The sequence below is a fragment of the Marmota monax genome, unplaced genomic scaffold, assembly GCF_021218885.2.
Source record: "Marmota monax isolate L192 unplaced genomic scaffold, Marmota_monax_Labrador192_F-V1.1 WCK01_AAM20220418_F8-fsc00031, whole genome shotgun sequence".
Lineage (NCBI taxonomy): Eukaryota > Metazoa > Chordata > Mammalia > Rodentia > Sciuridae > Marmota > Marmota monax.
In genome coordinates this window covers 12,445,337-12,589,515 of record NW_026695197.1, presented here as the reverse complement: position 1 = coordinate 12,589,515, position 144,179 = coordinate 12,445,337, and positions in this window count along the sequence as shown.

The following is a 144,179-nucleotide window of genomic DNA, read 5'->3' as shown; positions in this document are numbered from 1 at the left end:
CAGCTTATGCCCTGTGGCAGCTTGCCTTGGACAAGTCTATCCAACATGACTGAGGTCTGCATATCAGCAGTTTCCTCCCGATTCCCACTTCCCACTTGTTGAAAATACTTACAAGGCATCTTGTTTTAATTCACATTTTCTGAGTTACTTGGGAGAAATATTCCCCAGCATGTATTTGTGAATGGGACTTAAAATTTTATTGTCTGACAGCTGGTGCCAGAATTATACTTAAAGAAAAGTCATTATTTAAGAAAATATCTGAGTAAGGTTCAGAGACAAAAGTGAGACCTTTACTGGTTCTGCAGAAACCCGAGCTGCAAATGAGATGACTTCCTTGTTCTGAGTTGGAATTAATCAGAAATTGAATTAAGAGAGAGGAGAAAGAGGAGGGAGGAGTCAGGGAGAAGACACAGGGATGAGGCACCACAGAAAAAGTGGCCTGTGGGAAACATTTGCTGTGCAATGAAGTAAAAGTTATTTAAGAACAAGCCTACTGGAAAGGCCAACATTCATTTCAAGGTTGTTTGCAGTTGTGTAGTATAAACTTTCTTTTCTCTTTTCCCCAAACCTGATGTGATTTTTAGGGTTAGTTAACAAGGCTTCATACTTGGGTTAGTGGGGTACAGAATGAAGAGTGTACACTTGAGAAGTAAGAATAAAACTTCCAAGCTATGGGTCACCAAGAGGACATTTCCCTGTCCTATCCACTCCCATCGACCCAAGAATTTAGGGGAAATATGGTGAGGGTTTTGGATTCCCATAGTATAACTGAATGGAATTTGGGCCACTTACATTCATAAAAGACTTAGATTCTAAAGGGCAGGGATCCCTGAGCTGACATCTGGGCTATGATATAGGTCTGGATCTCCTATTCTCTTCCTGTTAAAATTGTACATGATTTTTCTCCTTTAAGAAATAAATTTAATGCAACAGCTGAGCACTGTGATAAATTGTCTGAAACTAGTGTGGACCATCTGGCTGTCATGAATAGTCTTAAATAAATCGAACCAAAAGTAAGAAATATAAGAAGACAGTACTTTCCATCTTACTTGAGTTTAAGAGAATGTGCAAAGTTTATAAAACATGCTTTGGTTTTCAGGGGCTTGTTCATCGCGATGTGGAATATAGACTTGTCATAGATAATTATGACACTGTGACAGCTGTAGAGAATCAAAGCAAAAATAGGGTTGCAACTCAGATGCAGTGACTCACTCCTGTAATCCTAGCAACTTGGGAGGCTGAGGCAGGAGGATTGCAAGTTCAAGGACAGCCTCAGTAACTTATCAATGCTCTAAACAACTTAGCAAGACCTTGTCTCAAATTTAAAAAAAAGCGGGGGGGGGGGGGTGGGAATGTGGCTCAGTAGTTAAGCATCCCTGGGTTCAATCACCAGTACCAAAATAGAAAAAAAATGTTTGTAAAAAATTCACAAATTTCAGAATGCTAGAAACAACCTCCAGATAATCATTCATTACTCTGTTCTCATAAGTTAGAGTTACAGGTTTAGGTTTTATTTGGTACTAATGGAAACTTAGTGATGTTAGGACCACTACCTCTTAATGATTTATTTTTCTTTCTTTCTTTCTTTTTTTAATTTTTGGTACAGGGATTGAACTCAGGGACATATGACCACTGAGCCACATCCCCAGAACTATTTTAGATTTTATTTAGAGAAGGGTCTCAGTGAGTTGCTTAGTGCCTCACATTTGCTAAGGCTGGTTTTGAACTCGTGATCCTCCTGCCTTAGCCTCCTGAGCCACTGTGATTACAGGCATGTGCCACTGTGCCCTGCTGATTTCTTTTTCTTATAGGTCCAAATATAAAAGTATTCATGTGCTTATTTGTATATTCATTCTCAATCACTTATTAATATTTACTATGTGTCACATACTATTACACAGTACTAAGAATATGCAGAAAAGCAAGCCAAGGTCTCTATGTTCAGGACCACATAGTCTAATGAAAACATAACATCTAAACAATATTAATGGAATTACCAGCCATGAAGTTGGGCAAAATTTTAGTGCATGTTAGAGAGCCAACTCTGCCTAGGGATGATGGAGGGAACTTCAAGGCAGGAGCTACTTGTGGTAAAAGCACAAAAGGGCCAGAATCAGGCACTTAAAGTACCTTCTAGGAAAAAAAAAATAGGTTTCTTCAACTAAGATGAAGCCTAGACATATGGAAGGCCTAGTTTTATTAGTAGATACTGTGTTTCCCACCATTATTCTAAACATAGAAAAAGTATCAGTGAGAATGAAGACTCATCCACACATGGCTGAAGGCATATCCTAATTCATCTCTTTCGTTAATATGTGGAATATTATGTTAGTTAATGTAAGTTAAGCTATTGTAATAAGTAGACTTAGCTTCATTGGCTTAACAAACATTTTATTTCTTGCTCCTGTAATTCCAGGGTAGGTATTCTAGGGAAGAAGGTAGCTCTTCTCTGCACAGATTCAAGGGACCAACTCCTGCCTATGGCTCTGTCATATTCAATAATTTTTTGTCAACAGTATCATTAATGCTGTCATCATGTCCAGGTTCAAGACTTAGGAGGGAAAGAAATGGTCAACAGTAGGCTGCTGCTGCCCTAAAGCTCCCTGCTGTGGTCTAAATGTTTCCCTTAAAATTAATGTGTTGAAACTTAATTGCCAATGTGATGGTAGTAAGAGGTGGCCCCTTTAGCAGATGACTATGTCTTGAGGGTGGAGCCCCCATGGACAGGATTAGTGCCCTTTCATCTCTTCTACAAATTGAGAACCTAGCATTTGTTCCTTTGGTCCTTCCACCTTCTACTATGTGAAGAAGCAGAGTTTGTGCCTTTTTGCCCTCTTGCTTTATGCCATGTGAGGACCCAACATCCAACCCCTCTGCGGGATGCAGCAACCAGGTAGCATCTTGGAATCAGGGAATAGTTATTACTAACCACTGACTCTGCCAACACCTTGAACTTGGGCATCCAGCCTCCAGAACTATTAGAGAATAAATTTATGTTGTTTATATATTACTTAGTTTTTAGTTTAAGCCGTACAAATGGAACTAAAACACTCTCTAAATTAATATACACATTTTCACTCATATTCAGTGAGCTAGAAACAATTTTCATAGTAGTATTTAATACAGGGAGGCTGGGAAAGGCAATCTGGTCATGGAGCCAGAAGAAGAAAATAGATTTCTGGTTGTCAGCAAACATCCTCTGCTACAGATGCAACACTGACATCGATAAAAATTTATGTAATCTAGGTAATTCTAAACAAGTCTAAACTTATAAGATTTATCATTATAGTATATAAATTATTTCATTGAGGCTACAAAAATGTACTGAATAAGCCAAATTAATGTTCATGGGGAAAAAGACCTGGAGATTTTGTTTGAAAACTAATTCAACATATGCTCACAGTCTGATGTGGTTCTTAAAAACAAACACAGAAACAAGTGAAATAGTGAATACAATTATAGGCTGCATAATACAAGTATATAAGGAGGAAATGGATTCTGCTCCAGAAATGTTTAATTCAACATGTTTTAATAGCATTCTGGTGTTAATATTAAGAGGCACATGAGGAAGCAGAAGAAGTCTAGGATGAGAGGGATCTAGAAACCATGTTGTTTGAAGAAGGACAGTGAAGAAGCCAGATTCTGTCTCAAGGAAGAGCTACCATGATAGTAGAAGGGTGTGTGTGTGTGTGTGTGTGTGTGTGTGTGAGAGAGAGAGAGAGAGAGAGAGAGAGAGAGAGAGAGAGAGAGAGAGAGAAATGTGGAAGGGTACAGATTAAAGCAGTCTTTAAAATTCAAAGAAATTTAAAGTTTAAGTGCTTGAAGGTTAGCCATATGGAAGAGAGAATAGATTCATTCTCTTCTGCATCATGGAACCAAGGATCATTTTGGCGTAATATGAAGATCTGCATAATAATTGAAGCTATCCAAGAATGGTGGAATGGGCTGCTTAGATAATTATTGAGACTCACATCACTGGAAGTGCTTGATCAGAAGCTGAATGACCTCATGTCAAGGATGCTGCAGAATTTCCTTTTAGAGCGGACCAGATGATGCTTAAAATGTTTTCTAATTCTAGGTGAACCATTTCTACTCCCAACACTTCTGATGAAATATATGGGATTTTTTTCCACACCAGCAACCAATTCTCCAACTCCTCGGATACCAAGTGGGTGTCCAACAATTATTATAATTATATACAATTGTAATTATTCACTTATGACATTTATCAGAATTAGCAGCAGATCTGACAAGCTAAGAACTCTGTCCTACAAGTCTGCCTCCACTTCAAAAGTCAGTTGCAATCCCAGGCCTCTTGTTCTTCTGACTAACTAGCTGTTCATTTGAGGCTCATATGACCCTGTCCTTGGGCTAGAATGACTCACAGTATTCAGGAAAATATTTCACTTACTATTTATTACTTATTTATTATAAAGGATACAACTCAGGAAGAGCCACATGAAAGAGAGACCTGGAGCAAATTAATAAGGATCATGGAGTTTCCATACCCTCTCCAGGCTTGCCATCCTCCTATTATCTCAATGTGTTCACCCACTTGTAAACTTGCGAAGCCCAGGAGTTTGAGAGTTTTAGTGGAGGCTTTATTGCATAGGCATAATTGTTTAAATCATTGACCATTCGTAATGGCTTCCATGGATATTTAGAGGTAAAGATGGATAATTTCAACCTTCTACTCACACCTTGGTCTTTCTGGCAGCCAGACCCCATCCTGCAGCTATCTAGACACTTGCAGCCACCAGTTATCTTATTAGTATATAAGAGACACTAGTCACTTCAGAGACTCCAAGAGTCTTAGAAACTCTACTGTTAGAAATCAAGAACTATGACCAGATGTAGTAATAAAAGGAGTTCCTGTGAGTCTTGTCATTCAGAAAATTATGATCCTTTTAAGATCTTTGGGCCAGAGACAGAAACCAAATATGTATTTCTTATTATATCACAGTATCATGTTAGGGTTTGTCAGTTTGCATGACTACTATGGCTCTTCTGGATGATTCAGGCCAAAATGAAATTTCTATTGAGGTATATGACTGCAGGTGGATACTGTCAACTTGGCCCAGACATAGAGAGTATGGTCAATCACAACGACCCCTTTTCCAACTGAAATCACACCTTCACAATCATTTAATTAGTAGATTTAAAAAAAAATAAGACACCATTTTGTATGAAATCAAACTGACAGAAAAATTTTGACTATTCAGACTTGAGAATTTGACAAATGTGAGCAATGTGAGTCTGTCACCTCAAGGAAGCTATGAATATAGCTGTTGCTAATGAAAACATTTGTGATTTTAAGCAAAAATCAGCTATATGCCTGTGATCCCAGAGATTCAGGGGCTGAGGCAGGAGGATCTCAAGTTTGTGGCCAGCTGAAGCCACTTAGCTAGGCCCTAAGTAACTTAGGAAGACCCTGTCTCAAAATAGAAAATGCAAAGGGCTGGGGATGTGGCTCAGTGGTTAAGTGTTCCTGGGTTTGATCCCTAGTACTGAATAAATAAATAGATCCATCAATAAATAGATAAATAAATAAATAATTGCAGGGAGCATTTATAACAGCCACATGACCACGATAGCATCCCAGTACAAGAATTTTTTGATGAGACCAGGGATATTAACAAATGTAACTTGTTTGATACTATGAAACCAAATTTACCACATTTGAATGACCTGTATAACTCAATGAGTAAAGATTTTTCAAATGACTAACATGTAAAAAGATATAAAATGATGCATGCATGAAAGATCCACTTGAATTGTACAGTAAACCAATGAAATTTTTATGTAACAGATAACAAAAATGTTGATATGATCTTAGATTACACACCTGTTGAGTTTTGATGGAATATTAAGATACCCCAAATTTTATAAAATCACTCCTTCCTGATTCAACTTCATATTTGTTTGAGCTCAAATTTGCTTTAGGTTCTATAAGCAAAATCATGTATTGCGATAGATTGAATACTGAAATGGTTAATCTGAATTATCGACTTGATTGGATTAAGATACGCCTAAGATTAAGAGGCTTCTGGGTGTATCAATGAGGCTGTTTCTAGAAATGATTGGCATGTGGGATAGCAAACTGAGGTAGAGACCTAAACTAAGTGTGGACAGCACCATCTGGTAGGTGGGGGACCTGGGTGAAAAAAACATTGGAAGAACAAGAAGGCAGCTGTAGATGGAAGCTTGATTGTTCTCAAGCTAGTTCTTGATTGCTGCTGTGACTACCTGAGGGTATCAGACTCTAGCTCCTTCACTCTTCCAAAACAGATTTCTTCCCAGGCCTTCAGTCTGAGACTTCATTGATCCCTCTAGTTCTGAGGCTCCAGCTTCTTGAATTGAGCAGATCTTGGTTCTCCAATTCCCCAGCCTGCAAACTGCCATTGTGGGATTTTTGTAACCCAATCTAATAATAAATCTCCTTTAATAATTATATACATATATATATATATATATACGTGCATATATACATATATATGTATATGTGTATGTATGTATACATATTTATATAAATATATATTCTGTTGGTTGTTCCTCTAGAGAACCCTAACGTATACAAATAATATAAAAAACCATTGCAAAAGCAAGGGAAAAAAAACCAAACAATATCACTTGCCTCCTTAAATTATTTTATTTTGGAAAATGCAGTATTTTTCACACAAATATATTATTATGTAACTATGCAATACATTTATTATAATAATAATTATTATAAATGAATTAAAACATTTTAAATAATTTTAATTTTTTGTGTGTGGATGTGCTGGGGATTGACCCCATGGGCACTCTACCACTGAGCTACACCTTCAGCCCTTTGTATTTTTTATTTTGAGACAAAGGCTCACCAAGTTGCTGAGGTTTGTCTTGAACTTGGAATCCTCCTGCCTCAGACTCCTGAGTCACTGGGATTAAAGGCATGTGCCAGTGTACCTGGCTAAAGCATTTTAATTTCTAATATAATAAATATTTTTAAAAATCCCTTTGATTTGTGTTAATTCTTTAATATTTTTGATAACTATGGGCTTAGGTATTATTCTCATATTTTACTTTTTTTTTTTTGTAAAAGTAAGAAAGAGTTTCAGAGAGGTTATGGGACATTCTTGAGGTCACACAGTGAGTCAAAAAATTTAATTCAGTTTATTGTCTTTAACTCCAGATAGACTTTATGCCTTCTGATAAGCAAAGGCCAAATCAATTTAGAGAAAAAAAGAGAGGACAATGGTTGAATGGGTATCTGGATCTGCTGCATTAAGGGGGAAATAGAAGGGAATCATTTGGAACTTCCAACGCTCACAAGACATAATTATTAGACAACTTGACTTGTTTTTCAACCCTTATGCAAACATACACTGCAGAACCCATAGTTATCTTTATGTTTAAATTAAAACTGAGGCCTGGTCCATGTTGATTCTTGGCAAATCTGCAGCTGCAAAAGTGGTTCCAGTTCAGTTATTGGTATTTCGAGGAGGAAAAAAAAAAGGCAAAACTTCTCTTGAAATTACAGAGTCTCCACCACCCTACTTCCAGATAAGTTGGGTCTTGCCAAGGGTGAGGGAGCTGGGATCTTTTTCCTCCCGCTAGTGTGCTGCTCTCAAGTCACAAATTAAAATGGAGGGAGCTGCAGGTGGTGGTAGTGAAGGACTCAGTGGCAATAAGAACATTTTTACTTGATTGATGGTATTTCTGTGATCTAAGCTTTTGCACCAAAGGCTTTCTCTTTTAAGGGTGCTCTGTGGTTATCTAGAACCCCATCCATCCCTCCTTCTGATCTTGGAACATCAAGTTTTTCAAAATGAGCAATTGTTTTTCCTTTACAACTGGTCACTTGGCTTTTAGGCATCCTGTGGTACACATTTTGCTTCTTTTTGCCTATGTTCTTCTCATTGTTAGATTTTTCATTGCCCTTTTGATAAGGATCCAAGACAAATTCAGGTGACCTCTCTGCAATTCTTGGTTCACATCTATTTCACGGAAGGAATTTGAGAGACACATCAAGTTCTTTAAAAGGTGTTCCCAGCTGGCCCTGGTGAAACATATCTGTCATCCCAGCAACTTGGGAGGCTGGGGCAGGAGGCTGGGGCAGAAGAGTCACAAATTGCAGGTCAATCTCAGCAACTTAGTGAGGCCCCATGTAATTTAGCAAGACCCTTTCTCAAAATAAAAACAAAGTAAAAAGGGCTGGGGATGTAGCTTAGTGGTAAAGTGCCTCTGGGTTCAATCTGCAATACAAAAACTAATAAATAAATAAAATAGAGGTGGGGTCTCAACAAATTATCTTTCTAGACTTTAGTTTAAGGACAGGCATTCCTCGCCCTTCCTCTTTGTGTATGTATTGCAGGAGTGTGAGTTATATTCTAAGTACAGCACCTCACCTGATCTCCAACTCCTGATGAGAGGGATGAATTAATAACAGGTTCTGCAGATGGGCTTTCACCTCATTGTGAAGTGAAGCACCCTTTGTGCCCTTGAGGTAAATTGATTGCAGAAATAACAATTTTTTCTTTACTTATCCAAACCCTATGCCATGTATCTTTACACTTTACCCTATCAGAACATGGATTCTAATTCTTCATAATTTGCACCGATCTAATTTTCTTTGGTCAACTGCATAAGATGTCAGCAACAAGGTGCTGGTTCTAAGTCTGGAGTGTTCTTGTACAGTTCACTACCCAGCTACCGTACAGACTTGTGAATTGTAATAGAAACTTGTAGTTTAAAGCCACTAAGTTTGGGGAGGATTTGTTATGTAGCAAAACTAATCACCACAGGTCTCAATAAAACCCAGGTCATCTTGCTACAATAAAATGTAGCTTGCAGTGTGAGCAGGGTTGAATCAGCAGGAAGGGGAGGGGAATACTATCAGATAGGAGAGAGAGAGAGCAAGAGTTAAAAAAAGGAAGACAGGCTAAAATTTGTGTTTATTCAGGAGTCAAGAGATCAGTTAATGTGGAGATAAAACTTTTTGGCAGGGTACAGGAGAAAAAGCTAGAAAGGTGAGTTTGGGTCAGATGGTAGGGACTTCAGTTTGGAACAACCACATGGAGTGATGGGTGTGGCTGCTTCAACCTCCATTCTCACACCTCCCTCTCCTTCCAGCCACCACTGAGCCCTGGGGTGTTTGCTAGAGTACAGAGGCAGTAGAACTGACTCAATTTCATTTCACAAAGTAGTGACTGGCAATAAAGGACACATTCTCACTGTGCTTCCTTGTAATAAACCCCAGCCTACATTTTATGGTTCGAAGTGTACTTTTAACAGAAATTGAGCCAAGACACTCTATCCTGACCAAACAGAAACAGATGGAAGAAATAGTTTCCTCTAAAAAAGAATGCAAATATGGAAAAATCGCCCTGTTTAAATAAGAAAGATAAAAACACGTTTGCTTATTCATGAAAAGCTTTTAAGTCTTTCCTTGTTTTCTTAGAGACCCATGTTAGTTTATTGGTGGCCACTAGATGGCACTTGTATACAGCATTTGAAATTGATTTCAGTGAAAACCCGGGTACCTGCGGTGAGACTAGAATTTGAGGTTTTGCTCTTATGCAGCCCACTTCCTCTCCCACCCTGCATCAAGAAGGGTGTAGGAGAGAAAGCTTAAGTCTTTTCTGTGCCTTTTCACTTATAAAGAAAAATGAACATGGCAGAAGTGTTCCTGATTAGATCCGGAGAAAAAGGATGAAGTATTCTTGCTAGATGAATCAGGAGAGATGATGTTCTGTCATTCTTTAGATATAGACCTGAAATACGAACTTTAAATTTATGGTTGCTGGTATGAGCCATGGTTCTCTATTTACCCAGTTAGCGCATTTGGGTGAAGCATGAAGAGTGGGTCTTCCAATTGGTTACTTTATCACACTGACGATTTCAGATGCTGTAATCACTCTTACCCCTTAGGATGGGGAAAAAAAATGGATCTCACAAGTCTTCTTATCAGATCACCATAGTTTGATTCATCTTCATGAGAGTTGGCTGCCTGGTTGTTCATTGCTGCTGTCTACTCATCTGGACATTTTCAGATGATGCAAACAGTGATGGCGACTGTGAATGTCATCCACAATTGTCATACTGAGAGACTAGTCTAGGATACATCTTCAAAAGAAGAACGACGACAATAAGCAAGAGGCAAGTAAACAAAGAAACAAAATCACAAATGATTTAAGACACTTCAGTGGGGGTCCAGAGCTTTTGACACTTTGCCTGACCTGTGCCTCTCATTTCTCTGGCCCTGGAGCTGTTATCAACATTTAGAACCATCCAGGAAACCAGGACTCCTTGTCTGGGAGGTAAGATGCTGGCAATCTGCCAGTCACAGCTTTGCCAACCCCATTAGCTTGTCACCACTGAGCTGATGCTGATCTCTCTCAGGGCTCCTCTAATCTGGCCTTTCAGTAGCCTCAGCTTTCTCCTGTTTAGCCTAAGCTGCTATAAGCACATGCTTTGAAGCATCACCAGATCTGATATAAAAGGGACATCTGTCCTAAAGAAGATTAGGGTAAGGTCAGGGAATCCAAAAAGGGCAAAAAGAAAAGAGCAGATTGGGTCATAAGTGTAAAAGAAATCAGAAACAAAAATGTAGGTACTGGGGATGTGCAAGACCAGACACATGACCTCTGTTTGATGTCTCTGGTCCCGTGTCTTTGACCTTCAGGATGGCATCTCTGGTCCTCTTCTTGCTTACCTGGAGCTTGCCTGCTCTTTTCCTGACAGAGTTTTAAAATTCTACCTTAGAAAGAGGATTGATAAACCAATTCTAACTAAAGATTTTCAGCTTAACAGGGGACAAAGCATGGATTTGATAAAACAATGGAATCAAATCCTAATGGTAGGAATGCAAATGTTGGCAAGCAATGTCAAAGATAATGCTCTGTCATTTGTGAAGCCACCATTTAAGCTATATACTTTTGTGTTTTACTAAAAACTAGCCCTAGGCACATAAGTTAATATATGAACAGGAGCTTAGTTGACTCCCTGGTTTCTTTTTTCTTTTCTTTTTTGTGATACACAGGATTGAACCCAGGCCTTTGCACATGCTTGACCAGCACTCTACCACTAAGCTGCATCCCTAACTCCTTTTATTTTGAGACAGAGTCTTACTAAGTTTCTGAGGCTGGCTTCAAATTTGCCATCCTCCTGCTTTAATCTCCTGAGTAGCTGGGATTATAGGTGTGCATTATAGTTTCCATCAAACCAAATATACTCAACTTATAGAGGAAATAAATAGAGCCAAATTATTGGAAAAGTGATGGAATTTGGAGAGGGCCACACACGAGAACTTGGAATAAAAAGAATATACTTTGATGATGATGCATGGAATGCTAGAGGATCATTAGGACCTGGAGACTACAAAGGGGCATGGAGTCCAGCTGAATTGAGGCAATATGGAATGTTCCTTAACATTATAGAAGAAAAACAAAATCACAATTAAGGAAGGTTAAAAGCAGGGGTCACAGGTTCAATAGGCCATCAGTTTCTAGAGCTAGCAAGGTCAGTGTAAAACAGCCCCGCTGACCCCAAACTCTGTCAGATACAGTGAGCTGGCTGAAGGGTGGAGCCTCATTTGCCTCCTGTTTTGTTAGTCATCCTAACTTAGCATGGTGGTCCTACACACTTAGGGATTAAGCACTGCTCAAAGAAAGTCTGAAGATTTTGATATCTTAGTCTGTTTGGGTGGCTATAACAGAATATTGTAGACTGGATAAATTATAAACAACAGAAACTTACTTCTCACACTTTTGGAGGCTGGGGAGTTCAAGACACCAGATTTAGTGTCTGGTGTTGGTCTACCTCCTGGATCATAGATGACCTATTATTATTATATTTCCCCAATCCATGATGGATTTTTCTGTGGCTTTTAAATTTTTTATGGGTGCATTGTGATTATATGTAATAGTGAATACTATAATACTATAATACTATACTTTCTTATTTTTTTATATATTCATACATGTAAATAATATAACAATATAATTTAGTCAATTTCATTGTTTGGGTCCTTCTGTAAGGACACTTATTTTATTTATGAGGGATCAGTCTTTAAAATCTAATCATCTATCAAATGCCCCACCTCTGATTGCCCTATAGTGGGAATTAGATTTTAATATACAAATTGTGGAGAACACAAACATTCCAATTATAGCATTTTATCCTTGGATTCCCCAAATTCATGCCTTTCTTGCATGCAAAATATATTTACTCCATTCCAATATCCCCAAATCTTAACTCAGTCCAGCGTCAACTCAAAAGTCTTAAGAACAAATACAAACAACAAATATTGTCTAAATCAGGTATGCACGATAGTCAAAGTGGGATTCATTCCAAGGCAAATTGTTCCTCATCTGTATATCCGTGAACTTAAGTGAATGCTTCTAAGATACAATGGTGTGACAGATATAGAACAGGCATTGTCATTTCCAAAGGAAGAAATAGGAAAGAAGTCAGAGCAACAGATCTAGAGCAATTTCATTACCCAGTGGGGCAAATAACATTGAACTCTAAAGCTCAAGAATAATCCTTTTGCTCTGCTCTCCTGGACCACTGAGGTGGGAGTCACATCGCTGTGGCTCTGGGAGGCCTTGTTTCTTGTGGTAGCTTTGTGCCTGAACCCTGCCCCTGCAGCAGCTCTCTGTGTGTCTCCAGTTCCACAGTGGTCCTGCGCCCACGTCACATGCCCAAGGTTTCCCAGAGCTAGAATCACAGATAAGTGGCACTATATTTCCTCTGGGCATTGTCCTAAGGAGGTTCCTCTGTGGTGATCCTGGGCTTGCTTGAGTTTTTTACACCCTAGTTTAATGATGGGAAGGTCAGTCTTCATTGTGCCTTAGTTGCCTTAGTTGCCTTTGGGGTCATCCTTTCATTGTCTGGGACATCAGTTCCCAGTTTCTGTTTAGATGGCGCTGTGGGAGCGATCTTATTAAATGCTCTCTCATCAGAACTTTCATTTTCTCTCCTGACCAGCCTTTCTTATTTTTTTCAGTATGGATATGTAGACAATTTTCCAAATGTTCTGCCTCCTTTCTGGTGAACAATCACATGTTTAAATCATTTCTCTCTTCTGCCTTCTTTCTATAAATAGTCAAGAGGAACCAGGGCACTCCTTCAACACTTCACTTAGCTATTTCCTCAGCCAATTTCCTCAGCTATTTCATAGCTTGGGAGTTCTACCTTCCACAAAATTTTGGGGCTCAAAGCAATTCGGTCAAATTCGTTGTCCTCATAATAACAAGGATGGTCTTTTATATGTTGTCCAATCACATCAAAATGAACTTTGCCATCCATATTGCTACCAATATTTCTGTGCAGTATTATTTACTTAGATATTCTCTAAATTGATTGAGTCTTCTCTACTGCTCTCTTCTTTCCTTTCAAAGCCAGGAATCTGTTCTCAGCAGCCTCTTGACAGCAACATCTTTTTCTAGTATGCATCTCAAAACTCTTCTAGCCTCCATCCACTATCTGGTTCCAAAATTGCTTCTGCATTCTAGGGTTTTTGTTATAGCAGCTGCTCCACTTGTCAGTGCCAATTGTCTACCATAGTCTATTAGGGTTATAAGAGAACATCCTAGACTAGGTAGTTTAAAAACAACAGAATGCATTTTTTCCCACTTTGGAGGCTGGGAAGTCAAAGTCAAGTTGCTGGCAGATTTGCTGTCTGGTTATGGCTTATCTCCTGATTCATAACTTCTTTCTGTTGTGTCTTCATAGGGCAGAAGGATGAGGAATTTCTCTTGGGCCTCTTTTACAAGGCCACTAACCCCTTGAAGGGTTAGTGAAGGCTTGTCCATCATGACCTGAATGTATTCCAAAGGCTCTACCTCTGAAGACACCCTGGGTATTAGGTATAATGTATAAATTTTAGAAGAAACAAATATTTGTATGGGAAATCCTTGCTATTTTATCAGTGAAAACCAAAGAAACAACCAGAAGATTCCTATGTAAAATGAAGTGGATTCAGGTCATCTATGAGAAATGGTCATTTGCAGACTCAAGGGCTTTTTGTACTGGACTTTTATTCCTTCTTTGCCCAGCTATTTTTCCTTTTTCTTCAACTATGGATATTTCTTCCTTTGACTTTATTCTACCCTGTGTGGTTCTTTTGGGTCTGCCAAAGATAGTGTGTCAATATTCTGGTTACAAGTTAAGCATGTTGTCAGAACTTATCAATCATAGTATCTGGTACATAACTGGATTAAGGTCCAAAACCAACCACAGCTCTTCCCTGGGATTTTATTTGGGTCAAAATACTATCTTTTTATCTTGAGCTGCAAATCTGGAATGAAGGAATCCTGGGACTTTTGGTAGTATTTCTATCTCCTTCCCTTGCTTGATGGAGAAAGACTGTATGAATTTGTATAGAAAAAAGCAGAGATGTGAATTGGGCTGAGGGAGACGTGATAAAATGGGTCCATTTCTGACCCTCCTAGTCAAATGATCCAATATATTCCCTTTAGTTCAAACTATATTGAGTGGGGTTTCCATCACTGACAACCTGGAGGATTTTGATTAGTATGTTTCTCAGCCAGTCCAACTGAGTCTCCTAATATGGCACATGCAGTGCTGCTATGAATTCCATTTAGAGCAGTATGTCTTCTGATTCTAATAGAGATAACAGTGAGTATCTCTGCAAGAAAATAAAACTATAATTCTATTTTGTTCATCTTGACTCATTATCACTTCATGACCTGAAGCACAAGTATTAGCTTTTCCTGTAAGAGGTAGTATTTAGAACAGAATCAAATAATATTTGCAGCAGTTTACTACATTTTATAAGGAAACAATGAATTATTTTTTTCACCAGCCTCTGGGATTTTTTTCTTTTCTTTTCTTTTTTTTAATTTTTTATTGTGGGTTGTTCAAAACATTACAAATTTCTTGACATATCCTATTCCACACTTTGATTCAAGTGGGTTATGAACTCCCACCTTCACCCCATACACAGATTGCAGAATCACATCAGTTACACATCCATTGATTTACAAATTGCCATACTAGTGTCTGTTGTGCTCCGCTGCCTTTCCCATCCTCCACCCTCCCCCCTCCCCACCTCTCCCCTCCCCTCCCCTCCTCTCTCTCTACCCCCTCCACTGTATAACCCTGAGGGTCTCCTTCCATTACCATGTAATTTCCCTTCTCTCTCCCTTTCCCTCCCACCTCTCATCCCTGTTAAATGTTAATCTTCTTCTCATGCTCTTCGTCCCTACTCTGATCTTAGTTACTCTCCTTATATCAAAGAAGACATCTGGCATTTGTTTTTTAGGGATTGGCTAGCTTCACTTAGCATAATCTGCTCTAATGCCATCCATTTCCCTGTAAATTCTATGATTTTGTCATTTTTTAATGCAGAGTAATACTCCATTGTGTATAAATGCCACATTTTTTTATCCATTCGTCTATTGAAGGGCATCTAGGTTGGTTCCACAGTCTTGCTATTGTGAACTGTGCTGCTATGGACATCCATGTAGCAGTGTCCCTGTAGCATGCTCTTTTTAGGTCTTTAGGGAATAGACCAAGAAGGGGAATAGCTGGGTCAAATGGTGGCTCCATTCCCAGCTTTCCAAGAAATCTCCATATTGCTTTCCAAATTGGCTGCACCAATCTGCAGTCCCACCAGCAATGTACAAGTGTACCCTTTTCCCCACATCCTCGCCAGCACTTGTTGTTGTTTGACTTCCTAATGGCTGCCAATCTTACTGGAGTGAGATGGTATCTTAGAGTGGTTTTGATTTGCATTTCTCTGACAGCTAGAGATGTCGAGCATTTTTTCATGTACTTGTTGATTGACTGTATGTCCTCCTCTGAGAAGTGTCTGTTCAGGTCCTTGGCCCATTTGTTGATTGGGTTGTTTGTTCTCTTATTGTCTAATTTTTTGAGTTCTTTGTATACTCTGGATATTAGGGCTCTATCTGAAGTGTGAGGAGTAAAGATTTGTTCCCAGGGTGTAGGCTCCCTATTTACCTCTCTTATTGTTTCTTTTGCTGAGAAAAAACTTTTTAGTTTGAGTAAGTCCCATTTGTTGATTCTAGTTATTAACTTTTGTGCTATGGGTGTCCTATTGAGGAATTTGGAGCCCGACCCCACCGACTGTAGATCGTAGCCAACTTTTTCTTCTATCAGACAGCGCGTCTCTGATTTGATATCAAGCTCCTTGATCCATTTTGAATTCACTTTTGTGCATGGCGAGAGAAAGGGATTCAGTTTCATTTTGTTGCATATGTATTTCCAGTTTTCCCAGCACCATTTGTTGAAGATGCTATCCTTCCTCCATTGCATGCTTTTAGCCCCTTTATCAAATATAAGATAGTTGTAGTTTTGTGGATTGGTTTCTGTGTCCTCTATTGTGTACCATTGGTCCACCCGCCTGTTTTGGTACCAGTACCATGCTGTTTTTGTTACTATTGCTCTGTAGTATAGTTTGAAGTCTGGTATCGCTATACCGCCTGATTCACACTTCCTGCTTAGCATTGTTTTTGCTATTCTGGGTCTTTTATTTTTCCATATGAATTTCATGATTGCTTTCTCTATTTCTACAAGAAATGCCGTTGGGATTTTGATTGGCATTGCATTAAACCTATAGAGAACTTTTGGTAATATCGCCATTTTGATGATGTTAGTTCTGCCTATCCATGAACAGGGTATATTTTTCCATCTTTTAAGATCTTCTTCTATTTCTCTCTTTAGGGTTCTGTAGTTTTCATTGTATAAGTCTTTCACCTCTTTTGTTAGGTTGATTCCCAAGTATTTTATTTTTTTTGAAGATATTTTGAATGGAGTGGTTGTCCTCATTTCCATTTCAGAGGATTTGTCGCTGATATACAGGAATGCCTTTGATTTATGCGTGTTGATTTTATATCCTGCCACTTTGCTGAATTCATTTATTAGCTCTAATAGTTTCTTTGTAGAGCCTTTTGGGTCTGCTAGGTATAGAATCATATCATCTGCAAATAGTGATAATTTAAGTTCTTCTTTTCCTATTTTTATGCCTTTAATTTCTTTCGTCTGTCTAATTGCTCTGGCCAGTGTTTCGAGAACTATGTTGAAGAGAAGTGGAGAGAGAGGGCATCCCTGTCTTGTTCCAGATTTTAGAGGGAATGCCTTCAGTTTTTCTCCATTCAGAATGATGCTAGCCTGAGGCTTAGCATAGATTGCTTTTACAATATTGAGGTATGTTCCTGTTATCCCTAGTTTTTCTAGAGTTTTGTACATAAAGGGATGCTGTACTTTGTCGAATGCTTTTTCCGCATCTATCGAGATGATCATATGGTTCTTATTTTTAAGTCTATTGATGTGGTGAATAACATTTATTGATTTCCGTATATTGAACCAGCCTTGCATCCCAGGGATGAATCCTACTTGATCATGGTGTACAATTTTTTTGATATGTTTTTGTATCCGATTCGCCAGAATTTTATTGAGGATTTTTGCATCTAGGTTCATTAGAGATATTGGTCTGTAGTTTTCTTTCTTTGAAGTGTCTTTGTCTGGTTTAGGTATCAGGGTGATGTTGGTCTCATAGAATGAATTTGGAAGTTCTCCCTCCTTTTCTATTTCCTGAAGTAGCTTGAAAAGTATTGGTGTTAGTTCTTCTTTAAAGGTTTTGTAAAATTCTGCTGTATACCCATCCGGACCTGGGCTTTTCTTAGTTGGTAGTCTTTTTATGGTTTCTTCTATTTCCTCAATTGATATTGATCTGTTTAGGTTTTCTATATCCTCCTGACTCAATCTGGGCAGATCATATGACTTAAGAAATTTATCTATGCCTTCACTATCTTCTAATTTATTGGAGTATAAGGATTCAAAATAGTTTTTGATTATCTTCTGTATTTCTGAAGTGTCTGTTGTGATATTGCCTTTTTCATCCCGTATGCTAGTAATTTGAGTTCTCTCTCTTCTTCTCTTTGCTAGCATCGCTAAGGGTCTGTCGATTTTGTTTATTTTTTCAAAGAACCAACTTTCAGTTTTGTCAATTTTTTCAATTGTTTCTTTTGTTTCGATTTCATTAATTTCAGCTCTGATTTTAATTATTTCTTGCCTTCTACTTCTTTTGCTGTTGTTTTGCTCTTCTTTTTCAAGGATTTTGAGATGAAGTATGAGATCGTTTATTTGTTGTTTTTTTCTCTTTTTAAGGAATGAACTCCAAGCAATGAATTTTCCTCTTAGAACTGCTTTCAATGTGTCCCATAGATTCCGATATGTTGTGTCTGTGTTTTCATTTATCTCTAAGAATTTTTTAATTTCCTTCTTGATGTCTTCTATAACCCATTGATCATTCAGTAACCTATTGTTCATTCTCCAAGTGATGTATGCTTTTTCCTTCCTTCTTCTATCATTGATTTTCAGTTTCATTCCATTATGATCAGATAAGATGCATGGTATTATCTCTACTCCTTTATATTGTCTAAGAGTTGCCCTGTGACATAATATATGATCTATTTTTGAGAAGGATCCATGTGCTGCTGAGAAAAAAGTGTAACTGTTTGATGTTGGGTGGTATACTCTATATATGTCAATTAGGTCTAGGTTATTAATAGTGTTATTGAGTTCTATAGTTTCCTTATTCAACTTTTGTTTGGAAGATCTGTCCAGTGGCGAGAGAGGTGTGTTGAAGTCTCCCATGATTATGGTGTGGTGGTCTATTAGACTCTTGAACTTGAGAAGAGTTTGTTTGACGAACATAGCTGCACCATTGTTTGGGGCATAAATATTTATGATTGTTATGTCTTGTTGGTGTATGGTTCCCTTAAGCAGTATGTAGTGTCCCTCTTTATCTCTTTTGATTAACTTTGGCTTGAAATCTATTTTATTTGATATGAGTATGGACACGCCTGCTTGTTTCCGAAGTCCATATGAGTGATATGATTTTTCCCAACCTTTCACCTTCAGCCTATGTATGTCTTTTCCTATCAAATGCGTCTCCTGTAGCCAGCATATTGTTGGGTCTTGTTTTGTGATCCATTCTACTAGCCTGTGTCTCTTAATTGGTGAGTTTAAGCCATTAACATTTAGGGTTATTATTGAGATATGGGTTGTTCTTCCAGCCATATTTGTTTATTTCTGTTACTAAACATGGTTTGTTTTCCTCTTTGATTATCCCCCCCCCCTTTACTGTCCTACCTCCCACTGTTGGTTTTCATTGTTATTTTCCATTTCCTCTTCCTGTAATGCTTTGGCGAGGATGTTTTGAAGAGATGGTTTTCTAGCTGCGAATTCTTTAAACTTTTGTTTATCGTGGAAGGTTTTAATTTCATTCTCCATCCTGAAGCTTAATTTCGCTGGATACACAATTCTTGGTTGGAACCCATTTCCTTTCAGTGTTTGAAATATGTTATTCCAGGATCTTCTAGCTTTCAGAGTCTGTGTTGAAAGATCAGCTGTTATCCTGATTGGCTTACCCCTAAATGTAATCTGCTTCCTTTCTCTTGTAGCTTTTAAAATTCTCTCCTTATTCTGTATGTTGGGCATCTTCATTATAATGTGTCTAGGTGTGGATCTCTTATGATTTTGCACATTCGGCGTCCTGTAGGCTTCTAGGATTTGGGATTCTGTCTCATTCTTCAAGTCTGGGAAGTTTTCTTGTATTATTTCATTGAATAGACTGCTCATTCCTTTGGTTTGGAGCTCTGTACCTTCCTGTATCCCAATGACTCTTAAGTTTGGTCTCTTAATGTTATCCCATATTTCTTGGATGTTCTGCTCATGGTTTCTTAACAGTCTTGCTGAGCTGTCTATGTTCTTTTCCAGTTGAAATACTTTGTCTTCATTGTCTGATGTTCTATCTTCTAAGTGTTCTACTCTGCTGGTAGTATTCTCCATTGAGTTTTTAAGTTGGTTTATTGCTTCCTACATTTCTAGGATTTCTGATTGTTTGTTTTTCATAACCTCTATCTCCCTGTATAGTTGATCCTTTGCTTCCTGGATTTGTTTGCGTAATTCGTTGTCGAAGTGATCTTTCATTGTCTGATTTTGCTGTTTAATGTCTTCCTTGATACTCCAGATCATCTGAAGCATGTATATCCTGAATTCTTTATCTGACATTCCATCTGCTGCAGCTGTTACCTCTTCTAAAGTTGCGTTGACCTGCATTGCTTGTGGTCCTTTCTTTCCTTGTCTTTTCATATTGCTTGCGTATCTTTCCTGCAGGTGCGGGCGGCAGCTCTGCTCTCTCCTTATTCCAATTGGGGTGTCGTGGCTACCACGCCGGCAGGTCACTGGGCCTGTTCTGGGAGCTGGCGGCGGCTCTGTTCTGCCCCTACTCCAATTGGGGTGATGAGTGTACCAAGCCGGCAGGCCACCTGGCCTGATCCGCCGGTCGGTTGCAGGTTTGCCTTCCCTGCAGGCGCGGGCGGCGGCTCTACTCTGCCCCTACTCCAAATGGGGTGACGTGTCTGTCGTACCGGGAGGCCACTGGGCCTGTCCCGCTGGTCGGTTGCAGATCTGCCCACCTTTCGGGCACGGGTGGAGGCTCTGCTCTGCCCCTACTCCAATTGGGGTGTCGTGACTACCCCGCCTGCAGGACGCTGGGCCTGTTCCTGGCACGGGCGGCGACCCTGCTCTGTCACTACTCCAATTAGGGTGGTGTTTGTACCACGCCGGCAGGCTCCTGGGCCTGATCCGCCGGTCTGTTGTAGGTCTGCCTACCTTGGAGGCGCGGGCGGCGGATCTGCCCTGCCCCTCCTACCATGCCTGTGGACCCCTGGGCCTGATCTGCAGGTTTCTCACTGGTCTGCTCACCCTGCGGGCATGGGTGGGGGTTCCGCTCCACCCCCACTCCAATTGGGGTCACGTGACCACCACACCGGCAGGGCCTGATCCGGCCGTGGGAGAAGGATCTGCTCTGCCCCTACTCCAGTTGGGGTGACGTGTGTACCACACTGGCAGGCCACTGGGCCTGACCCGCCAGGCTGTCACAGGTCTGTTTACCTTGCAAGCGCGAAGGGCGGCTCTGCCCTGCCCCTCCTACCACGCCCATGTACCACTGGGTCGCGGGTCTGCCCACCTTGTGGGTGTGGGTGGCGGCTCCGCTCCGCCCCCTCTCCAATTGGGGTCACGCGGTCACCACGCTGGCGAGCCGCTGGGCCTGCTCCGGGCGCTGGCGGCGGCCCGGCTCCTCCCCTCTGGCTCGAGGACAAATTGAGGAGACTCGGGTGACTGTGCCTCACCCCCCCTACCAGGAGACCAACTGCTTATGTCACCGCTGGTATTGATGAAGTTCTCTCCTCCGCCGCTTTCTGCTGACATCAGATCTCTGCCATGTTGGTATCCTATGCGAATGGCAGCATTTCGTTCCCCTTGCCGGGCAACCAAAACAACGGGTGAGTCCTGACCGGCCCTCAGCAGGACCCGGACCGAGACGCAGTTTCCGCGGGCTCCTAGCCCCGGTCCAGGGAAGTTCCGGGAGCCGGAACTCGGCCGCTCCATGCTCGGTGTAAGCTCCTATAAGTGTAAGCTCCAAGAAGCAGTCCCCGCGGGCTCAGTTCCGGGAGCCGGAATTCGGCTGCTTAGTGCTTAGTGTATGCTCTGATAGTAGCAGGGTCCAAGAAGCAGCCTCCGCAGGCTCCGTAGCCCTGGGCCAGGGCGGTTCCGGGACGGTTCCGGGAGCCGGAACTCGGCCGCCCCGCGCTCGGTGTTCGCTCCGATAAGATCAGATTCTAAGAAGCACCCAGGCGCTGAACCCTAGCAATCTGTCTGCAAGCCGCAGGCGAATTGCAGCCTGAAATTACCTGTTCTATGGCTGAATGAGCTGCGGTCAGTCGAAAACAGGGAAGGTGACGTCAGTTTACCAACATGGTGGCTGCTGGCCTCCTCTGTGGTCTGACCGGTGTGGAGAACCGAGATGGACCGCTTCCTTCCCCCGTCTCGAACCCAGAATTCAGCCCTGAGTGCGGTGCTTGCACGGCTGGCAGAAACTGCAGCGCTGTAACCCTGCGTCTCTATCCCAGCGCGCGCTGCAGACTCTAGCCGCGGGGCGATTTGCTGAATAAGCAGTGTTACCCTCCGTGCGACAAACCTCTCGCGTTTGAGTCCCCGTAGCCGATCCTCGTGCGATGGAAATCCTTCCTCCAGGTTCCGGAGCACCCCACTATTGCTGGAAATTCCTAACAAGATATCCTTTAGCCGTCCTGACTTGTCATACTCCCACACAGTGAAGCAGCACACGGGGGCAATGCACTCCCCTCGCCGCCATCTTCCTCTCCCTCGGAAAAGATTCTTTCCACGCGTAAGAAGATATGGCCAAAGACTCATTCCCAAGATGAGGACTAAGGATGAGAGCCACCTGGGATTTTTTTCTTAAATACTGTGATAACTGGTGAGGTCCTGGGCCTGCCAACATTCTTCTTTCATGTTTCTTCCTAACAAAAATAGAATGGCAGAAAGATTTCTTGGAGTTTAAACCTAATAGCAATGAGACTAAAAGAAGGAAAAACAGGCATCAGCATGAACTTGAATGAAACATATTGCTTTGGGGTTCTATAGACTTTTCCCCTTTTACACACGTCCTTCCCACCACCCTAGTAGAAATGACAGGGAACTTAGTCTAATTTCCTTATTTTGTAGAAGAGGAGAGCCAAGAGGCTAATTAAATGACCTAAGCAATGTCACAAAGAAAGTTTATGAAGAACCAAGAATCCCAGTCTTCTTTTGATATATCAAACTGCATGTAAATACTTGTTATGAGATAAATTATGTTATTTAAAATGGTTATTTTCTCCAATTAATAAAGCTCAGCTAGCAGATGAAAAAAAGTGTTAGGCATCCTCTATACAAACATAAAAGTTAAAAAATGCTTTTGTAGTTTATCTCTATTTCAAAGCAATATTTCCCCCCCATCCTCTGGGTTTGCCTTAGTTTCCCAACTTGGAGTCACTACTTTTGTTGTTTGCATCTGTAGGAATAGCCTCGCTGCCCCGAAGTCTGGTTCAACATGCATCTCTTGCTAGGATGAACACAATTAGTAAATGATAAGCTGGGGTTACAAAGTAGGTCTGTCTAAACTCCAGTGATATATTATTTCTCTTTCTTGTGTCTTCCCATGTGCTTTCAGGCAATAATGCAGCTGCAAGATAAATGACCACTAATCTGGAGGAAAGTCGCTTGAAGCAAATCTCAGGGCTCTATGCAGGACCTTGTCCAGCTACTTATTGAAGACCTGTGTGAGGACAGTGAGAATGCTGATCAAATTTGTAAGTGGCACAAGGCTAGGCTGAATATTTAATATGTCAGGGGTCAAAATCAAGGCTCAAAGAGGTCTTTAGATGCTGAAGTAATGGCCTAAATCCAATAAGACAAAACTTACAGAGAATAATGTGAGGTCTTGCACTTCAGCCAGAAAACTCAATTGGGGGAGACATAGTTTAACAGCAGATTTGTGAAAAAAAATCTCAAGGGGGGTCTTAGCTGACTATAAACTTGATATGAATCCATAGTAACAGGATTGTTCAAAAAAGAGAAGTCAGTCTTGGGTTGCATCCATGATGTTTAGCATCCAGGATGAGAGTAGTAATCAATTTCGCTCTTTGTGCTTGCTGGACAATACCTGGAGTTTTCATTCTGTTTTGGGTCCAATACTTTAGCAGGGACAGAGACATATGAGGGCATGGCCATCATAGGACAAGAACACTTGGAACCATTCATTCATTCTTTACGATTTAGCAGATCGTTACTTATTCATTTGGTATACCTTTTCTCAGTGCACATCACATTCCCTTGGCACTAGGAATTAGTGAATAAGGAAGACAATCTTTGAAGGAGTTCAGGGAATAAACTTGGTAAGTATCTAGTATTTCCCCAAATTTGAAGGTTCTAGCTTCTTTTTAGATTCTCTCTCTCTCTCTCACACACACACACACACACACACACACACACACACACACACACACACTTATGTTAAAATAGTGTATTGTCTGGGATAAAAATTTATGTTGATTAAAAGTATTCGTTGATGGATTGTTTGCTTTCCAACTGGAGCACAGAGCATATGTTGATTGATCTCTCATAGGCCATAGAAGGAAATCAAATACAGCAAAATCTTGTGATAATGAGCCCCTGGTGATTTTCATGTAATGTATTTGACAATTGGCTCCTCTGTCCATTTTTTTTTTCCTAAAAAGGGTAAATTTTATTTTATTATTTTTATTTATTTACTTTTTGTGGTGCTGGGGATTGAACCTAGGGCCTTATTCTTATGAGGCAAGCACTCTACCAACTGAGCTATATTCCCAGTTACAAATTTTATCTTTTAAGGGTGGAGGAACGGAGGAGCCCACTGGGATAGAACCGGGGGAGTGAAGTTAAACAGGGAAATAATAGACAACCCCATCAGGGAAAGTAGGTTTGTATTTCCCAGGTCCACTATCTCCTACCAGGTTTGTGGAAATGGTGTTACCTAATTAAATTATTCTTCGAATTGCTTTAGTTATCTAAGAAGTTCCAGCCAGCCCCATCAGTTTTAATCTGGAATATATAACCACAATCATGGCACTAAACCATAAATAGAATCTGGATAGATCCAGATTGTACTACCAAATGATATGCCACACTTATTTCATTAATTTCACAATCAAGCACCTAGTAACATTATGCGATAGAAAATTTTGAAATATTTTCAAATTATGATGGGATTTTACTGTACATAAAGGGTTGCTGGACTACATTACCACTAAAATTCTATCTAGTCCTATGTTTATCTATCTATGATTATCCTAATTCTGGAGTGATCTACTCATCTATCATGGGTTACTTTAAGTGTTATGCTGTAATGTCTGGTCTGTCTCTTCCAGTCAGAAATAATTTTTCTTTCTCTGTATTTCGATGGATTTTTTCATATTTATTCTCAAACAGTTATTAAATTACATTACAATTCCCCAGCCCAAATACATTCATCAGTAAATATTTGTCAAGCACCTGCTCTTGCACAAGGAGAAGTAATTGAAGTTGATCTTAAGGGACTTTCAGGACAACTGGCAGATAGATCAGACCAACATGGACCTTCATACAACTCTGCTGGGAGGACTCCTAAGGGTTGTTGAATGATGAGCACTGAGAGGCACATTCTTCAAAGATAGGAGAGGTTTGTGGGGACCAAGGAGAGAAGAAGATTCTAGGGGAAACTTGGCCATCTCACTGCTCAGATTATTCTGCTGGGGGGCTCCTGGGTTCTTCACAGCAAGACTTGATCCCAGGACCTACTTTCCCCCAGATGAATAGTGGGCCAAACTGATGATAGATAAGAACACACACAGACACAAACCTACGTGCACACACACTTCAGGCTATGGGCTCAGGTTTTCAAGATTTATGCCAGTAAGTCAGCAAATATTCAAATATTATATTTTAGCAACTATAGCTCCATCAAAAAACGAACTCGCTGATGATGCAAAAGTATTATTTTCTTGATAGAGAAGTGTCAGAAAATCATTGTCAATATAACTGCTTTTGGACACAGAAATTTGAAACAGGACCATTTCTCCAAACACTGTTTGATTTTTTTTTTGCTTTTTTATCCAAGGCTTTGGCTTTACCTTTTTATATTAACTTATTAACTGTGTGCCTCTAAGCCAGCTTTTTTATCTTTCTGAATCTCAGAGTTGTTATATGTAGAAATCTCTCACTTTCACGAGTATAGAGATGATCAAATACAGTGCTTAATATCAGATTAATGCTCACTGTGAAATTATAGTGCAAATGTTCTTTTAGAGGTATTTTCTTTATCAAGTAATTGCTGCCTCAGTTTCCAATTTTCTCAGTGCTTATTTTCTTGGTTTCTGTCTGTCATTGACTTTGCTTGGTGGTTTAATTGCTGTTTTCCAAGATCAATTGCTGTGGGCAAATCTCTCCAAATACCTCATGTTTTTTCCATCAATAAATAAGGGATTAAAAATATTTTATTGAGTGTGAAGCGGTGTATTGGTCTTTGGGAGGATTGCAGATGATCTGAAGAAGACAGGGTCCATGCCCTCCAGAAATCAATAGTCTCATGGGTGCATTAACCAAGACACAAATTTTGTATACATAGTACATATGTATTTCATCCTCTAGAATTTATCCTAGCAAGTCACAAAATGATTGTGGAAGCCCCTAGCTCTTCTTTTTAGAATCACAGAGTTAGAATCATTTCCAAAATACCCTGATTCTTCTCAAGAAAAAGCTCTAGTTCTGCTATCTATGAATTCATAGCAAGCATATTAAATGCTATTTTAAAAATTTCTAACTGATATTACAGCTTGTGAGATTTTGTTATGTATTATGCTTTACTCTACTGCTTACTTCACATGCATTACAATTATTACATCTAATAATTGTACTCATCCCCTTTTTCTACATCCTTATAATAATTTTCAGAGGGATGAGACTCTGATAGCCCCCAATTTCCAGCTGATCACATAGAGGATGTTTGTATGTGTCTTTTTGTACATGTGCATACACATACCAAGGATTGAACTCAGGAGTGTTTAACCATTGAGCTATATCCCCAGCCCTATTTATTTTTTTTATTTTGAGACAGGTCCTCACTACATTGCCGAGGCTAGCTTTGAACTTGTGATCCTCCTGTCTCAGCCTCCTCAGTCACAGGTTTAAAGGTATGTGTCACCACACTGGCTACACTGCAGCTTTTTGGGAGGTATTTTTGTCTTTGGGCACACTTAGAATAAGTAAAAATGTTGGGATTCTGATGCAGGTATTCTGATTGTAGGATTTATCTGCATGACATCTATGCTAAACTGCTTCAATAGCAGCTTTTATTTTAAGGTTGCTTCTTATAAATTTCAGATGTCTTTCCAGTACCTTTCCCAATTCCAAAATTCTGTAATGTCATAAATTCTCTCCCCTACCATTGCAAACCTTTTGTGAAAAAAAAGAATTGCAGTGAAATGGAAGCACCTTGGTTTAAGAATTGGAAGCCTCCAAATTTGGCTTCACCAATAAATGGGTAAATGTGGGCATCTCACTTCCCTGATTTTGTCTGTCTGAAAACCAGACAGAAATGCTGTCACATGTGTAACTTACGCAAGGCTAAAGCTAACATATGAAACTTAATAGTAAAAGGGGTGAGTACAATTATTAGATATAATAATAAAAAAATTTAATTGATTTCAACCATGCCAGTCTTGCACATCCATTGAATCTTTATAGTTTGAGACAGAGGAATTACCCCCAGTTTTGAAAATCTTAGATATCTATTCTGGATCTTCCAGAACAGCACAAAGAATTTTGGAAGTAGATATACTAAGGGAAAGATGCTCTCTTTTTATTTTCTCATTTTTGGTCATAAAAATTGCTTTTCTTTTTGATCCCTCCAAAAGGTTCAGAGAGAGGTGAATAAGTTCTAAGACACTGAAGGGTCAAATTTGTGCAGCAGGGAAGGATGAGATCATCTCAGTTAACTTATAAGTGGTAGTTGAGGGCTGCACTAGCACTCAGCTAACTTGATGTACCTATTAGCATGCAATCCTACATTTTTCCACCTACAGAATCATCTGAGGTGGTACATTGTGCCTGAGAATAAATTTCTGTGAGTGAAAATTACAAAGTGGGAAGTTATTTGTATTAGTCCAAGTGTAATATCAATTATTATATTGTAATTATATTATATCATTATACCATAATGATATCCAATCATTATACCAATATATTATAATATTTAAGTTTCCCTGTCAACTGCTGAAGACTAGGATGGAGTAGAATGTTAGCAAAAATTTTAAGAGTAAGTTGAAGCTTGAGTTAATGCCCAGACCACACAGGCAACCATCTATCAAGAGGCAGAAGAGATCTGATGAATTTGAATGGGAAAACTGCAGGACTGACAAAGGGGAACAGCTCCACTCTATGTTACTTTTAGATGGGGGACACAGATTAACTCAATACTCCATTTTTCTTGTAATTACTTGTAGTAGTTCACTCAATTGAGAGGATGGTAATGTAGAAAAAACCTCTTGAAGATGGAGTAGATTTCATCTCAAAATTCAAGAGGGGCACCCTGCTGTTTGATCAATTGCACAAGAGCTCAGTGACCTTTCCTGGTACCCACAGCAGAAAGGACATGCTTACCCTTCAGCTATTAATAGAGGGGAGCTAAGAGATGGTGAAGAGGCTGTGTACCATCACTCTATCTTCTCCTTCTTGAAGTCTCCTTGTTTATCTCTTTAATATTTAACTCTCTCTCTCTCTCTCTCTCTCTCTCTCTCTGTGTGTGTGTGTAGGTAGAGCAAGCCTTCATAAAGTGAAGGTACATTGTTTAGAGCCTTGAAGTTTATACCCAAGATAAAGGACATCCTATCAGTCCTATGTTGTAGACAGATTGAAGAGGTGGCTTGGAAAGCTGAGATGGTGGTCCGGGATCAGAAAATCTTTCTTAGAGTACAAAATGCTTGAGTAGGGTCTAGAAACATGAGCTCCATATGCAGTGACACCACAATGGTATCTTAAAGGTAGCTACAGTGAGCATGTTTTCATCATGGAAATCAGCAAAAACTACAAATCAGGTCTTGATTTATTATTTTGTCAATCGTCTAGATTCCAAAAATATTAGTGAAGATGATGATAATGCAAATGAAGCCTAAAAGTGTGTTGTCTCTATAGCCATTACATCATGAATGCAACAAATTTGAGAAAATATTCTCCTAGTATTCAACAACTACCATCTGATTGAGCCAAAAAATCTCACACCAACTATTCTATGGTTTTTTTTTTCCATCTTACTCATTAACATTTAATTTTTCTCTTGAGAACCAGTTCTTAAACATGTTCCAGCATGTCACGGCTCTTAGGTTGTCATTCACTAAGAAAGACACTCACTATAGAAGGGCACAAAGCTCAGGAGTGGGAGTGGGGACTATTGCTGCACCGGTCATGTATACAATGGCAGTAGACAGCAGCAATATGATACTTGAACATGAGAGGACAAGTTTCATGAGGGAGGTAAAAAATTTCTATGGAAATCAGTGATAAAGACAATCACAATTAACAAGTGGGGAAAAGTTTATGGATTAGGAAGCATTTTCCTTGAATGACACAGAAAAGAGGGTCCTTTCCATAGGAGGAGATGATATGAAAAAAAAAAAACCATTTCAGGTCAAGAGGACAGTGGCAACAAAGATATTTGGAAGGGAGGCTATGGGGTGACTTCAGGACATGGGAGTCAAATGGGTCTAAAAATTATGGCATAAGAGGTAAGCTGTAAAAGATTTTCTTGGATAAATTAGGGTTATATCAGGGAGGCCATTGATAGTTAGTGGAGGACCTATTGAAGAAATATGCAATGAGATAAATGATATATATTTTTTAATGCTATGAAAAATGAATAGTTTCAGGGAATCTTGAATAGATTTCTAAATTTACAATTTTAGAGCTGGAAGGAGCATTACTCATTTAGTCCTGCTCCCTAATTTTTATATGAAAAACAAAAATGTAGACAGATTTTTTTTAAAGGCACATTCAAATTTAGAACCTCAGTCTTCTAGATGATCATACCAGTTTTCTTTTTCAACTGTGGCTACTGAGTTTCTCAACTCAGTATTTTTTTTGAATTTATGTTATTTGTTTTCATGGGATGTTGGCAATCAAACTGGCATCCAGCACAGTGCCTGGCACATAGTAGGAGCTCAATAAATACGATAGTTTTAAAAATGCATGAACATTCATGAGTGGTGACATACTATATATATACTGGAAGGGCTGGGGAGCCAAAAAAACACATGCTCAGAGAAGTGACAAAAAATCCAGAGCTCATCTTTTGAGCCTAATAATCCATTATAAGTAAAAGAAACATCAGAAAAAAAATCAACCTGGGCACAAATGATCTTGCTAGCATCAAGAATGAATATTTGGAAACTAGGAAAAAGTCATATAGTTAAGATGATTTTTTTTCTTTAAAGAGAGAGAGAGAATTTTTTTTAATATTTATTTTTTAGTTTTCAGTGGACACATCTTTGTTTGTATGTGGTGCTGAGGATTGAACCCCGGGCCGCACGCATGTCAGACAAGTTCGCTACTGCTTGAGCCACATCCCCAGCCCAAGTCATATAGTTAAAAAAAAATTATCTGGCCTGGTAAAAATTTACTCTTTGCTGGATAACACTGCTACATTGGATAGACTTATGAGACCAAGGAACGTTTAAATAAGCTTTGATGGGTAGGAATTTGTGCTCAGACCTGTCGTATAGCATGTCTTGATTCTTTGCAAATTAGCCCAGTGCACATAAGACTCAAACGCCCAGAGCCTGGCTCAAGGGCCAGGTACAGACCCTTTCGTGAATTGAGTTGGGGGTAAATGTAGAAATGGGAATTAGTGAAATGCCCTACAAATGGTTTTCCAAGTGGAGATTTGAATTCACCTACTAGGAAAGATTTGGTACATTTATTTGATTTGGAATAGAAATTAGAAATAGGACCCCCACAGTGGTGATTATTTTTTAGGTATCAATGGAATTTTCTAGGTTGTTGAGACTGGAGTATTGATAAAGGAGCACAGCTCTTTTTGAGGAATTTTTCCAACTTATAATTCTGGATATAGGTTAGTAAGTTTTCAATATGTCTTCATTACATTTCACTGAATATACTAATTCTTCACCTTATTAAAGCTAGCATTCCATGTTGGTCCTTTCATTATTCTTTTACATCTTAGAGTATTTAATTACAGTATGCTAGAAGTTGTGTTTGCTGCTAGAAAATCAAATGGCAATACTATTTTTGTTAAGGGACTGGTCTAAACTTAATTTCTTTTTCCAAGTTGAGAGTTGGGTAGTACAAGTCAGGGCTTTGAAATCAGATGTGGGAGTCAAATTTCATCTCAGCCATATAGCCTTGGGAGTGTCATTTTACCTATTCCTAGTGGCCTTTTACTTTTCTGCCAATACCACATCTGCCACCTGTGCCTGCTGCCTGCTGTGCTCTTCCCCACCCACAGTCACCTGGATGACATTTGAGTTACCAAAGACAGGGCACCTCCATGCTTTCCACACAATCTTCTCTGTCCCCGCCACCTCCACATATATACATGGTCTCAGTCTTCCAAAATAATCCATTTCCACTTGCTTTCATGGCTTCTCTGTATCCAGTTATTTCTTTATCTTCCCTGAACTTTCAGGGAGCGGTATTTGAAATTCTGTTACGACACTTAAATGTTCCTGAATATAATTGCCTCTGTTTGTGTGTTAATGGATCTACAGATTCAAGAGAGAGCTCAAATTTGATCCACCTTCCCTTGCTCTCTTCATGGGGCTTGATTTATGTTAATGAATTAATATTTCTCAGGATAATATGAATATTCTTTGATTTTCAATATAGTTTCTTCCTGATGAACCCTTAGTTAAGTGGAAAATATTATGTGAAAAAGCATTTCATGTATCTAACTGACGAACATCGGAGCTCGGTAACATCACACACTGGAGAGAGCGTTGGTTGTTTACTCTCAAGATTGCTCCGCTGATTTGAGGCTGTAGCTCACTGCCATTGCCCAGCATTGCAAGAGAGTACACAGCGTATCGCTAGCCAGGGAAAAGATCAAAATTCCAAATTTGAAGCATGATTTCTGCTGGATGCATTCTGCTTTGGCACCACCATGGAGTCAAAAAATCCCAAGTAGAACAATAGTCAGGGCCTGTTTGTGTTGTATTCCCCTGTTTATCTTTTATCCCTGTTCCACTTGCTTACATTTTGAACTTAGCTAGCCTTACATCTCAAAATACAGGACAAATACTAACAGAGCAGTCATCTGTACTGAGCACTTAGCATGTACCATCAGACACGAAGTTTTCCTTCTATTCTCTCATTTAATCCTTATGACAACCTTGTGGCGTAGGTGCTGTTATTATCTTCATTTTATGCTTGAAATTACTGATCTGAGTAATAAGAATCCAAGTCTCTTTTTGTTTCTGCCACCTTTAGCATTTTTTGATAATAAAACCAGCATTTTTTCCACTTTCTCCCACTCCTATTTCTGTTCTTTATAATTACATAGCATATATGATCTATTTCTCCAGTTGATTCTCTAGTCAATAGTTCTCATTCAAATGCTTGATGAAATGTCTTGCTCTTTTGTTTTTGTTTTCATTTATATTCCTAAGTCTAGCAATTAGTATCATGCATTCTCTGATTATCAGTCAATCAGTAGGTGAGTATTTATTGGATTGGTACACACCATTTGCCTTTGGTATCAGTTGGAGATATCTTGGGTTTTGTTTTAGTCTCTATTCTTTGTTTGGGGTAAGAAGTTATTTTTAATCTCTAAGTGGTCATCATAGGGAGTTGAAATGGGAGTACCCAGAGAAACAGAACTTATGGGATGTGTATGAATGTGTGTGTAAACTCATTTACATAAAAGGAGATCTCATATAATCTTATAAAAATAAATATGTATACCATATTTGTATATGTATATAAGCACACATACATATGGGGTGGTGAGAATGAGGGTAAAAGCAAGAAAGAGGAAAAGAGAGAGACAGAGAGAGAGGAGAGATTTAATATAAGGAATAGTTCTCACAATTTTGCAGTTACTGCTTCCAAAATTAGTAGGGCAAGGAGACCCAGGAGTGCTGATATTCCAGTTGGAGTCCAAAGACTGTGTGGTTTTAAGCCATAAAAAGCCTGTGTTACAGATGAAGTCTGAAGGCAATCTGGAGAATTCTCTTTCTTGAGACAGAGGCTTGAGGAGACTGTTTTTGTTTGTTCTATTCAGCTATTTAACTGTTTAGAGGGGGCCCATTCACATTATGGAGGTTAAACTACTTTACTCAAAGTCTACATATTTAAATGTAAACTATATCCCAAAACATCCTCAGAGAAACACCAAGAATATGTTTGACCAAATATATTGGTACTCAAGAACACAGCTAAATTGACATATGAAATTAAGCATCACAGAAGTGTTCATAGCAGTTTGAGTTGGAATTTGTGGGATGCTGGGAGCTCCTGGAAGAAAGAGATGAGGGAGATTGTTTCAGTAGACATGGGGTAGGGGGACAGGAAGCTGACTGTGGTATTTGTTGTGGCCCTCATCTCTCTGGGAGGAACTGGAGTGGAAAGTACAAAGTACCAAAGGCAGACTTAACTCAAGTTCAATCCCAGCTGATTGTCAATACAACAATGAGATCATTTAATAGCAGCTAAAAATGACATCATTTCTTTGTGTACTTGTTTATTGTCTGTCTCTCCCACTGTGCATATTCAATTTTGTTTGCATGAATATCACAATTTTCTAGTGACTGGCGTGCAGTGCTATTCAATAACTTTCTGTTATTGTTGAAGGACAGGAGCTGCGATAGGAAGCAAGGGCTTCTTAATGCTGGCAGTTTGCAGTGTCTGGCTTAGAACTGTGGTTTAGAGAGGACTATCCAGGTGGGAACTGCGAGACTAGACAAGGGAGCCAGTCCTGGGAGAAAGGGTGAGGCTGAGAGGGGAGAAGAGGTGCTCAGACTCCAGTGGACCAACAAGGCTTCCTGGCAAGAGTAGAAGCAAAACAAACAAACAAACAAAAAAACAGGCCAGAAGGAATTGGCTGCATGCAGTGAAGGTTAACTGGGAAAAACTGTAACAAGATAATCAGACTGAGTACAGCTGATTCCTCAACAGGACCCTGGACCTAAAGAGCAGTCTATGACCTCACTCCCATCTTTAGTTTCCAATATGCTTTTAGGTAGTTTGGCTCCTCCACCCAGGTTGCCCTGTTAACGACTACCGGTGCTGGAACAGGCAGACAACATGCAACTTAGACAAGGCGCGTGGTGAAAGAGACTTTGGGGATGAGTGTCTTGAGTTTCACCACTTTATCTTATCCATCATTTCTATATGAGTACATGCTTTTCTAGACTCAGAATACATACGTAATTTTACTCCATGGCCTGCTATGAGCCTGGTGCATGGGGAGCATGCTACATAAATAATTTTGAATAGATTGTGCGAATGACTGGAAATGTTGTTTGAATCCCTTTGGGTGGTTCTGTGAGAAACATCTTTAGAGAGATATTTTTAAGGCTCAATCCCCTTTTCCCCTTTTGGATAGTGCTTGAAGGTGATCTTTGGAGGCATTTGCTTCCTAGGGGCCATCCAAGTTGATCTTTGGAAATTGATCAGTTAGCTATAACAAATAACTGAGAGCCACTGTTGATGGTGTTATAAAGGGTTGAGGGTCAACAGAAGTCTCAGTGCTGAGGATAAGGTTAAGGAGACCTTATCCTTAAGTTCTAAGTCAGTGCTCACTCTTCCAGGGCTGCTTTCCCCTTGCCTTCCTACTTTCTTTGATCCCTGAGGGTAGCAAAAAAGAACAAGGGCCATGAGCTGAAGATTTATAATGGCCCTTGCCTCCCACATCCCTGTGACAGTCCCTCTAGTCCTTCACTTTCTGCTTTCACTCCACGTCCTAGGAAATCATATTATCTCCATGATCACTAAAAAGCTCTTCTGTCACTGCCACCGCAGAAGCTGTCTTTATACCAGTGTTGCTCTTATTGAGTGACCATCAGTATTTATCTGTATTTATTTGTATTAGTAACATGCCATGGGTATTTTAAAATTGTCCATGAAACTTTTCTTTTTTGAAATATTTTTTGACTAACAGAGAATTGCAAATATAGTACAGTACAAATTACTGTCATATACCCTTCACATGGCTTTTCCAAATGTTAAATTTTGCAGAACCATAGTACAATTAGCAAAACTCAGAGTTAACATCCTATTAATTTATAATGCTATTGTTTTTAAATTAGGCTTCCCACAGGGTGGCTGAATTTTCAGATCTCTCAGCATATTCTGTCCATAAATTGAAGATGTCCCCTCAGGGTCCCTTCCAATATGTGGTCTTGTGCCCCTCCCATGAGCTGTGGCTCCAGAGAAAAGACCACACGCTCTAGCATGGTTGTGATACTTTGACTGAAAAAAAAAAAAACAACTGTAGCTCAGGCATTACAATTGTTTATTTGTTCCTCACCCAATTTTTGTAAGACATTAGATGTAGAAGAAAATAATAGCTCAGGGTTAAAAATAAACCTCGGTAGTTACTCCTGAATCATTTCAGGCACTTGAGAAATGACTCACTATGATAATGTAGGAAAAAAAAAAAGCTAGAATAATAAATTGGTACTTTTGTTTCACAGTCTCCAGGATTCTGTTGTTGTACATCAGGTACTGTCAGCTGAGTGGAGCCAGAGAGTCAAGACCAAGGGCAAAGACCATGTTTCTTTCCTATATTTATAAATGTGTATTGTGTGTTTTATGTGCCAGATGCTATGCAATGCTAATGGTGCAATAGTGAGCAAAAGAGGCGTGGTTTGGGGTCCTTATGGAGCTCACTAGAGTAAGCAGCAAGAAAAAGCATTTGCCATGTGTACCTATCAAGCAGGTACTATTAGTCTATTAATCATCCTTTTTAAAAATTTCAGTACTGGGGATTGAACTCTGGGGCTTATACTTGCTATGCAAGTGCTCTACCACTGAGTTATCTATCCAGTGCTTTGGTCATCTCCTTTTATGAAAGGATACAGAGTACGTGAGTAAGGAATGAGAGCAGCAGGAGAATTGAGATTTTTACTTTTTATTCTTGGTACCAGGTATTGAACCCAGGGGCATTTAGCCATTGAGCCACATCCCTAGCCCTTTTAATTTTTTTTTAAATTTTTTTATTTTGAGACAGGGTTTTGCTAAGGGCCTCACCAAGTTGCTGAGGCTGGCTTTGAATCTGAGAGCCTCCTGCTTCAGCCTCCAAAGTCGCTGGGTTTATAGTCCTCAGAATTAGGAGTTTTGAATTTGCAAGTTTGGCTCCAGGATTTGTGCTATTAACCCTTTTTTTGAACTGCCTCTGGTGCAAATTTGTTTTGAAAAAAAATGCAGTATGAAACAAGAACATACAACTAACCTACTTAGGGTTTTTTTTTTTGATGTTGATATGTTGATTTCATTTATTAAGGCAGTGTGTTAATTATTTGGTTGATTCAAAGAGGACATGTACTTGCAGGGAACAAGGAGTTGGAATCAAGGATTTCATGTTGAATTTGTTCTGTGTCTGTTCTGTGTTACTCATTAGCACATCAGAGTCTGATTGATAAAGTATTGCAAATTTACGTATCTCACCTGGTCTTTTATTCACTCACCAAACTAATTGAACAACTGTTAGGTTACATCCGAGATTTGTATGTTGAAGATACAATGTTTAAAAAACAGGTTTGATTGCTGTCATCAGGCAGCATACATCTAATAGCCTCCAATTTACAGCTGGTTTGCTTGGAGTTCAGAATTGACCCTTCACAAGGCTGACATGGGGATACTTTTTTGGACCTCCAGTTTAGGACTCTCCAGTTAAGCTCTGACTATGCACTATACCACAGTCTAGTCCTCACAAAATTTTTTTACCCATGTTCATCAGGTGAATTACTTATCTCTAAAGCTCATATCCACAATATGTAGTTTTGAGAATCACCTGAATGCTTTAAGAAAATGCATAAGTCCCATAGAGGTTGTGATTCTCTACTAACCTACTTCATTTTAAATTGATTATTATTGTTGTTGTTACTATTTTGGTGCTGAGGATTGAACTCAGAGATCCACACATGCTAAGCACTCATTGTATCTCTGGGTTAAGCTACCTTAGATGAAAAAGTTAGGTTTCAGATAAAATGACCTCTTCATACCCTAGGGCTGAGATGGTGTAAAATAGGAAAGTGTATATTTGGGGGTGAGTGCTGGGGAATAAGAGAGAAAGGAAAGATCCTTGTGAGCAAAGAAGAGTATGCACAAAGGTCTTGAATAAAGAACAAATGAGATATGTTTGGAGAACCAAAGTTCCTATGTGCTGAATCAGAGGAGAGTATGCTGGAGAATGCTGCCATGCAGAGTCTTATAAGTCATGATCAAGATTCGTAGACTTTATTATCCTGAGGACAATCAGCAGCTATCTAAGGCAAAGATTATTAAACTTTCTTGGATCATAGCACCTTTAGGTCAAGAGATATACCTAAAAGCTCCTTTTACTTACTATTAGTCAGATTCAAATAGCTTATGTGATCTAATAGCTTAGGGTTTTTTAAAAAATAATAATCTAGAGGAGGGAAGATGGCGGCGAGGGGAGTGCATTACCCCCGTGTGCTGCTTCACTGTGTGGGAGTATGACAAGTCAGGACGGCTAAAGGATATCTTGTTAGGAATTTCCAGCAATAGTGGGGTGCGCCGGAACCTGGAGGAAGGATTTCCATCGCATGAGGATCGGCTACGGGGACTCAAACGCGAGAGGTTTGTCGCACGGAGGGTAACACTGCTTATTCAGCAAATCGCCCCGCGGCTAGAGTCTGCAAGGCGCGCTGGGATAGAGACGCAGGGTTACAGCGCTGCAGTTTCTGCCAGACGCGCAAGCACCGCACTCAGGGCTGAATTCTGGGTTAGAGACGGGGAAGGAAGCGGTCCATCTCGGTTCTCCACACCGGTCAGACCACAGAGGAGGCCAGCAGCCACCATGTTGGTAAACTGACGTCACCACACCTGTTTTTGACTGACCGCAGCTCATTCAGCCATAGAACAGGTAATTTCAGGCTGCAATTCGCCTGCGGCTTGCAGACAGATTGCTAGGGTTCAGCGCCTGGGGGCTTCTTAAAATCTGATCTTATCGGAGTGAACACGGAGCGCGGGGCGGCCGAGTCCCGGCTCCCGGAACCGTCCCGGAACCGCCCTGGCTCCGGGCTGCGGAGCCTGCGGAGGCTGCTTCTTGGACCCTGCTACTATCAGAGCAAACACGAAACACCAAGAAGCCGAATTCCGGCTCCCGGAACTGAGCCCGCGGGGACTGCTTCTTGGAGCTTACACTTATAGGAGCTTACACCGAGCACAGAGCGGCCGAGTTCCGGCTCCCGGAACCGTCCCGGAACCGCCCTGGCTCAGGGCTGTGGAGCCCGCGGAGGCTGCTTCTTGGACCCTGCTACTATCAGAGCATACACCAAACACTAAGCGGCCGAATTCCGGCTCCCGGAACTGAGCCCGCGGGGGCTGCTTCTTGGAGCTTACACTTATAGGAGCTTACACCGAGCACGGAGCGGCCGAGTTCCGGCTCCCGGAACTTCCCTGGACCGGGGCTAGGAGCCCGCGGAAACTGTGTCTCGGTCCGGGTCCTGCTGAGGGCAGGTCAGGACTCACCCATTGCTTGGGTTGCCTGGCAAGGGGAACGAAATGCTGCCATTCGCATAGGATACCAACATGGCAGAGATCTGATGTCAGCAGAAAGCGGTGGAGGAGAGATCTTCATCAATACCAGCGGTGACATAAGCAGTTGGTCTCCTGGTAAGGGGGGTGAGGCTCAGTCACCCGAGTCTCCTCAATTTGTCCTCGAGCCAGAGGGAAGGAGCCGGGCCGCCGCCAGCCCCCGGAGCAGGCCCAGCGGCTCGCCAGCGTGGTGACCGCGTGACCCCAATTGGAGAGGGGGCGGAGCGGAGCCGCCACCCACACCCGCCAGGTGGGCAGACCCACGACCCAGTAGTACATGGGCGTGGTAGGAGGGGCAGGGCAGAGCCGCCCTTCGCGCTTGCAAGGTAAACAGACCTGTGACAGCCTGGCGGGTCAGGCCCAGTGGCCTGCCAGTGTGGTACACACGTCACCCCAACTCGAGTAGGGGCAGAGCAGATCCTTATCCCACGCCCGGATCAGGCCCTGCCAGTGTGGTGGTCACGTGACCCCAATTGGAGTGGGGGTGGAGCGGAACCGCCACCCGTGCCCGCAGGGTGAGCAGACCAGTGATCAACCTGCAGATCAGGCCCAGGGGTCCGCAGGCGTGGTAGGAGGGGCAGGGCAGATCCGCCGCCCGCGCCTTCAAGGTAGGCAGACCTACAACAGACCGGCGGATCAGGCCCAGGAGCCTGCCGGCGGGGTACAAACACCACCCTAATTGGAGTAGTGACAGAGCAGAGTCGCCTCCCTTGCCAGGAACAGACCCAGCATCCTGCAGGCGGGGTAGTCACGACACCCCAATTGGAGTAGGGGCAAAGCAGAGCCTCCACTCGTGCCCGAAAGGTGGGCAGATCTGCGACCGACCAGCAGGACAGGCCCAGTGGCCTGCTGGTACGACAGACACGTCACCCCAATTGGAGTAGGGGCAGAACAGAGCCGCCACCAGCTCCCAGAACAGGCCCAGTGACCTGCCGGCGTGGTAGCCACGACACCCCAATTGGAATAAGGAGAGAGCAGAGCCGCCGCCCGCACCTGCAGGAAAGATACGCAAGCAGTATGAAAAGACAAGGAAAGAAAGGACCACAAGCAATGCAGGTCAACGCAACTTTAGAAGAGGTAACAGCTGCAGCAGATGGAATGTCAGATAAAGAATTCAGGATATACATGCTTCAGATGATCTGGAGTATCAAGGAAGACATTAAACAGCAAAATCAGACAATGAAAGATCACTTCGACAACGAATTACGCAAACAAATCCAGGAAGCAAAGGATCAACTATACAGGGAGATAGAGGTTATAAAAAACAAGCAATCAGAAATCCTAGAAATGCAGGAAGCAATAAACCAACTTAAAAACTCAATGGAGAATACTACCAGCAGAGTAGAACACTTAGAAGATAGAACATCAGACAATGAAGACAAAGTATTTCAACTGGAAAAGAACATAGACAGCTCAGCAAGACTGTTAAGAAACCATGAGCAGAACATCCAAGAAATATGGGATAACATCAAGAGACCAAACTTAAGAGTCATTGGGATACAGGAAGGTACAGAGCTCCAAACCAAAGGAATGAGCAGTCTATTCAATGAAATAATACAAGAAAACTTCCCAGACTTGAAGAATGAGACAGAATCCCAAATCCTAGAAGCCTACAGGACGCCGAATGTGCAAAATCATAAGAGATCCACACCTAGACACATTATAATGAAGATGCCCAACATACAGAATAAGGAGAGAATTTTAAAAGCTACAAGAGAAAGGAAGCAGATTACATTTAGGGGCAAGCCAATCAGGATAACAGCTGATCTTTCAACACAGACTCTGAAAGCTAGAAGATCCTGGAATAACATATTTCAAACACTGAAAGATAATGGGTTCCAACCAAGAATTGTGTATCCAGCGAAATTAAGCTTCAGGATGGAGAATGAAATTAAAACCTTCCACGATAAACAAAAGTTTAAAGAATTCGCAGCTAGAAAACCATCTCTTCAAAACATCCTAGCCAAAGTATTACAGGAAGAGGAAATGGAAAATAACAATGAAAACCAACAGTGGGAGGTAGGACAGTAAAGGGGGGGGGGAAACAATCAAAGAGGAAAACAAACAATGTTTAGTAACAGAAATAAACAAATATGGCTGGAAGAACAACCCATATCTCAATAATAACCCTAAATGTTAATGGCTTAAACTCACCAATTAAGAGACACAGGCTAGTAGAATGGATCACAAAACAAGACCCAACAATATGCTGCCTACAGGAGACGCATTTGATAGGAAAAGACATACATAGGCTGAAGGTGAAAGGTTGGGAAAAATCATATCACTCATATGGACTTCGGAAACAAGCAGGCGTGTCCATACTCATATCAAATAAAATAGATTTCAAGCCAAAGTTAATCAAAAGAGATAAAGAGGGACACTACATACTGCTTAAGGGAACCATACACCAACAAGACATAACAATCATAAATATTTATGCCCCAAACAATGGTGCAGCTATGTTCGTCAAACAAACTCTTCTCAAGTTCAAGAGTCTAATAGACCACCACACCATAATCATGGGAGACTTCAACACACCTCTCTCGCCACTGGACAGATCTTCCAAACAAAAGTTGAATAAGGAAACTATAGAACTCAATAACACTATTAATAACCTAGACCTAATTGACATATATAGAGTATACCACCCAACATCAAGCAGTTACACTTTTTTCTCAGCAGCACATGGATCCTTCTCAAAAATAGATCATATATTATGTCACAGGGCAACTCTTAGACAATATAAAGGAGTAGAGATATTACCATGCATCTTATCTGATCATAATGGAATGAAACTGAAAATCAACGATAAAAGAAGGAAGGAAAAAGCATACATCAATTGGAGAATGAACAATAGGTTACTGAATGATCAATGGGTTATAGAAGACATCAAGGAGGAAATTAAAAAATTCTTAGAGATAAATGAAAACACAGACACAACATATCGGAATCTATGGGACACATTGAAAGCAGTTCTAAGAGGAAAATTCATTGCTTGGAGTTCATTCCTTAAAAAGAGAAAAAACCAACAAATAAATGATCTCATACTTCATCTCAAAATCCTTGAAAAAGAAGAGCAAAACAACAGCAAAAGAAGTAGAAGGCAAGAAATAATTAAAATCAGAGCTGAAATTAACGAAATCAAAACAAAAGAAACAATTGAAAAAATTGACAAAACTAAAAGTTGGTTCTTTGAAAAAATAAACAAAGTCGACAGACCCTTAGCGATGCTAGTGAAGAGAAGAAGAGAGAGAACTCAAATTACTAGCATACGGGATGAAAAAGGCAATATCACAACAGACACTTCAGAAATACAGAAGATAATCAAAAACTATTTTGAATCCTTATACTCCAATAAATTAGAAGATAGTGAAGGCATAGATAAATTTCTTAAGTCATATGATCTGCCCAGATTGAGTCAGGAGGATATAGAAAACCTAAACAGACCAATATCAATTGAGGAGATAGAAGAAACCATCAAAAGACTACCAACTAAGAAAAGCCCAGGTCCCGATGGGTATACAGCAGAATTTTACAAAACCTTTAAAGAAGAACTAATACCAATACTTTTCAAGCTACTTCAGGAAATAGAAAAGGAGGGAGAACTTCCAAATTCATTCTATGAGGCTAACATCACCCTGATACCTAAACCAGACAAAGACACTTCAAAGAAAGAAAACTACAGACCAATATCTCTAATGAACCTAGATGCAAAAATCCTCAATAAAATTCTGGCGAATCGGATACAAAAACATATAAAAAAAATAGTACACCATGATCAAGTAGGATTCATCCCTGGGATGCAAGGCTGGTTCAATATACGGAAATCAATAAATGTTATTCACCACATCAATAGACTTAAAAATAAGAACCATATGATCATCTCGATAGATGCGGAAAAAGCATTTGACAAAGTACAGCATCCCTTTATGTTCAAAACTCTAGAAAAACTAGGGATAACAGGAACATACCTCAATATTGTAAAAGCAATCTATGCTAAGCCTCAGGCTAGCATTATTCTGAATGGAGAAAAACTGAAGGCATTCCCTCTAAAATCTGGAACAAGACAGGGATGCCCTCTCTCTCCACTTCTCTTCAACATAGTTCTCGAAACACTGGCCAGAGCAATTAGACAGACGAAAGAAATTAAAGGCATAAAAATAGGAAAAGAAGAAATTAAATTATCACTATTTGCAGATGATATGATTCTATATCTAGCAGACCCAAAAGGCTCTACAAAGAAACTATTAGAGCTAATAAATGAATTCAGCAAAGTGGCAGGATTTAAAATCAACACGCATAAATCAAAGGCATTCCTGTATATCAGCGACAAATCCTCTGAAATGGAAATGAGGACAACCACTCCATTCAAAATATCTTCAAAAAAAATAAAATACTTGGGAATCAACCTAACAAAAGAGGTGAAAGACTTATACAATGAAAACTACAGAACCCTAAAGAGAGAAATAGAAGAAGATCTTAGAAGATGGAAAAATATACCCTGTTCATGGATAGGCAGAACTAACATCATCAAAATGGCGATATTACCAAAAGTTCTCTATAGGTTTAATGCAATGCCAATCAAAATCCCAATGGCATTTCTTGTAGAAATAGAGAAAGCAATCATGAAATTCATATGGAAAAATAAAAGACCCAGAATAGCAAAAACAATGCTAAGCAAGAAGTGTGAATCAGGCGGTATAGCGATACCAGACTTCAAACTATACTACAGAGCAATAGTAACAAAAACAGCATGGTACTGGTACCAAAACAGGCGTGTGGACCAATGGTACAGAATAGAGGACACAGAAACCAATCCACAAAACTACAACTATCTTATATTTGATAAAGGGGCTAAAAGCATGCAATGGAGGAAGGATAGCATCTTCAACAAATGGTGCTGGGAAAACTGGAAATCCATATGCAACAAAATGAAACTGAATCCCTTTCTCTCGCCATGCACAAAAGTGAATTCAAAATGGATCAAGGAACTTGATATCAAATCAGAGACGCGCCGTCTGATAGAAGAAAAAGTTGGCTACGATCTACAGTCGGTGGGGTCGGGCTCCAAATTCCTCAATAGGACACCCATAGCACAAAAGTTAATAACTAGAATCAACAAATGGGACTTACTCAAACTAAGAAGTTTTTTCTCAGCAAAAGAAACAATAAGAGAGGTAAATAGGGAGCCTACATCCTGGGAACAAATCTTTACTCCTCACACTTCAGATAGAGCCCTAATATCCAGAGTATACAAAGAACTCAAAAAATTAGACAATAAGAGAACAAACAACCCAATCAACAAATGGGCCAAGGACCTGAACAGACACTTCTCAGAGGAGGACATACAGTCAATCAACAAGTACATGAAAAAATGCTCAACATCTCTAGCTGTCAGAGAAATGCAAATCAAAACCACCCTAAGATACCATCTCACTCCAGTAAGATTGGCAGCCATTAGGAAGTCAAACAACAACAAGTGCTGGCGAGGATGTGGGGAAAAGGGTACACTTGTACATTGCTGGTGGGACTGCAGATTGGTGCAGCCAATTTGGAAAGCAGTATGGAGATTTCTTGGAAAGCTGGGAATGGAGCCACCATTTGACCCAGCTATTCCCCTGCTTGGTCTATTCCCTAAAGACCTAAAAAGAGCATGCTACAGGGACACTGCTACATCGATGTTCATAGCAGCACAGTTCACAATAGCAAGACTGTGGAACCAACCTAGATGCCCTTCAATAGACGAATGGATAAAAAAAATGTGGCATTTATACACAATGGAGTATTACTCTGCATTAAAAAATGACAAAATCATAGAATTTACAGGGAAATGGATGGCATTAGAGCAGATTATGCTAAGTGAAGCTAGCCAATCCCTAAAAAACAAATGCCAAATGTCTTCTTTGATATAAGGAAAGTAACTAAGAACAGAGTAGGGACGAAGAACAGGAGAAGAAGATTAACATTTAACAGGGATGAGAGGTGGGAGGGAAAGGGAGAGAGAAGGTAAATTGCACGGTAATGGAAGGAGACCCTCAGGGTTATACAGTGGAGGGGGTAGAGAGAGAGGAGGGGAGGGGAGGGGAGAGGTGGGGAGGGGGGAGGGTGGATGATGGGAAAGGCAGCGGAGCACAACAGACACTAGTATGGCAATTTGTAAATCAATGGATGTGTAACTGATGTGAATCTGCAATCTGTGTATGGGGTGAAGGTGGGAGTTCATAACCCACTTGAATCAAAGTGTGGAATATGATATGTCAAGAAATTTGTAATGTTTTGAACAACCCACAATAAAAAATTAAAAAAAAAAAAAAAAAAAAAAAAAACTCAATTGGCCATAAAGGTATGGGGTGAATCCTGGAATTTCAGTTCTACTTCACCGTTCCATAAGTATCTTCTTATATCAATACCCCAGCATTGTGAATACTGTAGAATTATTGTAAGATTAGAAATTTGAAAGGATGAGCCTTCCAACGTGGTTCTGATTCACTATTGCTTTGACTATTTGAAATTTCTTCCCATATGAATTTGAAGATCAGATTTGTATTTATGCAAAAAAGTAATCCTTGGGATTTCAGTAGGTATTATATTGGATCTATAGATCACTGATTATTATTTTCTTCTGAATAATATTAATCTTCAAATTCATGAATATGAGATATATTTCCATTTACTCAAGTTTATGGGATACAAGTTCTTCACTTTCTTGGTTCAATTCATTTCTAACCACTTAATTAATTTGGATTCTGTTGTATATGGAAACATTTTCTCAGCTGCTTCTAGGACAGTTCATGCTAATTTACAGACACTTAACGATTTATGTGTGTTTATTTTGTATTGTGCAACTCTGTGAATTTTTTAAAACTTTTTCAGAAAGTTGCTTGGACCTTTTTTGAATTATCAAATGTTTAAGGGAGTGTAGTTTAAATATATTTGTGAATTTTCTAGGTTCCTCTGCTTTAAATATTTAGTTTTATTCCATCATAAAGATACTTTCTGAGATTTGAAAATTTGAAATATATTGACAAATGTTTTGTGGTCAAATACACAGTTTATCCTAGAGAATATTCCATGTGCATACATACATACCTTAATGTTATATGTCTCCATTTATTTAGATCTTCTTAGGTTTGCACAGATTTCTTATTTGATTTATCACTATATATGTGGATACTATTGTAAGTAGTGTTATTGTTAACCTATTCCACAATAAATGTTGCTAATATAAAGAAAAAAAAATAATAATAATCTATACAAGTAGAGAGAAAACATATTTTAGTTTTATAGTTAAATAGTACAATAATTTATTAATTATACATGTTTGCCTATTGGGCACTACAGAGTTTCTCAAACCTTAGAATCAGGTTGGACACTTCCACCCTTGTTTCCTATTCCACGAGGATTACCTGTCATATTGGCTTTCTCGTTACAGCAATCACAGGAAACCCAGCTTCATAAATTTATGACATCACTAGAAACATGGTGTAATCTAATGCTGCTTTCCTTGAAAGTTAAAAACAGATCAAAAACTCTCATGAGTTTGAAAGGAGACACAGGGCACCTTAGTATACATTTGGGAAACTGACTTTTAAGAGTTTTCAGTGGGAGATTCATATGAACAGACTGTGTTTTAAAGAAACCACTCTGGTCTTTGAATTGAATAAAAGCAAAAATGGAACTAGGGGTGATGAGTCCAGGAGCTCTTGCTAGGACTCAGCAAGGTAAAATCATGGTGACATAGTCTTCCTAGGGTAGTGCTAATGAAGATGGCAGATAGGTGAAGTTCAGAAACATTTAAGAGGAAAGTCAATAAAACACAAGGTTTGGAGGTATAACAAAATGCAGGACAAATGCAGAATTTGGACACAGATGATTCATTTTGGATGTATTATTTTTGAAATATATATTGATAATGAGTTCTGTCTGACCCAGGTGTAAATATTCATTCTTTAGTTCCTTTATATTGCAAATAATTTTTCTAATCTTTTGTGGTGAAAATTATCTGTAACTCTTATTTCCCCAGACCTCTGCCCTAGGATAAATTGAGATTCATGTGATACACAGAGAAGTCTCTGGGTTGTGTCTAGTTAAATGGTTGTAGCAAGTTTGACACCCTGAAATGGAGGAATGGCCCCTTTTCTTCATGTCTTTCATCCCAGAGTCACAAACAACTCAGTTAAGATTGTGGAATAGGACAAAGAGTCTTAGGGGCTACATAGCTCTATCACCACCTGGCCTCATGAATCTCAAATGGGTACCTGAACATCAACCTCTGTTAGTATTGTCTTTTGCCTCCTTGTTGAGCTGGAGCTCTTGCTAAAATATCCTTCCCTCTGTTTGTGGGGATGCAGATGTCCATCTGTTCCATGGACAGTTGCCACTTTGTCTCTGAGTGCAGAAATTCTTTCAGCCAGCAGTGGTCAACTTGAACTTTAATACCAGTTCTTTGGATCCCTTAGAGTTGTTTTTGGTCCTCTGGGTGATTGCTTCCTCCATTAGGTCTCCTAAGAAACACAAGGTCATTACTGAGAACTCTGTGCTATGTCCTTATAACAAAGAGAAATGCCACTTCAGAAATTCTGACCATGACCCAGGCCACTGGCAGGACCATGATCCATGAAATTGTCCTACTTCAAGGACAAGTGACTGCCTTCCTAGGATACATATCTATGCATGAGGAAATGGATATCTTGCCTTGTTTGTGAAAATGTACTAGGTCTGAGGTATAGGGTCCTAATTGTAAATCCCCAAGTCCTCTTCATGGCTGTATCCACAAGGTCTGAGGGTCTGTCTCAGGTTTTCATGAGCCCCATGATAGGATGACATGTTGACCTGGTGAACATACAATACCTTAATTCATTCACATACTCTTCCTGAAAATTTAAGGAAAGTATGAGTTCACTTCACCTGCCTTAGAAGTGAGATCACCCAAGCCTATGTTAAATGCATTCCCCAGAATATCTATTTTTCTGCTTATTCATGTGAAGGGTCTTATTTTCTTTGGAGATTCAGGGCTAGGAGTTGAAACCTCACAAACTCAACTGTATTCAAAGGAGTGAAACATTTAGGGTTTACTACTGTCTACCTCAAAGGCCAAATAACTCTAAATGGAACAGGTTCCTGGCATTTACCCTAAACCCACAGTGCTAATGTAAACTGGACCTGTACAATTAATGTGGGTATGTTGTGTGAGGGAGTTGTGGGACAGACACTGTATTCAAAACCAGTGTAGGAACAACAATCTAATTGTGTGTTGGGTTTTGCAAATGTCCACTTCTGGTCAGACATAGCCCCGTTGAGAGACTCTTGGCTTTGAAATCTAAGGAATCTGAAATGGTATTTGCAGAATGGAAGCAAGCAACGGATCAGCATTTGTGAGGTGCTGGCAAGATGACTTCAAGCTGTAAAGCCGGGCCTTGACAGACGGATTTAGCACCATTAGCAGTGGCTTGTTGGAAAACAAAAATGACTTCAAAACTCTTCCCTCTCAACCAGAATGTTACATTCATCCTTTTGTTAAAACATCCGTTATTTGCTGACTTGTTTTCTGTTGCCCCCACCCCCCACCCCCCAGCCTCTCACTCTTTTGTGTCGGAGCTAATGTTCCCAGCGTCTACACTGTGTAGGCCCTGATTATTTGTGAGACAGAGTGAGTTAATGCAGATTTGCAAGCTGTTCCCATTTGTTAAATGTCAGAAAAACACATGCAAGTCACTGGCTTTAGCACTTAGCTGCCAGCTGGCTCTTCTGGAGGCAGGGGACAAATGACAGTCTATCACACAGCATGCTTTCAAAGAAAGAGGGGACCTATTCCAGAACCGCAGCATCAGAGCCACTTTTAACAACATAAGCAAAATAAGAAGCCAACATCAGTTTTTTTCCTCCCTTATTTCTCCCCCTGTTGTTGAATGAATGGCAGCACAACATTTGGGAGCTTTTTAAAGCCTTGGGAATATCGATTCCACTGCCCACCATCTGAGAGAGAGATGGGATAATGGGAGCTTGCCAGAGAGCTGCACATTCTCTGGCGAACCATGATGGAGACACCCTTGGAGCCTTGGGGGAGAGGGTGCGCCCCTCCCCACCCCGTCCTTCAGGTGGCTTTAGCTCCTACCTTCCCACTGCCAACCTCTCTGCAGGTATCTGGAATAAAGTTGAATTCCACACTCCCACCCCCATTTGCAGTTCTATCTGAGTCCTAGATTCTACTATTTAGAGCCTTTCACCTCACCTCCCTAAGATGATTTAAAAAATAACGAGTAAGAAATCATGTAAATAATGTACAAAAAATTTCCTTAATTCATCCACACATTCATCCAGCAGTTATTTACTGAATATCTAGTATATATTGGGTACTGTGGAGGCCAAAAAGAAATAGAACATATGGATTGTTTTCAAAGGCAAGATCTAAGCGGATCATTGGTGATTTTTTTTTTTTTTTAAGGAATCAATCCTACCTGAAAGTACAAATAGGTGCAAATGGTGACAGGAGGAGAATAAAGGCCTGATTCTCTGATATGGGAGGAAAACTTCACGAAATGAGTGGATAGTGAGTGGATGAGGCTTAAAAGGACAGGAAAGATTTCAATAGCCAGAAAGAAACAAGATGGGCATGTGATGTGGGGTGATTCCATAGAAGGACCTGAATCTGGGGAGGTGGGAGAAGGTTCTAGCTGTAAAGACTAGCCTATTTAGAGCAGAAAGTTAGTTACAACACAGTGGGAGAAAATGAAAAACTAGGTTGAAGTCAGGGTCAGGAAAGTGACCTTTTAATGGAGTTTGAATCAAAGAGTGACATTTCAGAATGGTGTTTCAGATGGTTTTTATACACTTAGCCATGTGCGATCCAATTCATTGCTCTGATATACCTAAGTGATTTATGCATAGGAGTAAATAAGGCATTCTGCATGCTAAGCCCGAAGAGAGCATATTACAGAGAACAATTGCATGGCTAGATTAGTACACTTTCCTTAGAGATTCAATGTGGTTCTTATTGCAAGCAGGGTTTTCTGCTAAATCCACCATCTCCTTCCCTCTAACAGAGATGCTTTTCTTGTGAAATTTTGTCAGCATTTTGTTAATTCCTCATTGCTGCTTCCAGATCATTACCCTTCCACTATTCTGGAAAATCCTCCTACAGGTTCAGACAACTGTGGCTACCCTTTACTGCCTTCTCATTTAGGACTCTGGTGGTGGCCTCACTTTCTTTATCTCACTTCAATATTCATGCAGAGATATTCAATATTCATGAACCTGGGCAAAGGGTGTCAAAAACTTGTCCTAGTTCTATGTCTTTACTTTTACCATCTCAGTGCATATATTTAACGTTGACTATGACACTTTCTTCCATTCAGCCACCGTGGATCCTTAGGATCCTTGTCAACATAACATGTCATGAGGCCAAACATATTTGACCTTCCTGTTCTAGCCTTAAAACTTATAACAACATTTATCCTTTGCTATAGTCTCATAAATTCACAATCACACCATAGGTTTTTGGTTTCTTTTAAGTCAATCAAAATATTAAATGGTCTCTGTGGTCTCTGAACCTTCTATCTTTCTCAACTTGGGATGGACTTCCGATTCTCTCCTTTCTCCAGGTTACAGCCCAGCATGATTTTGCCTCCTTATCTAGCTCCATGATTCTTATATCTGCAAAGGTAAGGCCAGTTGCAGCCTTCACAAAGCTCTAATGGTCCGAGGATCATGTTATAATGTCTACAAAACCTTCACTCTCATAGCAGATGACCTTGATTTTTACTTTCTGATAAATTTATATCTTCATCCCAGCTCCTTTCCTTTCCTGAGAAGCAAGAGAATCCCTCCAGAGCCCCTCTAACCCATCCCCACCCTCCGTCTTGCTCCTAAGATATTGTCCTTTTCTGCTTCTCTCTTCATTTTTAACTTCTCCTTCTTTTTTAAAATTCTTTATCCTATAAATGTTTTCAAACCTCTCATTTCTTAAAACAAAAACAACAACAACAACAACAAAAAACCCTCAGAACAACCATGTTTACTCTGGAAACCATCTTCCTTCTCTCCTTTGTATGAGAGCCAAGCATCTCGACCTCACTTTCAGGCTCTAACTCACTGTCTTCTGATTTTCATCCCTGCCTGTCACTTCAACATTCCTAGCAGAGCATGAAGGACCATCTAAGACTCAACCCTGCAGACTTTTCAAGCCTCAACTTATTTTATTTCTCAGAAATGTTTAACCTTATTGAATATGACAAGATTTCATCAATTTCCTTATAAAGCCCCACTGACGATTATGGGCTTAGACTGTGCAGGGTAATAGGAGTGACTTGCAAAATATGCTTTGGTGTGAGGATAGGCTTTACAAAAACATTTTTAAAAACTACTGCTCAGGCTTGTCTGAGATACTAATATATTGCTTCTTCCCAAGATGTTGGCATAACTGTCATAGCAGGTGCTTAGTAAGTCTTGGCTGAATAAATCAATGAGGTCAGCAGAGAATCTAAATAATAGATAAACTCTTTGGACTCTTGCCTTCATAATGTTCACTGTGGAGGTTTCCACAGAGGATGAATACTGAATTTGGGGTGGTGGGAATGGAACCTGGTATTGGGAAAAAGGAAGAAGATGTGATGCAGACTATAGTTCTGGCAACATAGCCAACTCTTGTTGAACTAGTGGAGTAAGTCTGTTAAAGGGCTTGTGAAAGCATTCCATAATGGAGGGCATGTCTCATGTGTCATTGCTCTTATCTCTCTTCCTTCTCAATCTTTGCTGGTTCTTTTTCTTCTACCTGCTCTTTAAATGTTATAATAATGAACACAGTAACCTTGATGACATACTTATTCTTTGATTTGCCTGTGTTATTAGTCATCATAACATTAATATACTGAAAAAATGTTGAGTGTTTATCACATACCTACCATTGACTTTGATTCTGTTATGTAAAAATGGAAAGCCAGTCCCTGTTTGAGTAAGTTCATGGCCTCGAACTCAGGCACAAAAACATACATGACACTGTGACACAGATAATTTGATGCCTACAACATAGCAGGTACTCAGTCAATTTCTATTAACTAACCTAATAAAATCATAGCATTATTGGAAATTGTAAAACTGGCTTCCATTCCTCATTCTAATCCCTACCCCTACTGCAGGACTGCAGGCCCCTTTCTCTTTAGCTACATGTATCTGTGCATAAGTATGGACTTCAAATGAATATATGAAAATGGCATTTATATAAAGAGGTATTACCTAGGCTTTCTCATGTAGTCAGACACAGTCAAACCTTTGCTGTTCCCTAGCCAGCATTGAGAAAGTGGTTCAAATGATTCCACCTTCCTAATATCCTCTCCAGCTCTGTGAATTAGGAGACTGAGGCAGGAGGATTGCAAGTTTGAGGTCAGCCAGCCTCAGCAATTTAGTGAGGGTCTAAGCAACTTAGTGAGAACCTGTCTCAAAAAAAATAAAAAGGGCTGAGGATGTGACACAGTGGTTAAGTGCTCCTGGGTTCAATTCCTGGTAACAAAAAGAAGAAGAAGGAGAAGAGGAGGAGGAGGAATTAATTATTCCCTTCAGTTGTCCAAGATACAGAAAAAATTCCATATCCAAAAAGAATCTTGTATTAATGCATTCAGCAAGAAAAGAAGGTCAGAATAAAACAGTATAAATGGCCTTGGTGATCTCAGTTTGCAGATATTCTCTCTCTGCTTTTATCTACTTCTATACCTACACCACGTACAAATCAATACCCACATACATCTATTACTGTTAATGTTGCTTACAAAATTTGTCTTCATAAATTACCATAAATCCCTCACCACTACTTCCAAAGAATAAGAATGGGTAGGCAACTAACTCCCTGGACATTTGAAATGTTTTCCATCATTTATGTAAACACAAAAGAACTTTCGGATGCAGCTGAAGAAACCATTATTATATATATTTTTTTCTGTATCATGCAGGTCATGATAAAATTATGGTAAAGAACTGCAAGAAGTCAACCAAAAAAACAAAACAAAACATAACAACAACAACAACAACAAAAACTCATGATGGTGTGAAGAAGAAGAAAACAGAGTATCTAATGGAATTAATTATTTTCCAGAGATAAGAGACCTAGAGAGGAGAAAAATTCCAATCTATACCTAGAGTCAATTCTATTGGTCTTTCTAACAGGATTATGTCATCATGAAAAATGTTTGGTAGATGCCCTGGATACTTAAGTCTGCAGACAAGTCAGAATGCATATGCGGCACTGGTGCCAACAGGCTTTTTCTCTGTTCCTGTGTCCAGATTTTTCCCCAGAAGAAAAGACAGTCCACAGGGAAACTTTTACAAGTGAGACTGATTTGTGATAGTGTTTAGTGATGATGGCAATGATGTTTGTTTGCTCAGCACTTTATTCTTTTCAAAGCTTATTCAAAAACATTGCCTCTCTTTTAGAATATCCATTGCATTCCATGTTTGTTTATGAAGAATATTCTTGTGTTTGTATCTTATTTCCCAATTTTTATCTTTTGCATAGCCTCTGCTTTATCCAAAATTGGTCTTTGACACTTGAAATTGACTTGTCCTTTCCAGCCTTTTTTTTTTTTTATCCTGTTGCTGGCAATGTCCTCTCTTCTCCTTTGTATCTTCCAAAATTCTTAAAATTATAGTTCACGCTCCACCTTCTTTGGAAAAGCTTCTCTTGAACTTCTATCCTGAGTGCTCCTAATTCTCATTATCTCTAGATCTCACTTGGTAGGTGTCTCTATATATTAGTCATAGCTGGAAGAGAACTAATTAATAGAAACACAACTCTAACTATCTTAAACAAGAAAAAAAGGTCTTTTGGTGGAAGACATAGAACAGATAAATTAAGAATGTGGGTGTAACTTCAGAAGCAGATGAATTTAGTGGTTGTTATCGTTTGTATCTGGAATGTCCCCCAAAGGCTCATGCACTGAAAATTTGATGCCCAATGCAGAAAGATTCAGAGGTAGGGATTTGGAGAGAAGGAAGATGGTTTCTAGAGTACACATGGTTGTTTTGAACTTTTTTTTTTTTTTTTTAAGAAATGATCATGGGGATCATGAAGACTCTGTCCTTAACAATAGATTAATTCATTGAGGGACTCATAACTCTTGGAATGATTGGGAGATGATGAAAGATGTAGAAGGGGCAACCGAGCCACAGGGACTAGGTCTTTGCGGGTGTACCCTTGGGACTATATTGGTACTTGCTTCCTCTTTTCTCTCTGCTTCCCAGAGGCCATGAGGTGAGCAGCTTTTCTCTGCCACTCTGCCACCATGATGTTCTGCATCACCTCAGGCCCAAAGCAATGGAACCTGCTAACTGTGGATTGAAACCCCAGGAACTGTAAGCCAAAATAAATTTTCCTCCTTCAAGATGATCTTTCCAGGTATTTTCTCCCAGTGACAAAAAGCTGACCAATACAATGATTTAATGATATTGTCAGAGATCTTGAGTTTTTATAACTTTCTTACTCTGGCTTCTTTCTCTGCCAGAGTCTCCAAGTTATCATTGAGCAAGTTATGATTGGCAGTTTCAGACCCTTATTCTCCCAGGTTAGTACATTCTGATGATCATGGGGAATCTTCCCAGAAACCACTAGTGTAAAAGTACTGGGAAGAATCCTAATTTGCCAAACCTTGATCACTTCTGCATCAACTGTTCTAGTCAGGAGTACAGGTGACTGTGGGGTCAGTGTCATCTGAACCACAGAGAGAATGCTCTCTGTTGGAGCAGAAGAATGAAGGCAGGCAGGTAAGAACAAAGCACATCCATGATGCTTAGTAGTATAAAGTTGTCATGTGTTTCATAGCTTCCCTCTACCAAGAATGCAAAATTATACAGTTTGGGACCCTGACTCAAATGCCTTTGATTCCCTGATTATTTCTTATACATAAGGGGTGTTAAAAATATGTCAAGGTGCTTTTGGAGTAATCATGTAATATGTCTGCAGATGCTTATTATGGATTGTTAGGGACTGGTTTTACAGGGATCAAAGTATGGACTGTTATCTTCACTAAGGCCACTTACTGGTACTTTCTTTTAGGACATACATTATTCCTATACCTCCATTGGCTGTTTCATAAATATAGCCATGGTTTTGGGAGTGGAATGAGAGTTCTGGGGAGAATTTGGAAATGGTTCCCTGCAAGTCTAATCCCTTTGTTGAGAAGCAGTTCTGTGTGTACATTCGGATGCTGTATTATCTCCACAAGAGAAAACATGATTAATAGTACCACATAAGATGTGACTCTAAGATGGCTGGGGAAAAAAGCCAATTTTCTATTCAGCATTTGGACCCCCCTGAAAGTGAGTTGTATTGTAAATTCGAGAGAGTCTTGTATAAATCTGCTAAAATTTCTATTGGAATAGATGACCTATTTAGTCTATTACATCTCTAGTTTCTACAATTCCGAGATTCCTTGGGGCGTGTGCAGAATGGAGCAATCGAAGAACAGCAAATTTCACAGTATGGTCCACCATCTGTATAGGAAAAGCAAGAAAACTGATGGGATTTCTCTCCCTGGCAGATATTTATTTCTCAAGTGCCTTTAAAACAGGAGGTCTGCAAAATTCTTCATGAGTGGTTAAAACATGAAGATTGATTTACAAATGTATATTTACTAGGCAGAAATATTTCACAATGTGTCTAAAATTTCCATTAAAAATCTAACCAAATATTTCTAGCTCTCCCTAGACTCCTTTGCTCCTACAATTTTAATAAATCAAGGAACATTTGTAAGTGCTAAATGTTAAATGGTTATTCACAGTTAATTTTTAATCAACTAACAACAGTTATGTGTTAATTGAATGCCATTAACAAACCATAACTTGATGCATTAGTTCTTTTGTTATGCAAAGAAACTTTTCCCTAAAGCTTTTATATATTGTCTGATTTCCTTCTAAATAGAACATCAATATCTATAAGTCTATAAATTTAACAAATGTGTTTGTTGACACTAGGTATGTATCTCTATATGTGTGTCTCTGTACCCACTTAAAACAAATCAGAATGTGCTGAAGTACTGAAAATGAAAGAGCAATGCAAATAAAGTCCCATAAATGAAATTAGGTAAGCACTAACCAAAAGAGAAGGCAATTTGACATTTGGGAATTATAATGTAACTCCTACTTTTTTTTACTTTAATTTTCTGAGTTTTGCTTAATATTTCTTTGGCTTTTATTTTCTAGAATTACTTTTGAAAACACTGCAAGATTGATTTTGATAGGCGATATTTCTTCATTATAGACTGAAAAAGAAAATTAACTCAAATGAGTAATACAAAGCTAATATGTATCATTACTCTAATGTAGTTCTGAAATTGTAGCATTGTTTTGTGGTCAAAAGAAGGTAGAGCCTGGGCCATAGTAGGCAAACCATCATAGTTCCAGTGGAATAGACTGAGCAAGGTCCAGTGGGAGATGAGGAAATGATGCTGGGGTGTCCATGCCTGGTGGCCTTGGATATCTTGTCCTTTATCCACTTTTCAGGCCATCAAGTGATGTGAGAAAATCTAAAAGGGTTTTAAAGCCTTGGTCTGTTTCCCTAAAGTAGCAGAGTTAATTGGATCCACACTTAAGGCCTTGTTTCATCACTTAACATGTGAGTGACTTGAGCAAATCATGTAACCACCTTTAGGTGGGAGAATTTCTACTGGCTTACTGGGGTTATGAGAACCAAATGAGGTAAAGGCTTTTAAAAATCCTACACGAGCTACACAAATATTAGTTATCATTATGGAAATGTGCCCAGTGTGCCTGATGGAATCCATCTAACATTGGTGCTGGACATAGAACTAAATATTTTTTTTTTTTGAGAAGACTTTATACTCTGGGAAAGTAAGACCTATGTAAAAGTAGAAGTCAAGATCTAGGCACATTTCCATATGTGAGGCTATAAACATCCTCAGTGTGTATTACCTTTCAAATAGTGAAACATTAGTACATGGGATGGGAGTCAGCCCAGCCTTTTTAGGAGACAGAATTCAATGGTATTATTTAATTAATTAATTTGTTCTAATTTGTTATACATAGAATTCAATAGTATTTAGATGAACAGAATACTTCCCATGCTTTCAGGAAGAACTACCAAAAAACATTTTCTAAATATCTGATCGGTTAGAACTCTTTCATATGTCATAATCCTAACAGGATTAAATACCTTTTGATAGAACCAGTATATTTTCTAATTACAGCATAAAAACACAAGGTGCAAAGCATTATATTTTCCTTTAAATGTGCTTTAAAGATCTTACACCTGGCTACAACAAGTCTATTTATAAGGCTAATGGATGACTACTCTGGGTCAATAAAAAATTAATTGGTAATAACTGAGTTGATTTCAAATTTATTATAAGGATATTCCAAAGGATCAAATTAGCAACATTCAGTTTTGGTGTGAATTGTTCCTGTTGCCTTAATTAATCTCATCCCAATTCTTCCTAATGAGGAATTGAGGTTTTCTGTGTATCTTTAGAACTGATCAGAGGGCAGGGTAACAGTCAAGGCTGGCTTTATGGACGCTTGCAGTATCCCAGTCTCAGAAAGTCTCCATATTTAATGTTCTCTACATTATTAATTTTATCTTTGAACTGTGTCTTATAGTCAGTCCCATGGGACAATGGAGCATGTGGATGAGCTGAGGAAATAAACGGAGGAAAAGAAAAGGCTGTATAGTTTAGGACCTTTCAATAGTTCATTTTGGTCTAAGTTGGCCAATGACTGTATTGCAGAGCAGCCCTGAGACAGGATGCATTGTAGTGGGTTTTTTTCTGAAGACACAATGCTTTAAATTTTAGTGTTTTGAAAGCCGTTTTCTACTGGAGAGAAATTTAGACACTCTGATAAGCAAATGTTAGGGCAATTATAAAATATAAGAGCACTATTTTTAATTGCAAGGACTTCGAAATTTTTATTTTTATGCATTAGAGTTATACACAATAGTGGGGATTCATTTTGATATATTCTTAAATGCAAATGGGTTTTTCCTTTTCAAACCCCAGGATTATCTTTTTCCCTCCCTCCTCCCTCCCATGACCCCCTTCTTCTACTCTATTGGTCTTTCTTATATTTATTTCTCTATTTTTAACTGATGGATTATAGTTATATAAAAAACTGGACTTCATTGTTGTATGTTCATGCACGCACCTAGTGTAATTTGGTCTATTTCACCCCCCCAGTTCTTCCCCTTTCAAGAGTACTTTTTTGTTCATATAAATTGGACACTCCAACCATCTGACAAAGTGCAGATGTGCCACTGACTTTTATAGAAAAATAGGAGACTTCTAGAAAGAGACATTCTCCTTAGCCATGTTTACCATGGGCACTGGGGCTTTTATATTCAGTCTAACTCTGTTATGCCCATAGACTGCGTTTTTCCTAAGTCAGCTAGCACTTGGGGTGGGTGTCTTCTGAGAGGCCAATGGATGGCTAGGGAAAAACAAGTCTGCAAGGCTAGGGACCTGGCTGTGTGACCCTGGATCATTGTTTTGCTTCAGTTCTCTCAGCCATAAAATACACTTGTCTCTCTCAAGATTGGAGTCCTTGGCATCCAAATTTGTGACATATGACGTAGTGGGGTTCATGAGTTTTGGTAGATTTAATGTCCCAGAATTTCGGTTTCACCATAAAGAGGGTTGGTCGCGTGATCATTTGGAATTCTTCCAGCAATATCCTTGTATTTATTTGAAGGCAGTAATTACTTGTCTTTCAGTTTCCCTTGGTTTTATCATCTGGGGAATAATTTTATGGATTAAAAAAGCCCAAATCTTTGTTCCTTTCTTTAATATGTTTATGAAAATATTTTTTGATCAGGTAGTTTTTTAGCTACTAATTATTAAGTGAAGAATGAAATATTCAGGCCTCCCAAACCTACCAACATCTCTTTAAATTGCTTTTTTCTTCCTCACAGCTAGATCTACATCTGTAAACGCCTAGGTCCTGCTGCCAGCCAATCTTGCTGACAGCTACTTGATTCTGGGGGCGCCTTCTATAAAACTGGTTATAGCATCTCTCTGCCCCATGGTGAAAAAAATAATGTAGTGTGATATGGTAAAGCATTGATTGAATACGCGGAATAGGAGTGTCTGTCATCAGATTAGAGGGGGCAAAAAAGACGGGCTTTCTTCTTTCTCTGGGGTGAGGAGGGTCTGAGAATTGCTGAGATATTCATTGAGATATGTTCCCTGGTATTTTCTGTGAAATCATTTTGTTATCAAAGCTTTGCCCCGTTTCAGCTGCCAGTGAACATTTCCAGCCCCCAAGTAGTGTGTGTGTGCATTGTGTGATAGTGGAGAATGGGAAAATGAAAAAGGATTAGTATTTGCTCATTCATTCACTGATAATTTCTATAATTAAGCACCTAGCCTCTTACTAAGTGTCTGGCACCCAGTAGGTGCTGAATTAAACTACCTTATGATGAAAACAAAGGTTTCTAATCCAATGAAATAAAATATAAACAAAATGAAAATTTTATTTTTGAGTGAAATGGATTGGAATTGGGGTTCTGTGGATAGGAAAGCAAGAGCCTAGTCAACTCTTGGATCTCATGGAGAATGTAATCCCATTGATTAAATGGACTTTGCACAAAAATAGTGACATTGTGAGGAAATCATTAAAAAGATGACAAGAAAGCTGTTTTAAGATGCTTGGTACATGGGGCTGGGGTTTTGGCTCAATGGTAGAGCACTTGCCTAGTATATACGGGGGTGGGATTTGATCCTCAGCACCTCATAAAAATAAATAAACAAAATAAATGTATTGTGTCCAACTATAACTAAAACAAAATATTAGGGGAAAAAAAAGATGCATGGTACAGTGTTGACTGGGTTCCTTTGTTATTCCTGGGAGAGGGAGCTGCCTACCAGTCTTTAAGGGAAAGTGCGCAGGGAAAAGTACACTTGAAAGAAGGATATATTTTAGAATATTTGAGTATCTATAATACGTCAAACCCTTAAAATGTTAAGTCCTAAGCATATAACAATAAGATGTAGGACATGGAAAAACTTAGAATTTACATGAATGGTTCTCAAAATTTTATAGCTTGAAATTTACCATGTGTGACAATGCAGATTTGCTGGCCTCTCCCAGAGAGCGTCATCTTCAGCAAGTCTGGAGTAGAACATAGGAAGCCATGCTTTGACAATCACCTGGCGTGACTGAGGGCATGTTGTCTAAGGATCGTGTCTTGGGAGACACTGATATATAGCAGTATGGCAGTACTCAAGGTGTGGCCTCCAGACACAGAGGCATCTGGGAACTTGGAAATTATGGACATCTGCCTTAGATCTACTGAATCACAGTCTATGAGAGTGGCCCAGCAATTTGTAATTCTGATGCTTGATGAAGTCTGATAAGTAGGCCTAGGAGATGTCATAGAATTGGAGATGAATTTTGCCTCCTTCACAATTCTTCTGGGTTGATCAATGAATAATAATTATGTTTTGGATATGTGTTTACACTATGTAGTTCAGTCCAAAGACAAAGAGTGGTATAAAAAAAATCCACTAATCATTCTTTGTGTGAAATTAAAACACAGAGAAATGAGCTGGGTGCCATGGCGCATGCTTGTAATCCCAGCGGCTAAGGAGGCTGAGACATGCGGATCCTGAGTACAAAGCCAGCCTCAGCAATGGCGAGGCACTAAGCTACTCAGTCAGACCCTGTCAATAAATAAAATCCAAAATAGGGTTGGGGATGTGGCTCAGTGGTCGAGTGCACCTGAGTGCAATCCCTGGTACCAAACAACAACAACAACAACACCCAGAGAAAAATGGTCTACATTAAAGAAAATTAGCTTAGTTGGAAAGAGCTTCATAAAACCAGGCATGTATTTGTTTGTTGGTACATAGTGGATCAGATTTGAGAGCTCAGTCATCAAGGAAGCCCTTGTTCCTGTCTTCCATATTTGTACTTTTTTCCATGATTGTATGCTTTTTTGTCACTTACATTATAGAAGGAGAATGTGATGTGGGGCTAACACAGGACAAATATGAATGTCTGGAGTTGATGGCCTTCCTAGCTCTGCCACCCTTTACAACTAACAGTTTCTCTCAGCCCTAGTTTTCTCTTTAATGTATAAATGATGTGTGCCTTATCTACTTCACAGGGTTGTAAAGATGATAATAGGAATAGCTAACATTTATTGAGGACTTACTCTGTGCCAGACACTGTGTTAAGTGCTTTACATGAATTATCTCTTTTAATCTTCCCAAGAATCCTATTATCATTGTTGTACAAATGAGGAAATTGAGGCTTGGTGAGATTAAGAAAATTGCCTGAGGTCACACAGCTGGAAAATGGTAAAGCCAGGATTTAAATTCAAAGTGTCTGATTCAGAACTCAAGCATATAACTGCCATGCTGGACTATAAAGTTTGAAATGAGATGGAATATAAACTGTAGAGTTCAATTTACACTGAGAAAAAGGAAAATGTCCACGTACTTTGTTTGTTCATAGCATCATCCAATATTTTGTGATACGTAGTAGGACCTCAATCAAAAACATTAATGCAACTATATGTTCTTTAACTTTTTTTTCCTAAGTCACAGGCCTTGTCTGGTTGTGTTTTTGATATTAAATAACAAACTAGGAATAAAATTGAGAAGCATCTGACAGTTCTTACTGAAATATAGGGACTGAGAATATTCACGCAATTTCTGCCCAGCTCTTGTTTTCTCCCATCTATGTGTACATCTCTAGAGCAAATGGCATGTATGATGTGTGGTTCTATCTCCTTATCCTAATTGGAGCACTGTGGGTTACTCTTTTACATATAGGTTTTCAAACTGAAGATTAATTATCAGTAAATTGGTTAAACATAAGATACTGATTTCTACATGTACCCAGAACTGTGTTAAGCCCTGTGGGATGTGAAAAAAAAATTATATCTTGTAGCTATGGAACTACTCAAGGACTTTATAATCAATTGGACAGGCAGGATGAAGGATAAGGTGTGCAAAATAAAACAATAATGAATAATATAGTCTATAATGGTAGTTTAATAATGACATAATAAAGATTTATAGAGACATAATTACCAGAGGTACTGGAAAGAATTCTGGAAAAAAGCCTATGTAGTATGAGTCTAATAAATGTTTGTTAAATAAATGAATGAATGGATAGACAGCTTAGAATTGGAATACTTGGATTCTGGTTAAAGCCATTATGACTATTGCTATGATTTAGAAGAAGTTATTTAATCTTTTTGGGCCTGTTTCCTCATTTGCAAAATGGATAATATAATGGTAACTCTAGCACCTTCTGAAATGCATGATGATAACTAAATAAAATAATGGATGTAAAAGTATGCTGTAACTGGAGAATGACATTCAATTGTAAATGTTATTTCATTTTCAAATATTTACAGCATATGAAAATATTTTAAAATCATTGTCTTAAAATGTGCAACTTCAATAAAGGTAAATGAAAAAAATATAAAAATAAAATGAGATTGAGCCTTGTAAATGAATTCAGGTCGATGTGCTCCTTGGCTGACAATAGGCTGAAAGGAGCAATGGTTCCCTACATAGAGCTTGACTCCTGATGCTTTGTTGGCTGAATCAGACAAGCCAGGCTCAGAGACCTGTCTCCATATCTAAATTGGACACATTCAGATAGGATCTCAGAATTGGAACTCAGCATCTTTGGTTAGTGCAAAGTGTAGCAGAAACAATAAACCCCTATGGCCAACACCCCTTTTGAATTTGAGAAATAAAAAAAATGCAAAATAAAGCCCCAAACACCCCAAACCAGAAGCCTACATCAATTTCAATCTTTATATTATAATATAGAATAATTATAATAATTAATATATAATTATAATTTTATTTAGATTTATAATTATATTATATATTATTATAATTGGTTTTAAATTAAATAATATAATTTAATAATATATATTTATTATATAATTAGATAATAATTATACAAGTGGCTCATGGATTAATTCTTCTTTTCAAGAAGGAAAATTAAAATAGTAAGAAAAAGAGGGCTCTCATCTTCTATTCTACTTCTTTTCCCCCCTCACCAGAGGGGATCACGATCATGCAAATGATGCATGTATCCTCAGTTCCCATACAGAATTTTGTTTCATATGCCTTTAATTTAAGACCCACATGAATGGCACATGATGTAATTTGTTCTGTCATTTCTCTTTTGCTAACTGATGTGCTTTTGATTTCCAGTTGGTGGAAATATAAATATTTAGCTAATTTCTCTTAAGTAGACAATCACTTATTAAAAATACATTTTAAAACCATGTTGACTTTGTCTTCCCAACAGGCTCATTGCATTTTAGAGGAGAAAGCAGTCAGCAGAGCTCTAGGACACACGCCTTCCCCTTTCCAGTAGGACAGGCAGAGCCTGACCGAAAAGGTAAAGAACTACTGAGGATGATCCGTAATCAATATCATGAAACACAATTCAAACAATGGCTTGCTTCTGAGAGTCACTGTTCAGTTGACCTGAAAATAATCTCTTCTCCCTCCCCATGCCCATGCTCTGTCCTCCGCCCCATCGTCCCTCCCCAGAGTCTTTGTGTGCTGACTCCAAATGAGTGGAGTTTGAACTCTAGCTGCTCTCCCAAGAGTATTATTATTCCCCTCCCTTTAAACGGAAGGGTGCTAATTAATGTAGAAAAAGTTATATGCCAAGTTTGCTTTGCCTGTGGTTTCCTTAGATTAAAGGCTACTGGCAACTCCAGCTCTGTCAGAAGAGCCAGTGCTGTATTCTTATCCCCTGAAGGAGGTTTCAGCTCTGCTGACTCAAGAAGACATCAGCTTTTGATTTGGAGTTATTGGATATTGACCCATCACTCACAGCAGAGTTATGGGCCTGCTTTCCCGGACCCAGGGAACTGGGCTCCGGCTTTGCCTACAGCATCCCCCACCCCTCCCTTCAGTTTCTGTTGAACCTAAGCCTGTAAATGTCAATTTAATTTTGTAAAGGCCAGGCAGCTGTCAGTTCTTCCTGGGGATTCAGGGAGAAGGAGCACAGGATGATGCCCTCAGTAACACAAACATTTTATAGTATTTTACTGTGGCTCTCCAACTTCACCAACTTCCTACATCCTTGTCCTGGTATTGTCAAACCACCTTGTCTTCCCTCACTTTGGAAATTATCAGTGAGCCAGGTCTTCAACTGGAAATGTAACCAGTTTTAAACGACTCCAGTATCTGGCAGATCTAATGCAACAAAATGAAGAACATGGTTTGGATACCGCCTCCTCTGTAAGAGACTGCTCTTAAAAACATAATCTTGCTTAAACAGATAATGAGACTGATCAAAAGTGGTAATTCAGATAATCTTCTGACAAGGAAAATCCTTACTCAACTTTCAACTTCACCTTTATGATGAATCCAGTTATTTCTCTCATTCTGATTGTGGCATTATCCCAGTTTGAGACGACATTCCTATCTGTTTGTGCCTACCCATCAGCCATAGTTTAGGCTATGCAAGGAGGAATTTAGATAAATGATAACCAGTCTTTTGGAAAAAACCATCTTATATTAAGGGTAGAAGAAACTAAGCATGATGACTTTGACCTAGTGGCAAAGCCTCATGTTTGCCTCGTGCATAGAATGATTCTGAGACCACAGGGTACAAGACAGGAAAGGTGCTCCCACTATATCTTGTAACACTGAAGGCCTCAGAAACCATATGAACAGACTTTGACACAGAAAGAAATAGAAATATAGAAGCCTTTCTTCCTTCTCCGGTCACCTTCCCTCTGTCATGCCAAGCACTTAGGCTCTTTAAATAATTCACTATACCTTCGCTGGTACCTGGTGAGAGGTACAGGAAATAAAAGGGCTGCTACAAACATGGTGGCTCCTGAACAACAAAGTGCACAGACTGAAGGATGCACATGATACAATTTGTTCTGTCATGGAAGTGCTCAGCAAAAGTGAGCACTGTGGCATGAATACTGAAATTTTGCTGAAGCTTCCTCAGTGCCTCATGGATGTGTTGGGACCCAGCAGAGAAAAAAAAAATTATGGGGGTAGGATAGGTAAGCACTACACAAGTAATGGCAGTGCCCCTTGTAGGCAGATGCCAGGGAGAAGCAGGTGGCCAATCCCACAAGAGATTGATCTGTGGCTTGCAAAACTATGGGAAGAGGATCCATACCAGTATCACAACCTGATGAGGCGAGAAAGCCACCTCAAAGAGACAGAGAGCAATGAGGCAGAGGCACAGAGAGAAGCCCCACACAATTCAAGCTGTGGTTTTTATCTTCTTCTAGTCTATCCTTCTAAATTTGATTTCAAAATGTAGATTGATTTGGATTTTCTTTGCAATCAAAAGACTCTTAAATTTTGGCAGATTTGAGGTCAGGTAGGGAATAGTGAGTGAGAATGAAAATTCCCTGCACTCTAGTGAGAAGGGGCTCGGGAACCCAGAACAAGGCAGAATCTCTTTATTAAGTATCAATGAATTGGAGCCAAAGCTTGATGGGGAGACTTGCAGCTCATATCCAGGGAAGACTAAGAGTGAGGGTTTAGTGTGCAACTGGACTCTTGGTTATTACCATTCTCAAGTTTGTATGACCCTGGGAACTGTGGTGGAGCAAACCTATTGGAGGGGAAGGTAAAGAGGGTCTATATTATACCACAGCAGAGGAGAGTCAGGGTGAAGACCAGGGCTGACTGGCACACCATGAATACTTGAACTCTCCAATAGAACCTGTGGGGATTCCTGACATTTAGTGAGCATCTGCTATGTGAATCACAGGCTTTCTTTTCTTTTTTTTCTGTATTTTTTTGTTGGTACATTATAATTGTTCATAACGGTGAAATTTATTGTTACATGTACATGCACAAAATAATAACAGTATATATAATTTGGCTAATATCATTCTCTTGCATTTCTCCTTTTTCCTCCCTTCTCCCTGGTCCATTTCCTTAACTCTATTTATCGCCCTTCATGAGTCACAGGTTTTCATGCAAGGCCTTGTCTATGACACATTCAAGTTTCCAAGTACTTATCCATTTTATGCATAGATTAAGGCACCAGTAACCTTTTGTCCCAACTCTGAGAGCTAAACTATTCTGAAGATACAAAATAGTGTCTGCTTTTCTATCATCACCATTATAGTTTAGATAGACCTAGTTAATGTGGATAACACTGTAAAAGGCACACTTTCTAGAATTTAGAGTTAAAAAGAGTCAACAGCTACATAATAATAGCACTTTATTTCTTGACAACATTATTGCTCTCTCTCTGTCTTTTTTTTTTTTTGTCTTGCGAAATTCCTGTTTTAATGAACATCTCATTTAATCCTTCCAATAATCCTGCAGGGAAGGTGAGATAGAGGTTTTTCTTATTTTGCAGATGAAAGATGAAACTCACAGGAAATGTGAATGACTTGGCAGAAGTTACTTAGCAAGTTAGTTCCAGAACAAACTAAATTTCCTCCTAAGAGAAGGGAGACTGTGATCTAACTTCCGTCCTCTATGGACCATGCATTTGACATGTGACTTTCCTGAATTTTCACAACAGGACTGCAAGGTAGGCTTTATTATTCCTTCTTCTAGATCAGGAAATCGAATGCCAGTGAATAAACAATTTATGATTTCTCACTCATTTAGGGGATAAAGTTGGGTTGAGCTTGCATTAATTAATCTTTATAGCTTGAAAGCCATGTTCATACTACTGTCCCAGCCTTCCTCTATCCTTCAGGCTTCCTGCTGTCCCCCCTGCTGAGAAAGGAAACACTCATGTATTATAGCTCTAACACTGTAGAGGATTCTTTTCGTGGAACTGGGATGTTGGTGAAGCAGAACTGGAATTCAGTGGAGCAGAGCCATCTGTAAGAAGTACCACTAGTTTCAAGTTTATAGGGGAGACTGGCAGGAGAGGGGAATAAAATATGGTTTGTGAACAAATTCAGGAGCTGAAGGGATGTGTGGGCACCCTTGAGATAGTGACCTTGGCCCATGCCTGGATGGGGACAGAAGGGTTGTTCCCACTCAGCACTTACCCAGCTGTACAATTCAGAGCACAGAAAAGTTCCCTCCTGATCTGGGATCGGCTTAAGCCCTGAAGCATGAAATGTGAATACCTTTTGCACAGCATCCATTAAATAAATGTTATTCTTCTCCCTGGCAGAAAACACAAATTTCTCTGCTCAGAGCCATAGTGTAGCAGAAGGAACACAATTTACAATATCTCTCTTTACGATAATGGCTCTCACCTTCCAAGGAAATGAGCTTGGAGGAAAGGAGCACCATTGAGTGCCCAATGACAAGTCTGCGAGGCTTGCCACTGCTGCTAATTATCTGGCAGGGAGGAAAGGCTGTGTCCCTCGAATACGGAGAAGGGCTTGTGAACTCTGGAGAAGGGGCAAGGCGCTTTGGTGTCTCTGTTATGCAAACTGGAGAATGGCCCCATCGGGTCGTGCCTGACCTTTACCTCTTCTCCATGATGGAGCAGACATTTTTGCCAATTATGATCCTAAACACGCTGAAAAGTACCCTTGGCCACTGACAGTTTGCAAGGGAGAAGCAATGCCTCTGGAATAATACCATGCTCAGGACAAAGAGGAAGGGTAAACAAAGCATTACTTTGTGTTGCAAATAGACGGCTTTGTTAAATACTGAAGAAATCCCCTTGGTGTCCACCTTACACAGCTCTGATAAAAATGCATTTGCAATATGCTCCATGTCAAGAAATCACATCTTACAGGGCCAAGGAGGTTAAGAGCATCTCCCCAACTACAGAATAAAACTCATTAAAATCGTCTTTCCAGTAAGAGAAGGCCCTGTTTGCTCTCCTCCCCACAGCCTCCTCTTTTTTTTTTCTCTTAAGCTAATGTTTTTCAGAACTAGAGACACAATCAAAAAAACACAATACACATTTGTGTTAAAAATAATAAGCGTGATAAATATGGGAGGAAATATTAATGGTAAACAGAATCAGCAAACAGCAGAGACAGAAGTGAACTTAATAGAACATACTTGACGGGCAGGTAACACATTAAAATGCCATTTCGGCAGACAGAATTGATAGCAGACTTGCTGAAAGAAAATCTGGCCCAAAAAAGAGGACAAATACAATCTTCATCCCCTTTTCCTGCCACATGTTGCAGACGAGTAAAACCCAGGGGGGAAATTCTGCAAATATGTGTGAGTCCAGAGGAAAAATTAAGTTGACTATTTACAAATTTTCTTTCAAGCATGAAAAGGGAACTAGAAAAGAAAACAGGTCATTTAAAAAAAAATTCAAGTCTGGTGTTTTCTTCCTGTTAATATAGTTGCCTGAGAAGAGGGGTATAAGGAAAGGCTGATTTCCAACCCAGGAAACATCTCTCAGAAATAAAGACAGTATGAAATGACTTTTGTCAGACAAGCAATATGAGAAAATCTAATATTGAGAGGAGACAATATTTTTTTCCTGCTGCCCAGTGAGTACTGATGGACTGGCAGCAGCTTGGGTTTGGTTATGGGACTACTGATGGGAATCAGAGAGGAGAGCCAGGGAGTGGCTCTGCTGTTAGTGACAGGAAGGACTGTCATGGGCATGAGATAACCTCAGGAACATTCTCGTTCAGTTCAGGAGGTTTCTAAGCATCTAGATACAATCTTTGATACCTACATGAGCTTTGTTGATCTTGTACTACAGCTATCTTTGCTCTTCTAAAGGAAAGGTAACCTCCAGGTATGTGTACACTCTTGTAGGCAATGATCTGTTACATAATAGGGCCGTAGATTGACCAGCTAGAATGTGGAGATTGAAAAGAACTCCAGGGAAAAAGATACACAGACAATCCAATTCATGATAGTTCATCTAACAATTTTTGAATTTATGATGGTGTGAAAGTGATATGGTTTCAATAGCAAGTGTACTTTGAATTTCAGTCTTTCCCTGGGATAGCAGTATGTGGAATGATAGTTTCCTATGAAGCTGGGCAGCAGCAATGAGCCCAAGCTCCCAGTCAGCCACTTGAACATGGGGGCAAACAATGGATATTAGGTACAGTTTTAACAGTGTGTTTTAGATTCAGGCTTTCAATTCATCACCTGAGATATTCTACATATTATTATAAAACAGACTTTGTGCTTGATGATTTTCTCTAACTGTAAGCTCTTCAAGTGCCCTCGACACATTTAGTGTAGGCTAGGTAACTTGTGATCCTGAGTAGATTAAGTATATTAAAAAATTATATATATGTGTGTGTGTGTATATATATATATGTATATATATATATATATATATATATATATATTTGATATTGGAAATTGAAACAAGGGTTGCTTAACCATTGAGCTTCATCCATGGGCCATTTTTTATTTTTCATTTTGAGGCAGAATCTCAACAAGTTGTTTACGGGGCTTTGCTAAATTACTGAGGTTGACTTTGAATTTGTGATTTTTCCTGCTTCAGCTTCCTGAGCTGCTGGGATTATAGGCATGCTCCACGATGCCCAACCTATTAAATACATTTCAAACTTATGATATTTTCAGTTTATGATGGGTTTATTGAGGCATATCCCCATCAAAAGTTAAGGCGCAACTAACTCTCAGGTCGTTCCTGAGAAATAGGGTGATCATGGACCAAAAAGAAAGTGAATTTGAACTGTATATGCTTGTGTCTTTGTTCAATGAGGAAGTCTGGGGGCTGGAGTTCTAGTCTTATTCTTCAATAGTTCCCGTCTTTCTCTTTTCAATATCAACTCTCTTTGTAATATAGACAAGTCACTTTCAACTAGAATAAACATACATTGCTGTGTGCTCTGGAGAGTCCTATGTTATGTCTAATGTCACTATCAATAATCCCCCTCATTCTCAAAAGTATCCTGTTTTGGATGAAAATTCTATGGTCACTCTACTTATAATAAACTCTCTGGGGCTCAATTTTTATATATGAAAATAAGGAGATTGTTCTAGAAAGCATTACCCTGAACTTACACAAGGGTTTCTTGTGTACCACTATGTGAAGTATACTTTTAATCGGTATGGTTTACAAGTGTCAACAAATAAGCTGGGGCAAATTAAGATATTGTCCCCATCAAGGATATTTTCTTTTTATGGAGGGCTTTTGAAAACAATATTTTTATAATTTAAAACTTAATATTTAATGGTGAAATTACAACTTCAGATATATGCTATTTTGCTTTCTTGGAGAATCACTAAACATTGGGCTAACCTTCAGTGGGAAGCTCAGGAGACCCTAAAAACCAATCCTGGGCAGGCTGTAGGCAAATAACCTGAGAAATTAAATGCAACATGATTTTGGGCCTGATGCCTCAAGATTTTAGTGACTCTAATTTATATATTTAAAAAGCTCCCTTAGGTTTTTTCTGATACAAAACTGGTCCTGGAATCATTGATGTATCCCAGAATCTTCGCTTTACACATATAGAGACTGTGGCTCAGGAGGTAACAGCCATAACAATGAATCTTTGCCTTGTCTTTGTTATTTACCAAGTATGAGTGGGTGGTGGTTTCTTCAATTTTATCAAAATCCTGTGGTATTTTAAATATGAATCCTGTTTTACAGATACTATGAAACAAAATAAAAGAATGTGCCCAAAGTTTTGTGGCTACTTAGTGGTAGAATCACAATTTTTAAATTAATTAATTAATTAATTTAGGCTCCTGAATCCTATCCTGATCTCTGTTACATCATAATGACTTAGGTTGTTTGTGGAAGGCTTGAATTTTCTACCAAAAAGCTGCCTTAAGTACTCATCTCTCGTTCTGTCCTTTTCCAGAAAGATGCATATTTAGGAGTTTTTGTTTTCTCCCTGGTTTTGGGTTTTTTTTTTTGGACCAACATTTAATTTTGCTCTTCCCCCTCCCTGAGCGTGTAGTGGGCTGCCTGGCAGAGATGGCAGGAGATGTTTTCATGCACAATCAAGGGCATAGATGCATTGGCTGTCAGCCTCAGGCAGGGACACAGACTTGTCTCCCACTAGCAGAGCGATGATGCGTTTCCCCAAAATGTTCCAAGAATGGCCTGGAATGTGACTAGACAAGGTCCATGCGGCCCCATGAATGGCTTCACACTGCACTGGCCAGAAAACAAACACAACAGTAATTCTTGGATTAGCATGAAAACACTTCCAAAGGGGGCTCAAAGACAGCCTTTTGTCCCTTTTATAAAAGGGAAGAGATGAGGTGTGACAAATGGCCTGTTGGTTGGCTTTCTGTGCCAGGCAGAGGTCATCCTGGAAGGGCACCACAGACACAATCAGTCTAACAAAGAAGAAGCAGAATGAAAACCAAAGGACAAAGAACATTTCAGAAGAGGCAAGGTGGTGTCTAAAGAAGACAATGCCAATTAAATAGGTAAGAGGGATAGTAGGACTCACACATTTAAGCAATTATGCCGCCTTTTGCACTGAGACATGATGTGAGATGTATGGTGCAAACAAGGAGGATGTGGGCAGCAGACGCAGGTATTCCAACCTTAGCTGAGACACTCTGATGTTCTGAACTTGTGTTTTTACATTGATAAAATGAAGACCTACCTTGCCTGGTTGCTATAATGGTTAAATGAGATCAGAGCTACAAAGTCAGGAAGAATAGTGGTTTAGTGGAGAGAGTCTGTGATGAGACATTGATGATTTGGGCAGTGTCCTTGTTTCTCAGTGATATGATGACAATGTGGCAAGTCATTTTGCCTGAGTGGACCTTACATTTTTCAGACCTTCATGAGTGCATATGTTGAACCACAATTTAACAAATGAAATGCTAAGAAGAAAGAAGTTAGATGTGGAGCATCCATGTTTGAAGCAAGAGCTTGTTGGGAGGGTGTGCCAACTTCTCCTCTCCTCTCTTTTTCTTTCCACCATGATAATTAACACCTGAGACAGCTCTTTTCCTTCCATACTCTAGGATTTGGTTGCTGTTCACTTCTGATGACTTTCTAAATATATTTTTCATTATAGATAGACACAATATCTTTATTTTGTTTATTGATTTTCATGTGGTGCTAAGGATGGAACCCAGTGCCTCACATGTACAAGGCAAGTACTCTGCCACTGAGCCACAACCCTATCCTGAATTTCTTGAGTTTAATAGCATAAACAACAAAGTAATTCTTTCCAAACTTCTAAGTCTTCAGAAATTTCAGTGGACTGGCCAAACTTCCTCATCTTAGATGAGGGTGGTGTATGAACAGACAGAAAAAGAAGATCCAGGAGGTTGATATTTGGATGACAGAATTAAACATTCCTGATTGACTTAGTGCTACTTCCTACAGCATGGGGATCTAAAAAATTTCTCCAGATTTGTAGACACAAAACTCTCATTATGATCTAAAATTGTCATTCATTCATTCATTTAGAGGAAAGAGGAATAGGAATCTGGGTGGGAATCTCACAGCTAAGGAGTCACTTTGAACTTCAGGTGACCTAAGTGAATGTCTATAAACAACTAATCCCAGACTAAAGTCAATAGCGCCACATAAAAAATAAATGATTTTCTGACTTTCGTTTTCATAGCACGATCTATCACATGACCCTCCTGTTATTTCACGTCTGTGTGTGTGTACACGTGTCTGCACTCACAAACACTGCCATAGCGAGCCTTCTATCCTCATAATGCCTATTACTTCAAAAGCATTTCTTTGGTCGTCTGCTTTAGGATCTATCTGTTTCTTTATTTATGGAGATTAGATAAACCTTCAAAGCCCCAAAGAAGTGAGGATTATATATTTGGAGACATTCCAAGAAAAATGAACAAGGGACCCCTATTTGATGTGCCTTATAAAATAAATATGTCTTAATCCTGTGCCCTGAGTTTTGTCTCCACCAGGTTCTCAATATGTAATCCTGGATAATCCCCTTGAACCTGGGGTTTAGTTTCCCTCATCTGTAAAATGGGGATAAATAATATCTTGTGAGAACCAAATGAGACATAATACATTTTGTTTTGGAAAGTTAAAAATGTCTGCCAAATGTGATTTTTACATGAAAAAAAAATTAAAAAAAAAAGAGTGACAGTAGTTATTACATGGGCAGTCATATTTTTAATGAAAATGTGGAAAGGAGACCTGTTCTCCCTTTCGTTAATATGTGGAGCCATGCAAATTCATAACTGGTAATAAATAAATTCATGACTGGTAGTCTTTGTACACACAGGGTTTTACTGAAGCTTAGAGGGCTTACCTGGAGTGGTTTGTAATGCAAACACAATGCTCTGTTGCTTGTTAGAGTCCTCTGAGGACTTTTGGGTTAACTCTTGGTTGAATCAGGAGAACTTTGAAGTCATAAGTCAACTTTATTCCTCAATTGTTGCCCTGTGACCTCTGATGGGGAAGTCGTGGGTGTCTCCAGGTTTGGGCTCATTCCTAGGTATCAAAGGGGATGTAAGAATAGAAGCCATCTTTTGGAAACAGCTCCAAACAGAGAAAATTGTGTACCTGGGAGTGCTAGCATCAGCCATGCCTTCAGTATGCTTGCTTTCCCAGCACTCATCCCTCTTTTTGGGGAGGAATGTAATCTGATAAATCAATCCATTTAGAAACGTTTGTAACTGAATGGAGCTTCTTGTGAATCCTAAAGGAGAATACCTGGGGCTGGTGGTGAGGCCAAATTCACCCGAAAGGCATGGCTGAGAATGAGGGACTGGGTGATGTCTAGAAAGGACTTCAGGATTCTACAAGGAAGAGGAACTGTTGATGGGCAGCTTCAAAAACCAAACCAAAACAAATACTTTCTCTTATTTGTTTAATTACACTTCTCCCCGACTTTGGTTTCCTTGTCTCTGGTGACAGTTTGAGCTGGCTTTCTGTTGGTGCCCCTGAAATGTGGCATTACTGTCATGGAGGACTCATTGGATCAAGTCAGGGGAAAAGCTCTTATAGGCATTGATGAGCTGAATGACCTTGGTCTGGCTCCCCTCACACCTGTAAAAAACGTGCAAATTTAAGGTGAACACTTATGTATTTTTATATGCATACATAAATGTATGTACATTTATGATTTGATATATGCATACACTGAGAAATAATCACCATCATCAAGATCAAGTTAATTAACTTATCTATCACCTCCTATGGTTACTTTTTTTTTTTTTTTTAATTTGCGGTGATCACACTTAGGAGCTACCTTCTTGGCAATGTCCAATATATAGTAGTATATTATTGGCCCTAGTCATCATGCTATGCATGAGATCTCCAGAACTTATTCATATGACTTGCCATTTTTGTAAAATGAGTTAGGATATAGAGATTTCCCAAGGTGCCTTCCAGTTCTAAATACCGTAATTACTTTGCTTTCTGTCTATCGAGTTCTGTAGATGGTGTGCAGCTTAATTGTGATATGTGGGTTACCACTCAAAATAACAGGGTGATGAAAAACACAGCAATGAAAGTTGACCACGGTGTGTGTCCTTCATCTGGATCCTTTTCACCTCCAGCACGGCAGGGCAGGAGTGATGTATTCTGAGTGCGCAGCACAGATGAATATCTGCCACGAGATTCTTGATCATTATAAGTGATGTTCAGATCAAGATAGCTGAGGTGAGCACAGACAATAACTGCAAGAGGAATGTTATTGCTCTAGCCGGTCTTCTCGTTCTTTTAATGACTGGGAAATGAAAAAACCCCACTCCATTCTGGAAATGTAAATGGAGTGAACTGGCTCCTCTCCTTGAATGGCTTAGACTGCAGACTCAACCACAAGCAAGAGGAGACACGAGTTGACCTCTGGAGTCCTAGCATAGCCTCTCCATTCTCTAAAATGTTGGCCCTGGAGGAAAAGTGTCACACATCTTCTTGTATGTCCTGTCGCACACTGAGTAATGTTGCCCCTCGGCCCCCAGCAGAGCATTTTAATGATAACGGCTGTCTTCAGGGACAGATTGTGACTTGTCTTTTAAAGGAAGATGAAATCTATTAAGACAGTGAGGACAAAAAAGAAAAGCTATGTCCCTGGGAAGAGAGAGCTCAAAAGCAGAGCACATTAGTGCCTTTCTCTCCCCCACCCCCTTTGTGAGAAGAGCGTACCCTTCAACTGTTCTGTTTTGTGTCTGGATTATTATGGTTGTTGGTGTATAAAATTGCTGCTTGGTGTGTATAATTTATAAGCTCTAAAAATGATAAATCGTCTCAAGTAAGAAGAGTGATTTGTGTTAAAGTCCTCAGGGTACTTTTGTAAAGGAATTTAATTTCTTGGGGGAAATTGTCTATAACTTCCTGTGGAATATTAGTTAACTCATTCAGAGCTGGGATTTATTTCCTATTGTCTCTATGCATATGTTTGTGCGTGTGTGTGTGTGTGTGTGCGTGTGTATGTTTACATTTTCAGTTATTGGTTTGAATAGGTTTCACCTGGGCAAATGAGACAATATTTAGTCAAGTTTGATAACCTGGGCGGTTTAATAGACAGCCTAGTTAATTTATTTTTCATTATTTTGGTGCAAACCAATTTTTTAGGATTTTCTTTAGGTTGAGGTTATTTTTGTGCTCTTGTCCAGTGGTTCTCAACCAGGAACAACTTTGCCAGCTGGGAGATACATGACATGCTTGGTTGTCATGACTCAGGGTTGCAGCTGGCATCTAGTGGGTAGAAATCACAAATGCTGCTACCCATCCTCTAAAGCACAGAAGAGCTCCCTATAACAAAGTTGTACGCCAAACATTTCTAGGTCTATTCTAATGGGTAGACCCCAGGGAACATAACTCAAAATATTTCTACCAAGAATTTTCTACAGAATCCCGCCCTTTTTTTCAACTTCTCATCACCAAGAATGGGAGGTGGGAGGCAAGAAGAAGTTGCAGCTGGGCAAAATGAGAATGGATCCTACGGTATCGAGTCCAGGGTGTGCTTGATTTTTTTTTTTAAAAGAAATGCATGATAATAATACTCTTTTCTCTCTCTCTCTCTCTCTCTCTCTCTCTCTCTCTCTCTCTCTCTCTTTTGTGTGTGTGTTTCCTTAATACTTAGGTTAATTCTTGATGAAAATAAAAGATTTTGGCTAATTAAAGGGAAATACAGGCTTCTTGAAAATACTTCTCAATAAAGGGCGATCAAGCATGGAAACTTGTGGTTTTAAACTTGTGTTGTATGTGAACTGTGAAGATTCAGGTCCAAGATTGGTGAGATGTGTTTAAGTGTAGGAGTAGATGTTAGGTGCAAAGATCATGCTGCCTAATATCATTTATGCTTTGCCTAGCACTGAGACTGACAGTTATAGAGGTTAATGGATTAACTGAAAATGTTGTAAGTACCACTTAAATATAAGTCTTCAATTATGCAAATGTGAATAGCTTCAAACTTTTTAGCCTGATGTTCAAGACTCACTACCACCCGATTCATCTTACTTCTTACTCACTCTCCTACTTAGATCTTTTGCTCTAGTCAAGCTTTTGTACTCAGGACTTTGTAAACTCAGCATGCATGTTCATAGAGAGTCATAAACTTGCACTTTGTCTGTGCCAATTCTTTCTCTACTGGCCATGAACATTTTAACTGTCCTTCAAGAGCAAGAATGAAACTCTGCCTTCTTTGTGAAGAAAAATGTTGGTTTCTTTCCCTCCCTCCCTATCTTCCTTCCTTCCGTGATTAAGTAATAACATTTATTAACTATGAGAGGTTAGCATCTAATTTTGACTTTTTTTTCTGTATTTAACCCCCTCCCCAAAATGCGGGGGGAACATAATGAGTTAGGGGACCTCCCCCAGTTCCAAGCATCACACTGACGAAACTCATCTTCTAACCCAGGACAAATCAGTCAACCTCTCTGATTCTCAGGTTTTTTAAATCTACAAAGTTGGCAGGATAATCCTCATTCTACTTCTCTTAAAAGATTTGGATCAAATGAGATGATGAACACAAAAAACCCTCTGAAAAATATAAAGGACTACACAAATGTAAGGCATTTTCGTTGTCACCATTTACAAAACTAAAGTGAATCTCACAAAGTGCTAATGTTGTACATATTCTGCAAAGCACTTAGCCGTAGTTGGCACTTAATAAACGAGAGCTCACACAAAAGCATTGTTTCCATGGTTAAGACACACTGGCATGAGCTGCATTTGAGAAGGTAGGCTGGGAAAAGGTTCCTCCCTTGTATTGATGGAGGAACTATTAAAAGCAGAATGTGATTTTTAACATCCCCAGGACCATGATAGAAATGAATAAAATTTTGTGCGCTTTATCATTTGTGACCTAGAAAAGAGAACCCTGAAGGCATGAAAAGTCTTAAAATAAATTATTTGTGTGCAAAAGGAGGCAACATATTCCACTGTTTTCGGCAATTTCAGTTTCTCCATTAAGGGTACAAATAGCGGATGGGGTCACCTAAGCAAAATGCTCCCTGATTTGTTAAAGGCTTTTCTGGCTACAAATTAATAAGCCTGAATTTATTATTTGTGGTTCATATACTGGCTCAGTATATGAACTTCCCTTTGCAATTGGTGGGAGGAGGGTGGTGTAGGGGGTGGGTGTGAGTTTATGCTTGGGAAGTGGGCACAGCTGGTTTACCATGGCTCAGCAGCGTCACAGAAGCTCCAGGGTCACAAGTACATGCAGTCACTCTGCACCATGACTGGCAAAAGGAGTTCTCAGTAATTGTTAACCTTTGCTACTGGATGGTTAGCAAATTAAAGCAAGAAAAGACTCGTCTTGTACCTCTCCCTCCTCTTCTTCCCCACCTATGTCTGTTTAAGAAAATACTTAGAAGTGAAACTTTGTAAAGGATTTTGAGGACACACAGTGCCTTCCTACTCAATGTTTGTCCCACAGACCAGTAGCATTGGCATTACTTGGCACCTCATTAGGAATGCACAGTTTCCACCTCACTGTACCTGATTCTGCATATTAACAGGGTCCCAGGTGAGTCCTGTGTGTCCCGTGTGCAGCGTCACTCTGGAGCAATGACACAATCAGGAATTTTCTAAAGAATGAATGAACATGTGAATGAATTAATAAATGAGAAGGCATAAACAGTTGGGCAGTTTGAGATTGTATGATCTTAATGTGTTGGGTCAAAATACAGATGTAAAATGTCAGGGTAAAAATGAGATGTTATCCAGACGGAGTAGCACACGCCTATAATCCCAGCGACTCAGGAGGGTAAGGCAAGAGGATCACAAGTTCAAAGCCGGCCTCAGCAACTTACCAAGGCCCTAAGTAACCTAGCAAGACTCTTTCTCAAAATGACTTAGTGGTCAAGTGCCTATGGGTTCAATCACTAATGCAAAAAAAAAAAAAAAAGAAAAAGAAAAAAAATTAGATGTTAACTCAAATGCAGTTGCAACTGCAGCTTATTTATGGTAAGATTTGGTAAAGGTGGACACAACATAGCAAGACCTAAGGAAGAGACAACACTGGAGAAATTTTTGAGAAGAAATTGCTTGTTAAGCAGTGTCCATGTTTCTCTAGTCAAAATAAAGGAATCAGAAGAATTAAAATTCAATTATTTACCAGGGAGAGAAAGAGTTGATTAGAAAGAAAGTTTGAGGGAATTATGGGGCAGAGGAATATCAAATGACTATACACACATAGATTTATTTATTCAATGCTATTATGTTGGCAGTACTGGTCATGGATCTATATAAGAAATAAAATGCCAGGGCCCAGGGATGAGGAGTGTGCTAACGAAAGGAACATGACAGCTTCTCTGTCCTTAAGGGGAAATAGTTTTATTCCTGAGATCCTTGTAGTAAATGAAGATGTGGGAAGAAATGTGCTCAGGTTTATCAAATTTGTTGAATAATGTGTAGGTTTATTCTCCAGTGGCTGATATTTAAAGTCATACTAGGTTCCCATCAAAGGTTGGGGGCACTACAAAATTCTGAATGAGTAGAGCTGCTTATTCTTTCACGAGCTGGGACCATCACTCAGGTAGACTTATTAAATCAATACTCCTTTTGTGTCCACATTTTGAGGTACTGTTTATCATTGGAACAGAGACCATGATGAGACATATGAGACGAGGGGAAGTGAATGAGAATCTAGAAAAACAAAATTGACCAATGTTGATCATCACCCAAGCTAGATGATGACTATGGAGAGTATATACCTCTTCCACTTTGATTATGATGATATTCACTGAATGTTTGAACTACTTCCCCTATGTGCAGTTAAAAATTGCCATGAACTAAAAGAAAAAAACTCGCTTTTATTCTCATTATCAATTCAGTTTGAGCTCTTATCACCTCTAAAACCCTGTAACCCATCTCCTTGACTCTTTTCTCTCCCCAACTCTTTTTGCACAGTGTTTCTAGATAAAGATCTCTTACTAAACCAATCATGCCACTTAAATAACAAAGCCTACCTTTCTTACTTCCAAAAACAAACAGACAAACAAACAAGCAAATGAAAAACAAATTCTTAGCTCTCTTTATAGCCTATCCATCAGACTTATCTCTATTCCTGTCTAAGAATCATTATCCTCAACCATCTTACATACTTAGAGGACTCTTTGATTTTGCTGCAACTCTTTCATCAGAAAATTCCTGCTAGATTTTAAGTGCCATCTTAAATACCAGCTTGCCTAGGAACTGAACCAAAAGACAACTTTTGCATGTATGTATGTCTTCCACTTTGATGATAATGATATTCACTGAATGTTTGCTAATAAATGGATAGATATTTCTCTGGCCCAATGATACAGTGGTCAAATGAAAAATTATTTTTCATGATATGGCGTGGATGTCTTATGTTTCCAACTCTTAGAGAATGGTAAAAATACATTTTTTGGTAGTATATTTAATACCTAGCATACATATTCTAAATAAATTTTATATATATATATATATATATATATATATATATATATATATATACACATACACACACACATACACACATATACAGAGAGAGAGTTCAAGTATCTGTAGAATTAAACGAATACACATCTGAAAAAAATGATTTTATATGGGATTAATTTATCATAAAAATAGAGGCTTCAGTTTATTGAGCATTTACTATGTGTCAAACACTGCTAAGTGCTTACTTATAAGGGCTCATGAAATTCTTGTAACAACATTATAAAGTAGTTGCTCTCATCCATAATTTAAAGATAATAATATTGGGCCTCAATGGAGTCAAGAGACTTTCTCATTTTTGTAGTGTTTATTCAATGCTAGAAATGAGACTCCGAGACATTTGACAACTGTGCTATTTCCGCTTGCCAGATAATAAGCAGGCTATGATGGCACTCTCCATTTCCTGTGTGGGGGATTCATAGGAGAGACCCCAGCATTAGACTCTGGGTGAAAAGATCAAAGATAACTAGAACCCTGCTGTGTGACACCTTGAAGAATTTCTATTTCCCCCAGGTTTTTGATTTGGGACTGCATAGTATTCCCTTTGGGGTCTGTGATCAAGAGAGAGCTTTCAAATGACATTGAACCCACATCATAATGAAGTGGCCAGATTTCACTTTAGCTAGTGAGACCAATAGAAGGCTTTGTAATTTGAATTCTACTTTCTCTAAAATCCCTTCCTGGCCCTCAGCCTGCTCTGATTTCTCCTTTCTCCTGAACAATGTTTGAATGTTCATTGCACATATAATGTACACATGCTACCATATGACTTGATGCCAGTTTTAGTCTGTTTTCTTCTTAAACCTAGGTAGGCTTACATATCAATCGATGCTCTGCATAAAGTCCAATACATCCAATACCTTCCCCAAGATTTATGAGACTTCTGAGATTTTCAAGTGTGGTCCTTGTTGTCAAGATTAATGTCTGGCTTCAAATCTTTACCTTTTGTGAATTTTTAATTTTTATTTTGTGTTTTCTCCCTGTTTCTTTCTATTGTGTCCCCTATCCAAGGATATATCTTAGCCCATTTCTCTGATTTGGATTTTAGAGATGACTTTATTGAAAGTTTGGGGAGAACAAGGGAGTTTATATCCTAACAAAGTGAAATCTTATAATCAAATGGCTGCCCTGTGTCTCCTAAAAAATTCCTCATATTTCTTGGTGTTGCTGGGCCATTCTCTCTTTCTCCCCTCCTTCTTTATTCTCTGTTCCCATCCCAAGAAAACTGAATACTTATCCCCATTTTATTAGGCAAAGAAATTTAACTATTTACTGTCCTTTACCTCCAGATTCTGGTCTTGATATTTCTTTGTGGAACTGAACACTCTGCAAAGCTTCTTAGTTATCAGAGTCTTCTGGAGAAAGCAAGGACTTTCTTTTCTATTTAAGAATTAATATGTGCATAATTCTCATCTTTCCATCCATAAGCAAACTTCCTTAAGGTCAGAATTCTCCTTCTCTGCCAACACTGTAGCCTAAAGGTAAAAATTGGTTCATTCATACATTTTGCATTGAATAGATAGACAAGAAAAAGGAATAGGGATTCACATGAAGTGGGGAAAGCAAAGAGTACAGAAAAACCAGTTGGTCCCATTGTCCCACCTGTAATTCAGTGGGCCTAGAAATACTGCATTGTTGGAGGCCCATCCAATAGTGTCCTGGTGTCTGTGATGCCTGAGTGACAGCTGATACCCAATGACTTAATTACTTATTTTCTCTGCCTCAAAATGCTTCTTGCTTCCTGCCTCTCTTCTTGGAGTCTCTCCTTTTCCTTTAATACTTTCCTTTTTCTTTTACTTGAGTATTTGCTCTTATTTTGACTAATCTACTTCCCAGCTAAGGAGATGAGTGTTTCTTGGGTGGAAAAGATTTTAGGAACTCTAATTATGAGTTCTCCCACAGTTGGGGACTAGAGCTGGGAGTTCTGGCCTAAAAAATTAAGAGTTCTAAGTAAAATAAATACAGTATGGAAAATCAGAATTCTAAAGATCCAGACCAGGAGGCCAGAGGCTCATCTAAACAAAAGTGGACCTAGGCATCGTTTGAAGTCAGGTTACAAAGCTAAGACTTCTAAAATGACACAAAATGAACTTGGAGCACCTCTATGCAATGGAGAAGTAGACATTATGTGTGTCAACCAATTTGTTAGGATACCCATTGTTTTTAATTTCTGTGTATTTTTTCATTTTTGCTTTTTCCAAGTAAAAGGACATTCATATTTTGGCTGAAAGGGTAGAGGGTAGGATAGAAACTGGATCTTCTTAACAACTTATATTCTTTAAATGTAAGTTTTTTTAAAAAAAATGTTTATTGAAAGTCAACTATATACAGAAAATTACATGAGTTTTTATTCTTTTTAAATTTTTATTACACCAACTTACATGTACTCACTATAAAAGCACCAGATAATGATATTGTATGTTTGTGCATAAATGTATGTATGTGTGTGGGGGGTTGAAGAGGAAGAGGAGAGAATGTTAAAAAAAAAAAAAAACAGAGTAAAAACTCCTTGTTCATCTCGGTACCCTCTACCCCAATAAGATTCCAGTATGTAGAGGTTCCACTGTTAACAACACTGTCACTATTGCTAAGACTCAGAATAGTCCATTTATTTGACACCAAGAGAAAACATGTCCTTTTCTCTTCTGACCACCGAAGAGAACTTGTCTTTTGTTCTCATGAAATAGTCTTCACAAAATTTCCTTCAGTTGTGACCTGTGTTTTCAGACCCCAGATGTTCTCAGGTTCAAACCTATGGTCAGTCCTCAACATATGAAACTGTGTGTGTGGTCTTCCATGGTGCTATTTTGTTGTGGCATTGCAAGCTCCTATGTGGGTGGAACTAGGGTATCTCTTGCTGCATTGTTTGCAATGGGAAATATCAGGGTCATGAGACGTTATTTCACAGTTCAGCCAAGCCATAGCATATAAGCACTATTGTATTGATGTCTTATTATGAGATACCAACATAGGATAAAAGGAAATGATTGTTTAAATGAAGACAAAAACATATGGTTCACTGAAGGAAGCAGAAATATCACTTGTTACTTCAAACTTGGACCATCTGACCAAACATTTGCAATGCTTTATTTGCTGCCTATCAAAAAGGTTTTATTCTTTTTAAGTTTTTATGACACAAACTTACATGTACTCACTATAAAAGTACCAGATAATGATATTGTATGTGTGTGCATAAATGGTTCCAACAGTATGATTTGAATTTGTGAGTTCAGCATAGGAAAAATTAAAAAGAAAATGAAAGCATAAGAGACAAACATATAGCTACATGTTCTTATGATTTTAAAAGTTGTCAAGTGGGCCCCATAGTTGGTGAAGAAACCAGTTCATAAGCTGGGACTATGGTCAAGACAAGGAAGGGCTGAGGCAGAACCCAGGCCATACCACTCACATTCCATCTGTTCAGTTATTGGGCATCACTGCTTGCTTTTCCCCAGTAGCTTGCTAATTTCTAATCAGGACGCTTTGGGCTTTAGTATTCTTGTATGCAATTAAGAAGCTATGGTTAAAAATAATTGCACTTTTTTTTAACCCATTTTTCCTACTGACAGACGAATAGGCTTATGTCATGAGTGAATTAGGTTTGCTAGGTGCTGTCTTAAGGATAAGCACTGAACTTTATTTGTTGTTTGAAATCGCCATCACAACTAGCATATCCAACTGGCACCAGGTAGAAACTCCATAATAAATATTTTGTGTTTGTTTTTCATTTGCTGTTGTTAAATATAAATAGAATTAACTGACCATCTGATTCTGATTGACGTATACTGGGAACTACTGAACAGAAAGTAGATCCATGTCAACCCGAGATTGCTCAGGTGCATGCTATGTGAAGGTTGAACAAAGAGCCAAATGCCCACTAAACTCTCTTCTCAATGAAGAAATTCACTATTCAATCTGAATACTTATGATAAACTCTGTAATAGAAGGAAACAATCATAAAATGACCCTTTTCCAATTGCTTCAGAGACAACCAAATTAACACTTTGTCACAGACCCATTTATTTTAATTGTTCTCTCCTAGGTAATATCAAAAAGTCAACATGGGTAGAGGGAACAGGAAAAAAAAAACAATTTGTTCCTCATTAAATGTTAGAAAAGTCCAGATAAACCTATTTAAAATTGATCTGATAAGCCCGAGAACAGTGATGCACTGATGTGTTTTCCTCGGCTAATGGTCTTCAGCTAATATTTATCCATTGCTTTGAGAAGCCATTAATCTCTGTGTTGAGAAACTCCACAAATGCAATTTCTAGGGCATTTAACCTTTCTACGTCTGCTGTCTCTTGAGTTTGGGTGACTCGGTTGTGGTGTATACTCAATTTCATTTAGTTTTCCTGGGTCCCAATTGCCAAGATAATAGCACCAGGTTCATTTAAAATTAGTCTTTCTCTTTCCACGACGCAGCAATATGTTCCTGAGGTGTAATGAAGTTAAATTCATTTTGCCTTCCTTCACTTACATTCTTATCCATTACTACTTTCTCTTCTCTGCAATACATACCCTGCTATTTTTCTCCTCTGTAATTTGACATCAGAAATGGCCACAGAGGAAACAGCTGAGTGGTGTAAATGCCTTTCTAATGATCTCAAAGCTTCACTTCAAGCTTAATAATATTAATGTCCTTGGATCAATCTTTGGTAGGATTTTTTTGTTGTTGTTATTGTCGTTGAAAAATTCCCATAAGGTTTTTGAAATATGCAGCCAACTCAAGTTCACTTTTTAACCTAAGGGCATCACACCAGACCTACCCCCCTCCCTGTTCTTCTCTCCTTTCTTTTCTATTCCCTCCATCTCTCCTGCTACCCCAGTCCAGGCTGACAAGTAAGGATTTTGAAAAAATGCCCCTGGTTCTGAACAAAGCCTGTTATTGCAGGTAATTGTTGAAATATCAAGGGTATAGCGTCCTCCATTGCTTAAGCTCTCATTTGTGGTTTTCATGGTTTTGAGGAATGTTTATGCCTGACAGTCTTTTCTTTACGGCTCTATCCTTCAAGCTCTGGCTGATACCGCTGGGAATGACCGCTTGAATGACTGATAAAATGTCAAGATGCCATTATTTCCAAGACACTGTTTGGGAGCAATAAGATCTGTTTCAATTTATCTCATTCACCTGAATTTGAGTTTTCAGGTTTAACTTTGTTGGCTACTACCACCAAATTGTCTCTGGATGTTGAGAAAACAGCCATCATGGAATGCAGGGAGTGTTATAACGATGGTCGCGCCATGACATTTGTGTTGTATTTCACTGTGCACATTGGTGCAATATTTTGGACTTAATTAATACTCTCCAGGAACCTCAGTTTATGGATGGCAATAACCATATTTTAGATCATGTGAAATACCTCAACAAAAATTCAATTCATAAGGCAGATGGCAAAGCCTAGTTTGAAGAACAACAAAACAGGAAGATTTACAATGAGTTTCAGAACTCTTTCAATTGGAATCCAGCCGCTGCCAAAGCTCTGTTATTTCACTGGAGGGTAACAATCTGTGAGGGTCATTAGTGTCCTCATAAAAACGGAGATTAAAAAGTAGTCAAATGAAATGAATAAATAGTCATGGCTTTCTCTGTGCAAAGGAAGTGGAGTTATTTAAAAGGCAAGGTTTCCAAGTGTTTTTTTTTAAATAACATTCTGTAGTCATTTGGTTTTCAACCTGGAATTTACTAAAGTAACACTTTTTAACGTAATGGGGAGGATCTTGTTAAATTTTCAAGTGTGCAGCATATAAAAAACATTTCAGAAGCAGATGTTTCTCTTCTCTTATCTTTTTTTAGAGCTCAGAAGAGAACTCAATGTGGAAACTGTTATTATGGAGAAGAAAGATTAATAAACAGAATGTTAATACCACCAGTGTCCGGTTGCCTTGGTATTTCTGATTTTGGCACTGCCGGGGCACCACATAAAAGCAAAATATGATTCTTGTAGGCTTTAATCTGATGAAACACCAAGCTTATAAATAGTTCAGATGCTTGTCAAGTTTTCTGAAATGTCTATGAATGACTACTGAGGTTGTGATCTGACCTCCCTTGTCTCTCCTTAAATGTTCAAGAAAACAATAGAGTGGAATAACTGTTTAAAAATTATAATAAATAGGAGGCTTGCAACATCACAGGATGCTCATTATTTCAGGATGAACTTGTATGTGTAATTTATAGGAGTTATTCACAATAACTATTTTCTCTTCTATAAACACAATTCTGTACTGTTAACATGGAAAAGACCTGAATGAAGTCAATTATCTTCAGCTTTACCCACTAATTAAATACTTCAGTTGGAAATTCTTAAAACAGATTATTTGTATCAATTTCATTACAAAGATGGAGGGATCACTGTCATTAATATGTTGATTAATTGACTATTGTTGGTATGCAAATAGGAGAAACTGAAGCAACATGTCTGCCTTCTTATTACAGATGCTATAACACTAAAAAGAAACATTCTTCTGGGTTCCTTGTCCTCTGCTGTGTGCATAACGAGTAAAGTTAGTGAATGCATTTGGTGAAAGTGGGAAAGAGCTTTGATTTAAGTTTATCTGTTTCTAAGACTAAAAATCTTGGGAGGATTTGAAACCTGAAAACAATAAGCAATTTTGTAGAAGTCCATTGGAAATCTCCTAGGCAACCACTATTCGCATCCCACAGACCCTCCTCTGATCTGGACCATCCTGTTTCTCTCTATGTACTCCCTTACCAACTTGGCCAAGGTAATGAAAACACTTTATGGAAATTCAATCTTCTCTTACTTCTGTTTCTTTTGTAAATCTGCTATTTGAATATGGAGACTGCAGATGAAAACTTCCCCTTGTTGTTGCTCTTGATAGGCTGAAGTACCAGGCATAGGTATGTGTGCCCAGTTATGGATTCCCATAGTCTTCTTGGTAAAGACTAAGCAAGGATGAGGGAAGTTAATGACCCCAGATGGCCACCTTTAGCTAAGGGCATCCTTGACAGATTATCCCACTATACTGCTTCAGATCTCAATTTCCTGTGGAACAAGAAGATTGGGTGAGTCACTTCCCAAGGTTCATTCCATCCTTATAATTCTATGAGTATATATCAGCCTGCAGTTAAAATACCCAGAACTCTCTATTCCTTTAGCCATATTTCCCTCAGCCACAGAAGCTCATAAAAATAGAATTAAAAAACATGGAAAAACGTAGTAGAGAATATTTCATGTACAGGAGCTCTACTACCTGATTTTTATTAGACACTGTGCACAGGAGGCAATCCTTGTTTTTGTGGGAGAGAAGGGACTAAGGAACCAGGACATGATCTATTATTTTAAAATATTGTTATAATAAAGGACCTGTGACACATCTCTGTGATCCATTCAGTTCTATGCGCCTCTTTTTGATTTGCTGTCTTTGGGTATCCCCACTGCTTCACTAGGTGAGCTTCCAAATCCTATCCACAGAAGGCTCTGAGAGGAGAAATGTAATTATTGGCTAATTTTCTCAGTCACCAAAGGGAATTGTGTAAGGAGACAGAGAAAGACAATGGAGCTGGCTAACTCTAACATGTTCAATAATATTCTCTTTCTTTCTAAGAAATAAAATTTAATTATTTCCTGAAAGGGTGTAATGATTTTGTTTTTTTTTTAGACTCCAGAGAGTGGTAGTAGAGAAAACCCTTACTGCCTTGTTTTGCTTTTAGTTGCCTTTCAAATTCCACATTAGGCTTGCCATTGTCTTGTGACATCTTCTAGGTCCTGCTTATTCCCTGGGAGGGGGCACTATTCTTAATGGATCTACAGACAAAGACAAAGCAAGTGGTATTCCGTTCACTCTACAAAACTACATTTTTGCCTGCAATTTCTTCTGAAGCCTTCCTTGACTGATTAGAATAAAGTTGATAATTCATTTCTTGATAAACAGCCATCTAAATTTTTCAATTGATGTTTCTAGTAAACTTTTTTCCTAAGGTAAATGAGATAATGTGTATGAAAGAGATTTGTAAACCATATTATACCTCATACAAATTATTATTAGATAGAATTTTATTATCATTTAATTTGAATATAAATAAAATAAAATATTAATTTGGTCAGTATTTCCCCAATGCTTCATGCTCTCATTGTGCCTTGTTTCTTAAATGTTACTACTTTTTTTTTCCATGTTCCTTTATTAACAAATACGTTAAAAGCATGGATAAACTCAAAACTATTTTTTTTTTAAAAATTTATTCTAATTTGTTATATATGACAGCAGAATGCATTACAATTCATATTACACATATACAGTACAATTTTTCATGTCTCTGGTTGTATCCAATGTATATTCATACCATTCATATCTTCATACGTGTACTTAGGGTAGGGATGTCCATCTCATTCCACCATCATTCCTACCCCCATGCCCCTTCCTTTCCCTCCCACCCCTTTGCCCTACCTAGAGTTCGTCTAATTCTCCCATTCACCCCTTCCCAACCCCACTATGAGTCAGTCTCCTTGTATCAGAGAAAACATTTGGCATTTGGTTATTTGAGATTGGTTAACTTCACTTAGTATTATATTCTCCAACTCCATACATTTACCTGCAAATGCCATGATTTTATTTTCTTTTATTGCTGATTAATATTCCATTGTGTATATATACCACATTTTCTTTATCTATCCATCGACTGAAGGGCATCTAGGTTGGTTCCACAGTTAGCTATTGTGAATTGTGCTGCAATAAATTTTGATGTGACTGTGCCCCTGTAGTATGCCGTTTTTAAGTCCTTTGGGTATACACCAAGGAATGGAATGGCTGGATCAAAAAGTGGTTCCATTCCAGTTTTCTAAGGAAGCTCCATACTGCTTTCCATATTTGCTGCACCATTTTGCAGTTCCACCAGCAATGTGTGAGTGTGCCTTTTCTCTCACATCCTTGCCAACAGGTATTGTTGTTTGTATAGCTGCCATTTTGACTGGAGTGAGATGTAATCTTAGAGTAGTTTTAATTTGCATTTCTTTAATTGCTAGAGATGTTGAACATTTTTCATATATTTGTTGATTGATTGTGTGTCCTCTTCTGAGAAGTGTCTGTTTAGTTCCTTGGCCCATTTATTGATTGGGTTGTTCTTGGATAGGCAGAATTAATATTGCTAAAATGACCATACTACCAAAAGCATTATACAGATTAATGCAATTACAATAAAAATCTCAATGACATTCCTTATAGACATATAAAAAGCAGTCATGAAATTCATCTGGAAAAATAAGAGACCCATAATAGCTAAAGCAATCCTTGGCAAGAAGAGTGAAGCAGGTGGCATCACTATACCAGATCTTAAGCTATACTACAGAGTAATAGTAACAAAAATAGCATGGTATTGTCACCAAAATAGACTGGTAGACTAATGGTACAGAATAGAAGGACTAATCCACATAATTACAGTTATCTTATATTAGACAAAGGTACCAAAAACATGCTTTGGAGAAAAGATAGCCTCTTCAAAAAATGGTTCTGGGAAAACTGGAAATCCATATGCAACAAAATGAAATTAAACTCCTATCTCTCACCATGCACAAAACTCAACTAGGACCTAGGAATTAAACCAGAGACCCTGCGTCTAATAGAAGAAAAAATAAGACCAAATTTCCATCATATAGGATCAGGCCCCTACTTCCTTAATGAGACTCCTATAGCACAAGAATTAAAATCAAGAATAAACAAATGGAATGGATTCAAATTACAACACTTCTTCTCAGCAAAAGAAACAATCAGTGACTTGAAATAGAGAGCCTACATCTTGGGAGCAAATTTTTACCACTTGCACATCAGATAGAGCACTACTCTCTATCTGATGTGCAAGTGGTATAAGAACTCAAAAAGCTAAACATCAAAACTCTTTTATAAGCCACCTGGTCAAGCATTTTTAACTATATTCTGTGTCTTCTCTCTGTGTAAAGGAAAGGACACAAAGTGCTCACTTCTCTTCTTACTCACAAAATGCTTACAGTTTGAGGACATAAGATCAGCATACATGAAACCATCATAGAAAAACATGAGACAGAACTAATAAGGTTATAAATTCTCTTAGAAGCAGGAGAAGGGAAAGACGGCAATGAATCCAGGTGGTGAACTTGGTGCTGAGCTGGTCTTTGGCAGAGAAAGAGGATTTGTATTTTCAGATGTGAAAAATATGCATGAACACTTTTAATAAATACCCTGACAAAACTGGATTACATCAAGATAAAAGGCTTTGTATAGCAAAAGAAACAATGAACAGAGTGAAGAGATAATCGACAGAATGGGAGAAAATATTTGCAAAGCATACATCTGATAAATGGTCGCTATCCAAAACATATGAGGAACTCAGACACCTTAATAGCAAGAAAACACCTTAATAGCAAGAATAATTCAGTTTAAAAATACAAAGGACCTGAAAGGACATTTTTCAAAAAAGACATACAAATGACCAATGGTGACCAATGGAGTGTAAGAAAAGATGCTCAACATCACTAATAATGAGGTAAATACAAATTAAAACCACAAAGTGATGGTACCTATTGCCAATAGAATGGCAACCATCAAAAGACTGAAAGATACTAAGTGTTGGTGAGAATGTGGAGAAAAGGGAACTCTTTCATTGTTGGGGGGTGTAACTCAGTAGAACCATTATGTAAAACAGGATGTAAATGCCTTAAAAAATTTAAAAATGGACCTTCAAGTTATCCTACTACTGGATATACATACAAAGGAAATTAAATCAGTATATCAAAGAGATATCTGTCTTCCCACATTCATTGCATCATATTCACAATAACAGAGATGGACTCATCCGGAATGTCTATGAACAGATTAATGGATAAAGAAGACGTGGCATATATATGCACAATGGAATACCATAATAAAGAAGGAAAACCTGTTATTTGCAAAAACATGGATGTTTTTTCAGAATTTTGTACTTTGACCAAAAGACCTGACAAGAACAATTTTAGAGAAAGAAAAGTTTTTGAGGCTTATGGTTTAAAAGGTTTCATAGATGGCCAACTCCATTGCTCTGTGCCTGAGCTGAGGCAGAACATCATGGCAGAAGAGTTTGTCTGAAGAAAGAAGCTCAGGATGTGACAATCAGGAAGCAGAGAGAGACTGCTGTGCTCACCAGGAATAAAATATGTACGCTAGAGGCAAACCCCCATGACTCACCTCTTCCAGCCACACCCTACCTACAGTACCACCCAGTTAATCCCTATTAGCAGATTACAGCACTGAATTGGTTAAAGTTCTCATAACCCAATCATTTCACCTCTAAACTTTCTTGCACTGTCTCAAACATGAGCTTTTGGGGGACACCTCATATATAAACCATAACAATGGATGAACTTGGAAAACATGCTAAGTAAAATAATCAGATAGATAAATATGTATGATCTCAATTATATGTGGAATCTGAAACATTTGGACTCAGAAGCAGATGAATGGTCATTATCTAGGATTGGGGGATAATTGGGAAATCTTAGTCAAAAGATAAAAAGAATTCCAATTAGAAAGGGGGAATGTGTCTAAATAGCTATTGTACAATCTGGCAATGTTAATTAATAAAAATATATTGTATTTTTGAAAATCATTGAGAGTAAGTTTGAAGTGTTCTCACCCCTCCCAAAAAAATATGTGCATATGTTCTTTAGTTCAATTTGATCATCTCACAATACATACGTATGTCAAAATATTATGTTGTACATGACAAATATATACTATCTTTATTTCTATATTAGAATTAATTACTTTAAAAGCCATGATGTATTTTTGCCACCCAAATTTCTACTTTATATCAGAATTATGTCTTCTGAATTGCTCCACACTCATCATTTTTTTAGAGAGAGAGAGAGAGAGAGAGAGAAATTTGTAATATTTATTTTTTAGTTTTTGGGGGACACAATATCTTTGTATGTGGTGCTGAGGTGCGAACCCAGGCCACATGCATGCCAGGTGAGCATGCCACCACTTGAGCCATATCCCCAGCCCCCATCATAATTTTTTTTAATAAAACATAATTATAGTACATATATGTGATCACAGTACACATGATTCAGTAGTTGCCATCAGAATATGGATTAAACATTCATTAAAGTCAAGAAATATTCTGAAACATTCAGTATTTATGAGTTTGCACTACATATTATGAAAAATATAAAGATGAATAGTACCTGGTCATTTTATTAAAGAGTGAATAATCTTGGAGGTTAGGAATATAATTTTAATATCATGGAGGAAGTGAAGGATAAGTTAATCTGAATTTTATTTCAAAAATTTTCTGTTTTGTTATTAGAACATGGGGGAAATCTCTTTCTCTGAGGTTTTATTCCCCCCCCCCCCCCGACACACACACCACAAATGCTCAAGTTGAGTTAGATTAATTCTCTCTTTCCCACTACCATGGTCATTGCTCTTAGGCAGGTTCTTTCTGGAATGGACTCTTCTAGGGATGACTAATGGAACTTTCTCTTCTCAGGCTCGCCCTCTTCAACTCCCCCTTATATGTATGTATGTATGTATGTATGTATGTATGTGTGTGTGTATGTGCTGGGAAAACAAATTATAGCACAAATCTGTCCAGAGCATTCTTATTATTATTTTATTCCTAAGAGTCTCCTAAGGGTGGCTGTGGGGAAAAAAGTATACTTCTTTTAAGATGACGGGGGAGACTCTCTATATTCTTATGTCCTCCTCTCCAGCCTTTCATTCTTTCTTCACTTCCTGTTTTACCTGGGGGGAGGGTTAGTAGTATCAAAGCAACCGCAGTTACCCAGAAGCACCATGCAGCCTCTTACCTTTGGAAAATTTGCTTGCACCTGTAGTTCCTTTTATGGGGAACACTCTCCTTATCCCTTGGTGCTTGTTGAACTTATTGCCCTCAGGCTTTTCTAACCCCTTCCCTTCCTGCTATCCTTTCTTCATGTTGTGTGTGTGAGGCTTTGTGGGTACTTCATTCATACGACATCCATCTTGTCTTTATCTGTCATCCTCATTAGTCAGCTATTTCTTTGAAGTTGGGCATTGGATTATCTGAAGTTTTGCTTGGCATTTAGGAAGTATTTAATAAAGACTTTGGAATGAAAGAATCCATGAATGAAAAGTCTGTGTCTTGTGTCTTATGACAGTAAACACACATAGGACAGTGATATGAATGAATCATTATGGGCCTAGAGAGGACAAAAGTTAGTACTGGCTAGAGGGATTGAGCTAGTTAAGTTTCAGTGAGTGGGTGAGACTTCAAAAGACAAAAAGAAGGAGGATTATAGTTCGAAGCAATTGAAAGTGGCATGAGAACAAGCCTAGAGCCAGACAATTTTGTTTGTTTCAAGTCATTTCGAAGCTTAGTGGCTTAAAAAACAATTTATTATTATCTGTCATGGTTCTGTAGTTTGATGAGACCCGGCTGGGGAGTTTTCCCTTGGGGTACCTTAAGCAGGTGTACTCAGAGAATGCTGGGGCTGTGTCATCTGAAGGCTCAGTGGGGCTGGATATCCATGACAGCTGGTATTTCACTCAGGTATCTGGGGCTTCAATATTTCTGCAAGTTTTTGTTTCTCTTGGACTTCTGACATGATCTCCAAGAGGCAGGAGTTAGAGGATTTCAGGTCAATTGAGGATATACCAGAAAGAGACACAACATTACTTTGCCTTACTCTATCAGTCAAACTGCTAATGGGGTCATCCAGATTCAAGGGGATGTAGAAATAGGCTATACCTCTCATTGAGGAGGTGCAAGATCACAACACTGATGAGGATGTACAGAAAAGGGTGTACTCATACATTGTTGGTAGGACTGCAAATTGGTGCAACTACTTTGGAAAGCTGTGTGGAGATTCCTCAGAAAACTTGGAATAGAATCACCATTTGACCCAGCTATCCCACTCCTTGGTCTATACCCAAAGGACTTAAAATCAACATATTATAGTGACACAGCCACATCAATGTTCATAGCCACTCAATTCACAGTAGGTAAGCTATGAAACCAACCCAGGTGCCCTTCAACAGATGAATCAAAATAGAAAATGTGGTATATATACACAATGGAATATTATTCATCCATTAAGAAGAATGAAACTATGGAATTTGCCAGAAAATGAGTGGAGCTGGAGAATATCTTGTTAAGTGAAATTAGCCAATCCCAAATAAACAAAGCCTGAATATTCTCTATGATACGTGGATACTAACAAACAATAAGGCAGGAGAGGGAAGAATAGAAGTTCATTGGATTACACAAAGAGGAATAAAGGAAAGGGAGGGAGGATGGCAATAGGAAAGACAGTAGAACGTATCAGACATAACTTTCCTACGTTTATTTATGAATACATGACCAGTGTAATTCCATATCATATACAATCAGAGGAATGGGAAGTTATACTCCATGTAATATTTAATATGTCAAAATACACTCTACTTCCATGTCTAAAAATAAAAAATGCAAAAAAATAAAAAAGTAAAAAATAAAAACAATGCAAAAAAGAAAATCATACCACTGAAGAACACTGGATAGGAGATTTTCCTGTTGCCTTTCTGAACATTTCACCCTACCTCAGTGTTTTCCCTGGAAACAGTAAGGAGTTTGTATAGACTATAAAAAAGAGAAGATGACTCTTTTGTATAGAGAATGTGACTCTTTTTTTTTTTTTTTTGGTATAGACTACAAAAAAAGAGGAATGTGTCCTCTCTTTTAAAGGAATGCCTGAGCCCAGGGAGCTTTGAATGCACAATCTCATTGGAGTTTTACTCAAAGCTATGCCATTTCATCAGCGGGCAGTTCCTGGGGTTTCCACACTGCTATAGCAATCTCTCTCTTTCAACTTCATGAAGCAGTTTTGTTTTAGTCTACATTAAATGTCGATGCATGTTGTACATCAACCTATTTTGCTGAAGTTGTATACCTGATGGTAGGTTATCAAGATGTGAAGATATCAAGATGTCTCTTTGTTTTTTTTTTTTTTATCATTTATATTGAGACAAAATGGAAGCTGAACAGTTATCAAGCCGGCATATCTTCTGTGGGATTTGATAGATTTCAGTGAAATGTAGTGCACATGTAAAGGTTATAGGAATAACAGATTGTACTGGGTGATGGCTTCAGTTTACTGAACCACCAGGATATCTGTCTCTGAATGCCTTCCAAAAATGGCTTGCAGTAATTGACATCCTGGGAGAAGCTAATGAATTGGCAGAGGGACTAGAGATTAAAAGAAAAACTATATGATGATTTGGTTGATGACATAGCTAGACTATATAAATTTAGATACAATTGCCACTTTAGTGAAAACAGTCCCCCTCCACCCTTGCCAAAGTTTCTGAATGATTGTATCTACTTCAGGGTATTTAGATAGGTACAGCATCTGGGTCCAAGAAATCTTAGGAAGCTTTTCAAAAAGCTGAGCACTGTAAGTAACAGCCCATCTGTCCCTTAATTTTAGATTTTTTTTTTAAAGAAGAAAAATGTCTTTCCTTCTTTTGCTCACCTTTAAGTTATAATGCAAATGGTACAGCAGGGTAGCCTGAGAGATTATAATTAAATGTCACTTGCTAATTTCCTGACCCATTGCCTAAGTTATCTACACAAATAATGGCAGTACCACAAGAAAAATGCTATTACTATATCATTGCACTTTGGTGACACATGGATGGCTACATTGAGGGACTCTAAGGAACAGTCCTCTGAAAATTATTAATGCATTCATACTGTGGATGTATTTTTTAAAAGATATTTTCACTACATAAAAGTGTTTCTCTATTAGAACTCAGCTCTTAGAACTAAAATAATTACACTTCTGCTGGGTGTCTGGCTTAGGTTTCAGCTTTGAAACACTAAGTGCTATGGCTCTATAACTCTAGATTCTCTCTCTCTCTCCTTTATTTATTTGTTATTGTTATTGTTGTTGCTATCTTAGAAGCTTGGAGATAAATCTGTGTTTCACTATGTTAGACTATATATACTTTTGAATTCTTCAAATACTCCTAGGAACAACAAATTGCAAAACACATAGTTAATTGTGAATTAATCTCAAGTTGATTTTTCTAGCATTCATTTATTGTAACAGTTGTTTAACCCTACCTATGGAAGTCAATCTCATGAGAGTACTGGTAAATTATGAACTCCCAATCCCCTTGCTTGATTCATGCAAGCTCACTCATCTTAAGGTGAGGTGAAACTCAGTCCTGGTGGGCCTTTGCTAGGCTACATAATCTGTGATTATGTTGCTGTGTTAGGAAATAGCTAATTGTTTGAAAAATTACATGGTAATATGGTTAGGACTTATGGCTTTTCCACATGGGGACTTTACTTCCAAACTGATATCAGCTGGTAAATATTATAGAAACTGAATTCTGGCAAGATCTCTAATTTACTTTTCTGTCCACTGACAGAATGTCTACACTAACCCCACATTTTTTTTATGAATAGACTCACATATCTTCTGTACTGAAACTGTCAGGGCATCCATGAGATGTGAGTCCAAGAGCAGTGTCCTCTATTAAATATATGCCAAGTAGGGAGGGTTTGATGACATATATTTTTAATTTTTGTACCATTGACTGATATAAACTAGGAAAATGTCTAGATTAAGGAGAAGAGGCCCCCTGAATGAAGCACTCAAACTTGGATACCAAAGCAGCTTTCATTTCAAAGCATTCATGTTTTTATCTGTAAAACATTTAAAGTATTCTTGTTGTTTAGCCTATGGGTTTATGCACACTGTGAAAACAACGAATAACAATTTATGACGGAAATAAACCACGTCCGTAGTTCACCACCACCCAAACGGTGATGACAATGACTCTCAATCTCTTTGACTTTGGATGCAAAACACAGTGACAAATGCGACCCAGCTGTCTGTCAGAAATAAATTTCTGGATTAAATCAATAGGACTTCAATGCAATCCAGATAAAATTGTGGCAATGTTGACAGCATAAGGCATGACTCTGAGGAAGACACATGCAGTAACTCCTCCCAGGACTCAGGATATGAAAGTGGGTTTGGGTTAGTTTGCTGGATGAACAGATGAATCCACTCCCTTGCCACATCACCCCTGTGTTCTGTAAAGGGCAACTTGCACTGTGGAAATCCCTGTGTGCAGGATGGGAATAAATCTTCAAATCAATGATTTAAATGGTGGCTAAGATGTAATTGTCATCTGGGGCATCTTACATACTACAGTGGTGGATAACGATATGTATAGGGTGTTGTTTTTCCCCATGCTGAGTTAAACATCAACTTGGAAAAATGAGCAAAGGACATGAAATGGGAGTCAATTACAGACAATAGTTTGGGGGAAGAAGTCTCATGGAAGTTTAAAAGGACAGGAGAAAAAAATATAGTGAGACAATTTGGATTACACCTTGTAAAAGATAAAGTTGGTCTTTCAATTTCAACATGACCCTTGAATCATTGATAACCATGTGCTACATATCTCTGAACTTCTTGTAAAATGGCCAAATTATATAATTATACCATATGCATGTATGAATAAGTAATAGCAAATCCCACCATTATGTATCATTTTAATGTACCAATTAAATATAGGGAAAACAAACCAATAATAAATAAACAAAATCAGAAAAATGCAATTGTGGCACAATTAAAGTCATTTTAAGTTGGGTATTTTTTTTTTTTAATTCACAGCTAAAACTGTCCTGTCATCAAAATCCAACTGATCCAAATTCTATACTAAGAGAGTCCAGATGTATTTTGGTTTGTGTAGCATCATTCAAAACGTTCCCTTGGGATGTTGCCATTATTCAAATACTTTGTGCTTTGACCCAGTTAGAAAACATATTTACTAATTCATAAAATACATTTTTATTGAATTATAGTCTGTAAGATAGACTCCATGCTGGGCACTGGGAATTTAAAGATTAATGAGATGTCCTACCCTTCTCAGAGCTCACAACCTACTGGGGTAGGGTTTGCAGGAGACACATAAAAACAACAAACTTCAATGGATTGTGCTAAGTTAGGGCAGAAATACCAGTAAGGTAGCAATCAATCAATCAATCAATCAATAAATAAATGGAAGAAGGGTCGTGGAAGGGAGATAGTGAGCACAGTCTTCCTAGAGAAAGTTTCTCCAGGATGTTTTGGGAGAGTCCTTTTAATGCTGCGAGTTCTCACTGCTGTGAGTAAGAAGGAACCATCATTTGACAGCCATCCTTTTTTCTTGTCTAGAAATAATGCTTCAATTAGGGCCTGTGGAAACATTCTCTGTTCAACAAAGAGAGAGAAATCTCTTCCAGGAGATGAGCAGAGCCGAAAATGCAAAGTTCTCAGTTCTGGAGATCTGATCCCATCTCTGCCATTTGCTGATCTCCTAACTGTTTATGATCTCTTCTGTCCCTGAACCCTTTTGCAAAAGTCCTTATTCGAAAGTGAAAATCAGGAAGCCTGCTTTTGGGATACAGATGCGAGGCTCACCTGGATAGAAGGAGGTGATGCCAGTAACCATGAGAGAAGGAGACATGTTAATGGTGGGCATGAGCAGTGAGCTCAGGAAAACCGGAAGTGAGAGAGATAATCCAACTAAAACAACAACAGAAAGGGCCACAGAGTTTCTTATTTGCCAGGAATTTACTATCATTTATTTTATTAACAAGTTTTGTCCTCTCAGTGCAATGATCTTTTGAGGTAATTCTATTAATGTTTTCACATTACTAATGGGTGAACAAAGACCCAGGGGTGTTAGATATCTTGTCCTGAATAAGGACAGGATGCAGTAAGGATAGTAACTTTGCATGTAGACTTCAGAGCCTGTACTTGTAATCCTGACTGATTAATACCACATAGGAACTGAAATTGTGAGATGGAAGATAAATTTCAACTGCAAAATTAAGAACAGCAGGGAGTAGAAAATAGTGTTGCGATGTTGTTGACTATGTAGTTCATGTATTGCATTTGCAATGCTATATAAGTGGCTACATTTTTAATTCATAGCTAACGTAGACATCAAGGTCAAGTAACCACACAAGGATAAACATAATTTGGCTATAAGAAGAAAGTGACATTTGTATTTCAGATGATGTTTCACTAAATCTTTGAATTTAGAGGTGAGATGAAATAAATAGTCCAAGTGACTGAAAATAGTATCCTGATCTAAGTTATCAGCAGTGGGAATACAGAGACACGAATGGACTTGAGCTACTGAGGAAGAGCAAGTATTGGGATTTGGTGTTTGATTGGGTGGAGGAGGGTGAAGGGAGCAGGGGAAGACAGAATTGGAAAAGACGATCAAGTTTCTGCTTTAGATAAGTGCGTCGAAGTTCTTACTGTTCATTTTTTTTTTCATAAAAAAATATGAAAGAGTCACATATTTGGGGGAGTAATGGGTTCATTTTTTTAAAAACAAATTAAGTTCTTTTTAGTATACAGGACAGTAAGGTCTATTTTGACATATTTAGACAAACATGGAGTATGTCTTCTTAAAATGAGGATCTCAGTCTGTGTATATACAGAATGATGGTTTCATTTTTGATATGTTGAATTTGCAGTGCCTCTAGGATGTTCAAATGGATGTGTTCACTCTATGCTATATTAGTTCTGGAGCTCAGGAGAAAGATGTGGCTGGAACATCTCAACATGTAGGAATTTTTGATAGATGAATTCTCCCAGGAAGATAAAATAAAATGAGAAAGTAAGTGAAAACAGAATCCAGATAGACTCTGTTATTTAAGATGTGGGTCAATAAAGCTAAGTCCCTGAGGAAATGACTAGGCAGGTAGAAAAACTAAAGATTGAATTTCCAAAGAGGCCAAAGAAAGAGAAAGAGGTGTTTCAGTGAAGTGGTGGGAAGAGTGTCTATGGCTGCAGAAGCTACATAATGTCTATGGAGTAAAATGTCCACTGGATTTCATTGACAGAGATCATCACTGACCTCTGGGGGAAAAAAGCTTCACTGGAGTGGTGAGTTAAGAGGTAACAGAAAGTATAAGGAAGGGAAGTTAGTGAGAAGAACATTTTCAAGGCACTGAATAGTGAAATAAGAGAGAGTGGAGGTATCTGGATGGAACAGATTAGTCATATTAATGCTGATTAGAATGTAGACTGAAGGAGGTTTATTCTGAATAATGAGAAAAGAGATGTGAAATTTAGAAAGTCAAGTAAAAAAACAAATTTTAAAAATATATGTCTGTGCATCTGGAAACCAATTATAATTCCTGTCTAGGACTGCTTGACTGGGTGGGAAGAGGGACTAACATAAATGGCAGATTAATATGCTTTGGGGGAATATCCTCTCTCTAAAATGGATCCAAGGACCAATATGGCCCCCTCATTCTCATAGTCCTCTTTGTGAGTAAACATGGATGATAGAGAATCTTCTAGAAGACTTCATACAGAGATACTCAGATAAAGAATAAGTTATTCTGAGCAGGGATGGTTTATTAGCAATGCCAACTATAACAACAAGCAAGACATGGGAACATATAACAGGACCCATGGGTACCTTATCCTTCGAGGACTAATGAAACACTTCAGAGAGGGGTAAGAGACTCTATATTTTGAAATTATGTGAAATAAACAAGTCCATTTGAGTCTTGCTTTTCTGTAAAAGCATTTGAAAATGTATCCCATACCTTGATGAGGAGTTCCTCACCCCATTCATACCTCTGAACACATAAACATGAATATGTTTATCGAGATCATGGAATTTTACAGCTGGATAGAACCTGGCAATCCTTTTCACCACTTTATTGTTAATTGAAGAGTCTCTATCATTATTTGAGCTGTAATCACCCATATAAATAATCTGTTATTAATGTTCTTTGAAATGGTTATTTTCACTTTTTTCAGACTCTTTAATTTATACAAATATGTACTTATATGGTTACTGGAGCAAAAATGCAATCAAGTATTTTTCTACTATTATTTAACATGGAAATATTTTTCCCTATTATTGTACTTTTTGTAATTTTCATTTTATGGCTGCTTAATATTTTATTATTTGGATGTTTCTGAAGTCATTACATCATTATTTTTTACTTTGGACCATTCCACTTTATAGATGAAGAGACTGAGGCCAGTTAGGGTACTTCATGTTTGGATCTCTATGAGTCCTTTCTTTATGTCATATGGTCACTTTCATTTGAAGATGAGTTTACCTGATACAAAATTATTGGCAAAAATTGTGTGGAGTCGGTTTTCTTAACTCTGTTGTGTCATTTGGTATTAATAAAACATCAACAAATAATGTAAAACATGTCCCTGATGAAAATGAGGTTGTCAACAAAGGGAGATGAACAGCTCTTTCCTCTGACCCAACAGTAATTTTTCTTGTGATGTTGGGCAGATCTCATGAAATTACTGTGTTTTCACATCTGTGTGGGGACAGCATGATCTTACTTCATGCTTCAGTGTTTCAAACATTTGTATCAGTAGCAGGTTTCTTTTTTGTTTTTGCTTTTTTAAAACTGGGGATTGAACCCAGGGGCAGTCTGCCACTGAGCTTCTGTGGCAGGATTTTGAAGAGCTGAGATAGACCTAGGTGAGGTCCATGTAGGCAGAAGCTGGGAGGCAAGATCTACCCCCTGCAAGTTGTTTCAGGAGGACCTGGTTTAGAGAAAGAGAACACTGCCTTGGGGAAAGGAGTCATCTTTGGAAGTTGAATGTGGAATTAATTATTTTGGTAGGAAAAGCTGTATCAAACAGCTTAAAATGTGCCAATGTTAGTTCTCAACAGGACACGAGAAACCATTTTCAATTTTCCAAGTATATATTTAGACAAGCAAGAATTGAACTAGACCTCAGATCCCATGACAGCAAATTAAAGAAACTGGTATCGAAGCACTCAGCCTTGGGTGTGTGTAAACTTCATGATGCCAAATTGAGCACACGTTGTCTGTCATGGAATGATTAATGGCAGTGACAAACCTTTCCTCCCTCAATTCCTAAGGACTTCCACATAAACCTTTAATGTCTTTTGAAAAAAAAAATCTCAGGCTGTCCTATTTTTATTTCCAAATGTCAGAAAAGTATATTTGCTACACACCTCCTCCTTATACTAGGGACACAGATTCACATTCAAACAGCGGAATCCATGTTCAAAAGCTTCAGCCTTGTTTCAATATGTCTTGAAATACATGTTTTAAAATGTAGACAAGTTAAATAGACTGGAAGTAGACTCATTCAGTAATGCTTCTTTAAACCTGACTTGTGGCAATGACGAGATAATTGGGTCAAGGCTGAAGGAACATGCAGATAAAAGTGGGATGCAGAAGGGCAAAGAGAGACCAAAGTGACGAACCTTCTCTTTCTCACATCCCAAAGTATATGTGCAAGGAAAACAATAGGATCATAGATCCTGAGTCTTCAGATTACTATCAGAAAGCATGTGATTTAACATTTTCATTTTATAGATTAGAAAACCGAAACTTGAAAGACGTATTCAAGTTTCCAGGGGTTATTAATAGCAATGCAAATCTGTGTTTTCTCTGAGTCTTTATCTAGTGCTTTTTGTCATTCACTGGAATATTTATTGAGTTACTACTGTTACCAGGAAGTAAGATGAACAACCCTGCGGACAATATAAAGAGCAGGGGGCATATTACCATCCTTAAGACTTTCCCTATTTGGGCTGTACAGAAAACAGTGCCGTTTAGACTGGAGAGGTTGATGTCACACTCACTCTTACAGAGGTTCACACAAGGCAGCTTTGGATTGTGGAGGTGGAACCTGAGCTAGTCCTGGAAAAGGGATAAGATTGGAAGTGGCAGGTGGTAGGTGAGGGAGAGTGCACTCCAGGCAGTAAGCATTAGCATTGCTACAGGAAGCAAACTGCGGCTGCAGAGAACATTCGTTTTGTTCTTTACAATAGTTTTAATATTCTCATTTTAATCCATGTGAATAACTTTGGGCAAGTTACTTAGCCACTCTTGTCCTCTGTTTCTTTAGCAGCAAGAAGGGAATCACAAAGCAAAGCTGCATTACAGGGAAACTGGGAGGCATCATGAATTTGAAGCATTATAAAGGGTTTTATTCACATAAAGGGGAAGGAGAATATGCTCCACAAAATTCTACAGCCGGAATTTCAAAGCATCATTGTTGCCTAATGATGGTTTCAGCTTTGCCCTCAGTGGATATATAGTTGGAGTTTTGAAACTGAAAAATATCTTTGTTATGTTTTGCCTGGATCAAAGCACACATAAAGCCTGATCGAATGGAAAAAAAGGAGAAAGATACAGACGAGTGCCTCAGCATGACAACGAGCGGCCCTCAGGTTTTTGCTAATACTCTACCCAGTTAAAATGTTCTGAAACCTTTTTGTAAGCAGGGACAGCAAATCCAACAAAATTACCATATATATCTCATCCAGAATGGGTGCTCACACCCTCCTGGAGATCAGAGTTGCTTCAGATAGAAAGACCAACACTTTGAGACCCTCTCCACAGGGTATGAGGCCATGCCTCAACAGAAGACAGATTTATTGAAAGAAATGTGAGATGGCACAAAGTTGGGAAAATGGACGAGAGGGTGAAGATAAGGGAATCGGTTTAAATAAGAACTAGTCTTTGTAACACAATCCAGATTTTCCACTCTTATGAACACAATGAGCTCCTTAGGATGAGGAGGTTTCACGAAATGTTTTATAAGGAACTTGTCAATTGTTTGCATATAAATGAGATGCTTAATGAGAACCAGATCTGAAAATGAGTCAAGTTGGTGTTCTACTAACACCACGTGGAGGGACATGTTTCTTTCCCTAAGCTACAAGTTCTTTTTTTCTATATTTTTTAATTGATGCATTATATTTGTACATAATGTTGGTATTTGTTGCTATGTAGTAATGCATGCACACAATATCACAGTGCAAATTTGCCTAAATAATTCCCAGTATTTCCCCTTTTCTCCCCTCCTTCTTCCTCCCTGGTCCTCTTTCTCTACACTGAACTCCCTTCAATTTTCATAAGACTTCACTCCCCCATCATCTTTCTTTTCCTTTTTTTCTCTCTAGCCCCGACATGGGAGAGGAAAACATATGAATGACTCCTGACCTTCTGAGTTTGGCTTATTTCCTTAACATATTAGTCTCAAGTTCCATCCTTTTTCCTGCAAATGACATAATTTCATTTTTCTTTATGGCTGAATAAAACTCCATTGTGTATATACACCACATTTTCTTTATTCATGCATCTGTTGATGGACACTTAGGCTGGCTCCATACTTTGGCTGTTGTAAATTGTGCTGCTAAGCTATAATTTCTAATGACACCCATACAAACTGGACAGTCATCTTATATCATGGTTCCAGATATAAATGAAAGCAGGAAATATTACCATTAGTGACATAAATTTCAACCAAACTTGGAAGGGTCATATGAGAATGAAAATTCTAGATACATAGCTTTTGTATGATGGGCCTCTTATTCTCTTTTATTAAAGGACTAATTAATGTCTAGTTCTTAACTTCCCGATCCTTCTCTTTACCTTCCTCACCAATTCTCCTAAGATTGCCTAGGAATATAATATTGTGTTTTCCTTCTAGAGGGCACTCCTCTGGAGTCCCCAAGCCTCTTGGCTACATATGCTTTATGTATAATAAGACAGATGGAAAACTAGAAAAAATAATCTAAAAAAGATATATTTTTTTGAACCCCCCCCCCAAAAAAAAATCAAAACTATCAATTAATTTTATTGGCTGCTTTTCCCCCCTAGGATAATTATTTACATAATAAAATTCAACTGTTTTGCAAACTTTTGAAAGTCAGTAATTGCCTCCTTTCACTTTTCCCTCTCCCCCTTGTCCCAATATTTAGCATAGTATTTTATTCTCAGAAAATGCTCAATCCACGTAGGTTGGATGATTATTTTTCAAACTGACTAGTTTATCAACAGGTCTTGGACATTTGTCTGATTTTTCCAGAGTATTTTGGGGCTTGCTATGTAGACATAGGGAGGCCCTCAGGGGCTATGGTTCATTTCTCTTTATCTTTCTTACTTTAGTTAACCTCATGGTCTTCAGAGTGCTTCCCATAGGTAGGTTTCCACTGCTGCTTATTGAATAAAAAGTTTCTGTTGTTGAGAAATAGCTCCTTAATTATAAGTTCTGTTATAAGAACTTATACCACAAGATTGAATTAAAAGCAAAACAAAACAAAACAAAATCTTCCTATGTGATCTGGCCTTTCAGTATTGGGAATCTAATATAATGATAAAAGGTTATTTCCTTCGGGGTATATTATCTCTCTAGCCAGATGCTCATTGCAACATAAAAAACAAGCTCTTTAGAGCCAAAAGTTTCTCCCTTATGTGGATGGAGGGAAAAAAAATGAATACCACTTACCTGGTCAACATTATTTCATAGGGTGCTGAGGAATAAATCAGGCCTGGCATGACCTTCATTGAAATTTTAGATTTATTTACAGAGGTTTGTACTGATCGCTTTATCTACCGGAGGCTCCGTTTCCCCTTGGTGACTCATAAGTAATGTGGTCCACACAAACCCGTGTAAATAGAGCTAATATTTCAAGGGAGGTCATGCTATATACTCTTCCCCTGAGAATAGATGATGGCTCTCTGCTGGGTGGATATGAAATTTATCTTCATGTGGGTGGTGAGGAATCGTGTGGCCTAGGGGGCAATGACCAGGGTTTGTGAATCCTAACAGGGGCTGCAGGACACTAAACTCCAAGTGATTGTTCTATGTGTTTACACTTATGGGCCAAGATGAACAAAATAACTCACTCAAGTCAAATCTTAAATGGTCTACAAAGGTCATCATTGATTTTTCTCAGCTTATTTGTATACATTTTTTTCCCTTAGATAGATTAAATCCAGTAGTCTCCAAAGAAGATTTTTATTCACCAGTAAATAGAACTTTGAACTGTTTACCTCTATTAGTTCCATTTCCTCTTTTCCTTTTTCCTACTCTCATCTGTTGCCACGTGCGTTTTTCCTCTGTTTCATAATATATTTTGTTGCAATTTCTTGTACTTAGGTAGCTCTTCTTTCCCAGTTCTACTTTGGCCTCTGTGATCAGCAGCCCTCCTACTGAGAGACTTCTCCAACTCACACAGAAGGATACCCACCTGCATGGATATGCTCTGGGTCAATGTAAGACTTTGGGGAAATAAAAACCAGTTTCTCTTTGTAAGTTGTGTAAAATATAAAATCCTGTATATAAAATATAAATACAACTCTAAAATATACAATTGTATTGAACCTTTCAAAAGTTATTAATTAACACATATAGAAAGCATATGTAAATACAAGAAAATTGTATTTACATTAATCAAGAAATACATACCAAGCACATTCTGCAGAGTTGGTATGTTTTTGCCTCCAACATGAGAGAATGATCTTGTCCTCAAGTAGATTAAATATGTTTGGGGGAAATAAGACTAACATTCTGGAAAAAATACTGAAGAATACAATTCTGTGTAAAATTAGCTATGTGGTATGGCCTTCTAAACACATATGTGGTCATGCCACTCTCTTCAAAACCATCCTGGAGAATAAGTCCAGACTCTTTTTACACAATCCATAAGAGCTTCTTCTCTCCCCCCTTCCCCCACCACTCTCTTTTATTCGTGGGCATTGGAGATTGAACCCTAGGAGTTTTACCACTGAGCTACACCCCAGACCATTTTTTTTTTCAAAATTTTGAGACAGGGTCTTACTAAGTTGTTGAGGGTCTCGCTAATTTGCTGAGAGTAGCTTTGAATTTGACTTCCTTCTGTCTCAGTCTCCCAAGTTTCTGGGATTACAGGTGGACTCAGATAATCAATCATTTCTTCTTTGTGGCCCCCAAAGTCTATGTTCTGAATTCAATGTACACATATAGACTATTATCATATTTATTTTGGCATGGAGAAGCTAAAGATAAATAATTTCTATCAGAGAAGTCATTTGACATGTAAGGTCCTTCCCAAATCTATTATCTCATCATCTTTACCTCTCCTCAGCTTGGAATGCCTTCTACCACTATCTCCAAATGGCTAATATTGGTGTCTCAAATGCTCCCAAGGCTAAGTGTGTTATTTTTGTCCCCAAGTTAACATAGCACTTGCTTCTACTCCACTGCATTTTAAGTTGTCTCTTTATCTCACTCTCAAACTAGACCATGAGCTTTTTGAAGGCAAATACTGTGTTTTATTCATGGTGGAATCACCAGTGCCTAGCACCAGAATGTTTTATGGGTGTTTTATAGGTGAATAAGTTCTCAGGAGGTGGCAGTACCATCTCCAGGAATAGAGAATGCAGTCACTTTATGAGACTCGAGAGCCACTAAATACAACCCTCACACCAAAATATCCCCCAACACCTTGCCTGGGTAGCAAGAGAATCTGCTCATTCTCCTTGGGGTTAAAGTTGCCGTGATAACGATGCTGTGATATGGGGTAAGTTATTTACCTTTATCACATCACCTTGTACTGTCATTATCTGCATCATTATCTTGAGCAGCAGCAGTGCCTATGGGGTACTTTGCCTGGCATTGTGGATTCAGAGTCATAAAATCTCTCAATGCCCTGGAGAATCTAACATAGTAGTAGAAAATAAAAGCAAATGTTACATAATAGCACAGAATTTTCCATGGAATGCTACTATCTCAGAATACTTTGGGGGAATAAAAAGCATGCTTCGATCAAATAAGGCGTTATATATCCACGTTCTAGAGATTTATAGTATACAATAACAAGATAGGAGCTTCTAAAGCTTTGTGATTAAGATATTATTTAACTTTTTTTTCTGAGATATAATCACATGGAGCAGAAATACAGATTTTAAGTATACATTTTGATGAGTTTTGACCAATAGATATACTCTTGGAACTAAAACCTTAAGATACAGAATATTTCTGTCATTCTAGAAAGTCTTTTTATGATTTTTGCAATTCAATCCTCTTTCTCCTCTCCTCACAATTATTATTATAATTTTTATCCCTATAAATAGAGTAAGTTTGCTTCTTCTTGACACAAGTTGGGCAATTCATTCTTTAAAAATGTAACAAGTATTAATATTACACATTTATTTTACTGTGGAGTATGCTTTGAAAATTGCTGGGTTAACCTTTTATAGTTTTTAGTGGAAGTTTATATTCGTTATCTGATTGAACTTGAAATAATAAAATAAGGAAACTTTAAGTCTAAATAAGTGATTATTTGTTGCCACAGGAATTTAGATGAAAATATGGTACTTAGAGGTCATTTGAATTAAGAAAGCTTTCTAGTGGTTGTCAGCCAAGCTTCAACTGCACCTTCTGGACAAGGAAGAGTCCCATGGGGTGAGGACTGAGTGTTCTGAGACATAGGAGTGGGTTGGGCAAAGATTTAATGACTGCAAGTGTATTGTACATCAGAAGAGGAGCAACAAGGTCAGAGCAGGGAGAATGAAGCTGCCTTTCCCACCCTAAATGTCCTGCTCCCAGCCCTGGACACACCAATGTGTGCCTAGAGAGGTGCTGCACTCCTGAACCTCTGGGAAATGTGTTTCCTGCACAGTCTTCTAAAACATATCTCCCCAGCTGAGGTCACATAAACTCCAAGTAGAGATTGAACACAGCTTGTACTTGAGCTCCACTCTCCTTCTCACACCCAGGGTTGATGCATGGCTATCAACAAAGTTTTCTTCGTGTTCATTTTGCTTTTAGTATATTTTAATGGAAGGTGTGTTAATCACAGCTTTGTGCTTAAATGTTATAGCTGGGGAAGTGCTTTGCAAGGATGCCGCATGTCTTGGAACTCCTAGATAGTGTAGATCTTGCCAGGGTGGTTTCTTGTTAGACCATTCCTGTTCTCTCAGGGGCATGTCTGTCTCCCTTCTCTATCTCTTATTAGACTCTTCAATCATTCAGAAAAAGGGTAGTGTTAGGGGTAAAGGGTTGAAGACTGAAAATACCCATCCTCAGAGGTGAACAGCAGGTGGCCTTTTGGGCTGATTGGGCCACCTTCCCAGAGAATTCCTCTCTAAAAGAGTAGGTAGGGTATTTGTTAAGTAATTCATTGAGTGGGGTAACATCATTCATGCTGAATCAACAACACTGCCAATTTAGGGGCTTGCTTAAAATTCCTTTTCATTATTAAAATCAGTAGTGGAGAAAACACAAGAACACACATACATACTATGTACACACATACATACTACACCAGACACTGTTCACTGCGGTAAAAAACATGAAAGAGGACCTGACTTAAAGAGCAAGGAAAAGGGAAACAGATACAACATTGGGTTAGTTATTAACAGGACAAAAACCACTGCAGGGATTGTTTGGCAACTTTCTGCCTGTCTCCCTTCAGCACCCCACCCATTGGAGACTTTGTGCCCTGTTGTTCTTCTCCAAAGTTCTCTGCACTAACATTGCCACATTATATGGAAGGAATCAGCAGAGAGGAGACTATGAGAAGATGAGATGTGTAGTCCTTTTCCATTAAGTCCATGTTTTATCTGTTGTACATTTTTAACTAGATAGGAACAATGTGCATAAAATGTAACATAGTAGAGACCTTCCATAATATGTATCACTGCATCCTGATTTCACAAAGAAAGGAAAAAGCATAATAACAGAAGCACATTTTCAAGTTCTCAGAGTGAGCTAGCTGGGGCACCAGGGCTAACTGCACTTCCTGGCTCCCTTTTCATCCCTTTATCCTATATCTTGATAACTCATGGAACAGAGAGGCAGTAGGCTGTGTGTATGGTTTTCTATTGGGGGAAAGTATTTCCTTTTATGTCTCATATACTATGTGACTTCTTCACAGAAAGCCTCCTCTTAGTTCCACAATACTGGTCAGTAGGACCTTGCCTTTCCTCACCACATATTCTACTTGTGCTTTTAATTGTCTTCTGATTGCCTACCCTCCCTGCTTTACTGTGAGTTGTGTGAGAAGACTGTCCCTGGCAAGTCGTTTATGCCCAATGAGTGTTTATTGGTTCAATAAATAAATTTGGATTGAGTTCTTATGTTGTATGTTTCAGACAGATTTGCAAAGATATATCACATGTAGTATATACGAATATTACTGTTTAGTTCAAAAACTTTAAAATATTTTATTGTGTCACAGTCAACTGTGGTTAAGAAAAACAAAACTGAAATTCAATGGGAGAATAATACTAACTCAGAGATAAAGCTGAGAACCAGGCTTGGAAAAGGGTGGGAATGGGCCAGCTATGGAGGAGCAGATATGGTGGTGACTACAACAGTCTGGGGAGACCTGGGTCAAGGACCAGCAAATTCCTTGAACACAAATTTCCACTATTCTCTTACTGGGAAGAAGTTTAATGTGTCAGGGAGTGAGCACTCAATTATTATAGCTTAAGTCTGTTCTGTAGACCAACCAATGGGCAAACAACAAATTCTTCTAAAGAAGAGTCTATTAGAAAAGAAAAATGAATAAAAATGAATGAATGAATGAATGAAAGTGACTGATATAGGAAAACAAAATAAGGCATGTATATTTCTCCATATATTTGTCCACTGATGAATTGCCTCAGATCATTCTCTGTATTCATGGTCTCATGATTCTATACTCTAATGGGAATCATAGGTGCTCCCCAGCTTTGGGGAACCTCTCATGCAGGGATTCCCTGGTCTGCTGAGACATTAGTCTTTCGTAACTCCAAAGGCCTGCTATTTACTTGATATATGTTAAATGTGTACTGAATGAATGAAAAAAAATAAGAAATGGGTGAAGTGGTGATCATCAGAGACTAATATCAAGGATGACAGAGACAAAAATGTCATAAGGTAGATGTGAATAATAATAAGCATTTTACTTCAGGTTCATATTCCATTTGCTGGTATTTCTCACAACAGCCTTGCAATATAGGCAGGATGGTTTTATTCCTTGTTACTGATGAAAAAAATTAGACTTAGTGAGATTAAATGATTTATTCTGGGTCACAAAACTAATTATTTGCAAAGCTGGGATCAGAATATAGGTCACCTATCTCCTATTCCAATGCTAGATATAATGGTTAAATTTTTTTTCATTTTTTATTCAAATGTTTGGTGATGGATGATAAGTCAGAGAGGGGTATGGAGTTTTGTAAGGGAAGAAAAGAAGTCTGAGGAAATTTTAAAATAATGAGCAGTATTGGAAATGAAGTTAATAAGAAGTGTTATGTTTATGTGTGCTGAGGTATGAGAATGGAAGGGCCCTGTGTGTGTGTGTGTTTAAAGTGAAACATTAAATACATGTTCTCTTAGAAATAAGACTCTGAGCAGAGAATAAAAGGAAAAGATGATAGAATCTTCTCAAAAATCTTTTTCCTTTAAAATTTTTTTTGTACTTGTAGATGGACAGAATGCCTTTATTTGTTTACTTTTATGTGGTGCTAAGGATTGAACCCAGTGCCTCATACATGCTAGGCAAGTGCTCTGCCACAGAGCTATAGCCCCAGCCCCTCAAAGGTCTTTTTCTTATTGTTCCTATCCTAGACATCGCTTTGAACATTAAAGGTTGGATTTTTATTGTTGCTGGTGTTGAATTACTATATTATAAGGAATTATTATTGAAATGGATGAGCTTTTGCTACTTACATTATATAATAAACCTCCCAGGGACAACCACAATAAGTCAACAACAAATATTAAAAAGAGAAGTTTTGGGTTTCTGGAGAGCAGTTCATAAAGAGAGACATTGTTAAACATATTCAAAATATTTTAGACTGAATAATCACGTAGTACACAATTATTGCTGTGGCATAACAATCCCTTTAGAAAATATTCATAAATATCTTAAATCTGGGCACAATACCTTTGGAAGGGACTTGGGAAGTTTCTGGTATGTGGATCCTTACCCAAACAGCCCTAGTAGGTGGGTTATCTCACTTCCTTTTGTTTAGATATCATCTGCTGTTGTGGAGGGGTGATGTTGGCTAGAACCTTCTCAGCTCTGGGCTCTGTCAGATGCATGGGGAAGCATTCCAGATTAGAAATTGATATTCAAGCCAACTCTTTCTCATTTGTCATCTTCAAGCATTATTTAAAAGTTAGAATTTGATTCAGCCTCCCTGGAAGGCTTGATCTGAGGTGGAGAAGGTGTCTACTCTGTCTTTTTATTCTCCCTGTACAACTCCAACATGCATGTTCATTTTGGGGGGTAAACTGATATGTGAAGGAAAAGAGAAGAGCTTGAAATAAAGGACAGCAAAGATTACAGTTAGTCCCAATTTCTCACTTTGTGCAAAGCCTGAGCAAGGAGATTTTCAGTGAAGATATTCCTGGAAGCAAACAGGTCAAGCAAAAGGCAAGAAATAAAGAAAACCAGAAGCAAATAGAGACCTAAGCAAGAGGCAGACATGACCTGTAGGCAGCACACCACAACAGGAAACAGATTGCAGAGAAACCTTCAGCCATAATAGGAAACGAAAAGAGGGCTGGGGATGTGGCTCAAGCAGTAATGCACTTGCCTGGCATGCGTGGGGCGCTGGGTTCGATCCTCAATACCACATAAAATAAAATAAAGATGTTGTGTCCATCGAAAACTGAAAAATAAATATTAAAAAATTCTCTCTCTCTTAAAAAAAATCCAAGTTCAGTGTCATAGAAACCTTGAGAAACTCACCCCCTGAAGACATGACTGCGCAGTCAGTATTCATTTCATTGTTGGCAACATTTTGATAAAGAGCTTCCCCCAAAAAGTGTTCCATCATTTTGGCAGTTTTCAGATTTGGCAAAACATTTAAAGAAGAAAAAAAAATCTACATTTAAAACTGGTGATTTTTACCTTTTTCTTCCCCATTCTTTTAGCTCCAGTTTTTCTGAGGCAGAACAAGAGGAAAGTCTCATAACCCCTGAAATTCTTATAGACACAAAAAGAAAAGAATTCCTAAAGTACGCCTGAGATGTATGTTTTGCCTTTTTACAGAGAGTAAAAATTAGCATTCAGACTCCTTGTTACAAGTCCCATTTTGATCTTTTTTTAATTGCCAGTGAGAAAGTAATGAAAAGCAATTCCAATTTAGCCATGAAAATCCTACAAATGATAAAAAAGACCGAGCTGACAGGTGAACTGAAAATGGTCATGTCTTTCCTCTCACTTTGAGTCTAACTACAACTAATAATCGCACTGAGTCCTCCTTTGAACTGCTCTTGGTGTCTTTCATCTGGAGAGTTCAAAGCTCTTTACAAACAATAAATAATTAGGTCTCACAAAAATCCTTAAAGTAAGAACATGAATTACACTGTACCCATTTTACAGTTAAATAATGAATAAGCACCAGCCTGGAAATGGTCATGGAAACCCAATCTGTCCTCTGCCCTACTCCTATGTCTCTAGCATGACCTGCACCTGACAAGTTAGAATAGATCTCCCTTTTCAAAAAATAGTTAATGAAAATGGTTACCTCCTATGTCTGCAGCAGTGGCCTGAACACAGTGAGGGCTACAGAAAAAGCATAAGACCTGGAATCTTCCTTGGAGAAGACGTAGGCAGATGAAAAGACAGTTCTGATGTGCAAGGTCCAGCAAAGAACAACACCAGACGTTAGGTCACTGTGTTCCCAAATCCTAGGAATACAGGACTTCAGACATGCTGGGGAATCAGACATGCTTCTCAGAGGAGGTGGATTGGATGGAGATTTTGAAACTGACTGAATAGAGGATTTAGGATAGGTCTTTCAGGTTCAAGGAACAAAGATGCCCTGTTTGGGGAAGATAACTGATAAATAATTAGAGAGCATCTCCCCAAGGCATGCAGCATAGGCCTTTGCATATATTAGGTACTCAAGGAAACTGAGTGTGTGACTGACATATGGAGTTAGGGAGAGTGGGGGATGGGGATGGGGGCAGTACAGAGCTCAACACTGTCCCTTTACAGTGATTGGAGACTCAATTTAGTGTGAAAAGGAGATTTTCTTTGCATGAAGCAAACTAAAGGTAACATTTTCTTAATGAATTTTTTAATCCTCACCTTATTTTGACTTCATTCTTTTGCTGGGGATCTTGAAGTTTGTTCCATGTATGTGGAGATGGAGGGTTTGCTATATATCAGTATCCAAGGAATAAAGCAGTCTAGACTAGGCTTCATATGTAGATGAGCGTCAGGAGAAAGAGACTGTTATCTGTCTATGGCTTTGGTCAGTGCTGGCTTTTGGGGGTAGGGAGTGGAAATATGGACTGAGGTTAGTTATAGTTTATAGACAGCAGGACACAGGCCTGGAAGGTGTGATATAAGGACATGCAATGGGAAGGTAGCTGAATCACCCTTTTTGACAGGTGAATGTGGGAGTAATGAGACAAATAACAGTGAGACATCTGTGGAGGGACTGATTCCCTACCTAGAGAGTTTAAAGTAGGCTGGACAGGCAGGGAAAGAAGGAGATCCATCATCAGTAGTATCATGCCTTTCACTTGCTGGTATGTTGCATCTTGCAGAAGTATTTTTTAATCTATATTATCTCATTTGAACCTTATGACAACCTTTGGGTTTTCTTAATCCATTTTTACAGATGAGAAATATGAGCAACAGAGCATTTAGAGTTTCCCCCAAAGATAATATTGCTATCTGGTAGTAATGATTTAGGTCTAGATCTAAGATTTATGTGTCTTCATCCAGTGCCTTCCCCTGTGGCATCCAGCTGGGTGGGACAGTGGAAATGCCCTGGATCAGCCCTTAAGAGAGGGCATTTCTCTTCCTGACCCTGGGAATGAAAAAGCAGCCAAAAACCCAGGAGGCAGAGCTAGTCCAGACTCGTTGCCTGGGATCTCTGGCTGAACTAGTATTTTTAACAACATTTCCCTGTTAGAGAACTTAGTGCAAGCCATGCACACAGTAGGTGTTCTGTAAATATTTGTTGATGCAGTGGATACAACACAACTGGCTCACAGCAGGCCCACCCTACCTAATCGCCTCAGAAAGGACTGGGAAGAGATTGAAAACAAAAATCTCATCAATAATAGAACCTGTTGTTTTTCCTTCCCTGCCCAGGGAGACTTGGGCTCCTCAGTTGCATTTCCAGTATTTTAAGATGGGAATAATTTTCACAGTGGCAGGTACAGCTGGTGAGATGCTGTTTTAATACGAAGGAAAATGCTAGAATAGAATTTAAGAATATTAAGAAGGGATTTGGTTTCTGACAGAAATATTAGCTGTAAAGGCCGGTATGAAGATTTTAGAGAAATTTAATTAAAATTTAATCTTCTTTCTAATTAAAGTTTCCTTTAATTAAAGTTAAAATTAAATTTGCTTTAATTGGAGGAATTTAAAGGGTATTACCTTTTGATTGTCAATCATTTTGAAAGAAAAAAATTATGCTGCTTTGTCTAGTTTAAAATGAGGATTGGTGTCAAATTTCTAGAAAAGTAATAAAAACACTGTATTTAAATATAAATCAGAAAATCCTTGGTGTCTGGTTCCCTACTTGCCTGGCCCAGAGACATTTGGCTTGAATTGTGGTTTCCCCCTGTGTGGGGGACCTATGAAGAAGGCATCACAGCCATCAAGGGCTTTAATATAAGAGTTTTGCATTTCTTTCTTCTTCATTTCCTTGGGGAGCTGACTCCCCTCTTGCTGGATTGCTTTGAACTTTCCTTATGCTTTCTTTGGAGAACTTGCTCAATTGCTCAGTCTTTGGAAATGGCTGTCTTTGGCCCTTCTTTGTGGCTCTGAGCCCCTTCATACTTATTTCTTCCTTAAAGTCCTTTTCCATCCATGTATTCTACCATGTATTAAAATCCCTCCAAGCCTCACAAATCCATCACTTCAGAAATTGAATAGTGAGTTGATTTCTTCTCCCTCTGAGGTCTTCACTATTTCCAATGAATATCTCACCCAGGCTTAAAAGAGAGGTGCTCTCTTCTCCCTTTAAATCCTCATCTGTGATTGAGTCCTTCTGAGTAGCCCGTGCAACCAGAACTTCGGTTTACCTTACTTCATCCCTAGATGCATGGAGAAAAAGCTCCTGGTGAGTTCTGTCTGCTTCCCATCTCACCCGGTCTCTTCTGCATGCTGTGTCCAAATCACTAATCTAAACATACCACTCTCCATCTCTCAGGATAAAGTCCAAAGGTCTAGCCTTGGCATTTAAGACCTCCAACAGTGTGGATCCGACTCACCTTTTCTACTTTCATCTCACATGATTTTGCTCAGTTCACTCCAGTTATGCCAGTTTACCCACTGCTTCTTAAATATACCTGGAGATTTTGGGCGTGTGTGTGTGTGTGTGTGTGTGTGTGTGTTGTCATTCTTTCAGTCTAGACTGCTTTCTTTTTCTCTTCCTCTTTCCTACAAGACCCTCAGACCCTCATGAAATTTCAGGTTGTTTTATCAATCTGGCCTGGCATTGGCTGGTCCTGCAGCAGCCCTGCAACACAAAATTTATCCTGCATACTAACACATCCTTGTTCACATTTGTCTATATTTGGTGAATTCATAAACCTGGAATGTACATTTCACCATTTGATCTCTAAAACCATCTGTGATGTTAAGTCACAGAATTGCTGTCATATTTCATATCTAACCAATACGGTGCTTCAAAGGGTCCAGGTCTATAGCTTGTGAGTAATGGAGTGAGAATTAGAACCCAAGTTCTCTCCTTGCTTATTTCACCAGGTCTACTTTACCTTCCTCTCTATCTCTGAGGTTTTCTGTAAAACTCTGGTTTGGGGATGCTTTGTTTAAATGCTTCAGAAAAGAAGGATAAAGCTCTTTAAAGAACTCAGTATTAAAAACTGTTGGGGCTGACTAAGCTAGTTAAAAAAGAAAATCTTTTTCTATTTTATACAAAGTAAGTATGACACAAATGAAGATCTTCAAAGGAGGATAAATGACCAGCTGCCTGCAGGCTTGTCATTGTTAATGGAGAGATGCAGTCTTGAAGGCATCTCTCTCCCTTGCTCTCTTTCCTTCCTTCTCTCTTTCCCTCCCTCCCTCCCTTCCTTCCTTCCTTCCTTCCGTCTATCCTTCCCTTTCTGTTACTCCCTCCCTCTTTCATTCCTATTCCTTTCAGAAAAGAACAAAAGTACTGGCAGAAAAAGACACAGAGAGCTGCAGAAAAAAGTACTGATTAAAGAAATAAAATGGACAAAGCTTTAAGGAGACTCAATTAGAATTCTGAGCTGGAACTTGTGCTTTCCTGTGAATGCTTTGAGCCAATAGGATGGGTGGTGTAGCTGTGAGGTCTAGAGCAGGGCAGCTAGAGCAAAGATGTTGAGGTGCAGACCCCCCCCCCCCCCGAGGCCAAGATGGATGTCTCACTTGAGAAAGTCCCAGGGCCGATGGGCAGGGGCAGTCCTTCTACTCTAACACTGGAAAGGATCATTAGAGTACTAAGTGGCTACAGTGTAGCCACATTTCCCTTCAAAGGAAAGTGCCCTCAAACAGTTCTTGAATAGTTGTTGGGGTTGCTGTTCTGAGTGTTGAGAACGATGCAGCCTGCTCTTCTGCCATTGTCTTGATTGTGGACATGCAGGACACCAGCCACCATGAATCACTCCTACCAGATAGTCTGTTTTAGTGGCCTCGTTGAGGTCACAATGAGTCCTGGAGTAGATTAGTTGCTTTCCTTGAGCTTTGAAATTTCTGGGATCCAGAATAGATTTACTCTATACTCTCCCTGAGATAGTGTTGGTAATATTCCGTTTCCTTTAGTGACCTTATAATAAATTGTCATTACAGAAGGCCACTGGGAAAGTCTTTCCTTTGCAATCTTAAAAACAACAACAACAACAACAACAAAACTAGTATAGAGTTCTTTGACTTATGCTAGGGTTATGGCCTGACAAACCCACTGTAAGTTGAAAATACCATAGGTGAAAAATGCATTTAATACACTTAGCCAGTGGTCATCACAGCTGAGAAGCACAGCACATGGTGAAGCATTGCTTGTGCCCTCTCAGGATTGTGTTGAGTGACTAGGGGTTCCTGCTACTACCCAGCACCTCAAGATTATCATACCATATATCACCAGTCTAAGAAAAGATCAAATTTAAAAATTAGAAGTGTGCTTTTTACTAAATGCATATTATTTTTATACCTTCGTAAAATCAAAATATCTTAGGTCAAACCTTTAAATTTGGGAACCATTGGTATCCTGATTATGCCCCTTTATGCATCAGAAATCTTTTGAATTCTCCCAATAACTTAATAATTACGAATTATTGAGGATATTTTGGTTGTTCTTTACCTGTTCTTCTAAACATCCCTCTACTGTATCTCTAGATCAGGAGTTGGTTGAGTCTTCTGTGAAAGGCCAGGTAGTAAACATTTCAGACTTTGCTGGCCCCATGTTGTATGTTGTAACTGCTCAGTCCCTTGAAAGTAGCCATAGACAATGCAAAATGAATATACATGGCTGTATTCCTATAAAACTTTATTAAGGCCCTGGAACAGTGGTGCACAGCTGTAATCCCAGCAACTCCAAAGGCTGAGACAGGAGGATTACAAATTCTGGGCTAGCCTAGGCAACTAAGAGAGACCCTTTCTCAAAAAAAAAGGGGGGGGGGATGTAGCTCAGTGGTGAAGTGTCCCTGGATTCAAGTCCCAGTAACATAAACATATAAATAAATAATAAAAACTTTAAAGAAATACTGAAATTACATGTAATTTTATACATTTCATATAATTTTAACATCATAAAATATAATTCTCGTCTTTTTATTCTTCTCCCAATCATTTACAAGTGTAAAAACCACTCTTTATCATGAACCAAACTAAAAGAGATGGTCCCTCTAGATTTGACTCCTGGCTCCATTTACCAGCCTCTGCTCCACAGAGATATTGTGTTCTTGTCCTCTGAGCTACTTCCCTACCTTGGGAACATCTCTTGTTTTCACGTTGATTTGTATTCTTTCATATGATGATCAGTTAGGTGCAAACACAAGAGGAGAGAGAGCAGAGACTCAGGAGAGCAAATTTTATTCTACTCAGAAATTCTGGAGACACAGTACTTGGGGTGGGGGAGACAGCAGGGTCATCAAGAGGCAGGAGGGGGAGAGGCTGTGGGAGCCCTCAGCCATGGCCTTCACTGAGATTTCTAAGGGAAAGGCAAGGAAACGCAGGAACAAAACTAGCTTGAATAATTTTGGGGGTCTTTGCTCTCTAGGCTGTTCTCAGTTGTTTGGGCCTAGCCCTGGGACCATTAAAACACAGGAATATTCCCCCTGGGGTGCAAGGCCAAATAGAGAAGGTTTGGTTTTGGGTTGTTTACTTTGTATATCAAAGGCTTGCGACCAGGGGAGCCCTTTTGCTATCTTCAAGAGTTGCCAATCTAGGGAGGAACAGTCTCTTGCTGGTCATAAAAGTTTTGTTAAGATTTCAAAATATAAAAAAATATAGAAAATTCAACACACATGCAAATACTCCATGCACATTTGTCTCTCAACTAAAAAGTTCTTATCCTCAACATATGAAAATTAGGTTTATCAAAATTCTGTCTAACATTCAAAAATCTGGATTAAATACAGAATTGAGATATAGTTCTGGAATCCTTATTTTTAAGTTACACGGGAGTAGAAAGTGGTCAGGACTTTGAAAGCAGACTACCTGGGTCTGAATCCAGCTTCAGTGCTTACTAACTGTCGTCTTGGGCAAACTAATCTCATTAAGCCTCCTATGTGAAATGCAGATAATAAGAGCACTCATTTGGTAGCTCGTAGGACTATTGTAAGGATGACATATTATAAGCAGGTAAAGAGCTTAGCACAGTACCTGACCAGGATAAAGTAATCCATCCGTGTTAGCAGCTATCAACCCTTTGTCCTGGGCTCTCTGCTAGATCATGTGTTATCTTTCTGCAGTTTCATGAAGAAATAATTTTGCATTGAGAACAAACTTGGTGCAGTATCCTTTGTTTTACCAAATGTCTTCATTCTGACATGCACATTCTAATTTCTTCCACTTGGTTGAGAAATAATTTCAAGGAACAAATGTATTTCCCTTGTCTATGTTCACCCCCACAAAAGAAATGCAATTTTCTTTCTTTTCTATTTTTTTTTAAATTTTGGTTTGTTATATGTGGTGATAGAATTAATGTAGTTTCTCCCTTTAACAAAAATTTATGCTCTCTGAGTCTTATCCTACCACCACATCTTGGTTTGTGTACTAGAGTCATCAATTTATATCAACCCAGTTCCAGGAATAATGCTGGTTTATTAATTCGTTCTGTGGAGGATAGAGGCAGGACTGGGGAACTCTGCAGAAAGAATTTATTTCCTTTCACTTTCCTTTTGATAAAGTGTAAAGAACATCAGGTAATTAGGAATGGGAAGGTCTAAGACTTTTTTTATTTATTTTTTTAATTCAAACTCATTTTAAACCATGTCAGGTACAAATTGAAAACTAGTTTAAACTTTTTGAATTCAAGAGCAGTTTTTCATAATCAAAGATATTTGCCTTCTGTGGTAACTTCAGGTATCATTTCATTCATTGAAAGTATTTAACGAATACTTAGAGCTTACCTCAGTGAGGTGTCTAGGGCAAAGAAGATACAACAGGGACAGTGATGATTATGGTCAAGTCACTTTTAGGAGACATGAACACAAAGCACCACACAAAGAGCTGTCACAAATGGCAGAGTGAGGTCCCCTGGGTTAGTCAGGCATAGGTCTACTGTGTACTGGGAAAGGGTGGCTGATAGAGATGGTTCAGGGAAAGGTTCAAGGGCAGTGAGCCTAGGTAGAAGAGAGGTCAGATGCACCTCTAGCCAACAGAACAGCATGAGTGTGAAGGTGTCTGGCAAACCAAAAAGTCAGTCATGGTTCTGTGTGATTAAAGCAAATAATTTGCAGTGGGGTATAATGAGAGAAGGGATAGAGAAATTTACATCTGCCATTGAAAAGCACATGGCATTCTTTCAAAGACCCAGCTCTCTTAGAAGTCAAAAAAATCCTATTTAAGATTATGATTATTTTTACAATTCAAGATAAATAAATAAAAAAAACATAATGTATAGAACCAGATACAGAAATCTGAAAATTCCTGATGTTTCAGTAGTTTATTATGAAGGGTATCCATAATAAAATGTAAATGGCAATTTCTAAGAATGAAGCCAACTTATCTTGTGGAAGGCATTGTCATATCCTCTCACCCTTCTTCAAGTTGGAGAATCATGAGTTTAGATTATATGATATGCTATACAGTTTCTTAAATCCAATATGAACCAAAGTCATAAAATTTCCCAGACCCCCACATTTTAGTTGCATTCACTGGCTAAAAATCTTATGATTACTGGTAAGTGAATCAGAGTCTTATTTATCACCATATGTACATTATATTGAAAGAGGGTCACAAATAAGTGTGTATATAAAGTGTGCCATGTATTCAGGGTATCATTAATACTAGTACTCAACAGACTGTGGCTTCTTTGCATAACTTGAAGAGGGGCGTGGCCTCTCATACCTTGGACCTCTAGTCCTGTCCCCTCTACTGAGTCCCATTGAGTGGTTAGCCACCTGGTTTGCTAGTGCAAGGGTTAGGATGAGACTCAGTTAAATTCAGTTTTTGTTAGTCAAGCACTTCCATTACTTTTATTATTGTGTCAAGTTTCATGGGTACAGAAGACAGACACACAGTATGTACCTGTCCTCAAGTTATCCTTGGTCTGATTGATGCTCAACAGTGCAGCTTTTCTATATTGTATTAACTTTAAAGTTTGCTCTGTGAGCAAATGATATGAATTGATAAAAGAAATATTCAGAAACATAGGTAAATAGGCTTCATGCTTCATAATTTTTAGAATCATGTATTTTGTTTATTTTTGAAATCTTCTGTTTATTACTGAAACTTCCTTCTTTAGAGGAGGAAAATTTTATTTGGTACTCAGGGTTTCAGAGGTCCCAGTCTATAGATGGCTGCTCCATTCCTCAGGGCTTGAACATTATGGTAGAAGTGTGTGGTAGAGGAAAGCAGGTGGGAACATAGAAGCAGGAAGAAGAAAGAGCACTGTTCACTCACCACAGATAAAATATATACCCCAAAGGCACATCTGAGGTGGCCCCCTTCTCCAGCCACACTCTACCTGCCTACAGTTACCACCCAGTTAATCTCTATCAGGGGATTGATGCATTGATCAGGTGAAGGCTCTCGTAACCCATCATTCTACCTCTGAACTCTCTTGCATCGTCTCATACATGAGCTTTTGTGGAATATCTCATGCCCAAACGAAAACACCTCCAAACACAACATTTCAGTTCACACAACCTTCAGTCTCTCTCCTCACAAACTCTGTTTAAGACTTCAAGGATAGCCTCACTTTTTTTCCAATACCCATTTCTACAAGGGATGCCTGGGCAGTAACATCATCAAGGCCACAGATTAGTGTTCTATCTTGATATTCAAAAGGCACAGGAGCAGTATTGAATTGTCTTGACAAGGTTGAGTGAAGCTTATCTGGACTCAGGGACAGATATGAAAGAAAATTTGTGTGTGTGTGTGTGTGTGTGTGTGTGAGGGAAGACTACTTCTAAATAATTAGCACATTGATAAATAATGCTGAAGTGAAAATAGTTCAGGGCCAGATAACCCAAGTCCTAGATTTTTCTTGAGCTTCAGTTCTTTTATCTGAGTGGTAGTTTACTAAAGCAGTAAAGATCATGGGCACTAGAATGTACCACTGACATGCAAATCCCATCTCTGCTCATCACTAGTCAAAAGATCCTGTTCTGCAATGTCTCTGCATCAATTTCCTTTTCCCCATGTATTCACAGCATAGCATCATGTTCTAACTCAAGTATGTGAAACCCTTAACCAAAGGCCTGACATAGAAAATTTAAAAAGTTAGCTATTACTATGTGCTATAAAAGACTGACCTCTAGGCTTGAATAATGGCATTAGATGGATTTAAATTCTTTCTGAAGAAAAAATATTTTGGATCTATCACTCACTAATGAGATAATTTCAAGTACTTTTTCCCCAAAGCCTCTGTTGGTGTTGGTGTGTGTGTGTGTGTGTGTGTGTGTGTGTGTGTGTGTGTGAGAGAGAGAGAGAGAGAGAGAGAGAGAGAGAGAGAGAGAGAGAGAGAGAAATGGGGACAATTATATCTATTAAAATATTTTGGAGATTACATGAAATTATGACATTTCTTAGCAAAGTGTCTGACATGCAAAATAATTTGTACTTATTTTTATTTACAATAAAGCATTTGATGATTGTGATTTTTGGATGTATTTCTGATTGGTTTCAGTGTAGAAGTTCAAATACAAAAAGTTTTAAGCAGTAAAGTGTCTTCTGTCTTCAAAGAACTTACTAGCTTGCTAAAGAGAAAAGGAATAAAAATAACTATGTAAAAGTAAAATACATGTTATGCAAAAGATAGTACAAGATATGATTAACTATTGAATGTCTTATGAGTTCAAAGAAAACAAGGACCCAGAAAAAACCTGTGATTATACTACAAATCAGGACTTTACCATAAAAATGTATTTTGGGGAGTTGGCATCAGAAATGTTTCACCTCTCCTAAATTTCAGGAACTCGTCCTCAAATGTACAGAAAATGAATAGCAGTTGATACCTGTGGTCAAAGTCTAAGGAAGACACATGTCCAAATTGCAAAGTCTGCTATTACCACGTGCTAACAAAAACGGTCACTTCATGTAGGAGGTGACTTCTAGTTTACTTTGGGCACTTTGTTGGGTTTGTTTTCAATTTTCCGCTGCAGCGACTGCTGCCATTTCCCCACGGAAGTTATCCTACAGTCTAAACAAATCTTGGTTATCAACTCTTCCCTTGCTATACGGTATATATTTACTTTCTCTCAATTTCATCTCATTGTTCTGACTCACACACCCCCTTGGGTGACATAGAACTATTTCCCATGTCTTCGGGCACTCATGGTCTTTCAATATTTACCCACTGTTCACTTCTCAGCACTACTACCACATCTTGCCAGCTTGGCTTGGGTATTCATATAAATAGTTCTAATTGAAATGCTCAGTTCATAGATTATCTTTAAGACTGTGTTCTGAGAGAGGTGAGGAGAAAACAAGAAATGTCTTTTGATTTGGAAGAATGGACTGCACACCAATTGAGGTGAATGGCCTGTGTATTTCTGGTGGAGTACCCACCATGATGCTTGGCTGGTGAGGAGGGGAGAAATGTCAGGAGTCAACAAGGGACCAGATGAAGCCCTGATTTCTTAGCTGGGCTGAGTCCTGGCTGTGGCCATCTGGACCAGGCAGGTAGCTTCTAACTACCTCTCACTCACCCTAGGCAGGTGGTATAGAAGCTTCCATTCTGAGCTTTGAAGAAAACAGGAATGGAAAGGCATGCTCGAAGGAACCATGGCTTGAGACCAGTGTTTGATAACATAGCCCTCTTACAAGCAGACCGTGAAGAAGACTAAAACCTTCTGGAAAAAAAAAAAGGGAGCAGAAGGCACTGGAGGGAAAAAGTGCACTGGAGCAAAGTGGGCCTTGCTAATTTGTTTTAGCAAATGAGAGGAAATAATCTTCAAGGACAAAGGGTAAGAAGCAATAGAGGAAATTAATCTGCACACTGCAAACACACCACACACAACACACATGAGTTTATACACACACATACACACTCACACACACACACATACGGAGGCCCAAACACATGTGCGGGCTCACAGTCACTCCCCATATGGATGGGTTCTCTGATGTGGTGTGCAGCAGGACTGACAGATTCTTGTCTGCGGGCTGTTTTTGTCCTCTGGAATCTGTCAAACAGGCAGTTAAGAAGAGGCACTTTTCTGGAATGACAGTGTAAATGATTAAGGACTTTCTTGTTGAGTTAAGTTTTCCTGACAAACTGGTGTCATCATAATTAAATGCACAAATTTCTTTCCTACCCTTCAAATTGCCATTGCAACAAGTTATTTATTTATTTATTTTTGTTTTCTGTTTGCTTCATTTTTCTCCTGACACTGCTCCCCTTAACCCCTCCCTCTAAGTAAAAGTTCTGCAGGATTCAAGATTTAACAACAACAACAACAATAAAAACAAAACAAAAAAGGGAAAACTCTCTTGCTTCCTTAGTCCTGCTACAGAAGTTTGATTATTGCATATTTTCTACTCCTTTGGGCTAGAGATTTCTCAGACTGTCCAAGGTACCGAGGGTTAAAGGTGAATACCATGCAATACCTCTACCAAATTTTCTGAAATCACAGAAAAAAGTTGACTCTAAGAGCTTCAGCCTCTTCATTACTTCACCCTTCACTCTGAGCCCATTTTGTAGCATGTTATAGCATACATTAATACCATGATTGATGTTATCAATTTAAAACCAAGACCTTACCTTCTAGTTGCCCCATTGTTCACACTTACCTTAAATGATTTCTATCATGCTCCTTTTGGTGGAATGAGGGATTCTATGATGTCCAAATGTTCTCAGCTCCTGGCTTTTGCTCATTATAATTGTCTTTTTCACTAAGCCTACTCCAGTTCTACCCTCTCTCAAATCTCAAGTCAGGTCTTTCTCTTCTAGGAAGACTTCTATCTTTCTGCTTACTTTTTCCAGAGAATCTCCTATTTTCCTATTTATTTGTTTATTTTAAATAGACCTTATTTTTTAGAGACTTTTTAGGTCGGAAGCAATATTGAACAGAAAATACAAGAAGTTGATGTACCCTTTGTTCCCACATCCACTTTATTATGATTATGATTGTTATTACTACTATTATAGTAAAAACAGCCTTTTTTTGAATATGTGTGTGTGTTTGTGTGTGTGTGTGTATGTATGTGCATTTTATCTTCCCTCTAGGGAGAGTAGGAGTCTTGTCTTCTCTTAGAGTGCCTAAGATTATAATATCATATAAATCAGTATTTAAAAATAACATATTGGCTGATAATGCCATTGCTTTATCTTAGCATTAGAAAACATGAAAATATGTGGCACCTTTTTTGGTATATTTCTTTCCAACATTGCTTTTATTTTTTTACATGACATACTGGAAATAATGAAGAAATGACTAAAATGTACACCATCTATAATATCTCTATCCATATTTAGTTTTAAGGTAGAAACTGGTCCTCATCTTGGTTAATCACTGGAAATAAAATGCTTTTTGTCACAAGAGTTATGTGTCGCCCAAGAAACGGGTTCGGGTTCTCTTTGGATCTATACGTCCTTTTCCAGTGTTTGGAACAGGAACTTGAGCTGATGTTCTACTGATGTACACCCATGATTATGCCAAGTGAAATGAAAATTCCAGAAGTCTTCTTGACCACCACTTCCTCACTTGGACAGTTTTGATCTATTTATGCAGAGTGGAGGAAAAGTCATTCACCGAAGAACCCATGACTAAGGACAAGGAAAGGTAACGAATGTGATGTCTCACAAAGGCAGAATCAGAAATGAGCTAATTTCTGAGTCATGCCCCAAAAGGGGTGGGGATGTGTGTGTGGGGGGGGGACTCTTTCCAGACAGCTTTTTTTTTTTTTTTCCAGAGCAGGAGTTTGTGAAGTAAGTCCTTAAAACCACATCTGTTCACCTTATGTGACGGGAAGGAGAAGCAACTTCTGAAACAGAGTGATTGAAATGGAAATACATTCAAATAAATGGACTCGGGAGTTCGCTTTGTTCTAAATAACCTCTACTGTAAGTGATCAGCTTATTTGAAAGTATGATAGGTGGGCTATTGGGGCAAGGCTGTATTTGATTTTTTTTTTAATCATTAGTCTATCTTCCTTTCTTATTCAACCTTTTGGAATAAGGTCTTACACACAGGGCAGAAAAGGGATTGGAAGAGCTGAGCCTTCAAAGGACACTCTGCGTGTGTTTCTAATGGGTTTTCAAGTGCATCCTCTCCCCTTGGACTATGTCTCTTTTAGAGCACCTCGGTTTGAAATTCACTGTGTTACCACTAGGTGGTTAGAAAGCAAGGAATGCTATAGGTACTGAGTTATGTGTACAAGGGAAAAGATTCAATTTTTTCCTTAATTAATAAAGTCATGCAGAACCCTGCAGTATTAACAATTGCACCTTGCATAACACAAATGTGTGCCATGGTTGACTACGTCTGAGCTGCAGGTTGGAGGGCAGGTGATCAGTTACAATGATATACACATTTCAGCCTAAGATCGGCTCATGCTTTCCTTTCTTTCTTTTCCTCGGCCTCACCTTTTATCTAACTTGAGCTGACAATACTCCTGTCACCTGAATTGCTTCTTCCCTCTTCTCACTCACTGAATTCCATGCTCTTGGTTGAATTCTTTCAAGTAAAAAGGTGAAGAGACCCTACCTGTCTGTTGAAAACATGATATGGCTTAGGCATTGTGCATGTGACTTTTCATACTTTACCTAGGTGTATTCTGTTTGCAACTGTAAAAAAATTAAAAAAAAAAAGAAGAAGAAGAAGAAAAGAAAATATTCTCTCCATTTTAAAGCCAGGAAATTTAAGGCTTGGAAGAATAGAATGAATTATCCAAAGTAATATGAATCCTAAGTTTTGGTATTAGGATCCTGATTCTCCACCAAGGTTTAGTCATGCTTTCCTTTCTCCCAACATCCTATGTACCTTTTCTTTATTTATGGATTCAGCTAGGTGTTTCAGCCCCTGGATAAAACTGTCTGCCTAATCTCCTTCTTTTACCCCTTTCCTCTTGCCTTTAAATTAAATACTAGTGGCACAAAATTTGAACAATATAGAAATACATAGAGCAAAAATTTTAGGTCTCTTTTTTACATTCTTGCTCCATTCTTTCTTCCATTACTTGAGGTAACACTTTGCAACTTATCATGTATCTCTCAGACAATTATCTAAGTATGGAGGCAAGCAGAACTTGGGCACATACAACTTAGGCACGTGTACACATTGAAGCATACATACATACACTATTCTAGTGTATTCTAGTTGCTATAACAAAATGCCATAAACTGAGTGGTTAATAAGCAATAAAGATTTTTTTTCTTGCCAATTCTGGAGTTTGGGAAATTCAAGATCAAGTTGTCAGCTGATTGAATATGTGCTGAGGGACCACTTCCTCACAGATGGTGCCTTCTAGCTGTGTCTTCCCGTGGTAGAATAGGTGAATGTACTCCCTGGAGCCTAGTTGTAAGGGCACTAATTCTATTTTGAAGGTTCTGCCCTCAAGACCTAATCATGACCCCAAAGTGTCTACCTCCCAATACATTGATTTGGGGCTTAGGCTTACATATGAAGAGGGGGAGGTACACACATCCAGATTAACACATAACATACACGTGTGTATTTCTCTATCCACATGTGCATTTTAGTTTGGATTCTTTTCTCTCTAAGTGGATTTATATTACATACATTTTTATGAGACTTGATATGATTCAGGTAAAGTCTTTGTTCCAGTTATTTGGCTCCACAGTAAATTATCCCAGAACTTAGTGGCATAAAAGAGCCATTTACTATATTCATGAATCCTATAGATCAAATATTTGGAAAAGTTCTGTTGGGGAAGGTATGTATCTACTTCCCAAAGTCTGGGGCCTAGAGGACTTGGCAGCTGTAAGCTGAAATTATCTGTCTGTTCATTACTCACATGTTTGGAGGGTGCTTACAGTAATTGACTGGGGGCCACAGTTGCTCTCCATGTGGTCTTCTCCATCTGGTGTAGTCTGTTCCATGGAATCGTGGTGGCCTCTTCCAGAGTGAATAGATCCAAGAAAAGAGAGAGAATTTTAATACTGTTTCCAATTGGGAAAAGAGGAACCTGGTTTAGTTGAATGTGAGAGTCATTTTCAAAAGCATCTTCTAAGGAATGTTCCTATTCTACATTCATCATGTAGATAATGGATCACCTGTGTAAGCCATACTCCTTCCAATGGAGCCCAGACTACTTCTCCTGAACATGGCAATCACAGCTATGGATCCTTTCCCATATTATATGCCTCATGTTTAACATACACTTTCAACAACTTTTTAAATAGACATTTATATTCCCACTTTCAGATCCAACAACTGAGGCTCAAAGGCATTGAATAATGTGTCCCTAAGTCATGTAGCTAGCATGTACTGGACAAAAGACTCAAAGTCTGGTTTGTCTAACTCTAGATCCCATATCATATACTGCCTCCCCACATTCGTGCACTTAGAAATTATAACCTCACACTAATAAAAACAAACTATGCATTTTAAGCTTTTGCATATACTAACTCATTTAATATTTTAAGACAACCTTATGAGATAATTATTTTCTATTTTCAGATGAAGGATCGGAAATTTAAGTGGCTAGTCCCAATTTTTCTAGCTAGTAAGTGGGGGAAGTTAGTATTTCAGAGATAATATTGTCCAGAAATATAAATATGTTTAAAAGAGTTTGGGTTAATGCATGAATTATAGCTCTGTAAAATATTATTACAGGGATGTTGGTCTTGAGGGTACACAGTTACACTGTGAAACTGTCACACTGCCTCCTCCAAACGCCCTGTAGGACCACTCTTGGAGGGAGAGTTCTGGCCTGGATGGATCCAGTGTGTTAAGGCATGCATTATTAAGTTCTGAACTTAATATTAAACTTGAACAGAGCAGTCTGGCTAATTCACCCACAAATTCACTTCATCTTGAACAGCAGGATTCCTACCCCACCTGAAGTATCTAATTAACCCGCCAAGTCTTCTCAGTGTGACCAGATGAACGCAGACTTGTAGAGCAGAGAACCACCTCCAGCCTGTTGGAATGTGGGAAGAGGCAGGGCACCCTGGGAAGGCCTCTTGGAGGTCAGCAGAATTATTGGTGAGCAATTTCTCTAACAGAGGGAGGGAATTTAGGGTTTAGAAGTTTCCCCATTCCAAGAACACAAATGCATTTGTATGGAGTTAGTGTCCAGTGGAGGCTGGGAGCTCACACACCCCAGTTACTGCCTCAGCATCAGAAAGGCTCAGCCCCGAGGCCACACTACTACTGTCAATGTAACTTGTGGAAGAAACTGTGGAGGAGCAGTTATACGATGTTGCTTTTGGGGAAATATTTCCAAGTGGTGGACATCTGGCTCCCAGTGATTCCCATGGAAGAAGAGGGGGTAAGTCTGAGCAGTGACAGAAACCATTGTTCTATGGCTTCAGTCCGTGCTAAGAATCATAGTCTTTCAAAGCTAAAATAGCCATAGTCCAGAATTCTCCCTTCAACCTCTTCATTTTGCTAATGAAAAATTAGGAGGTTCCAAAAATATAAATAGGCTGCACATGTTTGTGTAGGAATTAAGTGGTAAAACCAGACATGGGATCCAACAGACACTCAATAAATACTTAATGAACAAGTGACTTTAATAAGTGCACACTCTAGGATAAACTCTGTTCTCCATTATTAAAAAAAAAATAGAACCCTACTAATTACAACATAACAATTATTGGTGTTTAAAATCATGCCTGTGAAGTCTTATCTGGCTTCTTAAAGATTAAAAAAATATCCAGTATAATCTCTGAGTCAAAATATAGTATTTTCCAGAAGAGTTTTAATCTTTATGGAGCAAAAAAATAATTCAGTTAATCAGAAAGTTTGAACTCAAACAGCTCATTTCAAGCAAGTTGTGCAAATAAGGAAGAGTTTTCTGTAGTCTAAAGCAAAATTAGCTTTAATACTGCTCTCAGTATTGCAAAATATTTGCATCCAGAAAAATAAGATTAAGGGTTTATTTCACTTCAGGTAAAACTGTCCCTGGCTCACTCTGAGGCCCTGTTTCATGTCTTTACTCAAGGTGCTCACGTCTTATGAAGATTCACTCTTATTTTTTTTTATTTTTTTGTGCTGGGCATTGAACTCAGAGGCGCTTTACCACTGAGCCATATCCCCAGTCCATTTTATCTTATTTTAAAATTTTTGAGCTAGGGCCTCATTAAGTTTTTGAGGCTGGCTTTGAATTCGAGATGCTCCTGCTCAGCCTCCCAAATTGCTGGGATTATAGGTGTGTAGTCACTCTCCTTTGTAGAAATATAACACAGTGGCGGCTGTTCTTGATGTTCAATTGCATAAGTTTTTATTCTTACAAGAGCCGGTGAGAAATGGAGTATTACTCTGCATTAAAAAATGACAAAATCATAGAATTTACAGGGAAATGGATGGCATTAGAGCAGATTATGCTAAGTGAAGCTAGCCAATCCCTAAAAAACAAATGCCAAATGTCTTCTTTGATATAAGGAGAGTAACTAAGATCAGAGTAGGGACGAAGAGCATGAGAAGAAGATTAACATTTAACAGGGATGAGAGGTGGGAGGGAAAGGGAGAGAGAAGGGAAATTGCATGGTAATGGAAGGAGACCCTCAGGGTTATACAGTGGAGGGGGTAGAGAGAGAGGAGGGGAGGGGAGGGGAGAGGTGGGGAGGGGGGAGGGTGGAGGATGGGAAAGGCAGCAGAGCACAACAGACACTAGTATGGCAATATGTAAATCAATGGATGTGTAACTGATGTGATTCTGCAATCTGTGTATGGGGTGAAGGTGGGAGTTCATAACCCACTTGAATCAAAGTGTGGAATATGATATGTCAAGAAATTTGTAATGTTTTGAACAACCCACAATAAAAAATTAAAAAAAAAAAAGAGCCGGTGAGAGGGAACTTAACAAACCGTGACAGAAAAGGAGGGCTGAATTCTGCTGTCCCCAAGGATACCTCTTGCAGTTGCTCTGTGAAGTGGGCTCTGGATGAACTCCACTGCCAGTACCACACTTGCATGGCTTAGTTCTGTATCCTTAGTAATCCAGGGTCCACCATCAAGTAGCTACCCAATATATATTTGTTTACCAAATCCATTGTATTCAAATACAGAAATATTACAGAGATCAACATGGAGAGAGATTACTGTTTCTTTCATATGATCTTTGATTTGGAGGAAGTGAAAGAACTTGAAAGAATCTGCTGGGCATGGCGGTAGACACTTGTAATCCCAGTGACTCAGGAGGCTGAGGCAGAAGGATCATTGCAAGTTCAAAGCCAGCTTTTGCAACTTTGAGAGACCTTAAGCAACTTAGTGAGTCTCTGTCTCAAAATAAAAAATAAAAAGGGCTGGGGACACAGCTCAGTGTTTAAACATCCCTGGTTTCAATGCCTTGTACCAAACAAACAAACACAACACACACAAAAAAAAAAAAAGAAAGAAAGAAAAGAAAAAAAATAAAAATAAAAATAGAACAAATGAACTTGACATTCCTTAACATAAATATTGGATTTACCATATATTGTTCAAAACTTTCTTTTTTTTTTTTTCTTTTTTTTTTTTTTTATTGTTGGTTGTTCAAAACATTACATAGTTCTTGATATATCATCTTTCACACTTTGCTTCAAGTGAGTTATGAACTCCCATTTTTAGCCCATATACAGATTGCAGAATCACATCAATTACACATCCATTGATTTACATATTGCCATACTAGTGTCTGTTGTGTTCTGCTGCCTTTCCTATCCTCTACTATCCCCCCTCCTCCCTCCCCTCCCCTCCCCACCCTTCTTCTCTCTCTACCCCCCCTATTGACCTTCATTTCTCCCCCTTGTATTATTTTTCCCTTTCCCCTCATTCCCTCTTGTATGTTCTTTTGTATAACCCTGAGGGTCTCCTTCCATTTCCATGCAATTTCCCTTTTCTCTCCCTTTCCCTCCCACCTCTCATCTCTGTTTAATGTTAATCTTCTTCTCATGCTCTTCGTCCCTACTCTGTTCTTAGTTACTCTCCTTATATCAAAGGAGACATTTGGCATTTGCTTTTTAGGGATTGGCTAGCTTCACTTAGCATAATCTGCTCTAGTGCCATCCATTTCCCTGCAAATTCTATGATTTTGTCATTTTTTAATGCAGAGTAATACTCCATTGTGTATAAATGCCACATTTTTTTAATCCATTCGTCTATTGAAGGGCATCTGGGTTGGTTCCAAAGTCTTGCTATTGTGAATTGAGCTGCTATGAACATCGATGTAGCAGTGTCCCTGTAGCATGCTCTTTTTAGGTCTTTAGGGAATAGACCAAGAAGGGGAATAGCTGGGTCAAATTGTGGCTCCATTCCCAGCTTTCCAAGAAATCTCCATACTGCTTTCCAAATTGGCTGCACCAATTTGCAGTCCCACCAGCAATGTACAAGTGTACCCTTTTCCCCACATCCTCGCCAGCACTTGTTGTTGTTTGACTTCATGATGGCTGCCAATCTTACTGGAGTGAGATGGTATCTTAGGGTGGTTTTGATTTGCATTTCTCTGACTGCTAGAGATGGTGAGCATTTTTTCATGTACTTGTTGATTGATTGTATGTCCTCCTCTGAGAAGTGTCTGTTCAGGTCCTTGGCCCATTTGTTGATTGGGTTGTTTGTTCTCTTATTGTCTAATTTTTGGAGTTCTTTGTATACTCTGGATATTAGGGCTCTGTCTGAAGTGTGAGGAGTAAAGATTTGTTCCCAGGATGTAGGCTCTCTATTTACCTCTCTTATTGTTTCTTTAGCTGAGAAAAAACTTTTTAGTTTGAGTAAGTCCCATTTGTTGATTCTAGTTATTAACTTTTGTGCTATGGGTGTCCTATTGAGGAATTTGGAGCCAGACCCCACAGTATGTAGATCGTAGCCAACTTTTTCTTCTATCAGACGGCGTGTCTCTGATTTGATATCAAGCTCCTTGATCCATTTTGAATTCACTTTTGTGCATGGCGAGAGAAAGGGATTCAGTTTCATTTTGTTGCATATGGATTTCCAGTTTTCCCAGCACCATTTGTTGAAGATGCTATCCTTCCTCCATTGCATGCTTTTAGCCCCTTTATCAAATATAAGATAGTTGTAGTTTTGTGGATTGGTTTCTGTGTCCTCTATTCTGTACCATTGGTCCACCCGCCTGTTTTGGTACCAGTACCATGCTGTTTTTGTTACTATTGCTCTGTAGTATAGTTTGAAGTCTGGTATCGCTATACCGCCTGATTCACACTTCCTGCTTAGCATTGTTTTTGCTATTCTAGGTCTTTTATTTTTCCATATGAATTTCATGATTGCTTTCTCTATTTCTACAAGAAATGCCTTTGGGATTTTGATTGGCATTGCATTAAACCTATAGAGAACTTTTGGTAATATCGCCATTTTGATGATGTTAGTTCTGCCTATCCATGAACAGGGTATATTTTTCCATCTTCTAAGATCTTCTTCTATTTCTCTCTTTAGGGTTCTGTAGTTTTCATTGTATAAGTCTTTCACCTCTTTTGTTAGGTTGATTCCCAAGTATTTTATTTTTTTTGAAGATATTTTGAATGGAGTGGTTGTCCTCACTTCCATTTCAGAGGATTTGTCGCTGATATACAGGAATGCCTTTGATTTATGCGTGTTGATTTTATATCCTGCCACTTTGCTGAATTCATTTATTAGCTCTAATAGTTTCTTTGTAGAGCCTTTTGGGTCTGCTAGGTATAGAATCATATCATCTGCAAATAGTGATAATTTAAGTTCTTCTTTTCCTATTTTTATGCCTTTAATTTCTTTCGTCTGTCTAATTGCTGTGGCCAGTGTTTCGAGAACTATGTTGAACAGAAGTGGTGAGAGAGGGCATCCCTGTCTTGTTCCAGATTTTAGAGGGAATGCCTTCAATTTTTCTCCATTCAGAGTGATGCTAGCCTGAGGCTTAGCATAGATTGCTTTTACAATATTGAGGTATGTTCCTGTTATCCCTAGTTTTTCTAGAGTTTTGAACATAAAGGGATGCTGTACTTTGTCGAATGCTTTTTCCGCATCTATCGAGATGATCATATGGTTCTTATTTTTAAGTCTATTGATGTGGTGAATAACATTTATTGATTTCCGTATATTGAACCAGCCTTGCATCCCAGGGATGAATCCTACTTGATCATGGTGCACAATTTTTTTGATATGTTTTTGTATCCGATTCGCCAGAATTTTATTGAGGATTTTTGCATCTAGGTTCATTAGAGATATTGGTCTGAAGTTTTCTTTCTTTGAAGTGTCTTTGTCTGGTTTAGGTATCAGGGTGATGTTGGCCTCGTAGAATGAATTTGGAAGTTCTCCCTCTTTTTCTATTTCCTGAAGTAGCTTGAAAAGTATTGGTATTAGTTCCTCTTTAAAGGTTTTGTAAAATTCTGCTGTATACCCATCCGGTCCTGGGCTTTTCTTAGTTGGTAGTCTTTTGATGGTTTCTTCTATTTCCTTGATTGATATTGGTCTGTTTAGGTTGTCTATATCCTCCTGACTCAATCTGGGCAGATCATATGACTTCAGAAATTTATCGATGCCTTCACTATCTTCTAATTTATTGGAGTATAAGGATTCAAAATAATTTTTGATTATCTTCTGTATTTCTGAAGTGTCTGTTGTGATATTGCCTTTTTCATCCCGTATGCTAGTAATTTGAGTTCTCTCTCTTCTTCTCTTCGCTAGCATCGCTAAGGGTCTGTCGATTTTGTTTATTTTTTCAAAGAACCAACTTTTAGTTTTGTCAATTTTTTCAATTGTTTCTTTTGTTTCGATTTCATTAATTTCAGCTCTGATTTTAATTATTTCTTGCCTTCTACTTCTTTTGCTGTTGTTTTGCTCTTCTTTTTCTAGGATTTTGAGATGAAGCATGAGATCATTTATTTGTTGGTTTTTTCTTTTTTTAAGGAATGAACTCCAAGCAATGAATTTTCCTCTTAGAACTGCTTTCAATGTGTCCCACAGGTTCCGATATGTGGTGTCTGTGTTTTCATTAATCTCTAAGAATTTTTTAATTTCCTCCTTGATGTCTTCTATAACCCATTGATCATTCAGTAACCTATTGTTCATTCTCCAAGTGATGTATGCTTTTTCCTTCCTTCTTTTATCGTTGATTTTCAGTTTCATTCCATTATGGTCAGATAGGATGCATGGTATTATCTCTACTCCTTTATATTGTCTAAGCGTTGCCCTGTGACATAATATATGATCTATTTTTGAGAAGGATCCATGTGCTGCTGAGAAAAAAGTGTAACTGCTTGATGTTGGGTGGTATATTCTATATATGTCAATTAAGTCTAGGTTATTAATTGTGTTATTGAGTTCTATAGTTTCCTTATTCAACTTTTGTTTGGAAGATCTGTCCAGTGGCGAGAGAGGTGTGTTGAAGTCTCCCATGATTATTGTATGGTGGTCTATTAGACTCTTGAACTTGAGAAGAGTTTGTTTGATGAACATAGCTGCGCCATTGTTTGGGGCATATATATTTATGATTGTTATGTCTTGTTGGTGTATGGTTCCCTTAAGTAGTATGTAGTGTCCCTCTTTATCCCTTTTGATTAACTTTGGCTTGAAATCTATTTTATTTGATATGAGTATGGACACTCCTGCTTTTTTCCGAAGTCCATATGAGTGATATGATTTTTCCCAACCTTTCACCTTCAGCCTATGTATGTCTTTTCCTATCAAATGCGTCTCCTGTAGGCAGCATATTGTTGGGTCTTGTTTTGAGATCCATTCTACTAGCCTGTGTCTCTTAATTGGTGAGTTTAAGCCGTTAACATTTAGGGTTATTATTGAGATATGGGTTGTTGTTCCAGCCATATTTGTTTATTTATGTTACTAAACATGGTTTGTTTTCCTCTTTGATTATTCCCCCCCTTTACTGTCCTACCTCCCACTGTTGGTTTTCATTGTTATTTTCCATTTCCTCTTCCTGTAATGTTTTGCTGAGGATGTTTTGAAGAGATGGTTTTCTAGCTGCATATTCTTTTAACTTTTGTTTGTCGTGGAAGGTTTTAATTTCATCTTCCATCCTGAAGCTTAATTTCGCTGGATACACAATTCTTGGTTGGAACCCATTTTCTTTCAGTGTTTGAAATATGTTATTCCAGTATCTTCTAGCTTTCAGAGTCTGTGTTGAAAGATCAGCTGTTATCCTGATTGGCTTGCCCCTAAATGTAATCTGCTTCCTTTCTCTTGTAGCTTTTAAAATTCTCTCCTTATTCTGTATGTTGGGCATCTTCATTATAATGTGTCTAGGTGTGGATCTCTTATAATTTTGCACATTCGGCGTCCTGTAGGCTTCTAGAATTTGGGATTCTGTCTCATTCTTCAAGTCTGGGAAGTTTTCTCGTATTATTTCATTAAATAAATTGCTCATTCCTTTGGTATGGAGTTCTATACCTTCCTGTATCCCAATGACTCTTAAGTTTGGTCTCTTAATGTTATCCCATATTTCTTGGATGTTCTGCTCATGGTTTCTTAACAGTCTTGCTGAGCTGTCTATGTTCTTTTCAAGTTGAAATACTTTGTCTTCATTGTCTGATGTTCTATCTTCTAAGTGTTCTACTCTGCTGGTAGTACTCTCAATTGAGTTTTTAAGTTGGTTTATTGCTTCCTGCATTTCTAGGATTTCTGTTTGTTTGTTTTTTATAACCTCTATCTCCCTGTATAGTTGATCCTTTGCTTCCTGGATTTGTTTGTGTAATTCCTTGTCGAAGTGATCTTTCATTGTCTGATTTTGCTGTCTAATTTCTTCCTTGATACTCCAGATCATCTGAAGCATATATATCCTGAATTCTTTATCTGACATTCCATCTGCTGCAGCTGTTACCTCTTCTAAAGTTGAGCTGACCTGCATTGCTTGTAGTCCTTTCTTTCCTTGTCTTTTCATACTGCTTGCGTTTCTTTCTTCTTGGTGAAACTGTTGTGTTTTTGAAATTTTTCCCCCCCCTATATATTTATGTTGCTCTTGTATAGTTGAAAATTCTCCCTTGCAGGTGCGGGCAGGGGCTCTGCTCTGCCCCTCCTCCAATTGGTGTGAGGTGTCTACCACGCCCGCGGATCCCTGGGCCTGATCCGCTGTTCTGTCGCAGGTCTGCCTACCTTGCAGGTGGGGGCGAAGGCTCTGCCCTGCCCCTCCTACCACGCCCGGGGACCGCTAGGCCTGATCTGCAGGTTGGTCGCAGGTCTGCCCACCTTGTGGGCAAGGGTGTCAGTTCCGCTCCGCCCCCACTCCAATTGGGGTCACTTGACCACCACACAGGCGAGCCGCTGGGCCTGATCTGGGCGCGGGCTAAGGCTCTGCTCTGCCCCTACTCCAGTTGGGGTGGAGTGTGTACCACGCTGGCAGGCCGCTGGGCCTGATCCACAGGTCTGTCGCAGGTCTGCTTACCTTGCCAGCGCGGGCGGTGGCTCTGCCCTGCCCCTCTTACCACGCCTGCAGACCGCTGGGCCTGATCTGCAGGTTGGTCGCAGGTCTTCCTACCTTGCGGGAGTGGGCGGCGGCCCCTCTCCTCGCCTCTGGCTCAACGACAAAGCGAGAGAGACTCGGGTATCTGTGACTCACCCTCCCTACCAGGGGACCAGCTGTTTCCGTCGCCGCTGGCACCGATGAAGTTTTCTCCTCGGCCGCTCTCCGATGACATCAGATCTCTGCCATGCTGGCATCCCCTGTTCTATGGCTGAATCCCATTTTCTTCTCTTCCAATAGGCGGAGCTGTGCCCTCTGAGCTGAGCTTCTGCCCTCTATGTGCTGACAGAAATCCCTGTACGGTGGCTCCTGGGAGTCTCTCAATCCTGTTAGTCCAGAGCCCTTTCACTTATCCGGCCCCTCCCCCTGTTCCTCCTCCCAGCCAGCCAGCCAGGTCCTATTCACCAGAGGCGGTTCCCCAAGGATCTGATTACACTTGCAGCCCCACCGCGTGTCCTATATCCCGAACGATGAACACCCTCTCTGTCATTCAATTAAGCCCCAGTGCTGTGGTGGGGTGATCTGGGAACCAACAGTTAAATTTTTCAGGACCCCTTTGGTGGGCACGCCCCCAGAAACTGGCGGCTAAGATCTTGGGTGTCGCCGCTGGTGTTAAGGGGAGGTGGGGATCTGGAGTCCCCTCTGCTTCCCTACAGACACGCCCCCGGTGGTTTCCTGGCTGCTTGTATCTGGAGGGGGTGGGAGTCACACACCTGCTAATGTGGATTCCGCTGGGAAGGAATTCTGTCGGCGGAACTCTGGTGATGTCACCACTCTGCTATGGCAGGCCCCAGGCTCCTTGCCAGAGTGTCCGAAGGGAGGGGTGGGACTGGTCTGTCTCTGGTTGGTTTCAGCTCCCGGTTTGCTATTTCATGAAGGCTTGGCGAGAGACCTCTTCCTAGAGTCCCTACACCACTCCTGCTGCGCTGCGCCTCGGAGGCTATCCGCCCTGACGCAGGGGCGGCGTGCAGGCAGCCGACAGTCGCCTAGTCGCGCGGGCAGCGGCTGGCGGGTCTGTCAAAACTTTCTTAGAAGCCTATTTATAAGGATATGAGTGTTTGTTCTTTGAAGAGCTTTATAGATGATACAGTGCTCTTTTGACCCTAATATTTAGAGAGTGATGACATTTGAACTCCAGTGCCGCAGCCCGGCTGGCTGGGCAAACTAACCAGGGGGTGACGAGCAACTTGTGTAGGTTGATACAGCAGGAGTGGGAGCCGTTTATTGTAGGAAGGAGGGGTATATATACATTACACACAGCTTATCTTAATTAACATAAACTAGATACAGCAGTCAACCAATAAGGAATCTCCACACTTAATGGCTCCCTGGCATTACTTCACAAACCACTCCCTCTGGCAAAATGCCAGGCACCATCTTGACTTGTTTACAGACCCTAACACTCCAGGTTAATGAATATGAGATATATGAGAGCTGACATGTTTTAATTAATCAATTTCTATGGAGAAAGCAGTTTGGGAGTGAAATTCAGACAATGTATGCCTTGGCCAATTATCCATGTTGTGCAATTAAACCATCTTAAGAGTTTTGTTTTAACCAATTCTATTTTTTATGTAATTAAAATTATTTTCTTCAGGAATAATTCTTCATATGCAAAATTCACAACAGTGATTTGATTCTTCAATTGTCTGTATAAAATTTTACAGTAATGCTTTCCACCTGTCTGAATTTTCTTTCATGACAGTTATTTCTACCAAGAAACAGAACAAAACAAAAAATGGACCAGACTTGATCAGATCAACAACAATAAAAATGCTTGAATCAAGTCAAACTGGATCCAGATCAAAATTTGGGTTAGAAGATTAAATTTTTCTGTCAGTTTTTAATCAATAATACATTTTTTCCACTATACCCTTTTAGCCATTGTCAGTCTTATTTTGCAATAGCTGTTTCTACTAAGCTTAATATTCCTGAATCAATTTTTGCAGTTTGGGAAGTTATTAACATGATAGAATTCTTCAGTCAATTTTTCTTTTAATTTTGCCGTGTGCAGTTTTAGTTTTTCTCAATTTAACTTTGTTGATTATTTCTTGTAGTGTGTATTTATTTCTTGGAACAAGAAAACCTTAATAAATCAAAGGCCTAACAGAGTAAAGCCAAAAGATGGGGTTTGAGTGGCAGTGTTCTGTCTCACCTATAAGGACCTCTTCATTGGCTCAGCGCAGAGATGGAGAAAGTTTTTCTCTCACAAGGTTCATAGTAATTATAATTTTGTGAATTTATATTTAATTATCCCCCAAGACTAGGACCACTATGACCCAGGAGGTGATTTAATTGCACTATAAGAAAAATGTCTATCCATTTAAATGATCCCAGTTGAAATGGAGGTGGTGAGCTTTGCTCTAGCATTCAAAGAAATATGGATGAGATTGTGTCAGAGATTTCATTAGATTGTCTAGTCTCTTAATAGTCTATATAAACAATATTTTGTTTATCAATATATATTTCATTTCATTCCTAATTATAGTTTAAGGGCAGACATGGGTTTTTCCTCTCCTTTTAGCTTTATCTTTCTAAATTGTAGAGAGCTGATTGATTTAATTCATTTTGTTTTTTAGGTCTTTCATGATAGTTCCATATTTTCTTTCTTGTCCTATTCTGTTTTTTCTTAACCCAAACTGTTAGGTCCCCTCTCTGCTGGGTCTGAGAACACCCCACCTCTACTTCTCTCTTTCTTGGATCCTTTGTCCTTGTCCTTCATAATTCCTCAGCTTCTAGCAGTTCTGAGAAGCCTGCCTGGGAGCTGCTTCCCTAGTATCATCCAGATGTTGAACAAATGGCACTGGTTCATCTGAATGACTGATTTTTTTAAAAGTTCTATTGTATTTGTATTGATGATACACAGACAGACCAATAAAACATCCTTTGCCAAAATTACACAAAGAGTTTCTCGTGGCTTAAATGACACAAAAGATGCAATTTTTCTCAAAGGGCTTCCCAAATACTTGATGAGAATTTAAAACCTATCTTTGTAAACATTAGAATACTTATATGACACTAATTAGCCAAGTACTCCACAGGTGTGAGAGGTTTAACTTGCTATAAAAGTTTAGAAAATCAAGATCCATATGGACTTCTGTTATTAAAGAGTGTTTATTGTAGGTAGAAACATTATTAATAATTTAGGAGGCTTTGGAGATTGTGCTGTCTAGATAAATAGGTTTTTTTTTTTGTTGTTGTTTGTTTGTTTTTTTAGAAATCTTGCAAGTATCTTGACTGGAAATTTCTATGAATTTTAAGAGATTTTAATTATTATTTCATTTATTTATTATGTAAGTTTTCATCTAGGATTTGAGGTATATGGTAATCACATATTACACAAAAAAATCTTCATTTTGTAAGAGAAATTTTTTGAAAATCTAGATTGTAAAGAAGAAAATTGAGAAATTCTGTGTCTAAATCTATGTTCCAAAGAAAGTGAAACCTAAGTTTCTTGGGAAAGCTCAAGGAACAAAAGTGAAGAGAAATTCCAGACAATATGAGATTCATTCATTCCTTTCACAATCTTTACTATAATCTTGTGCTATGCTATTTACTGAGGAGGCAGAAGTGGATGAGATAGAGAGATGTAGCCCAGATGTCTTGTGATTTCTTAGTGGGGAAAACCTCCACGTTCTGCCTCACCACATCCCATCTCATATTTATGATATTATTTTACCCCTAGCTCTATCCTGCATGCAAATCTTATTTTGTCCTGAAAGAGCAAGTGGAGTGACTTAGCAGAAGGGAAATGGATCTAATGATCTCCGAGTGTTATTTCCGGCCTGAGAAACCCACACTGGTTGGCAGCCCTCAGTGAGCCAGAAATCTTGGAGAGCTGACCATTTTGCCTGGGTTTTCTCCATGTTTATCCTTCAGCTGGGGCTGTTCCCTGGCAAAGCTTTCCATTGACAGTCACCATTTAATAATGCTTTCTTTCTCTGAATCTAAGATTGCTCACTTTAAAAAAATGGATCTGAAAACTCATAGGGGGGATTATTCTCGCATTACATGTATATATTTTCCCTCGAAGGTGGTAACATATGGAACAATAATTATAGCAAGATTTTCTTCTGTCATTACCATATTTAACATTTTTTTACACATAGAATATTCATTTTTTAAAAATCCTTGGCCAAAACTCAATGTTTTCCTTTTAAACGAGTGAACCTTTGCTGAGTTTCCTCGCACTGCATAACATAGGCTTAGCTAATCAGCCTCACTCAGCTTGTATATCATAATAAAACGTTTCTCAGAACAGCTCAATCTGGTGGCAATGATGTTGAAGCTATTGAATTTAATGGGCCCATTTCCGATTGACCCTTTCACGCTACGGTTTGGAGTCCATGACAATAATTATCTTTGTCTTTCTCTACCTCCTTCTCCTCTCCTTTCTTTTTTCCTTCCACCTCCTTCCTCTTCATTCTCCTTTTCTTCTTCTCTTCCTTTTCCCTGTTTCCTCTTCCTTTCTCTTTTCATCCTTGTCTCTCTGCTAAGACACCTAGCAGGCTGCCATTGCATCCTTGCTAATGAGTGTCTTTAGCCCATAAACCAGGACAGACAATGTGAATTCCCTCCTTTTCTCTAAGAGTCTGAATTTGGGTCAACTGTCCTTAAGAGATGAAATGTCTCTCCACAGGAGGTTAGGGTCAAAGGCAAGAATTTGCCACCCTCCCTCTAAATTTAGTCCTGCTTCAATTTCTAGCAGATCTTTTACTTAACACTCCAAATGGAAGGGCCTTCTCAAATTCTACATCTCTGACTTGTCTTCTGCTCTGGGGGCCCTGTTTTTCACTGCAAGATTCATCAACTTCTACATGAGTAAAATTTAATCTCCTTTGGGAAGAAAAGGGGGAAAGCATCTCTTGGGTTTGATTCTCTATCACATGACAGACAGTGTCAGAAATTTCACATAGATTTTCTCCTTTAATCCTAACAACAGCCCAGAGATGTGGGTCTTATTTCTTTTCTAAGGTGAAAAAACTGAAGTTCATAGAGTTGTAGACATTTGGCTATTTCTGTTTGGACATGCAAAAGGATAATATATTGATGCCAAAGCAAAATTTCTTCTAAATAAATTTATTCCCAACCAGTTTGCATGGTATTTAAGGAGAGAAATTTCTTGTTTTTTTCTTTTCTTTCTTCTGCAGGGTGGTCTCAAACTTCTGGGCTCAAACAATTCTCTTGCCTTAGCCTCCCAAGTAGCTATGAATACAGGCTTGTGACTCTGTGACCAGGAATATTTTTCTTTTGAATTGCTTATATCTAGCATCTTGCATGGAAGTATCCAAATATTCTTGTTGTTGGTTTCTGTGTTCTCAAAAATTCCAGTAGTCTTAAAATAGATGCCATTTGGATAAATACTGATTAATTTTGCTTAACCTTTAGATATTTGTAGAAATCATACTTTTAAAATTTGTTCCTTTTTAGATGCACAAGACAGTAGAGTGTATTTTGCCATAGTATACATACATGAAGTATGACTTATTCTAATTAAGAGTCCATTCTTATGGTTTACATGATGCAGAGTTACACTGGTCATGTACTCATGTATGAGCATAGGAAAGTTGTGTTTGATTTGTTCTACTGTCTTTACCATTCCCATTCCCCCTCCCTTTGCTTTATTCCCCTTTGTATAATCCAATGAACTTCTGAAATCACACATTTTTAAGATGCATATATTGGCTGTCCATAAAAATGAACATATTGTTAATCACAAAACATTATCATCAGTCTTTCCAGGTATCAGATTATCTCCTTAAATATGTACCTTATATTTGCTTTCACCAGTTTTTTGTCCTTAACTTTGATCTTGTGTATGAGAAATGTGTTATCAGTGTTAGGGGTTACCAGATAGGATTTTTGTGCCTCTTTTATACCTCTAAATGTCCTTCCTGTGAAATTACTAAAGGTGAGAAATACCCACAAATGACCAGTATAAAAACACAAGACAAAATATTATTCTATTGATATCTAAGTTACTAAACCCTGATTTCCATTGTAATGCTTCAAGAAAACTAATTATGGCTAGGGCTAGTGAAGTTGTTGCTCTTACTAGTTTCTCTGAATTTTAGATGGCCAAGCACAGCCAGTGTGATTTTGGACCTAGGATATTTTTCAACTTGTTCTTCATTACCCTGGCTGTAGGAGGTGATAGAAAGTTAGAGAAGAAGAGATGGAATGTTTTTAGGATGCAGACCATAAATATGACTGCTTAGCACATTAACCATGTGGAGAGTCAGAAAAGGAAGCAAGAAGTGGGATGACTGGATAGGCCCCAGAGGGACAGGGCTTGTGCTTGGGCAGTGGTAAAGCTGACTCCATACTTGGGCATCAATGTGTAATAGATGGGGAGTTTGACCACTAGTAAGAAATTAAGAAGAAGAAGGGAAAAAGAAAAGCCTTTATATCTTTGACCCTTAACAGTCTTATTGAAAGCTTCTCTTTCTGCTGGTAGCAGGCCCGCCCTGGCCCCTGGGGACTCAACCCCCAGTTCTTTGTTATGCATGTCAATGTGGCCAGCTCACACGGCCGTGAAGCGGGCTTGCGGTTCCCTGTTTATCTGCCTCGTGCATATGTGTCTCTCGGGAACATCTTGACCTGTTGGAGCCTCCTGATAGGGGACGGTGACGTGACGGTAACCCAAGGACGCAGTTATTACTCTTCCCTCCTCACTTTTGAGTGATTTCCCGCAGCTGTTAAAAAGATATATAAGGGGAACAAATTTGGCAATAAAGCGCGCACACGCTCCCTCCTGGATGAAGAACCTTGGTGTCCTGTGTATTTTTAACCCCGCCGTCCCTCGCCGGACTCGGCTCCGTTAGCCGGACGCGGCATCTTTCCTTGTTAGAGATTAGTGAAGATGGTAGGCAGAGGCTTGGGGGAGTTTCCTTTAAAGCAAGAACAAATTCCAGATGTTCTTTCTATGCCTACTGAAGACAGTATCCAAAAATTGGCAAAAGCTGGCATGTCCTTGCGACCCTGCAGATAAACAGTCTTCGACTTATGTTTTTCCTTACACTGTCAAGTAGGGGAATGGAGAAGTCACCTCTGCTCTTCCAGTGCATCAGTACAGTGACCTGGAATCATGAGGTTCCTATCTTATATGGGGCAGGCCATCCTAGTCTGCTACCCATTATCTTATGCTTGCTTGTGTTTTCTCCTTGGAATACAGTGCTATAGATAATATTCTTCAACAGTGGGTGAAACTGTGACTAGTCAACAGAGGATTCTTCTAGATAGAAGTCAGGGAGAGGACAAGTGGAATTTGGAGCTGGTTTTTTTTGTATGTGTGTGTGAGGTAGGTCTAAGCTCCAGGGCAGTAAATTCTGTCCTTTCTCATTTGCAGGCCCTGG